This window comes from Hippocampus bargibanti, linkage group LG09 (genome assembly GCF_051943395.1).
Source record: "Hippocampus bargibanti isolate YZ-2025 linkage group LG09, ASM5194339v1, whole genome shotgun sequence".
Classification (NCBI taxonomy): Eukaryota; Metazoa; Chordata; class Actinopteri; order Syngnathiformes; family Syngnathidae; genus Hippocampus; species Hippocampus bargibanti.
In genome coordinates this window covers 19705393-19849571 of record NC_142742.1, presented here as the reverse complement: position 1 = coordinate 19849571, position 144179 = coordinate 19705393, and the positions used below count along the sequence as shown (strand labels likewise).

General features: G+C 42.4%; 3 protein-coding genes across 3 annotated transcripts; 1 reads left to right on the top strand and 2 right to left on the bottom strand.

Annotated features, from left to right (window-relative positions):
- Positions 1-66936: 66936 nt before the first annotated feature.
- supt7l (SPT7 like, STAGA complex subunit gamma) lies at positions 66937-79367 on the bottom strand. Its single transcript, XM_089004439.1, has 5 exons — positions 79244-79367; positions 78268-78718; positions 76923-77247; positions 76363-76600; positions 66937-68398 (listed from the first exon to the last, which is right to left on the bottom strand). Exons 2-5 carry the CDS (start codon positions 78690-78692, stop codon positions 68100-68102), a joined length of 1287 nt encoding a protein of 428 aa, XP_088860565.1. The 5' UTR covers positions 78693-78718; positions 79244-79367; the 3' UTR covers positions 66937-68099.
- Positions 79368-79550: 183 nt separating this feature from the next.
- slc4a1ap (solute carrier family 4 member 1 adaptor protein) lies at positions 79551-99834 on the top strand. The gene is made up of 14 exons (XM_089004438.1): positions 79551-80396; positions 81295-81493; positions 81587-81715; positions 81803-81863; positions 84656-84795; positions 84890-85050; positions 85298-85367; positions 87456-87645; positions 88074-88170; positions 89816-90038; positions 90351-90449; positions 90532-90593; positions 95811-95880; positions 99654-99834. The coding sequence occupies exons 1-14, from the start codon at positions 79569-79571 to the stop codon at positions 99701-99703; spliced, it is 2379 nt and encodes a 792-aa protein (XP_088860564.1). The 5' UTR covers positions 79551-79568; the 3' UTR covers positions 99704-99834.
- Positions 99835-106836: 7002 nt separating this feature from the next.
- On the bottom strand, positions 106837-126253 carry LOC148893914 (uncharacterized). The gene is made up of 5 exons (XM_089004556.1): positions 125648-126253; positions 114770-114851; positions 114057-114571; positions 111592-111645; positions 106837-107980 (listed from the first exon to the last, which is right to left on the bottom strand). Exons 1-5 carry the CDS (start codon positions 125714-125716, stop codon positions 107873-107875), a joined length of 828 nt encoding a protein of 275 aa, XP_088860682.1. The 5' UTR covers positions 125717-126253; the 3' UTR covers positions 106837-107872.
- Positions 126254-144179: the final 17926 nt, after the last annotated feature.

Here is a 144179-nt window from a genome sequence, read left to right as displayed (position 1 = left end):
CATCAACTACCTTTGTTGCTTTTGATTTCCTCAATTATACTCAGTGTTCATAAAACCAGTGCTGAATCGAATTAAGGAGAATGAATTCAGTGGTGTGTTGCTTTAAAATATATGAATCAGCCCTTCCCGTATAGACAGTGATACCCCGGCTTACCAACGCTTTAGCTAACGAACTTTTCGCCTTACGAACATTATATTTGCGAGAAAAAAATCTTGGCATACGAACTAGTTTTCGGTGGACGAACAGAACCACACACCATGGTGGCTGGCGGACTAGTTTTCGGCAGAACAACACCAAACCACACGGTTGAACAGCGCCACAGTGGCTGGCGGACTCGTTTTCCACAACCACTGTGTTTGAGTGCAGACATGGTTTTGTTATCGTGTGTAGTACTTTTGCTATTATGGGACCGAAAAAGACTAAAAAGACTAAAAAGACTAGGCACAGGCTAGTGTTAAGCCTAAAAAGAAAATATAGAAAATTACGGTTGAGCAGAAAAAGGAAATCATCGAAAAACACGAGCGAGGTGTGCGTTTGTGAGATTTAGCGTCCCAGTACCAGTATGCTCAGTCGACCATTGCTTATGTGGCCAAGGGTGTTTCTGTCTTGTCTAAGCAACGGTCTCAGGCAATAGAAGAGGTTGAAAAACTTCTGTTGATTTGGATTAACGAAAAGCAGCTAGCTGGGGACCGTGTGAGTGAAGGGATTATCGCAGAGAAAGCACGGCAATTTCACTCGGATATGATCAAGAGGCAACTACATCAACGACCATCACAAAGATAAATAAAACGACTTCATTATACAGTACAGTTTATTTCTTTAATGACAATACAATAGCGCATTTATAATACATAAAATAAGGTATATTTTGTGTAGTTTCCAGCAGGCCTTTGGTTGCAGGTCGAAATCTGATTGGTTAAAGCAATAGTTTCATCAACATTGATTTTTTTTTTTTTTTTGCTCCAGGTCCTGCAGAACTGATTGGGAAGGCGTCCAGGTAGTTTTTTGACCCTGGTATCAAATGATGGCTGAAATGTGATTGATTAAATCGGGGGTTAAATCGAGAATGTAATATTTAAAATAACATTGTGATAATACTCACTATTGATATGACTAGTTTTCTGTTCCTCATGTTTGGTAAAAAAAATCCAGCCAAACAATCGGACTGAAAGTCAACTTACCGGGTCCATTGGCGAAGTTACTGCTAGCTAGCCTGCATACTGCTGATTAGCTTGCACGCTTGCTTTCTGCTGTCTCTCTCAGAAGTATATTGATGTGGTTGGCGGACTAGTTTTCAGCGGATGAATACCAAACCACAGGGTCGAACAGCGCCACGGTGGCTGGCGGATTAGTTTTCATCACTCCCTTTCTTTGAGTGCATATGTGGTTTGTTATCGAATGTAGTACTTTTTCGAGTGGAGTCCTTTTATACCATTACTATTACTATTACTATTACTATTACTATTACTATTACTATTACTATTACTATTTATACTATTATGGGACCAAAAAAGACCCCACCACAGGCTAGTGTTAAACGCAAGAAGACACGAAGGAAAATTACGGTCAAGCAGACGGAGATCATCGAAAAACACAAACGAGGTGTACGTTTGTGTGATTTAGCGTCCCAATACCATTACGCTAAGTAATTGCTACCATCCTTAAGAATAAGAAAGCTATTAAGGGTCCGTGTGTGGCTAAGGATGTTTCTGTGTTGTCTAAGCAACGGACTCAGGCAATAGAAGAGATTGAAAAGCTTCTGTTGATTTGGATTAACGAATAGCAGCTAGCTGGGGACCGTGTGAGTGAAGGGATTATCGCAGAGAAAGCACGGCAATTTCACTCGGATATGATCAAGAGGCAACTACATCAACGACCATCACAAAGATAAATAAAACGACTTCATTATACAGTACAGTTTATTTCTTTAATGACAATACAATAGCGCATTTATAATACATAAAATAAGGTATATTTTGTGTAGTTTTAAGGCTTATTAGCAGAAAATTATGTTTTATAGCGACCTGGAAACGGATTATTCTCTTTTTTTAATGGTTTATTTCGCCTTACACACACTTTGTGGGAACCAATTAAGTTTGTAAGGTGAGGTATCACTGTCCATTAAAAAAACATTCACCATTCATCCCTTTTGTGTCGGCTCTGGAATCGACTGCCTTAAAGCCAGCACATATCCAGACAGGGACCACTGCACTTTGCAACAAACAAAATATTTGCCGTCTGAGCAATAGCGATCCCATGAGCTATATTAAGATTGAGGAGCCATTTAACCCCTTGAACATTTGTTTTTACAACGACGGTGAGACCAGACAAGTAACTGACTGTGACACCTCTTCCCAAATTCATAATACAATCCTGGAAACTAGTCCACATTTTAAAAAATAAATACACATACATACATGTATGTATGTATGTATGTATGTATGTATGTATGTATGTATGTATGTATGTATGTATGTATGTATGTATGTATGTATGTGTGCGTGCGTGCGCGTGTGTGTGTGTGTGTGTGTGTGTGTGTGTGTGTGTGTGTGTGTGTGTGTGTGTGTGTCTGTGCGTGCGTGCGTGCGTGCGTGTGTGTGCGTGCATGTATGTATGTATGTATGTATGTATGTATGTATGTATGTATGTATGTATGTATGTATGTATGTATGTATGTATGAAAAAGACAAGGCCTGGGCAGATGAACTAAACCGCTTTTTCAATCGGTTTGACAAGATGCCTGTTGCCTCCGGCCCACCGTCAACTTCACCTGTAGCTGCACCTGCACCAACTCTCACTGTGGCCTTACCCTCCCTGCGCCTTCTCACGACCAGCTTCCCGCAACCAACAACTGCCCTCCCAACCGTTGCCAGGTGAGGAACCAACTGAAGAGGATGGAGGTGAGGAAGGCAGCAGGTCCGGATGACATCAGTTCCCGACTCCTTAAGACCTGCTCCGACCAGCTGTGTGTCATTGTCCAGCACTTGTTCAACCTGAGCCTGAAGCTGGGCAGAGTTCCACAGCTGTGGAAAACGTCATGCCTGGTCCCAGTGCCCAAGATTGCCAACCCAAAGGAGCTCAACATACAGACCGGTGCCGCTGACGTCTCACCTGATGAAGACGCTGGAGAGACCCGTCCTCGCCCACCTGCGACTGCTGGAAAGCTCATCGCTGGATCCGCTACAGTTTGCCTACCAGCCCGGCATCGGTGTGTAGGATGCCATCATCTACCTCCTCCATACGGCGTTGCTGCACCTGGAGAATGCTGGGAGCACGGTGAGGATCACGTTCTTCGATTTCTCCAGTGCCTTCAACACCATCCAGCCAAATCCACTGGGGGACAAGCTGCAGAATGCCGGAGTCGACCAGCACCTCACATCCTGGATTACAGATTACCTCACAAACAGGCCACAGTACGTGAGGGTAAAGAACTGTGAGTCGGACAGGCTTCTCTGCAGCACCGGAGCGCCGCAGGGGACAGTCCTGGCTCCATTCCTGTTCACCCTCTACACCTCGGACTTCAACTACAACACCCCCAACCTGCCACCTTCAAAAGCTACCGACTCAGCTATTGTCGGCCTCATTACAGAGGGAGACGTTAGGGAGTACAGGGGACTGACAAAGGATTTTGTGGACTGGTGCCAGCAGAATCACCTCCAGATCAACACCGGGAAAACCAAGGAGCTGGTGGTGGACTTCTGCAGGAAACAATCCTCACCTGCACTGTTGAACATCCAGGGTTCGGACATTGAGAGGGTGACCTCCTCCAAGTACTTGGGTTTTACTCTCAACAATAAACTGGACTGGTCTACAAACACGGATGCCCTAATCAAAAAGGGAGAGAGTCGTCTCTTCCTACTCAGGAAACTGAGGTCTTTTGGAGTTCAGGGGTCACTCCTAAAGACTTTCTATGACTCTGTGGTGGCCTCAGCCATCCACTATGGAACTGTCTGCTGGTCAGGTAGCATCACCACCCGGGACAGGAAAAGACTGGAGTGCATTGTCAAGAGGGCAAGTTCTGTCCTGGGCTGCTCGCTGGACTCTCTGGAGGAGGTGGGCAACAGACGGACGCTAGCTAAACTAAAGGCTATGATGGACAGCCCCTCCTACCCCATCCTGCCCACCCTGACAGCACTGGGTAGCTCCTTCAGCCAGAGACTATTACACCCGCGCTGCAAGAAGGAAAGGTACCGCCGCTCATTCCTACCGACTGCTGGCAGGCTTTGCAACTCCCAATGATCACATGTGAAAGAAACAAAAAAACTGGGCACTTGTAAATATGGGTTGATGCAAGATATCAAAATGCATTTCTTATTCTTGCACGATGTACAGTTTTTATATGGAACGGTTTTGCACATTTACATTTGCACAGTACACAGTTGACATTCTTATTTTGTTATGCTTAGAATATCTTGTTTTCTATCCTTTCACACCCACCCCAACCCCATCCCTTTTCAATTGCTGCTGTGGACTGCAAATTTCCCCATTGTGGGACGAATAAAGGTTTTCTGATTCTGATCTGATCTGATGTATGTATGTATGTATGTATGTATGTATGTATGTATGTATGTATGTATGTACGTGTGTATGTATGTACGTACGTCCGTATGTACATACGGACGGACGGACGGACGGACGGATGGATGGATGGATGGATGGATGGGTGGATGGACGGGTGGATGGATGGATGGATGGATGGATGGATAAATGGATGGATGGATGTAATAACGCATTTATTTATTTATTTATTGTTTTATTTATTTATTTATTTATTTGTGGATGTATAATTGTTTCATTTCGAGACCTTGACATCAAAGAACAATCCGGATATCAAAGCACATTTCAGACTTCCTGCACGTGATTATTTGTTTTTTAAGTGCTCCTCCATTCAGGCCTCAGTCTTCTTTGTCGCACCAAAAGATATTTGTGCAACACCACTAAACCTCCGATCCTCGACTCGCCCCCAGTCTGCGATTTTAAAATTGACAACTTAATCCTGATTTAAATAAGGTAATAATACCCCAAAAAGAAAAGACCCTTTATTTTTACACCGACAGATGATGCAGGAAAATGATTGCATAAAAGTAAACAGATGCAGGTGTGACAAGTGACTGCTGCATTGCTGGATTGCATTCGAAATCACAAACACTGCAGGGGTGATTTCAAGCCGGATAGTTACCCGATGATGTTTCCTCTCTTAAAGGTGCACGCACCATGTAACCATTCCTCATTGTATAAAAAGAAAGAGGGTAATGATTAACCATACAAAGGATGATCGGTGTATGTTTGTGTGCATGTCCTAGGGCAAGAATGCTCTTTTAACTGCAGTCAAAATTTGTCTTCCAGTTAATGGTGTCATTTCCCTGTTCATTTTTTGTCTCTTATTTATCTACACTGCATAAATGTTTTCTTTGGAAGGAAAAGGAAGGGAGTGGAACAGAGAACCCAGACGACTGGAACAGACAACCCAGACAACTGTCAGATTCAAACCAGAGCATTCTTCTGAGATAACATCAATGTCCTGCTGCACATAGAATGGACCAATAATTGTGCAGATTATTCATACTGACTCAGTGTCTCGCATGAGTTGTTAGAAAAGCAAATATAACCTCAGGTGCACGTCACCCCAACTCAAGGTATTATTGAACATCACAGTCATATTGCGTATCTATGGCCGCACCATAAGGTCTACCTGCACAGTCTCAAGCAGGTTATGAACATATGACATGAAGACATGAAGACATGGGAGATAGGCTCCAGCACCCCCCGCGACCCTGATGAGGAATAAGCGGTGCGGAAAAATGGATGGATATTTTCTCTATGTTTTGTCTCATAGTCCCTCCTCTTTCAATAGATTCTTGTTTTGTAAGGATTTTTGTTTGTTCATTAACAGTTTCTGATATAACGTCTGCATATTTGGACTTGAGGCCTTTCATTTTGTGTATTTATGGAATTCTATCATATCTTGCCTTTTGCCTACCCTTTTTGTTCACAGTTTTTTTTCCCTTTGTCAGTCTTTCTTTTTTCTGTAAATACATTTTATTGTATCATGATTTGTCCGAGTCTGTGTGTGTGGTATTCGCATACCATCTGGTTCATAAACGAACTGGGTCAGTAAGACCTCTGGGTTACTCCTTTTATGGCATTAAGATATGATTAGATGAACGTCTATTGGAATATCGTAATGAATGGGAATACAGTATTTGTTTTTGTGATGACCTACTTTAGTCGTGTGGTGAAAAACATGAATACATTTTTTTTAAGTATAATAGAAAGATAAAGGTGTAGGTGAGCTGTTTGTGCATCACCATTTTGATGTGGATATTCTATTTGACTGGTAGTCGATTGGTTAGCTCCCGTGCTTCACAGTGCACAGGTCGTGACCTCAAGACCCAATCCGGCCTCCCGGTGTGGAGTTTGCATGTTCCCCACGGGATCGCGTGGGTTTTCTTCGGGTCCTCCGGTTTCCTCCCACATTCCAAAAACATGCATGGCAGGCAGATTGAACACACTAAATTGTCCCTAGGTGTGAGTGTGACTGTTGTATGTCTTTGTGTGCCCTGCAATTGGCTGGCAACCAATTCAGGGTGTCCCCCGCCTAGTGCCCGAATAAGGCTGGGATAGGCTCCAGCACCCCCCGCGACCCTAATGAGGAATAAGCGGTACGGAAAATGGATGGATGCATGGTTTCTAATAATAATTATAATACGAAAATATAATAACAATAATAAATTTTATTTCAAGCGTCTTTCAAAGCTCTCAAGGTTTAGGTGCTACCTTTCTGACTGAAACATTTGTGATCGCCTTGACTGCCCCTCTGTCATGTGGTGTTCAGCAGGGCTCAATTTTGGGACCTATGTTGTTCTCACCATACTTGCTCCCATTGGGTTCTCTCCTAAGGAAACATGATATTTCCTTCCACTGCTTTTCAGATGACTGTCAGTTCTACATCCCACTGAGCAAAAAATGCACTTTTTCGTTAAGGCCACTTTTATCCTGCCTGGAGGAAATCAAAACCTGGATGGCACAAAACTTTTTGAACTTCAATGAAAAGAAGACAGAATTTATACTGTTTGGTCCCAGTGGCCCATGTACATCCCATCCTGTAGATTTGGGCCCCCTGGCTCCTTATATGAAGCCAATAGTCTTGAACGTGAGTCTTCAACTCGACAGTGACTTTAAACTTGACCAACAAATTGGTGCTGTTGTTAAATCCAGCCTCTTTCTTTTTAGGCAACTGGCTAAGATAAAACCTCTCCTTTCTCGTGAGCACCTTCAAGCAGTAATTCATGCCTTTTTCACATCTAGGCTCGATTTCTGTAATGCGCTTTACCTTGGCGTCAGCCAATCAACGACCATCCATGAAACGTCTCCAGGTGGTCCAGAATGCTGCTGCTCTCCTCTTCACTGGTACTCTTAAGAGTCAGCACATAATTCCTACTCTGGCATCCCTTCACTAGCTCCCTATACATTTTAGGGTTCTTTTCAAGATCTTATTATTTGTCTTCAAATATTTAAATGACCTTGCTCCTCCTTACCTCTCCGAGCTCATCCACCCGTACACAACTTCCCGACACTTCTGTTACAGAATTTGTCAGTGAACGAAGAGTGAGTTTTATCTGGCCTGCCATACGGCTCGATCCGTCCATGTTTCTGTTTAACGGCTTTGTGACAAGGCCAGGTGACTGTGGTGCTACATTGTGAAAATAAGCTAATAATAAAGCCGGAATGACACATACAGGTGTTGTACATTCTGCAACTACCCCCTGCTGATATTGACTTACTGTGCATTCAAATGTGTTGTTGTTATTGGAATTCTGTCACAGCAACTTCAGTGTCACGTTTCTGATTTTGTGTGCTATCTGGTCATAGGTACTTTGAAAATTGAGACATTTTCCCCGGTCAACCCTAAAATTCATATTTTCTTCCTTCTGGGGTGAAATACCATAATTGATTTCTATTTGTCAATGCAGGAAACCAGGCCAATCGGAGAATCCAATTCATAATATCTATTTATACGTGTCTTTTGCCATCTGAGGAGCTTGGTGTCTGCTCATTTAAAGGACAACCGACGTCACTTTTTTGTTTTTTAACTGACACCAGAAAAATGTTTTATAGCATCTAAAATACCCAAAACATGCAGTATGATATTTTAGTCAAATGCAAAACACCAATAAAAATGACTTAAAGTGTCCAAAATCTGCAAAAAATTGAGTTGCGAATTGGGCATTTTCAGAAAGTCCCACCCCCCTTTCGTGACGTCACGCCAAGACGTCTTGCATTGCTTGTGACTCAAAACAATGGCTTCCGATTCGGAGAATATGCTTTCTTGTTACACATCCAGTTATGAATATGATTCAAATAGTCCTGATGAGCAAAGCATACATGTTTGCAATCGATTAAAGAATTTATTTGGGCCGTTTTGAGGCAAACGGGTGGGGGGTAATGTCTCACCCAAGAAGAGGCAGAAAAATGGCGACCAGCTCGGTGAGGAATGAATCAGCTCGTTTGCACAGGCTGATACTATCTTTCCATGGAGTTTGCCTCCCTCTGCTGGCGGCTTTTGGGTGTAAGACATGGTTTAAAAAAACAGTACAGCAAAATACATTGACGTGATGGAAAGACGCTACAATGCGTCTTTTTTTACGGTGAGGAGGCGGTCCTTTTCTGACGTCACGTACAGACTCGTCACCAACTCAAAAACAAGACTTCCTGAATGTTCAGCGCGAGCCTTAAAACGTAAATTATAGCTATATGCGGTGGAATCTTATTAAAATACACCCAGTAGAAGTCATTTGAAGCCATTTTACAAATTATGGATACAACTTGTCCAGAGACGTCAGTTGTCCTTTAAGACACAGCAATACACTTTGAGATTTTTGAAACATCTTCAATTTGGGTTATGGTTTCCACCTTCCACACACAGAGAGAGAGAGAGAGAGAGAGAGAGAGAGAGAGAGAGAGAGAGAGAGAGAGAGAGAGAGAGAGAGAGAGAGAGAGAGAGAGAGAGAGAGAGAGAGAGAGAGAGAGAGAGAGAGAGAGAGAGAGAGAGAGAGAGAGAGAGAGAGAGAGAGAGAGAGAGAGAGAGGGGGGACTTTTTGTTTTTCTGTTTTTATTGTGGGTATGTTTGCAATTACTTTTTTCTATTTTAGTTATTTTGCTTTTTTTGTGTGAATACCTTTTACCCATGTGCTTATTTATGTTCTTATGTGTGCTTGCGCTGACCTTTTTCTTGTTTGCTGAGTTCTTTTGTTTCTCCGGGGAGCATGGAGTGTTGAGTTTGCATGTAACTTTTTGCGTTTTGTATTTTTATTTTATTTTTTTATATATTTTGAGTGTGGCTGTGTTTACGATTAGACTTTCTTCTTTCCTTAGTTTTGCTTTTGTTGTTGGTGTTGTTATTTTTACACCGGATTATGTGTTTTGTTTTTTTTTTTTTTACCATTTCTTTTTCTGCTCAGCACAGGGCCGATAAAGAGGTCGCTAAATGTTGCTAAACAACGAAAGACATATTTAGTATTAATTTTGCAGAGGTTTCTGTGAGCCCTTTGTTCGTTTCATATTCATGGGCAGGTGCATATCATCACCGAACGTTGTCGGCCCTGCTCAGCTGCTTCGGTAGCCCTTCAGAGAGCTTGTATGTAGATGCCTGACTGCATAGAGCCATAGACACAATCCTCAGCAGATTCTATAACGAGACACTCAGCCTGCAGCTCTTAACCAAGTTCACTTTAAAAACAACAAAACATTTAACTCATTCAAACTGAGAATTCTTATCTACAATGTAATGAGCTCTGGGTGCCATGCTCCGATGCGCACGAGTGATTGATAGATGTTAATGTAGGGGAGTGGGGTTCGATTTTGTATTGCAGGTTGTTTTGCATCCCAATAATGAACCATTTAAATTGTCAATGAATGGTTGTTGTTGTTGTTGTTGTGTTGTTCGAGTTAGTTAAAGTATGTTGTATGAATTCATCAATGTCCTACAAGGGCCTTCATGGATTGAAAATTCTCACAAGATCAGATGACTGAACACTAATTACTGAGGATTGAACGTTTTCATACCATGACAGATTTATTGCTGATGTTGGCATGACATGACATTAGCTATTCATAGCTTTATCTGTACAAACTGATTGGGACACACCACTAAATGATGAATGGATGAAAATAAATAAATAGGGAGTTGAGTTGGCTTGCTCTTTAGATTAATTTGATGTGGTTGAGACCAAACATTAACTCAAAACCCCCTTTGGGATAAAATTCCGCCTGACATCTGAACGCTCGTGATTTTCCATAAGTTAAGATAGCTTGCTTTTAGTTATAGTGCGAATGGAGATCAATATTGGATTTGATTTCTTAATTGCACATACAGCTGTATATGGATAGTGGAGTTTCTTGGGGGCTTGCCCACGCATTAAGCATGACAGAAAACCAATACAAATTCCTGTGAGCATTCTGAACTTTGCCAGCATGTGCATTTTTTTGCAAGTGCTGCAGACATCATTCTATACACAATCCGACTTCTTGGCGATGACTTGGCACGAGGTGCTATTGGCGTCCTCCCTCCACACAGAGTGGAAAGGAAAATCCTCAAGGTGACATGAAAGAAAATAATCAGAATCGGAATCAGAATCAGAAAGCCTTTAATAGTCCCACAATGGGGAAATTTGCCAACCACAGCAGCAAAATTGAAAGGGGCAGGGGTGCGGTGAATGGATAAAAACAAATAATAGAAATGTCAGAAGACTGAAATGTATAACTGCGTAAAAATGTTTCATAAAAAGAACTGTACATAGTGCAAGTATAAAAATACAGTCTAAAAAACATATTTGATATATGTGTAACGGAGTTGTGCACAAGATTATTAAATTATGAAGGAAGTGACGCAACGGCGCACAGTGTGGCACCATGTCCCGCCCATAGTTTCCAGAACAATCTGGACGAGATACATGGTGAGTCGCAATTTTCTGATGGTCTGGATTCAATGACATGCGGTGAGGTTCATGGCTGGTGAGGCACTGACGTCATCATAGTCAGATTTACAAACATATGAACTCTACAGAGTAGTTTATTCACCATTTGATTGGCAACAGTTAACGTAATTTGTTTAAAATTTCATGTCAGCATTCTTTATATATACAAACCGTAGCATAGAAAAAAATAATTAAAAAAATGTTTTTATCGTGTTACCTTTACTTGTAAATGAAGTCCATGCGCCGCTCCTTCTGAAGAAAGGCATCGATAATTTCTTTGTAGAAGCCTTCCTTATCTTTCTTCAGTTTTAAAAGTCTCTCTGTCTCAACGGAGATCACTGTTTTCAGTGCTGAGAAAGACAATCTCGTCTACTTCTACAGCAACAAATGGGGCTGCACCAATCTCCTTTTTAATGTCATTTTTAATGACATCACCAACTGCTTCAATTAAATCGTTCTGTATTCTGTTTCACAGGCTAGAAAATACAGTGGATGTCCCAAAATGACTCGCTAGCCTGTCATCTTTGTCAGCGAAAGCATGTAATAGTAACATAGTTGCCACGATTAGCAGAGCCTTTACTTTCATCATTTCCACGAAATGCCAGCTGTTGTTTGGCAAGGAAGCAGGTGGCATTGATGAGATCTTTTAAAATCTCCCGGTTCTCCTTTACCTTAGCATTGTGGATGCTGATGTTGAGTCTTCGCTCATTTTTGATGAGGCTCCGTTGTAAATTTTTCAGGTCGCAATATCCCATTTGAGTCCAGACATCGTCACAAGTTGAGAACAGAAGGCAGAAAAAAGCAGAAAAGGCGGTTTCTTGCTGGACATCCACACAGCCAGCCTTTTCGTGTGTACCAGTCCGCCTGAAAAGAGCGAGTATTGTGTCCCGTTGTCTGAAGCAAACCTTTTATCTCCGGTGTTGGTCTTCCTTTAATTATTACCTCCTGCTTCGATTCAGTCCAGTTGAGAAAATTCTTTCAATTTAGATATGTAATCCTCCATTCTGAAAGTGAGGCCAAGCAACACGAAAAAATGACTGCAGGGTTGCACTTTACTCGCTAACTGTTTACTGTAGCTTTCTGTCTCTAATTCTATTATTCTGCAGACGTGGAGTCGGTAGTATCTCTGGAATCACAAGCGCCCCCTGTCATGAGGCGGGAGAACTGTTTGCCTCACCTACGCACAGCGTTTTGATAAAAATAAAACAAAATAAACACTGTAGTACAGTGTTTATAATGTACAATGACTCTACATTATATATGTAACGGAGTTGTGCACTTAGATTATTAAATTATGAAGGAAGTGACGCAACGGCGCACAGTGTGGCACCATGTCCCGCCCATAGTTTCCAGAACAATCTCGAGGAGATTCAGGTTAATCACAAGACGAAACCCATGCGACTTCACCCATCCCTTCTGCCATACTGTGTTGCAGAAATAAAAGAAATAAAAAGACACATCCACGCGTCTGGTCTCATTAAGACGGCAGCATCGTGGAGATGAAGACAGTCACTGTTGTGACACCCGTCACATATACACCAGCTAAACTGTAGAAATGTAGTTCATATACTAAACGTGTTTGAACGCTTTAATAGCGATATGCAGAAGGACAGCAATGCGGTCTCACTGCAGAGCAAGCCAGCACAGTAAGCATAGTGATTGCGCAATCCATGTTGAGGCTCAGCCGGCTGCTGCCTCACCGCTCGTCTCTACCTAGTATTTGAACGGTAAATGTGAAAATTCCGCGATTTTGAAAAAAATCCTAAAACGGTGAAGTTTTTATTGAACAATATTTAGTTTCTTGTGTCGTGTTTCATTTGCCCGTGAGTGTTCGTGGCGGGTTGAACTGTGCGCCATGACAAGTGCACCGCGTGTTCTGCCGAGTCTCTGCGTATGATGCGTTCAGGACACCATGTAAATAACAGTGAACTTGTGTTGTATTCCCATTTTTCTGTAAATAACCACTATACGATCACACGTTGTTCATTATGTTTTGTTATCTACAATGTTTTGCATATTCGGAACAATCTGGACGAGATACATGTTAATCACAAGACGAAACCCATGCGACTTCACCCATCCCTTCTGCCATACTGTGTTGCAATAATAAAAGAAATAAAAAGACACATCCACGCGTCTGGTCTTATTAAGACGGCAGCATCGTGGAGATGAAGACAGTCACTGTTGTGACACCCGTCACATATGCAACTGTATTGAGTCGACATAAGGTCGACATAAAACATACATTGTGTACTACAGATGTGAAAGAACCCTTGTTTCCGTTTGTTTGTTTTTTTTTTTTTTTTTTTTTTTTTTTTTTGTTTGTTTCAAGCACAGGGACCATTCGCAATGGCCTTTGGTCTTGTGTTTGTTTTTTTTTCTAGCGACAACTCTTCACACTTTGTGTTTGGTTTTAGTGAGGAGTATAAATCAATGTTGCAGCAGATAAAATGTGCTTGCCAGTAGTAAGGAGATGGATTTGCCAGGGATCAGATATTGAAGCTGTTGTTTTTAGCATTATTGTCCATGACAACATGGGTGTGCGCCTTTCTTGAACTGGACTGTGATTTTTTTGTCTTCTATCTTCTTTTGTGCCAGCTAAAAGACCACAATGATGCATCTTACATAATTTGTATCATTTTTTTCCCGATACATCATTCTTGCTGTTGTATCAGGAAGCGTCACTTAAAGGACAACCGACGTCTCCGGACAAGTTGTGTTCATAATTTGTAAAATGGCTTCAAATGACTTCTACTGAGCGTATTTTACAAAGATTCCACCGCATATAGCTATATTTTACGTTTTAAGACTTGCGCTGAATATTCAGGAAGTCTTGGTTGATGACGAGTCCTCACCCTACATCACTGAAGGAACACCCCTCACCGAGAAAGGACGTACCTTGCATCACCTCAATGCATTTTGCGATACTTTGGTTGGTCTGAAAACAACGTGTTGATGCCGAAATTAGCAGGAAAACACATCAATAACGCGATGGTGAATCGTTGTTTGTTGCGCCAAGACTTCTACAGTGTATTTGATGTTCGCTTACAAAACGTACCAGGTGATAATTTACACGGAGCTTTGTACTAAAGAGTTTGTCACTACATTTCTCTCCAGATGCATCAAAATGACCGGAATGAATTCTTTAATCGATTGCAAACATGTATGATTTCCTCTTTAGAACTATTTAAATCATATTCATAACTGGATGTGTAACAAGAAAGCATATTTTCCGAATCTGAAGCCATTGTTTTTATTCTCCAGCAAGGCAAGACCTCTTGGGGTGACACCACGAACAAGGGGGCGGGACCTTCTGAAACTGGCCACTACCGGGTTCAATTTGAAGTAGTTTTGCACACTTTAAGTCATTTTTATTGGTGTTTTGCATTTGACTAAAAATATCGTACTGCGTGTTTTGGGTATTTTAGATGCTATAAAACGTTTTTCTGATGTCAGTTAAGAAACAAAAAAAGTGATGTCGGTTGTCCTTTAAAGGATAACAACACATTTTTTTTTGTTTCCTAACTTACATCAGAAAAACGTTGTATAGCATCTAAAATACCCAAAACACGCAGTATGATATTTTTCGTCAAATGCAAAACATGGTGTTATGGTGTTACCGCAGTTGGTAATGTTGGTGCGACACACAACGATTCACTATCGCGTTATTTATGTGTTCACGATCACGTTATTTATTTCGCCATCAACACGGATCAACACGATGTTTTCAGACCAAATAAAGGACCCAAAATGCATTGTGTGTCGCTTCCTCGGTCAGGAGCGTTCCTGACGTGACGTCACGTCAGGCATCGTCATCAACTCGAAAACAAGACTTCCTGAATATTCAGTGTGAATCCTAAAACGTAGAATATAGCTATATGCGGTGGAATCTTTGTAAAATGCGCTCAGAAGAAGTCATTTGAAGTGATTTTACAAATTGTGTCGGTTGTCCTTTAAATGATTGGGTCACAGCTGAAACGGAGCCCGAAGCGGGTTTGCCAACCAAAGTGCTGTAATCAATTATTTCATGGTCATTTCCATGTGTGAAAACAAAAAATGAGATCACAAGGTTAAAGTATTTTTTCACAAAGTACACAAAATGGTGAGGATAAAAGCGAGAACTGAAAATGTCAACTGTTCTTTCAAGCAGCACACAGCAAATGGAGGCAACAAAAGCCATCTTTGGTAAGATGTTGGATTCTTCATGCTTTTCTTCACCTATGATTAAGCTGTTTTCTTTCAGTGCCTCAAGTACCGCTATGGTAAAATTAAATGCAGCAATATAAATATTCCCAGAAATAATGGTACTTTTCAAACCTGTGAATTAACTTTATTTAGCAGTGTGATAAGTTGTGTCCCTTCTTAGACCTTCCACCTAATGTTGTTCTAAATTTCACATCCTGGAAATGTGTGTGGTTATGGAACCATTTAATTCCAAAAGGTAAAGAAATGCTGATGTCCGTATATTCCAATACATTTGCAAACTTTTGTACATTATTTGCCCTGTCTGCGCCTCCTGCCTTCAAACTCTGCAGTATGTGAGGTTCTTTCAAACGCTGACAATTGCAAGTGCTACAGACAGCATTCTACACACAATCCGACAAAGTAGAAGACAGCAATAGGTAGTACATTCTCCGATAACGACTTTATTGTAATCATGAGGCAAAAAATAAATAAATAAAACATCAGAAATGACTATGTCTGCTTAATTCCTGAGAGAGGGGGGGCTATCATCGTTGCTCCTTTTATTAGCGTTCCTGCTTCATCAGCCAAGGGGAATGAGGCCATGTAACAGCTGCGTGCATGGGGGGCAATAATGACCCTGTCATCATCGTCTTCAATGCACGGACTGTGAATAAAAGAGTCAACGCTCATCTGAACTGACTGCATAAAATCGCACACATTTTCCCCCTGCTTGCGCAAGATGTCGATGATTAGGAGTGACATGGACTTTTATAGGAACCTTATGGGGGTTTTCATGTCAAAACTGTGGAAGGAAAAAAAAAACGGTGTGATGTCCTGCAAGTGTGATTCATGTTTGCTCCGCTTGAAGGATGTTTGTTTGACATTGTTAATTGGCCTCTTGAATGAAAAAGGCTGTTCATTACCAACAATGAATTCCTCACGCCGCAATGGATATTTGCAGTAAATCGGTACATCTGCTGTAGATTACAAAAACAGTTCATTCCACTTCACTAGGTATGCCAATGCAGCCGAGGGTTGAGTTAAAACGATGTGTGTGTCAAATACAGTAAATTGTGTTACATAAATAATATTATGTGAATAAAACCCAAGCCAACTCACTTGCATACAAAGCTCTTCTCTTTAAAGGACAACCAACGTCACTTTTTTGTTTCCTAACTGACATCAGAAAAACGTTTTATAGCATATAAAATACCCAAAACACACAGTATGATATGACAGCTGTGACAGCTGTGACATTCAAATGCAAAACACCAATAAAAATGATTTAGAGTGTCCAAAATCTGCAAAAAAAATTGAGCCGCGAATTGGGCATTTTCAGAAAGTCCCGGCCCCAGTTCGTGACGTCACGCCGAGACGTCTTGCATTGCTGGAGACTCAAAACAATGGCTTCAGATTCCGAGAATATGCTTTCTTATTACACATCCAGTTATGAATATGATATGATTATGAATAGTTCTGAAGAGGAAAGCATACATGTTTGCAATCGATTAAAGAATTTATTCCGTACCATTTTGAAGCAAAATTGGGGCGAAATGGATCACCAAAAAAGAGGCAGAAAATGGCGACTGAGCTCCTGTAAGGAATTAATCTGCCCGTTTCCACAGGCTGATAAATTTCTTATATGGAACTTGGACGCCCTCTTCTGGCTCTTTCAGGTGCAACACGAGGTTTTCAGACCAAACAAGCATTGACGTGATGGAAGAACTGCTACAATGTGTCCTTTTTTTCGGTCAGGGGCATTCCTTCAGTGACGTCACGTACAGACTCGTCACCAACTCAAAAACAAGACTTCCGGAATATTCAGCATGAGTCTTAAAACGTAAAATATAGCTATATGCGGCGGAATCAGTAAAATACGCTCAGTAGAAGTCATCATGAAGCCATTTTACAAATTATGGACACAACTTGTCCCGAGACGTCGGTTGTCCTTTAAATAAGATCAGAAAACGTTCATTTGTCTCACAATGGAGGAATTCACAATTTACAGCAGCAAAGTTACAAAAGACAGAAAGTAGAAGGATGTAAATAAATATAAATATAAAATACAAAATATAAAATATTTGCTCATCATCTGCCTCCTCCTTCAAGGTTTTTTTTTTTGTATGTGTGTCGGGGGGTATTGTGGTGTCGGTGTAACCCGCCTAACCGAATGAACCCATTTGCCACAATATAACTATAGTGTAAACTTTGATACAATTTTTCTCTCAGCTGACAAGTGACTCAAAGGCCAATCCTCAATATGAACAGAGTACTGACTGTCTCATGACCTCACCAAATATGGTCTCCCTAAAATTGTGCATCCGGGCGTCTATTTGTAAATTTGGAACAGGTGTGGAGTTGTTAACTTCTCCCACCCTACGCCGATGTACATCCAGAATAGTACCACAAACTGCATCTTGGGATATTTTCGGAGACAACATTCACAAGTATCCAACCAATGCATCTTTAGTTTAAGAAGATCACTGACAAGAACAATATTAGGTTATTCTGTGGATTTTTTGTTTATTTGTACTGTTATTGTAACAATTCTTAGGTCACAGATGATGACATTCCTGTCAAGCACAATGTCAAAATATGAATATTACTCAAGCTTATCAAATCTTACATCTACTTAAACATAGGGGAGAACAGGCTTCCTGTGTGTGTTTGTGTGTTGTCTCCATCCTTTTCCTTGCATGCTTTGGCTTCATTCCACAAAAAAAATCATGACAGTTACATTTGCTTATAAAGTCAGTTGTCCTTGTGTGAATGGTTGTTTGTCTGTAGTCTTTGTGCATTGTGATTGGTGGGCGACCAGAGCATGGTGGAGGCCATCTGTAACCCTACCTCGAATAAGCTTTTCGAAAATGAATGGATGGATGGATGGATGGATGGATGGATGCCAGTCATTGTCATTTGTAAATGCTGCCACATTTCTGTGCATAACAAATTATTTGTTTATCCTGATCTGGCCTCTTCGCCCCTGGGTACAGCCGACTCACACAGCCAAACACAGCACAATTAAAACCTGCTTCACAAATGAGTACACGGAGCATTAGCTACTACAGTAAAGCCTTGTAAAGCTCTCCTTTGGGTTCAGCTCAAAAGGATAAATAGGCATAGTGTACGACATGGTTAACCAAAGCCTTACCACCGCTTCTTGCATGCGTGTGTTCATGTATTCATTATTCCCTGTTGTACACGTTGGCGTACACAAAGGCATGTCAATATTGGATGTACTTTTATTTGTCTCGCAGTAGAGAAATTTACATTACACAGCAGCAAAGTTATGAAAGGAAGAGGAAAGAAAAGAAAGAAATAGACAAACAAAATACAGGAGCTGCTGGAAAGGCAGTCACTGTCGCGGCGCCCTCTTGAATTCAGAAAAAAAAAAATGGTACCGCGGTAGAAGGAGGTCATGATGGGGGTCGGGGCTCCAACTCTTTTAAGCTTGCGGATGAAGTACATGCGCTGGTGGGATCTCTTGGTGATTGATGCCGTATTGTGGCTCCAGGACAGGTCTTCGGATATGTGCCCTCCCAGGAACTTGGTGCTGCTCACTCTCTCCACTGCAGCACCGTCTATGGTTAGTGGAGCATGCTGGGGGCGCACTCTCCTGAAGTCCACAACAATCTCCTTCGTCTTCTCCACATTCAGACGGAGATTGTTGTCCTTGCACCACGTGGCCAGGCGGCTGACCTCGTCCCTGTAGGCTGTCTCGTCATCGTTGTTGATGAGGCCCACCACAGTCGTGTCATCCGCAAACTTTATGAAGAGGTTGGAGCTGGGTGATGATGGTGAGCAGTCGTGCGTGAGCAGAGTGAAGAGGAGGGGGCTCAGCACACACCCCTGGGGGGCCCCTGTGTTCAGCGTGATGGTGCTGGAAGTGTTGTCACCAACTCTGACTCCCTGTGGTCTCCCCGTCAGGAAGTCCAGCAGCTAATTGCACAGGGAGGTGCTGATCCCCAGTTTGCTCAGTTTATCGGTGAGCTGTTGGGGGATGATTGTGTTGAATGCTGAGCTGAAGTCGATGAACAGCATTCTGACGTAGGAGTCTCTGGTCTCCAGGTGGGTGAGCGCTGTGTGGAGAGCAGTGGAGATGGCATCATCGGTCGAGCGGTTGGGCCGATATGAAAACTGGAAGGGGTCATGGCTGGGGGGGAGGGCAGCCTTGATGTGGTTCATAACTAGCCGCTCGAAGCACTTCATGAGGATGGGAGTGAGTGCGACCGAGCGGTAGTCATTGTGGCAGGTGGGGGACGACTTCTTAGGGACCGGGATAATGGTGGTGGCTTTGAGGCAAGTGGGCACAACAGCCTGGCTCAGAGATGTGTTGAAGATGTCCGTGAAGACATCTGTGAGCTCCACAGCGCAGTCTCTCAGAACACGGCGAGGAATGCCGTCGGGACCCGGGGTTTTTCGTGGGTTGGTCCCTCTAAGGGATCGCCTCACACTGTCCTGGGACAGTGTCAGCACCTGTTCGCGGGAAGGTGGTGGGGTCTTCTGTGCTGGAGTGCTGTTGTCTGCCTCGAAGCGGGCGAAGAAGTCGTTCAGCTGATTCAGCAGAGTGGTGGAGTTCTCACAGGTCTCTGGAGAGGGCTTGTAGTCTGTGATGGTCTGTATCCCACGCCACAGGTTCCTAGTGTCTCTGCTGTCTCTGAAGTGGTTGGCGATCCTCCTGGAGTGCTGACTCTTGGCCATCCTGATGCCACGTGACAGGTTGGCCCTGGCTGTTCTCAGGCCCAGGTCATCGCCAGCTTTGTAGGCAGCGTTCCGAACCCGAAGGAGCCTGTGGACTTCACCCGTCAGCCATGGCTTCTGGTTGGCCAGGATGGTGACAGATCTGGTGACAGTCACGTCACCCATGCACTTCCTCATGTAGGAGGTAACAGAGTCTGTGTATTCTTGGAGGTCGGTGTTGTTGTTGTACGTGGCCGCTTGTCTGAACATGTTCCAGTCAGTGTTGGAGAAGCAGTCTTTGAGTGCCTCTGACGACCCATCAGGCCACACCCTTATCTGCTTCTTGACTGGTTTGACGACTTTGACAAGTGGCCTGTATGCGGGCATTAACATAATAGTGGAGTGGTCCGAAGCTCCTAGGTGGGGGAGGGGGTAGGCTTTGTAGGCTCCTTTGTGTGTGGTGAAGACATTGTCCAGAATGTTGTTACCTCTAGTCAGAAAGTTAATGTGTCCATGGAGTTGTGGAAAAACGCTTTTCGGGTTGGCATGGTTGAAATCGCCAGCCAAGATAAGGAAAGCATCTGGGTGGGCTGTCTGTTGCTCGCTGATGTGTTGGTAGAGTTCATTCAATGCCGCGCTCCTGTTGTTAATTGAGCTCGGGGGGATGTAAACTGCTACCAGCAGTATGGCACTAAATTCCCTCGGCAGGTAGAATGGCCGACATTTTATGACCATAAGCTCCATCAGTGGTGAACAGTGTTTGCATACCACAACAGCGTTGCGGCACCAGGCATCACTGATGTAGACACAGAGTCCCCCGCCGCGAGTCTTCCCCCCCTCGATGAGCGCTCTGTCTGCCCGGGAGCTAGTTAGCTGGGCTAGCTGGATGGCACTGTCCGGTATGCTGTCGGTCAGCCATGTTTCCACAAACACAAGGGCACAACACTCACCCACGGTCTTGGAAATTGAGCGGAGAAGTCTGATGTAGTCCATTTTATTGTCCAGCGAGCGCACGTTAGCCAGCGTAATGGTAGGGATAGACGGCCGGTGAGGGCTAGCCGCGAGCCTAATGCGGATACCTCCACGCTTTCCCCTCTTCTGTTTCCATGAATATGATATGATTATGAATAGTTCTGAAGAGGAAAGCATACATGTTTGCAATCGATTAAAGAATTTATTCCGTACCATTTTGAAGCAAAATTGGGGCGAAATGGATCACCAAAAAAGAGGCAGAAAATGGCGACTGAGCTCCTGTAAGGAATTAATCTGCCCGTTTCCACAGGCTGATAAATTTCTTATATGGAACTTGGACGCCCTCTTCTGGCTCTTTCAGGTGCAACACGAGGTTTTCAGACCAAACAAGCATTGACGTGATGGAAGAACTGCTACAATGTGTCCTTTTTTTCGGTCAGGGGCATTCCTTCAGTGACGTCACGTACAGACTCGTCACCAACTCAAAAACAAGACTTCCGGAATATTCAGCATGAGTCTTAAAACGTAAAATATAGCTATATGCGGCGGAATCAGTAAAATACGCTCAGTAGAAGTCATCATGAAGCCATTTTACAAATTATGGACACAACTTGTCCCGAGACGTCGGTTGTCCTTTAAATAAGATCAGAAAACGTTCATTTGTCTCACAATGGAGGAATTCACAATTTACAGCAGCAAAGTTACAAAAGACAGAAAGTAGAAGGATGTAAATAAATATAAATATAAAATACAAAATATAAAATATTTGCTCATCATCTGCCTCCTCCTTCAAGGTTTTTTTTTTTGTATGTGTGTCGGGGGGTATTGTGGTGTCGGTGTAACCCGCCTAACCGAATGAACCCATTTGCCACAATATAACTATAGTGTAAACTTTGATACAATTTTTCTCTCAGCTGACAAGTGACTCAAAGGCCAATCCTCAATATGAACAGAGTACTGACTGTCTCATGACCTCACCAAATATGGTCTCCCTAAAATTGTGCATCCGGGCGTCTATTTGTAAATTTGGAACAGGTGTGGAGTTGTTAACTTCTCCCACCCTACGCCGATGTACATCCAGAATAGTACCACAAACTGCATCTTGGGATATTTTCGGAGACAACATTCACAAGTATCCAACCAATGCATCTTTAGTTTAAGAAGATCACTGACAAGAACAATATTAGGTTATTCTGTGGATTTTTTGTTTATTTGTACTGTTATTGTAACAATTCTTAGGTCACAGATGATGACATTCCTGTCAAGCACAATGTCAAAATATGAATATTACTCAAGCTTATCAAATCTTACATCTACTTAAACATAGGGGAGAACAGGCTTCCTGTGTGTGTTTGTGTGTTGTCTCCATCCTTTTCCTTGCATGCTTTGGCTTCATTCCACAAAAAAAATCATGACAGTTACATTTGCTTATAAAGTCAGTTGTCCTTGTGTGAATGGTTGTTTGTCTGTAGTCTTTGTGCATTGTGATTGGTGGGCGACCAGAGCATGGTGGAGGCCATCTGTAACCCTACCTCGAATAAGCTTTTCGAAAATGAATGGATGGATGGATGGATGGATGGATGGATGCCAGTCATTGTCATTTGTAAATGCTGCCACATTTCTGTGCATAACAAATTATTTGTTTATCCTGATCTGGCCTCTTCGCCCCTGGGTACAGCCGACTCACACAGCTCATGCAGCGCTTGTGGCGCCTCCACTCTGGGTTGGGTACAGCAGTGGTGGTCGGTGTGAAGAGTGGGGGTTAGTGGACGAGCCGACTCTGAGCAATCCATGCTTGCGTAGCACTTCTGCTTCAGCTGGTTTTGGTTTTAAAAATGAACTGCCAATGTCGAGCAGAACCTCACGGGAGTAGGTGCGCCTCGGGTATAGCGAGGCAGACGGAGACGGACATTTACACGAGTGAGACAAACATAATAAACACGAAAAAAAACAATTTGCCGGGAGAGAGAGGAGCCGCTGCGTGTGCACGCGCCGCCATCTTGGAAAAAAAAAAAAAATATATATATATATATATATATATATATATATATATATATATATATATATATATATATATATATATATATATATATATTCTAAACATTTATGTCCCATAAGTAACCATCAAATAGAGAATAATGCGTTGCCAGGTCCCCATAAAAGAGAGAATTTTCTACAAAATAATCCTTAAAACTACACAAAATATACCATATTTTCCATATAATAAATGTGCTATTGTATTCTAATTAAAGAAATTAATTGTATTGGAGAATGAAGTCATTTTATTTACCTTTGTGATGGTCATTGATGTAGTTGCCTCTTGATGATATCCGAGTGAAGTTGCCGTTCTTTCTCGGCGACAATACCCCTGCTAGCTCTCTGCGATAATACCCTCACACACTGTCCCCTGCTCGCTGCTTTTCTCTAATCCAAATCAACAGATGTTTCTGAAGCTCTTCAATTGCCTGAGACCGTTGCTTAGCCACACATGCACCCTGAATAGCTTCCTTGTTCTTAAGGATGGCAGCAATGGTCGACTTAGCGTACTGGTACTGGGATGCTAAGTCACACAAACACACATCTTGTTTGTGTTTTTCGATGATCTTTTTGTTTTGTGTCCTCTTCAGTTTAACACTAGCCTGTGGTGGGGTCTTTTTCGTCCCATAATAGCAAAAGTATCCTCGATAACAAACCGTGTCTGCACTCAAACAGAGGTGTTGTGGAAAACTAGTCCGCCAGCCACATTGGAGTCCAGACGGCTCGAATCAATGCAGAAGGACTTCTTTAATTCATTGCAAACATGTATGCTTTCCTCTTCAGTACTATTTGAATCGTATTCATAACCGGATGAGTAACAAGAAAGTATCTTCTTGAAATGTGAACCCTCTGAAGCCATTGTTTTGATTCTTGAGCAGGGCAGTTTGTGACGGTGTATCCTGGCGTGGCGTCACAGTTTCTGAATCTCGCCATTTCTGAGCTCATTTTGTGGCAGTTTTGGGACACTAAGTCATTTTTATTGGTGTTTTGCATTTGACTAAAAAATATCAGCCTGCGTGTTTTGGGTATTTTAGATGTTTTAAAACGTTTTTCTGATGTCAGTTAGGAAACAAAAAAATTGTGTCGGTTGTCCTTTAATTTAAATGGCTTGGTCACTTTTGGAATGCATGGATGAGTGTTGAGTCTCCTAAATGTGATTATTTTAGAAGTAGGAGCTTTCAAAAGCCCCACAGATCTTATAGATTAAAAATGTGTGTTTGACCTTGCAATAGAATATTAAGACCATGATCCTCTGAAGTCATCAAATAATCTTATCTAAAGTCTGTAATTTAATTATTGTTATTTTTTATCCCATGGTTTGTGACTGCGTGACAAATTCGCCAATCAAGGACGGGAGATAGAGAAGGCTTGACTAAATAACGTTTAATCATTTTCCCCTACACCGCATGCAAACGCGCCATCCTGTGCACTCTGGCTGCAGCACACAGTCTGAGTGCTTAATTCTTGACCAGATTATTGAACTCCAGTTAGCAGCATAAGACAAAACTAAGTACAGTGGTACCTCGGCTTACGAACACACGGAGCGCCACAATGAGTGATGTGTTGTTCACGAACGAGCCGGTTCTTGGAGCTCCTAAACAGGAGCTGGAAATGGCAGCCAACTTTTTTTGTCCTCTATTTCCTGCCCCCAGTCTTCGGTTCAAGCCGCACGCGATTGGTTATGATCCGTGAGGCAGCCACGATAAAGAACGATAAAGCTGCCGAAGCTTACAAGGAATCATTCCTCAAGATGGTGGAAGAAGAAGGCTACATTCGTCATCAAGGTAAACAAAACGAGTTTATTTTTCAATACAGTTAATTACTTTAATTACAATACCATAGAACAATTACTATACATAAGTTAAGGTATATTTTGTGTAGTTTTAAGGCTTATTTAGTAAAAAATTATGTTTTATATGGGGACCTGGAAAAGGATTATTCTCATTTTAATGGTTTACTATGGGAAATTAATGTTTGGAAATCACATTATTCCTCTTACACACACTTTCTGGGAACCAATTAAGTTCGTAAGGCAAGCAGTGGTGGGCCGTGCATGTCACCCATAGCCTTCAGTATTGCTACATCTGAAACAATCCACAGCTGCGACTTTAAAACGTATGGTGTGATTTACTACACGTCCACTAGAGGGTACCACGTTTGCCAGGAAATAATTTGTGAAGAAAGAAATACTGTTTAAACTGTTGCAGTTTTTACCATGAACATGTGTATTTATGATATGTTGCTCTTTCACACCACAGAGAAGAATGAACCAACAGAATGCCAATGTCAAATTTGGATTCGGCAGGTGTTGGGTTTGCGCCTCCCTGCTTGTAACACACCTGCTGCTGCCAATCACCTCATTATTCACCTGGTATTTAAGCGGTGTCATTTGGACATGGGATTGCCGGTGAATTATCATTGCCTCGCCACTGCCACTGCCCGGGTTTGACTATTTCGTCTGAGCGTTAGTGTTCTGTCCCAGTCAGTGGCCTCTCTGCGAGTTTTTATTCTTGTGTGAATATTGCTCAGTGCACTCACTTGTTGAGTTTAACGTTATTAGTTTGTAGTTGCATGGGTATGTTCACTTTGCCTTTGTGCAAATGTTTCTGTTCATGTTAATACATATTTTCCTGGTCCTCATTTGACCAGCACTTTGAGTTTGATTTTTGTCGGTGCGTATTTATGTCAACCGATTCAACCTTTTGTACAATACGCCTATCTCTGCCTGCTATTTTAGGGATTCAGCTATTTATTTTGCTCAAAACAAAGCGAGACTTCTCTTCGCTTCGTTTGCAATGTGACAGGCGAATCACTCGGGACCGCTACATCCACGACAACGACTTTCTTTTCCCCTTTATCTATGACCACGATATCTGGTTGGTTGGCCATTACCATCTTGTCGGTCTGTATCTGGAAGTCCCACAGGATCTTTGCTAGGTCATTCTCCACCACCTTGGGAGGTGTTTCCCATTTTGACCTTGGGGTTTCCAGTCCATACTCCGCACAGATGTTTCGGTAGACTATGCCAGCCACCTGGTTATGGCGCTCCATGTAGGCTTTCCCTGCCAGCATCTTACACCCTGCAGTTATGTGTTGGATTGTCTCAGGTGCCTCTTTGCACACCCTACACCTTGGGTCTTGTCTGGTGTGGTATATCCCTGCCTCTATGGCTCTGGTGTTCAGGGCCTGCTCTTGGGCAGCCAGGATGAGTGCCTCTGTGCTGTCCTTTAGGCCAGCCCTCTCTAGCCACTGATAGGACTTATTCAGATCAGCAACTTCTGCTATGGTTCGGTGGTAAATCCCGTGTAGGGGCTTTTCCTCCCATGATTGTCCCTCTTCCATCACCTCATCCTCTGTTCCCCATTGTATATATATATATATATATATATATATATATATATATATATATATATATATATATATATATATATATATATATATATATATATATATATATAGTCAAAGTCAAAGTCAAAGTCAGCTTTATTGTCAAACGTGCTAATATGCATGACATACAGCACAAATGAAATTAATGTCCTCTCGGACCCAGCGTGCAAGACATGCAAGGCACTTATAACGTGGCTAAAAGACATACAATTGACAACAGACAATACTTATAATTTCTGTATGTAAAGTGAGGTAGTGTCGTCTGGAAAGTGAGGCAGTGACGTATGTAAAGTGATCAGCCTGCGTGTTTTGGGTATTTTAGATGTTTTAAAACGTTTTTCTGATGTCAGTTAGGAAACAAAAAAATTGTGTCGGTTGTCCTTTAATTTAAATGGCTTGGTCACTTTTGGAATGCATGGATGAGTGTTGAGTCTCCTAAATGTGATTATTTTAGAAGTAGGAGCTTTCAAAAGCCCCACAGATCTTATAGATTAAAAATGTGTGTTTGACCTTGCAATAGAATATTAAGACCATGATCCTCTGAAGTCATCAAATAATCTTATCTAAAGTCTGTAATTTAATTATTGTTATTTTTTATCCCATGGTTTGTGACTGCGTGACAAATTCGCCAATCAAGGACGGGAGATAGAGAAGGCTTGACTAAATAACGTTTAATCATTTTCCCCTACACCGCATGCAAACGCGCCATCCTGTGCACTCTGGCTGCAGCACACAGTCTGAGTGCTTAATTCTTGACCAGATTATTGAACTCCAGTTAGCAGCATAAGACAAAACTAAGTACAGTGGTACCTCGGCTTACGAACACACGGAGCGCCACAATGAGTGATGTGTTGTTCACGAACGAGCCGGTTCTTGGAGCTCCTAAACAGGAGCTGGAAATGGCAGCCAACTTTTTTTGTCCTCTATTTCCTGCCCCCAGTCTTCGGTTCAAGCCGCACGCGATTGGTTATGATCCGTGAGGCAGCCACGATAAAGAACGATAAAGCTGCCGAAGCTTACAAGGAATCATTCCTCAAGATGGTGGAAGAAGAAGGCTACATTCGTCATCAAGGTAAACAAAACGAGTTTATTTTTCAATACAGTTAATTACTTTAATTACAATACCATAGAACAATTACTATACATAAGTTAAGGTATATTTTGTGTAGTTTTAAGGCTTATTTAGTAAAAAATTATGTTTTATGGGGACCTGGAAAAGGATTATTCTCATTTTAATGGTTTACTATGGGAAATTAATGTTTGGAAATCACATTATTCCTCTTACACACACTTTCTGGGAACCAATTAAGTTCGTAAGGCAAGCAGTGGTGGGCCGTGCATGTCACCCATAGCCTTCAGTATTGCTACATCTGAAACAATCCACAGCTGCGACTTTAAAACGTATGGTGTGATTTACTACACGTCCACTAGAGGGTACCACGTTTGCCAGGAAATAATTTGTGAAGAAAGAAATACTGTTTAAACTGTTGCAGTTTTTACCATGAACATGTGTATTTATGATATGTTGCTCTTTCACACCACAGAGAAGAATGAACCAACAGAATGCCAATGTCAAATTTGGATTCGGCAGGTGTTGGGTTTGCGCCTCCCTGCTTGTAACACACCTGCTGCCAATCACCTCATTATTCACCTGGTATTTAAGCGGTGTCATTTGGACATGGGATTGCCGGTGAATTATCATTGCCTCGCCACTGCCACTGCCCGGGTTTGACTATTTCGTCTGAGCGTTAGTGTTCTGTCCCAGTCAGTGGCCTCTCTGCGAGTTTTTATTCTTGTGTGAATATTGCTCAGTGCACTCACTTGTTGAGTTTAACGTTATTAGTTTGTAGTTGCATGGGTATGTTCACTTTGCCTTTGTGCAAATGTTTCTGTTCATGTTAATACATATTTTCCTGGTCCTCATTTGACCAGCACTTTGAGTTTGATTTTTGTCGGTGCGTATTTATGTCAACCGATTCAACCTTTTGTACAATACGCCTATCTCTGCCTGCTATTTTAGGGATTCAGCTATTTATTTTGCTCAAAACAAAGCGAGACTTCTCTTCGCTTCGTTTGCAATGTGACAGGCGAAGCATAAAATTGCAATATTATTTGCTAGTTTTGCTATTTTCAGAGCTCTCCGATCTTTCTTAATGATGTTCATGTTTTCTTTAAATGTCCGTCTGTAAAATGACTTCAACAGTAAATCTGCAACCAAATGCATTTCTTCTCCTCCTTCAGCCATTGTGGGTAGACAAAACCGCTATTACATCAACACAACAATATATTTTCTTATGAAGCTCTTTATGGATACAGTGTGCTAGCTCTGGCAAATATGCTCTCGTCAGTAGTGGCTAGTGATAAGAGCAGTTTTCTCAAGCTATGATTGGCGAGTTACTATCCAATCGTAGTTTGCGAAAACTCTGATGTTGACCAGCATCCGCAAGAAGACTTTGGTACCCGTTTTGAATTATCAACTCGAGATCTAATTGGTTAAAGCAACAGTTTGATTGACACATTTGATGCTCCAAAGCCAGCAGAACTAATTGTAATGGCGTCCAGGTCCAATTCTGACAATGGTAACAAATGATGGCTGAAATGTGATTGGTTAAGTGCTTAAATACGAAAATACACATCTGGAACCACAATAGGGGAAAATGAAAGGAATCTGAAATACAATTCGAAATCATTTAGTAAGAATTCATGGACTAAAAATAAATAACATCAGTCTGTGATTCAGATACATATTTATAGGCCAGTAGAAAAGGCCTTGCAAACCCTGACGGTACATCACTGCAAACATGGGTATAAAAGGGTGATTGTCTATGCAGGCAGCGGCATCACCGGGGGCTTGGAACACCATCACCAAAGTTGTTGTTCTCACTGTGCTGTCAGGAACTTTATGATCTCTCTGTTATGGTAGCAATGATGGTTAATACCAGCCTGTATACATTGCGTGTTGGATAAGTCCTTATTAGTTAGCGCCTGACGAAAGAGGAAGGAAGGTAAGCCACATTCAAATCTTGCCAGCGACGAAAGTTGAACAGCATACACTGCACATATAAATACATATCGTAAAATCCTTGGGGATAATCCTGTTCCTGCGGCGATGTCCTTCATTCTGCCGTCTTGCCTTTACTGTATATACTTTGCTGTATGGAGAGGTCCAACACCCTCTCTTGAAGTTGCCAAAGAAAGAACGGATTTGTTTCCAATCCAATATTTTTTACAATGAGTAAGAGATGCCAAATTGATTAATTTCTCATCAGCGGGAATCGAACGTGACCCGGGCAACCTACTTATGGGGTCATTCACCCACCTCCAATTACACCACTATCAGCGAATAAACTTTTACAGGGGGCATCCAAATGGCTTTCCCCAGGAAGAATAATAGACTAGGGCTACAGTATCAACTGAAATTAAAGTGTGACAAACACAAAAGTGTTTTTTTTTTTTTTAATATATTCCAGTGCTTTGCAGTTTGCCTATTTAAATACGAGAAAGATATTTGTTTTTCTTTTTGTTTTGTTTCTTAAAGCACAACCGACGTCACTTTTTTGTTTTTTAACTGACATCGGAAAAATGTTTGATAGCATCTAAAATACCCAAATCATGCAGTATGATATTTTTAGTCAAATGCAAAACACCAATAAAAATGACTTTAAGTGTCCAAAATCTGCAAAAAATTGAGCTGCGAATTGGGCATTTTCAGAAAGTCCCGCCCCCAGTTCGTGACGTCACGCCAAGACGTCTTGCATTGCTGAAGAATCCAAATAATGGCTTCAGATTCGGAGAATATGCTTGTTACACATCCAGTTATGAATATGATTCAAATAGTTCTGAAGAGGAAAGCATACATGTTTGCAAGTGATTAAAGAATTTATTCCATGCCATTTTGAGGAAACATTGGGGCAACAATGCATCATCAGAAAATAGGCACAAAATGGCGACCTCCAGTGGCCACCTCCGTTTCCACAGGCTGATAAATTCCTAATATGAAGCTTGGACTCCCTCTTCTCGTGGCTTTTGGGTGCAACACGGTTCTCAGACCAAACATGTACAGCAAAATACATTGATGTAAAGGACGCTACAATGCGTCTTTTTTACTGTCAGGGGGCGGTCCTTTCGTCACCAACTCAAAAACAAGACTTCCTGAATATTCAGAGCGAGTCTTAAAACGTAAAATATAGCTATATGCGGTGGAATCTTATTAAAATACGCTCAGTAGAAGTCATTTGAAGCCATTTTACAAATTATGGACACAACTTGTCCGGAAACGTTGATGAGGTTTCACAACTCTTTTAACCAATTCCAGTGAAAAAAAGCAATTATAGGAGAGAGGACAATTTTTTTTTTCTGTTGTTCAAGAAGGTCGGTAATGCCGCGGAACTGAAGCTGAAGATATTTGAGTAGTCGGCCAGTGACGAGAGATTCCTGAGCAAACTTTTCTCCATAGCACTCGGCTGCAGAAAAGTATTATTTTATCAAACAGACTTATTCAGATAACACAGGTCATATTTTATAAGAATTCACTTAGATAACAATTTCCCACTGGGTGTGAGGAAGATATTCTTGGACAATGTGCATATACGATATAACAGGAAGGGGTTCGCTGAGAGGTAAACATACATGTGTGTTTGAAACAATACAATGCATATTAATTTATGTAGCGCTTTAACTATGTTATTTGTTGTTAAGTTTTTTTTTTTTGTTGTTCTTTTGACTTCAAGACGGCGCCGCGAGAGTGGCTGCCTTTCCAGCAGCTCGTGTATTTTGTTTTTCTACTTTCATTCCTTTCATCACTTTGCTGCTGTGAAATGTAAATTTCTCCACTGTGAGACGAATAAAGGCAAATCCAATCCAATCCAACAACCGTAGAAGCCGTAACAAAGCACTTAACTTGGACAGCTATCATATACAAGAAATAACGCAGTCACAAAGATAATAGAAGGCACCAGGGAGTGAAACCAAGATCAAATCGGAATTGTGTCGAATGCCAAAGAGGGCAGTGAGGGGGCTTGCCGAATGTTCAGTGGCAGGTCTTTTCAGACAGTGGGACCAGCAACAGAAAAGGCTCAATCCTCTCTTTGCCTCCATTCAGTGCCATTCAGTGGCACATCTAATAATGTCTGTTCAGCAGGCCTGAGGCGCCGGAAAGGTGTGTAGGGGTAGATGAGCTCGGAGAGATAAGGACGCACGAGGCCATTTAAAGATTCGAAGACCAAGAATAATACAGTGATACCTTGGCTTACGAACTTAATTGGTCCCAGACAGAGTGTGTAAGGCGAAAAGTGTGTATCCAAAAATTTATTTCCCATAGGAAACCATTAAAATGAGAATCATCCGTTCCCAGATGTTCTGTTTAGTGTGATATCATGAGAGGCTAGCTCTCAGCGGGACGGGACAAGAAGTGCAATGGACGACAGGTTTGGATACAAACAAAAGGTTTTAATCAAGGGTTCCAGGGGGAATTCACAAGCAACAAAGGTTTGAATAGTGTCTCTTCCAATACTTATCAAAATAAAGTCTCTTCTGATACTTAAATCCAAATAAAGTCTCTTCTGAGGTAAAACTGAAGACGGAGTTCTTTACAAGAGTCTCTAGGCCTCACCCCTCTTGACGTCCTCGTCATGTAGCCTAGCCATCTTAGCTAGGTTCAAATCCAGTGTCCAGTCGTGTGGTCCCAACTGGCAATGAGTTCCACGCAGCAATCAACTTCTCCACAGAGCACAGCAATCGAGCTTGTCTTTCCCCCAAGCTCCTCACTCAGAGGCTCTCTGCCTTAAGAGCCCTGCTTTCCAATCAAGCCCTGATCAGCTGCAGGTGTGTGGGTTTAATTGCTGCCTTCCACCAGGTGGGGCCAAGACTCTCTCTGGGTGGAGCCATCTTAGGGGGATGTATTTGCCCTCCAGGACACAGCCTCTCGTGACATCATACATCCCCCCCCTTGAGACCGACGTCCTCGGCGGGGTGAAGGATGCGAAACAGGCCAGGGCTTGTCTTTCCCCCAAGCTCCTCACTCAGAGGCTCTCTGCCTTAAGAGCCCTGCTTTCCAATCAAGCCCTGATCAGCTGCAGGTGTGTGGGTTTAATTGCTGCCTTCCACCAGGTGGGGCCAAGACTCTCTCTGGGTGGAGCCATCTTAGGGGGATGTATTTGCCCTCCAGGACACAGCCTCTCGTGACATCACATTAGCTGGGTTGATAGCGTTTTGCATCAAGTGTACAGATGGCTTGTACGGGTTATTTGTGGAGCCAGATTGATGGGAATTTTAACCTTGCAGTCTACACATCAAAGTTGAAACAAGTCCAAATTTCACTGTTTTCTATCCATTTTGTCACTCTCTCTCTGTTGTCTTCCTGTCTCTTTCATGTTTAAACCACCTCCCCTCAATGCTGCATTCTTGACCAATCATGTGGCTTTAACCGAAGACTGGGGGGCAGGGAATAGAGGACAAAAAAAATGTTGGCTGCCATTTTCTTTTTTGGAGAACGGCTTCACTCTCTGTCTGTAAACCCCCTCCCTCACTGCTGCGTTCTTGACCAAACACATGGCTTTCACCGAAGACTGTGGGCGGGCAAGGACAAAAACAGTCGGCTGCCATTTTCTTGTTAGAACGGGCTCGTTCGCGAATGACACATCACTCATTGTGCCGCTACGTGTGTATCCAGAAAAATAGTTTGTATGCCAAGGTAAAATGTTCATAAATTTAACGTTGGAAAACCGAAAAATTCGTAAGCCAAGGGGTTCGTAAACCGAGGTGTCACTGTATCTTGAAAACAACCCTAAAATGTATAGGGAGCCAGTGAAGGGATGCGAGAGTAGGAGTTATGTGAGTTATCTTATGAGTACCAGTCAAGAGGCAAGCAGCAGCATTCTGCACCAGCAGGAGACGCTTCATGGAGGATTGGCTGACACCAACGTCAAGCGCATTACAGTAATCGAGCCAAGATGTGACAAAGGCACGAATTACTGCTTCAAGGTGCTCACGAGAAAGTTTAACTCATTACACGTTCACTGCTATTGCAGTATAAATTCTAGCTGTTTATCTATCTTTTGAAATTACGTTATCAGACTTCATCTCTGCTTTAACATCTCTGCTAAAAATATGTAATTTTTGTGGACATGTCAACAGCACTCAGAGATTGCGTGAAGTTACTGAACACAACACAAAGCAAAACCCACAAGGGCTCTAAGCCTCTTCAACACCTCCACCGGAGCGTTTCTCGACAAGGCAAAGCTTTATGACTCAGTGTGTGATCAGCTGCGACGATGACAGAGTACAAGTTGGTGAGCGATCAGTGAACCCCAATGAACCTCTAGTGGATAATCAGTGTTGTGTGAATACTGGTCAAGCCACACCAGAAGTGACTGCAGTCCCACGTGAGGGAGAGAGGCCATTTCTGTCAGGTCAGTGACCCCACTGTGGTCAGTGCTGGTTGTTTCATGGTTGGTGAAACATCGGATAACACATGTGAAAGATAACACACAGTCACAGATACACTTTGTGATGACGATGAATGTCTGTATTGGTATATGTTATAATCAGTGGACGCTGGTCATTCAAGAAGTGGAAGCTCATGTTCTTCAGCCATTATCATAAAAGTATTTATTCATCAAATGGCTCTGCCAAAATCCATGTATTCATTATTTGCTATGATGTGCAGCTCGCTAGCAGGTGGTGCTGTCGCATGAGGCGCATGTGTGACCCGTTGTGTGTGTGAGTGATTGTAGTGGGGTGGGGGGTCCTCCGCAGCTGCTACTGCTCACTGAGGGAAGAAACATTGAATGACAGAACAGAGTCGCCACAATCTACAATTTTTAATAAAGACAAAGTTGCTAGGATCAGTAAAGGCTCCGGATCACTTCAAAACATGAATTCATTCATTTTTCAAACTGCTTTATCACCACAAGGGTCATGGGAGGTGCTGGAGCCAATCGCATTTCTTTTGGCAGTAGGCAAGGGACACTGAATCGTCATGCATGAGTCGAGCGTTCATTTCCAATCCGTCACTGTTTGAAATATGAACCATAAAACTCTGCATTCTGTGGAATTGTAAAGTTAAAAACTCAATAAGCAGAGAACAAATGTGTAGAGCGGCAGAAGAATAACAAGAAAAAGTTCCATCTGCTCCATCCCTTAGGGCAGGGGTGCTCACACTTTTTCAGCATATGAGCTACTTACAAAAACTACCAAGTCTAAATGATCAACGCACGACAAAAATGCAAAACACAGTTATTTTCAAATGTTTTAAGGATTATTTGTATGTACAATGTATGTTGATGTAGCTTGCATAACTGAATAAGCCAATATTGCACAACACACATAATAACTATACATAACATAATAAATAACTATTAACATTTTTTTGTAATTACCTGAGTTTACTTTGATGACTTGCACTGAATTGAATCAGCCAGGGATGCATAGTCCGGACAGTAGCTGCTGACAGCCAGCCTCAAGCACATTTCCAAATGTTCATCATTCATGGAGGAACGGTATTTGGACTTCGTTGTACCAAGTTCATCCTGTCTACTTGATATCTAATTTTAAGCAGATTCTTTACTTACAGACAGTGTAGGTGTTCAAATAGCTGACATGTTCCGGCGACTGCTTCCGCCTTCGTTGGTATTTGGACTTTGGATCTTCATGTAGGAAAAGGCTGACTCACATAAATAAGTGGAGCCGAATAATGCAGTCAAGGAGGTAGCACATTTCCTCAAGTTGGGGTAATTTTCCTGTGTGAGTAAGTTACAGAACTGTCCAAGTCTCTGAACAAGGAGTCAGCTGCTTCAACGAATGCTTCTTTTACAATATATCCGTCTTGGAAGGACTTATTGTTTTTAACGATGACTCACCCGGAAAGATGCTTCAGTGGCAACTTTCGCTTTTGAAGTATGTTGAGTGAAAAATGACTGCTGTCCGGACAACTGGGATTTTAGTTCGTCCACCGTTCTCTTTCTCAGCTGGTTTTTCGGCGTGAAGTCAATGTATTTTCCATGAACAGTCCAAAAATGGCGCTCCACATTTTCCCATTCCGTATGAAAGTAATATGTTTTGGCCCCTTACTTGGTCCCGCTTTCTCACTCATTTTGATCACCATATGTTTTAGCAAGGGCTTAAAATCTGAGGTAAGTCGCTGACTAACTTGTAAATGTTGCGGCGTTTAGCGCCGTTGTTTACGCATGCACGCCGACCTAAAGGTAAAAATTCAGTTGTCATCGGAATGGTTGCCCTGTATGTCAATCAAGTGACGGGACGTTTGATAGGCTGACAAATGTTGTTTTTTTTTACTGTCACGCTGCGATCGACCAGTACTCCCTCCGCGATCGACGTAATGAGCACCCCTGCCTTAGGGCATTGCCCCACTCGACCCCAAACTCATAATTGCCACTTGGACTTTCTATTATTTTATTTACATATTTTTGTACGTAATATTTTCTTTTACAATAATATCGATGAGAAGGTTTCTTCAGCCGTCATCGATGGACCACTCCTGTACGACTGAGAGCTTACACAGACGTTTTACAATAATAATGTTCAAATGCTCCCTGAGAAGACAAGCTTGCTTGTGGGCAATGGAACGCTTTCCAATTAGCAACTGCATAACGGGGATTAAAAGAGGGAAGGGATGTTGATGATGGGCAGGGAAATATGAGATGTCCCTGTGCTCATATCTGCTTTCAGGGTGTATCTGATAACCACAGCAATTCCCAAGATCAGACGAGAGCCTCGATTACAATAAGCCCGCAGCATAAACCAAAGAGCATCAGCAAGTGGGTGATCACAATGTTTCAAGCGGGAAATAAACACCGACGTTGCCATTACAGTGATGCCTGAAATTTGTCCTCGTTATTTGTTTTGTATTAGGTCAAGGGATGCCACAGTAGTGGGGTTAAGAGTTGAAAAGAAATGAAAATAGTCATTTGTAATTTGCAGCATGACATTGCACTTTATATATATTTGCAAAAATTAAAGGCTATGTCAATCAAACACATATTCACAAATTGTTTTTATTTTATTTTTAACATATCACCTCATCTTTATGTAACAAAATGTAGATCAGTACAATAAAAAAACATAATTTAGGGGGAACAGCACATTAATTACAGGGTTTGTCATTGTGATTGAGTTGGAATCCATTGAAGTAATCCTTGTAATCCTTGATTTATTTGGCTTGTGTTGTCCGCACCCAGCATTTTTTGATACTGGTCTTTCTTCGCCCATGTAGTCATAGTAAACCAAAAGCGCTCAATATGCTTCATCATATTTCCTGGTCTTAGCTTTAAAGGACAACCGACACCATTTTTTTTGTTTCCTAACTGACATCATAAAAACGTTTTATATCATCTAAAATACCCAAAACACGCAGGCTGATATTTTTAGTCAAATGCAAAACACCAATAAAAATGAGTTAAAGTGTCCCAAAACTACTTCAAAATGAGCTCGGAAATAGCGAGTTTGAAAAGGTCCTTGTTCATGACGTCACGCCAGGACGTCTTTGCCTTGCTGTAGAATCAAAACAATGGCTTCAAATTCGGCGAAAATGCTTTCTTGTTACTCATCCAGTTATGAATATGATTCAAAAAGTTCTGAAGAGGAAAGCATAAATGTTTGCAATCGATGAAATAAGTCATTTTGTATCAATTCAAGCCATCAGGACTGCAATGTAGCGTCCCAGAAAATGCACAAGATCGCGCCCAAGCTCCGTTGGAAATGGGCTGATTTGTCTGCTAGGAATTTGTGTCAACTAGAATAAAATAGTTGTCTTGGTGCAACACACAACGATTCACCATCGCAGTATGTATGTGTTTTCCTTAAATTTCGCTATCAACATGGATCAACACAACGTTTTCAGATCAAACCAAGTACCCAAAATGCATTGTGTGTCGCTTTCTCGGTCAGGGGCGTTCCAGACGTGACGTCACGTCAGGCATCATCATCAACTCGAAAACAAGAATTCCTGAATATTCAGCGCGAGTCATAAAACGTAAAATATAGCTATATGCGGTGGAATCTTTGTAAAATACGCTCAGTAGAAGTCATTTGAAGTGATTTTACAAAATATGGATACAACTTGTCCGGAGGCATCCTTTAAGGGCGACTTTCATTTGTCTTTTCTTTTGGGTCCATCCCTGTTAAAAAAAAGAAAGAAAACAAATGTGTTTTCCTGAGGCACAAATTAATATATTAAATTCATTAATAAAAACCTACCCCATCGAGCTAATTCTCCCTACGCACTCTCTGACAATGACAGTGCCAGCTGATGTCGTGGAGGTGAAATTAATCTTTTGTCTATTTTCAGCTGGGGGAAAAATACGCATGTTCTCCAGAGTCACATTTGCTCCCACCTCCACCAGCCTCCGCACTCCCCATGGTGCTCCCCTCTATTTGAGAAGGACCAGTGTAGTGGTGCACATGACAGTCTTGTGTGAAAGCAACGTGGGATCAGTTCCCAATCAGTGACAGTGTCGATGTGAGCGTGAATGGTCGTTTGTCTCTGTATGTGAACTACGACTGCTGCTGACCAATTCAACCTATACTGTAGTCTGCCTCCTGCCTGAATTCAGTTGGGATAGGCTCCAGCGACTCCCCGCGACCCTCCAAAGTATAAGCGGTGTTGAAAATGGATGAATGGATGTATTGAGCTCATTTTACACTGAAATGAACAGTCAACTATTATGGCCCTTATACAATTTCCAAAATTCCAAATTTTCAACAAAAACCACACAATAAATCTGGAACTACATAATCTACATAAAAAGTCGCATACATTTTGTGGTTCAGTGTATAGCTAGACTGGAGGTTTATCTTTGATTAGATTTCACAATTCTTCACATCGTTTGTGAGCAACCAATATGTAAATGAGTACTCATATTCCACTTTTGACTTTCATCTTACATCAAAATGTAAAAACTCTTTAGAAGTGACGCTAAACCTCCAGTGATGATACTCTGAACAAAGCTTAGCCACTGTAAGAAGTTATGACTGGCCTGTCATCCTTGGAATATATTTGCATATGTAAGCAGCAAACGATGTCATTAAAAATTGTCTATTAAAAATGGGCAAAATACACCACTGGAACTATTACTCCAATCCGAAATATACAGTGGAACCTTAACGTCCTGTAAGCACAGTAATACCAAGTTTACACATGACACGATGCGTTATTTTAAGCAATATTCTGAGCGTCTATGGATTAAATTTGCAAGTGGGTTTTACTTTGAACGAATAAGAGCGAGAGCAAACGAATGTGCGTGTGTGGGACGTTGCCATCAATGGGTTACTGAGATAATGACAGAACCAAAAAACAAACGTGCAAGTATTGGTTGTGGATTGTCAGTGAAACATGATGACAGCGAGTCAGTTAAAAGAATAAGAACAGATTCCACACCATAAAGTTAGATGTGTTTTATCTGAATAAAACAGGACACTTTCAATGCCCACCAATGGACCACCTCATCTCCCATCTTTTCAATTGTCCTCATTAGGCTGACTGGGCAAAAAGCACCCACATAAGCACCCGTGAGAACATGCAAACTCCACACAGGAGGGTTTCAAACCTGGAATTTTACTGGAATTTTTGTATTGCACTTTTCAGAGGAGACTTATGTCGTCCTTCATGCTTACATATTAAATACATAAGCATTTCAACAGTTATTACATTCAATATATGAAAAAAAGAAGCTCAATGAATCTTATGCTCGACTCAACAAATGTGCTCTTCACATAGGGGCCACTAATAAGATGCCGTATCGTGGAGGAAGTATCGATCCATTCATCCATATTTCGATCCGCTTATCCCAACAAGGGTCGCGGAGGGTGCTGCAACCCAGCCCATTTGTCATTGAGCAGTAGGCGATGGACACCCTGAACAGGTTTCTAGCCAATTTCCGTGCACACAGAGATGAATAACCATCCGCGCTACACTCACAACTGTGGACAATTTGGAGTGCTCAATCACCTTTCCTCAAATATTTCTGGAATGTGGGAGGAAACCGGGGAACCCAGCAAAAGCTAACGAAGGCCTGGGGAAATCATGCAAACTCCTCACAGGTAGATGGAATTGAACCCGGTACCTGTCCACTGTGCGGTTAACATGCTAACCACTAGAACAGGGGTCACCAACGCGGTGCCCGCGGGCACCAGGTCGCCCCGAAGGACCACATGAGTCGCTCGCAGGCCTGTTCTAAAAATAGCTCAAATAATGCCACTGAACACCGGTAATAAATAATACACCATGTTTTGTTTTTTTTCCTCCAACCATACGCTTTCGCGCTTTGACTACCGAGAGGCAACAGTATAAAAAAACGCCTTGAAAAGTGTTTAATATAAATCAACTTTGACCTAGTATAGTTGAAAGGTCAGTAATGTGGGCATGCGTAAACCGCGGAGTTTGTGGAGAGCTAGCGGGGGCAGCGAGAACGAGAGGAGTTAACCCCAAAAATGGCTGAAAAAAGAAAGAAAACGTATCATTTTCACAATGACTGGGAGGTAGAGTTTTTTTTTACCTCTGTGAAAGGATCCTGCGTGTGTATTATTTGCGGGGCGACTGTGGTGACAGCAAAGCGGCACAATGTGGAGAGACATTTCACAACGTGTCACAAAAGCTACCATGCTAACTACCCACCGGGCAGCGCACTACGAGCGGAAAAATCCTGTGAGTTAAAAGCAGCGTTGCGCAAACAGCAGTCTTTTTTCACGAGACGGGTTAAAAACTCCCAAAAAGCAACAGAAGCCTCGTTTAGAGCTACGGAATTCTTGATAAAGAAAAAGAAAGCTTTTTCAGACGGGGAGATTGTCAAGGAAGCAATGATGTTAATTGCTAAAACTATACTTAAAGACGAGAAGTATGGAACCGATGTACTCTCCACTCTCTCCGATGTTCAACTCGGCGCAACTACAATGATAAGAAGAGTTTCGGCGATGTCTGGGAACTTGGCAGACCAGCTCGACCGGGATCTGGCGAGATGCAGGTGGTTTAGCATCCAGTGTGACGAGTCGGTGGACAGTAGCAGTACGGCGCAGCTGATGGTCTTCATCCGGATGGTGTTTGATGATTTCTCCACCAAAGAAGAACTTCTGACAATACTACCCCTGAAGACAACTACGAGGGGAGTTGACATCTATAATGCGGTCAAGGAGTTTTTGGTGGAGAAAAAGGTGCCGCTGGAAAAGCTAGTATCAATGACTACAGATGGGGCTCCTGCTATGGTCGGCCGACACACAGGATTCATCACTCTCTGTAAAGGTGACTCAAACTTCCCAAACTTACTACATTATTCACCAGCAGGCCTTGTGTGCAAAAGTGATCGGCTTTGAGCACGTAATGTCTCCCGTCGTAAAGATCATTAACAGCATCCGCTCCAAAGCTAAACAGCACAGAACATTCAAGGAACTTTTGGAGGAGCTGTCAGCTGAATATGGTGACCTGCTACTACACACAGAAATACGATGGCTCAGCAGGGGACGGATTTTGCTTCGTTTTTTTGTCACTTTTGGGTGAAATCAAAGAGTTCATGCAGTCCAGAGGTGAGGACACCTCGCTGCTGGAGGACACTGAGTGGACACTTGATCTGGGAAACTTAACAGTTTGAACTGTGAGCTGCAAGGCAAAGGTAAAACCATTCCTGATATGATTAGTGCTTTAAATGCATTTAAAGCTAAGATAAACATTTTCTCTGTGCACTTACAGAGAAAAAAGGCGCTGCACTTTCCTTCTGTGCAGATGATGCTGAAAGACAATGCTTCTGCATCTGAGGCCTTTGACAAAGTTGCAGAAAAGTACTTTCAGGTCATAAACAGAGTTGGGCAAGAGTTTGACAACAGGTTTTGTGACCTCGATCAGCTTGAGCCATGTGTGTCGTTCATTTCTAATCCTTTCATGAACGTGGACATCTCATGTATTGCTGAACAGTTCAGTGCAATGTTCAGCCTGGATGCTGAACAGCTAGAGATGGAAATTGTCACACTGCAAAATGACCTCCCACTCAAAGCCCATCAGACTGCACCAACTTTTTGGTGCTTTATTGACACAGAAAAGTACAGTGGTGTATGCACAGCAGCTATGAAGGTTGCAAGCCTGTTTGGTTCAACTTATCTTTGTGAATCAGCCTTTTCTGACATGAATTTCATCAAGAACAAACACAGAGCACAGCTCACTGATGCACATCTACAAGACTCACTCAGAGTTGCAGTGTCAAGTTACACACCAGAGTACAACACACTGGTGAAAAGCATGCAATGCCAGGCTTCCCACTAACTGACAAAGAAACAGATAACAGATTTGGTGTCCAGTTCAAAGTGTGATATAAATTATTTAAAAATCTGACTGTTATTATTTACTTCTTGTATTTTTGTATTTAATTGATTCATAGAAACACTGGATATGATGTTTTCATCCAAAGTGCTATGGACTTTGCATGCCAGGGGCGTCCTTCCCAAAGTAGTGCATGATTTGTCAAAAAAATGTAAGTGGTTAGTTAAAATGAGACTTTTTCTTTTCCTACAAAAGTGATCATTTGAAAAAGTTTTGCTTAAAGAAAATATAAAATAAAGTGTTTCATATTGATTTTAATCTCTTTATATATTTATTGTGAGAAATCATTTAACATGATCAGTTTCTTCACATAGAGAAATATCACTAATTATTAATAATAACAGATTTGAAGGTAAATTGAGCAAATTGGCTATTTCTGGCAATTTATTTAAGTATGTATCAAACTGGTAGCCCTTCGCATTAATAATTCCCAAAAAGTAGCTCTTGGTTTCAAAAAGGTTGGTGACCCCTGCACTAGAACACCAGGCCGCCCCATAATATTAATAAGCAGTGGCGGGCCATGCATCGGCTTTCAGTAGTGCTATGTCTGAATCAATCAGCTGCAAGTGTTGTGTGATATTACTACAAGTCCACTAAAGGGTGCCATTGGCCAGGAAATAACTTGTGACTTGAAGAAACTTAAGAAATACTATTATTAAACTGTTTAAAATTTAAACAAATTAAACACGTTTTTACTGTGAACATGCGGATTCATGATAACCTCAACGTTATTAAATAAGCACAAGATATTTGCTTATGCAGGTCATTACAGATACAGTGTGATAGCTCTGGCCAGTATGCGCTCACCACGAGTGAGACTATGATTGGCTAGTGACTAGCCAATCATAGTTTGCGAAAACTCTGACGTGTCCAGCAGGCCTTTGGTTGCAGGTCGAAATCTGATTGGTTAAAGCAATAGTTTCATCAACATTGATTTTTTTTTTTTTTTGCTCCAGGCCCTGCAGAAGTGATTGGGAAGGCGTCCAGGTAGTTTTTTGACCCTGGTATCAAATGATGGCTGAAATGTGATTGATTAAATCGGGGGTTAAATCGAGAATGTAATATTTAAAATAACATTGTGATAATACTCACTATTGATATGACTAGTTTTCTGTTCCTCATGATTGGTAAAAAAAAATCCAGCCAAACAATCGGACTGAAAGTCAACTTGCCGGGTCCATTGGCGAAGTTACTGCTAATGTTAAGCAGATTCCTTACTTACAGACAGTGTATTGTCGGTGTTCAAATACCTGACATGTTTCGGCGACTACTTCCGCCTTCGTCAGAGTGTCACGGATGTTGCTGTGACGCGCCATTTTCAGCTGGTGTTGCTATGAGGGCGTGACCTACCTGTCAGAACTGACAGGCAAGCCACGCCCCCCGCTGTCTGCAAAAGAGAGAACCACATCATGGACTGGGAGAAGGCCAGAGTCATCCGCACCGAAGACAACAAACATCAGCGCTGGATCAGGGAGGCCATTGAAATCCGAAAGCGAGGACCAAGGACCATCAACAGGGATGAGGGAGCTTACATGCTCTCTACTACCTGGAGCAGCATCCTGGAGGGACGAGCGGACAGCGGGGGGCGTGGCTTGCCTGTCAGTTCTGACAGGTAGGTCACGCCCTCATAGCAACACCAGCTGAAAATGGCGCGTCACAGCAACATCCGTGACACTCTGACGAAGGCGGAAGTAGTCGCCGAAACATGTCAGGTATTTGAACACCGACAATACACTGTCTGTAAGTAAGGAATCTGCTTAACATTAGTTATCAAGTAGACAGGATGAATTTAGTACAACGAAGTTACTGCTAGCTAGCCTGCATACTGCTGATTAGCTTGCACGCTTGCTTTCTGCTGTCTCTCTCAGAAGTATATTGATGTGGTTGGCGGACTAGTTTTCAGCGGATGAATACCAAACCACAGGGTCGAACAGCGCCACGGTGGGTGGCGGATTAGTTTTCATCACTCCCTTTCTTTGAGTGCATATGTGGTTTGTTATCGAATGTAGTACTTTTTCGAGTGGAGTCCTTTTATACCATTACTATTACTATTACTATTACTATTTATACTATTACGGGACCAAAAAAGACCCCACCACAGGCTAGTGTTAAACGCAAGAAGACACGAAGGAAAATTACGGTCAAGCAGACGGAGATCATCGAAAAACACAAACGAGGTGTACGTTTGTGTGACTTAGCGTCCCAATACCATTACGCTAAGTCGACCATTGCTACCATCCTTAAGAACAAGAAAGCTATTAAGGGTCCGTGTGTGGCTAAGGATGTTTCTATGTTGTCTAAGCAACGGACTCAGGCAATAGAAGAGATTGAAAAACTTCTGTTGATGTGGATTAACAAAAAGCAGCTAGCAGGGGACAGTGTGAGTGAGGGTATTATCGCCGAGAAAGCACGGCAACTTCACTCGGATATCATCAAGAGGCAACGACATCGACCATCACAAAGGTAAGACTTTATTATAAAGTACAGTGTATTTCTTCAATTACAATACAATAGAACATTTATTATAGGTAAAATAAGGTATATTCTGTGTAGTTTTAAGGCTTATTTCGTAGGAAATTATGTTTTATGGGGACCGGGGAACGGACGACTCTAATTTTAATGGTTTCTTATGGAAAATAAATGTTCGAAAGATGAACTTTACGCCTTACACACACTTTCTGAGAGCCAATTAATGTCACGGTTTGCAAGGTGGTGATGGCGGGGGTGGATCCCAAAAATCAGGCAGGAGAGAGCAGCAGGTTTGAGAAATTGTATTAAAATAAAGTCAGCAGGAACAGAATCTAAAACATCAAAATCATCTGAACAGAAAAATACAAAGTATCAAAGAAAAACATTGGAGAGACTAAACAAATTCTTCTTCTAAAAAAAGACTTTATCAACATCGCAGGGATAATACTAGCAGGCCTCAATCGGCAGTATATATGCACCTAAAAGCTAGCAACCACTCATTTGACGACAATGAGGTTAAAATCTTCGCGAAAGAACATAGGTGGTTTGAAAGGGGAGTAAAAGAAGCGCTTTTCATAAAACAACTAAATCTTTCAATAAACCGGTCTGGTGGGGTGAGGTTCACTTTGGATCGTTCATACAATAGCCTGCTTCAATCGATGGGGCAGCAGGGAGTGGTCCTCTGCTCGCCCCAACCTGAGAGTAGGGACCTATCATAGTAGTGTCCGGCGCCGCCATGTCTGGACATTAGGGATATATACATAGGGCCGATACTACCAGTAAGACTTTAGTTCGCTGAAGAAGCATCTTGGATAAGAAGCGAAACGTCCGACACCTTAAAAAAAGTACAGATGACGGCTGAAGAAACCTTTTCATCGATGGACCGCTCCAGAAGTAAAAAGAACAGGAAGAAGGATAAAGTGCCGATGGGGTTTTGTCCATTAGTGTAACCATCACTGACCGAGAAATTTACTGACTGACCTCTCAATTCGTCACTAATTGATGCCCGTTTTGCTACAACTGACAGAAAGACGGTGTCTCGTGTTTTTGTGATTAGAAGTTGATTAGAAGCAGGGTTGCTACGGTTGACCATGTCAGGAAAGGCTTTAGTTTTCCTGTAGAGATGGCAACGATATGCACCAAAGACTTGTAATCCAGCAATTATAGAAGTGTAAAAAGAACACTACTGATCGAAGGGATTAGGAGTGCAAATGACTTGGATTGAAAAATACCTTTGGTCATAATGCAGAGCAGCATTCTTGTTCTATGTACAGAAAGATGGGTGGATATAATATGTTTCTGTTGGCAACAAAAACAACAATTGACAACAGGAGCAGAAATCCCAGAAGCCTTTCATCACTTCTGTGCGGTGAAGCAGAGTCATGGGTTGTTTAAATCGAAAATGGCTTTGACTGTTTTTTTCCACAGCACATTTTTCAAAGCACTATTGCTGATTTATCCTAGTCATATTTTTATCGCAGCAGGGCATAAGGACCATACGATATATTCAATATTCCCCTGTGGAGTTAATAGGAAACATGCATCAAGCTCATTGTCAACATGACTCTTGGAGTCCGATCAAACAAGGCCCGTGCAACCGCTCAACATTAAGAATTGAAACAAGCCTCGAATTGCCTACCATAGCTTGGATTGAACGCTTGTGAGGCGAAGGCCATTTCCACGCTGGCTGCCAGCTGTGCAGAAGCGATGGGTCATCAGTCAATCCTCCTCCCTCCTGCAGGGCACCATCGCTCTCCTTCACTTGGTCTTTCCCGTTCTTCTTAAGACAAAAACATCTACTCGAAAAAAAAGGAAAGAATAGTTGACTCTGGTAGTGAACCGTATCAAATAAAAGGTCCTTGCCTTTAGGGAGATATAGTATCGAGTTTAAATGTAGCCATTATTCAAATGATCAATTATTCATACCGGCCCTGCAATGTTGTTCATTCAGCTAAATCCTTCTTAGTTACTCATACTAACAACTTACAGGCAACAGGGAGAGGAGGCACCGCTGGGAACATAGACACCAGCTCGGATTAATGAATGACTCTGAAACAAATGAAACGGTCAAGTTTGACAGTTTATATGAGTGTTTCCCTGGGCCTGTGGGTGTGAGTGTTTGTTGTGTTATGGCAGGCAGCCACCAAAGGGAAAATAACTACACATTTTAAATATAACTAAGGAGTCAGACAAGTACAAACATAGAAGTCATGCATCACTACAAAATGGTCATGTATTGGCTGAACTGGAAGAGGTAAACTAAGTAAAATCTATTCATTATACAGGGCCAAATATTGTAAATTTGCCATTTGTAGTGCCTTTTCAATATATTCAGGATCGGAAAACTTGATACGGTGCTTTCAATGTATCGCACAACACATAGAAGAAAACAGTGAACAACGATGCACTGTATATATAATTTAATGTTATATATATATATATATATATATATATATATATATATATATATATATATATATATATATATATATATATATATATATATATATATATATATATTGTGATATCATGAGAGGCTCGCTCTCAGCGGGACGGGACAAGAAGTGCAATGGACGACAGGTTTGGATACAAACAAAAGGTTTTAATCAAGTGTTCCAGGGGGAATTCACAAGCAACAAAGGTTTGAATAGTGTCTCTTCCAATACTTATCAAAATAAAGTCTCTTCTGATACTTAAATCCAAATAAAGTCTCTTCTGCTACTTAAATCCAAATAAAGTCTCTTCTGAGGTAAAACTGAAGACGGAGTTCTTTACAAGAGTCTCTAGGCCTCACTCCTCTTGACGTCCTCGTCATGTAGCCTAGCCACCTTAGCTAGGTTCAAATCCAGTGTCCAGTCGTGTGGTCCCAACTGGCAATGAGTTCCACGCAGCAATCAACTTCTCCACAGAACACAGCAATCGAGCTTGTCTTTCCCCAAGCTCCACACTCAGAGGCTCTCTGCCTTAAGAGCCCTGCTTTCCAATCAAGCCCTGATCAGCTGCAGGTGTGTGGGTTTAATTGCTGCCTTCCACCAGGTGGGGCCAAGACTCTCTCTGGGTGGAGCCATCTTAGGGGGATGTATTTGCCCTCCAGGACACAGCCTCTCGTGACATCACACATCACCCCCCTTGAGACCGACGTCCTCGGCGGGGTGAAGGATGCGAAACAGGCCAGAAAGGCCTCCCTTCGGGAGAGGGCATCCGCATTGCCTTGGCGCTTGCCAGCCCTGTGGACAACAGAGATGTTAAAGGCCTGCAGGCTCAAGAACCACCTGGTTACTCGGCTGTTGGTCTCCTTGTTCCTGGCCATCCATTGGAGAGGAGCATGATCAGAGACCACTGTGAAACGTCTTCCCAGGAGATAGAAGCGCAAGGACTCCAGCGCCCATGTAATGGCAAGGCACTCCTTCTCCACGGTGGAATAATTCTTTTCCCTGGGCAACAGCTTCCTGCTAAGGTACAGGGTGGGATGTTCCTCTCCTCCATGTACTTGCGAGAGTACAGCCCCCAAACCAACTTCCGATGCATCCGCTTGCACCATGAAGTCCTTGCTGAAGTCTGGTGCCACCAGGATCGGACTGGAACATAGCGCCTGTTTTAGATTGGCGAAGGCCATTTCGGCCTCTGGGCTCCATTTCACCAATCGGGAGTGTTTTTTGGTCGTCAATTCTGTCATGGGGGCTGCTATAGTAGCAAAGTCAGTGATAAAGCGTCTATAGTAGCCAGCCATGCCTAAGAACGACCTCACCTGCTTCTTGGTAAGGGGTTGGGGCCAATCTTGTATGGCCCGTAGTTTTGCTTCTTGAGGCTTCACCAGCCCACGTCCTATAGTGTAGCCCAGGTAGTTGGTCTCGCCAAATGCCAACCTGCACTTTTTCGGGTTTGCTGTGAGACCTGCTTTTCTGAGGGAGTCAATCACAGTTGCACTCGGGGTAAGTGACTCTCCCAGTCGGGACTCTGTATGACGACATCATCTAAGTATGCTGCTGCGTACCTCTTGTGGGGGGTGAGAATCCGGTCCATTAGGCGCTGAAACGTGGCGGGTGCTCCATGGAGACCAAACGGGAGCCTGGTGTATTGGTAGAGCCCCTCAGGTGTGGCGAAGGCTGTCTTCTCCTTTGATGCCGGGGTCAGGGGCACCTGCCAATAACCCTTTGTGAGGTCGAGAGTGGTGATGAAGCGTGCCTGTCCCAGGGAGTCAATAAGATCATCAACACGAGGCATCGGGTACGCATCAAATTCAGACACCTCATTCAACTTCCGATAGTCATTGCAGAATCGTATTGACCCGTCTGGCTTGGGAACCAACACGATCGGACTTGCCCAGGCACTTTGGGACTCCTCAATTACCCCAAGTTCCAGCATCTTCCGTATCTCCTCCTGAATAGCTGCCTTACGGGCCTCCGGCACCCGGTATGGACTTGGTGGACCGTTTTTCCAGGTGTGGTGCGTATCTCGTGTTGCACCACGTCCGTGTGTCCAGGTATGGAGGAGAAGACGTCTTGGTTACGCTCAACCAATTCGAGGGTCATCTGGCATTGGTGTGGGGACAAATTTGGACCCGTCTGGACGTCTTCTCTGGCCGGTTCCTTCGCCTCGCTGGGGGGTAGGCAACTAAACAGCGCCTGTCTGGCATGCCATTTCTTTAGAAGGTTAACGTGATAAATCTGCTCAGGTTTCCTCTTACCAGGTTGCCTCACCTTGTAGTTTACCTCCCCCACGCGTTCGATGACCTCAAAGGGCCCCTGCCAGGATGCCAGAAACTTGCACTCCACGGTTGGTACCAAGACCAGCACTCGGTCCCCTGGCTTGAACTCTCGAGGCTGGGCAGGTCTATTGTAGGAGGCTTGCTGCTGTCGTTGGGCCGCTTCCATGTGTTCTCGCACTATGGGATAAATGGCCTTCATCCTTTCCCGCATGTCCCCCACATGCTCGATGAGGGTACGTTGTCGGCACGGCTGCTCTTCCCAAGCCTCTTTGGCGATATCCAGCAGTCCCTGGGCCTGTAAGAGTACAACAACTCAAAGGGTGAGAAACCGGTAGAAGACTGTGGTACCTCCCTCACGGCAAACAGCAAGTATGGGAGTAGTTGATCCCAGTTTCGGCCATCTTCTTTGATAACTTTCCTCATCATGGCCTTGAGTGTTTTGTTGAATCGCTCTACCAATCCATCTGTCTGTGGGTGGTAGTGGACGTTCTCAGCTGCTTGACCTTGAGCAGGGCACACAGGTCCTTCATGACCTTGGACATAAAGGGGCTTCCCTGGTCGGTCAGTATCTCTTTTGGGATCCCTACCCGGCTGGCGAGAGCAAACAGTTCCTTTGTGATCTGCTTTGTGGTAGCCTTTCTGAGGGGGACAGCTTCTGGGAACCGGGTGGCATAATCCATCATTACTAAAATATACTGGTGTCCCCTAGCACTTTTTGGTAGAGGTCCGACTATGTCCAGCCCAAGCCTCTGAAAAGGGGTCTCAATGATGGGTAAGGGAATTAGCGGGTTTCTGTATGTGGGCTTGGGCGCCACCTGTTGGCACTCGGGGCAAGAACGACAATAGTTCTCCACATCCTTGTGCACCCCTGGCCAGAAGAACCGTTGCAAGATTCTCTCTTTTGTCTTTTCCACCCCTAGGTGTCCCCCTAGCAGGTGTGTGTATGCCAAGTCCAGTACTGTAGCTCGGTGTAGTTGTGGTACAAGAAGTAGCTCACGTACTTCATCAGCCGCCCCCGGCCCACCGTCAACTTCACCTGTAGCTGCACCTGCACCAACTCTCACTGTGGCCTTACCCTCCCTGCCCCCTCTCACGACCAGCTTTCCACAACCAACATCTGCCCTCCCAACCGTTGCCACACCCTCAGCCGCCACTCTGCCTCCTGGTTCCTGCCTGTCTGTCACAACTGCGCAGGTGAGGAACCAACTGAGGAGGATGCAGGTGAGGAAGGCAGCAGGTCCGGATGATATCAATTCCCGACTCCTCAAGACCTGCTCCGACCAGCTGTGTGTCATTGTCCAGCACTTGTTCAACCTGAGCCTGAAGTTGGGCAGAGTTCCACAGCTGTGGAAAACGTCATGCCTGGTCCCAGTGCCCAAGATTGCCAACCCCAAAGAGCTCAACAGCTACAGACCGGTGGCGCTGACGTCTCACCTGATGAAGACGCTGGAGAGACTTGTCCTCGCCCACCTGCGACCGCTGGCAAGCTCATCGCTGGACCCGCTACAGTTTGCCTACCAGCCCAGCATCGGTGTGGAGGATGCCATCATCTACCTCCTCCATACGGCGTTGCTGCACCTGGAGAATGCTGGGAGCACGGTGAGGATCACATTCTTCGATTTCTCCAGTGCCTTCAACACCATCCAGCCAAGTCTACTGGGGGACAAGCTGCGGCATGCCGGAGTCGACCATCACCTCACATCCTGGATTACAGATTACCTCACAAACAGGCCACAGTACGTGAGAGTAAAGAACTGTGAGTCGGGCAGGCTTCTCTGCAGCACCGGAGCGCCGCAGGGAACAGTCCTGGCTCCATTCCTCTTCACCCTCTACACCTCGGACTTCAATTACAACACCCCAACCTGCCACCTTCAGAAGTTCTCTGACGACTCAGCTATTGTCGGCCTCATTACAGAGGGAGACGATAGGGAGTACAGGGGACTGACAAAGGACTTTGTGGACTGGTGCCAGCAGAATCACCTCCAGATCAACACCGGGAAAACCAAGGAGCTGGTGGTGGACTTCTGCAGGAAACAACGTCACCTGCACCATTGAACATCCAGGGTTCGGACATTGAGAGGGTGACCTCCTACAAGTACCTGGGTGTTACTCTCAACAATAAACTGGACTGGACAACAAACACGGATGCCCTAATCAAAAAGGGACAGAGTCGCCTCTTCCACCTCAGGAAACTGAGGTCTTTTGGAGTTCAGGGGTCACGCCTAAAGACTTTCTATGACTCTGTGGTGGCATCAGCCATCCACTATGGCATTGTCTGCTGGTCAGGCAGCATCACCACCCGGGACAGAAAAAGACTGGAGCGCTTTGTCAAGCGGGCCAGTTCTGTCGTGGGCTGCTCGCTGGACTCTCTAGAGGAGGTGGGCAACAGACGGACGCTAGCTAAACTAAAAGCTATGACGGACAGCCCCTCCCACCCCCTCCTTCCCATCCTGACAGCTCTGGGTAGCTCCTTTAGCCAGAGACTATTACACCCGCGCTGCAAGAAGGAGAGGTACCGCCGCTCGTTCCTACCGACAGCTGTCAGGCTTCACAATTCCCAATGATCACATGTGAAAAAAAAAAAAAAACTGGACACTTGTAAATATGGGTTGTTGCAATATATCTAAATGCATTTCTTGATTCTGCACTATGTACAGTCTTGTTTATAGAAGGGTTTTTGCACATCTACATTTGCACAGTATACAGTTGACATTTTTATTTTGTTATGCTTAGAATATCTTGTTTTCTATCCTTTCACTCCCACCCCAACCCCATCCCTCTCAATTGCTGCTGTGGACTGCAAATTTCCCCATTGCGGGACGAATAAAGGTATTCTGATTCTGATTCTGATTCTGATTTTGCTTCGTAACCTGGTATAATAGCCCCCGATCAACCGCAAAATGGGGGTATGTGGGGCTTGTCCTTTCCCCCAGTACTACACCCTCTAAAACCTGCACATTCTTCATGGCGTTGGCAAGGGTAGGATCCTGTAACTGGGCTGTACCATACCGGCCTGTTAGAGGAAGCAGCTTCTGGGTCCCTGGGTTCTCATCACCACTGGAAGCCGGGAGGTTTTCTGGCGCTGGAGTTTCCTCGGCGGTCTCTGGGCCAGACTCCGTCTCCGGTGGTGCATTTGCTGTCCCTAGGAGGGCACAGGCTGGGGAGAGTGAATTAGAGGGGTAGGCTTGAGTATTCACTGAACGTGTCTTACCTCTTCCCTTCCGAGGTAGTCGGGCCAGTCTTTCCTGGGTTTCTCTCCACAGTGGGTGAAAGGCCGGGCAGTCGCGTCCAATCAGGAGGGGGACAGGGAGAGAGTCAACCACACCAGCTACCGTGCGGATGATTCCCTTGGTTGTGGTCATGGTGAGTTCAGTAGTGTGGTACTCTCTGGTGTCTCCGTGGACGCAGGAGACTGGAAGGGTTTTCTCTGGAGATAACCTGGTTGGGTCGACCAGCGTTTGGCGCACCAAGGTGACCAGGCTTCCGGAGTCCAGCAGGGCTTCAACATCCTGTTGATTCACTGTCACCGGACAGGTGGGGGGCCTTGTTAGTGAGCTTTCACTACCCCCCAGGAGGGAGGCATAGTGAGAAGGGTGGGCACTGGAAGAGTCAGCGGTCGGCATGAACTCTTCCGCTGGTTTTCCACACTGCCATGAGATGTGTCCCGTCTCTCCGCATCTGTAGCATCGTCTGGTTTCGGTGCCACTGGGCGTCCGCCACTGCCTGGGTGGACTTCTGACACTACCTGGAGCAATCTTGGCGGGCTTGGGCAACTTTGGCCGGGCCATTTCAGTCCGGGATGGGGTGTGTTGCCGGTTTCCCTCTTGGTCGTTCTCAGCATCTCCGCTGTGGCCTGGTACTGCTCCACCGCTGCCACTGTTTGACCCGCAGTAGTCAGCGACTGCTGACTGATTATCCTTTTTGCCTCATAGGGCAGGGCTCTTAAGTAGCGATCCACGACAATGGCCTCGACCACCTCAGCTGCCGTGCTCCTTTCCGGTTCCAGCCACTTCCGTGCGATGCGGGCCAATTCGTGCATCTGTGCCCGTGGAGGTTGGTCTGGCTGGAAAGTCCAGGTGTGGAAGCGCTGTGCCATCCCGAACTTGGTGAGCCCATGTCTGCTGAGAATTTCAGCTTTTAAATAGTCGTAGTCTTCTGCTCTGTCTGCGGTCAAGTCCAGGACAGCATTCAGCGATTCCCCTGTCAGGAAGGGTGCAAGCAATCCCACCCACTGCTGCTTGGGCCACTTTTCTCGAGTGGCGGTTGCTTCAAACGTATGCAAGTACGCCTCAACATCACCCCCCCCCCCATCTTGGCTAAAAAATCCCCCGCCTTCACCCGGGGCATGTTCTTGGCGGCCATTTGTTTTTGCAAGAGCAATTTCTCTGCCTTCAGTTCATTGGCTCTCCTTTGCTCCTCCAGGAGAGCCAAATTGGTCTGATATTGGGCTTCCTGACTTGCAAGCAGGGTTTTCAAAATGTCTTCCATTTTTGTAATTGAGGATATTTTCAATTTAGAAAAAACATAACACAAACCATCAATGTCCATGCACTTACTACCGTTTGTCCAGTGCCCGCATCCTCCACCATATGTGATATCATGAGAGGCTAGCTCTCAGCGGGACGGGACAAGAAGTGCAATGGACGACAGGTTTGGATACAAACAAAAGGTTTTAATCAAGGGTTCCAGGGGGAATTCACAAGCAACAAAGGTTTGAAAGTGTCTCTTCCAATACTTATCAAAATAAAGTCTCTTCTGATTCTTAAATCCAAATAAAGTCTCTTCTGAGGTAAAACTGAAGACGGAGTTCTTTACAAGAGTCTCTAGGCCTCACCCCTCTTGACGTCCTCGTCATGTAGCCTAGCCACCTTAGCTAGGTTCAAATCCAGTGTCCAGTCGTGTGGTCCCAACTGGCAATGAGTTCCACGCAGCAATCAACTTCTCCACAGAGCACAGCAATTGAGCTTGTCTTTCCCCAAGCTCCATACTCAGAGGCTCTCTGCCTTAAGAGCCCTGCTTTCCAATCAAGCCCTGATCAGCTGCAGGTGTGTGGGTTTAATTGCTGCCTTCCACCAGGTGGGGCCAAGACTCTCTGGGTGGAGCCATCTTAGGGGGATGTATTTGCCCTCCAGGACACAGCCTCTCGTGACATCACAATATATATATATATATATATATATATATATATATATATATATATATGAACAGACATTGAAAACAGCTACAAGTACCTCGGTATACCACAGGCCAATGGCAACCTCGAACTATCAACAAGGAAAGCGGCAACGACCAAATACCTCCAGCGGGTGAGGCAAGTCCTAACAAGCCAGCTTAATGGCAAGAACAAGACCCGGGCAATAAACTGCTATGCCCTGCCAGCGATCAGATACCCTGCAGGAATAATAAGGTGGCCAAAAGAAGAGATTCAGACGGATGTTAAGACCCGAAAACTCCTCACAATGCATGGAGGGTTCCATCCCAAGTCCAGCACCCTGAGACTGTACATGCGCCGTAAAGAAGTAGGCCGGGGACTAGTGAGTGTGAGAGCCACTGTTCAGGATGAAATATCCAAGCTCAATGAATACATCAAAGAGAAGGCTCCAACGGATGATGTACTCAGAGAATGTCTCAGACAATGGGGAACTGAGGATGAGGTGCTGGAAGAGGGACAATCATGGGAGGAAAAGCCTCGACACGGGATGTACCACCGAACAACCATAACTGAAGTTGCTGATCTGAAGATGTCCTATCAGTGGCTAGAGAGGGCTGGCCTAAAGGACAGCACAGAGGCACTCATCCTGGCTGCTCAAGAGCAGGCCCTGAACACCAGAGCCATAGAGGCACGGATATACCACACAAGGCAAGACCCAAGGTGTAGGTTTTGCAAAGAGGCACCTGAGACAATCCAACACATAACTGCAGGGTGTAAGATGCTGGCTGGGAAAGCCTACATGGAGCGCCATAACCAGGTGGCTGGCATAGTCTCCCGAAACATCTGTGCGGAGTATGGACTGGAAACCCCAAGGTCAAAATGGGAAACACCTCCCAAGGTAGTAGAGAATGACCGAGCAAAGATCCTTTGGGACTTCCAGATACAGACGGACAAGATGGTACTGGCCAATGGTGTCTGAACAGTGTTCACTCCTTCAAAAAGGCCAGTGCTTGTAAATATCAAGCAGCCATGTTCAATGTTTGACAGTTGACCACAGAAAGAATTGAACGGGCCATCAAGCTATGTCGGTATGTTTAAATGGCAGCAAACACTGTTCAAGCTTTTTGAGAGCAGAGCTTGTTAGTAAAATTGGACCGAAAAGTCAGCAGGCTCTGCTGCAAAGAAAATTTGGTGAATTGATATGCATGCGATCATATCAGTCATGTAATATACAACAATTACTAACGAGGATCCCCATTGTATAAATTAAGTATTATGTACTTTTGAGTAAAATATAATAAGGCGCAGAGAGGATTAGAGCAGAGAGTTTTCTATTTCTATGTTTTCTTTCTCCAACATGATCAGGTTCGTTAACAGGCTTTTTCAGAGCTGGCCGATGAGGTGATTGTTGGTATTAGGTGTACTGTATTGGGAAAGGGAAACATTTGAAACAGGCAGGGCAGCATCCCTCAAGGAATGAAGTTGGACATGCCTGTTTGTGTTTGTTAATATGTCGGTCATGGTAATTAACACGCAATAAACTCGTTATTGGTGTACTGGCAATACTTCATTTTGTTGCTATAACACACTATTATTAACACAGTTTACACTCGTTTTTCTTCTTTCTTAAATGTCCCTTTTTTATATCGGGTCAGTTTGTTTTGCTCTTGGCATGCTGCAAGGCGTCATGGTTCCATGATAAATAATGTTAACTGGATGCACATTATTGGACATACTCTGGCGATGAAACTTCCCTTTGTGTTGCTGTCATTCCTTGACGCTGATTAGAATCGTCTGTGTAAGCTCTCAGTCGGACAGGAGTGGTCCATCGATGAAAAGGTTTCTTCAGCCATGATCTGTACTTCTTTGAAGGTGCCTGACGTTTCACTTCTTATCCAAGAAACTTCGTCAGCAAACTAAAGTCTTACTGGTAGTTTAGGCCCTATATATATATATATCCCTACTGTCCAGACATGGCGGTGCCGGACTTTACTATGATAGGTCCCTGCTGTCAGTTTGGAGGGAGCAGAGGACTACTCCCTGAAGCTGCTCCACTGATAGTTCCTATCGTTGGATGTCTATGTCTGGAAAGTTAGGGATATAGGGTCTAAACTACCAGTAAGAATTTAGTTTTGCTGACAAAGTTTCTTGGATAAGAAGCGAAACGTCCGACACCTTCAAAGAAGTACCGATGACATGACGGCTGACAAAACCTTTTCATCGCTGATAAGAATCTATAAAAATATCAACAATTGGGGTTAGTGTAAAGTTGGTCTTTTTTCGACTCATGTCGATTGTGTCCGCTAGTTTAAATTGCTCATACGTGGGCACTTCTTTACTTCAGTCTACCAACAGAATGATGCATCATGTGCAATTGGCATGCTGTCAAAGGTGTATTACCGGTCTTTAACCATGTTGCCATCTGATTTTTTGAAATATAAGAAAACATTCTAAAGTTTCAGGCATAGCAAGTTAGCATTCAGTGACAGAATATGGAAAATTCATAACTGGCAGCTCTGGGTCTGTCTGCTAACACCCCAGCTACTGACCATTGCCAGGAAAAATTGAGCTGTTAAAACATGATTTGGAATGGGCACAAGTGTAAAATCCATTCGGCGCTGCGGACACTCATAGCTATTGCTTCATGGGGCATCCGTGTCTCCCAGGGAGGCAGCATCATGACATTTTGTACATACTTCATTTATTGACACCGGAATTTCCATGATGGGCTTAATGCTTGTCACAGATAAGCAGACTTGAAAAGGCAGCTTTGTGCCAGGCCAGACACCAAGGGAGGGAGGCTTTTAATGTGAACCCAAATGAGAGAGGGTTTAAAAGGGGAGACAGTGACAATGAAATGGTGGGTGTGAGCTTCATTATGGCTCCAAAAATGTCTGGATGGATTTTAAACATTGCCCCACCACCAAAGAATATGCACCGTTTTCAGATTTAGATGACAAAAGGAATCAGGAATGCAACCTTATGCATGCAAGAGCATGCATGATATTGTATGTGCAGAATGAGTAAATCTATTTATGTGTTTCACTGGCAATGCACAGTTCTTCAGTTTTGCATGTCATTATAAATGACACACTTTTCTCCAAACCTCTGCTGACAGTTTCCTTGACATTGGAGTGCACTGACACCTTGGCGGCAATTAATTCTGTTCTTGGAAGACATAAATGCACCGATGCCATCGGGATTGTGATGCAAACGTCTGTTGTCTGCCAAGTTTTCCTAGACCAGGAATTCGCTGGCACCTCATATGAAGGATCTTGATTCACAGGGAGCAATGATGTAAGGTAAGTTACCATAGCAACTGCTCATTTTCTGTCTGCCTGCGCAATCTGATCTTGTTTATTGAGCTGTTCTTCTCATCAGTGCAGCAGTATGGAAACAGTCCCCGATGCCTCTTGGCCAAAATAACACCAGGTCGGAAAAACAAAAGAAGCAATAGAAAAGGAATACCAAAGAAAAAACCTTTAAAGATCTTTACTCCGTCCTTCATCATCAAATCTGTTCAATGCAATCGAAATATGGGGCCACACAGTCGCTCTGCTGCAATACCTCCTGGTTTCGTGAAGATAACTGTCTTTGTTCTGTATTTTCACAAGATGTGTATGCAGAATATTATTATCACACAAGGAACTAGTGACACCTTTCTCGTTGGGCAAACTCTAACAGACTTCTAATTGCAGTTACCTCTCCTTATGATGACTCTTCATATGAAATTTTCAAGTTATGTAACGCCTCAACGGGAAAATCGAAAATTGTTCCAAAAGTAATTTCAAGATACAAAATGATAAAATACAATACGGCCTGCTCCTCACACCTCAGAGTTTCCTGAACGTAACATACTCATTGGCTATTACCGAGCATCATCCTGCCATCCCAGTGGTGAAAAGGGACTTCTACTGTATGTTTGTAGTTTGTCGATAGATATTTAGATATGCACAATCCTCGTCATTCGTCCCTTGGGTCATGAGGTGTTACGATAGTTTTACTTAAATGTGAATCACCCAGAAAAAGTGTTCGCTAGTCGGGTGTTCGCTCACTATGTTGCCTTGGACATATTTGAAGGATTGTTAAAAGTCGACAAACACAAACATCCTTGGATTGGTTCTTTACAAAACGTCAAAAATACTTCTCAGAGAGAACATGAACTAAAGAAGGCAAAAAACCTCAAGGACAACTGACACCAATTTTTTTGTTTCCTAACTGACATCAGAAAAACGTTTTATAGCATTTAAAATACCCAAAACATGCAGGCTGATATTTTTAGTCAAATGCAAAACACCAATAAAAATGACTTAAAGTAGCTAAAACTGCAACAAATAGAGCTGCGAAGTGGGGATTTTCAGAATGTCCCGCCCCCTTGTTCGTGATGTCACGCCAAGACTTCTTGCCTTGCTCGAGAATCAAAACAATGGCATCAGATTCGGAGAAGATGCTTTCTTGTTACTCATCTAGTTATGAATATGATTCAAATAGTTCTGAAGAGGAAAGCATAAATGTTTGCAAGTGGGGAAATTTACATTTCACAGCAGCAAAGTGATGAAAGGAAGGAAAATAGAAAAACAAAATACAGGAGCTGCTGGAAAGGCAGCCACTCTCGTGGCGCCGTCTTGAAGTCAAAAGAAAAAAAAAACACGAAATAACAAATAACATGACAACACAAAGACTGAGTCATTCATTCTGAAGCACTTTCTGTACCCTCTTTGTTACACGAAGCAGTTCCAGATGAAAGAGGAGAGTATGAAAGTGTCTCTTCACCAGTGGATCAGGGACACCATGGTGGAATATGCATGTTGACTATAAGCTAAATGTTGGAAGCAAACACGCAGCTGTAGCATCCATTGATGAAAAGATTGTCTCACATCTCCTGTCCCACGTGAATCCGCTTCAATTCTAAGCCGCGATAGTTCCACATACGCATCGGCGCTTTGCGCTGACGCTCCTTCTTATCGCGGGCTCCTCAAGCCATGTATCCATCCAGCCGCAGACTGTCCAACAGCACCGACCTTTCGCTGAACAAAGCGGGGCTGTGAAGATGCTGCCCATGACAGGCGCAAAAAAGCACAATGGCCCCAGAGCTGTCCAGCAATGATAGTCAAATGGCACCGACATTCCTCCTATTCAAAATCAGTACTGGCATATCCATGCTGCCGAAAAGGCGCAACCGCCCAGCACAGTCTCCTCCTTGAAGAATGTTGTGGCCAAAAATGCTGAAAAACAAACCGTATCCGTTCCACACGACGCACAGCAACAACAAAGTGACAAAACAAAACATGAAAACGAGACAAAAACAACAAAAAAGCAAGACCCATGAGAGCACTTGCTGACGGCTGCCTACTCGAGCGCCATATTGGACTCCTTTAGATGTCCCAGTGTACGAAATTGTACCATCATGTACTATATGTATTTTCACGCTCTAAAAGAATTGAACACCTTGAGATTATTCATGCACTGATGAGACCTTTGCATTTTGTAAGATCTCCTCCATTCATAAAGTGTTGGATGATGTTTGAGGCTTTGTGGTGAATTCCTCCACAAGATAATTATTGAATTGCTGAAACTGTATACAATAGCTGGGAATCAACAGTTTACAGTACAAATTCTATTCAATATTTGTTTGCACATTTATTAACTAACCATGTAAAAGAACCCAAGCAATATGGTGATTTAGGCTGTATTCACACTAAAAGCTTCACTTGACATAATTCCGTTTCTCTGATGGATGGCAACATCAAAAGAGAAACAGCGACACACACACATGCCTATTTTCTTCCCCAGACATGTTCAGACTTGTTTGATATGTGCAAAGTGTTTCCTAAATTGGTCTTTTGTGTCTTTCGTAGCTATCGCTGTCAGTGGGTCTTTCATGTGCATGTTAACCTGAAGACAAGTTTTTAAAAAAATCCCTTGTGAAAAGGCAGAATTCATTTAGAGAAAGACAGGAATATAATATAATAATATAAAAAATCATTATACACTACAAATGTCAAGGGCTTCGGGAGCGAAGTGTGGTTAATTTATTCTCTCCCAACTTTCTGACAGCAAAACATTATCTCTGCTTGCACATTTTAAAAGAAGTATTAATTGATTTTTTTTGGGGGGTGGGGGTCGGGGGGTGAGTAACAGCATTTGAAGGCCACGGTTTGGAAAAATAATTGAACAGTTGAAACTCCTCAAACGAATTGTGCACATTGAATGTAGTAATGCAATTACTAACGGTCATACAATACTATGACTGAAAGAGATACTCATTTTTAATCACTGTAATATTTTGAGGTGTGAAAGAATGTATGTATTGCATTTACATACGACTGGATTCATGTATAGAGCTCTTGTTATGCTGCAATAGGACGGAAACAATCAATGTTTTTGAATGTAACGAAAGGACAGAGACATGCATTTGTCACCGGGGTTGTACGTCCTAATATATGTTCATGTGCGGTAACCTTTAGATAAGGAAACTTTGAAATAAAATGTTGCTACATTTATGGAGAGATGTGATTCACTTCTCACGGAGCAATATATGTGGATGAACAAAAACGCAAAACGAGTTAATGACCATGTTCCCTCAATTACAACACAGTGACAGTGTGAATGTGACTGTGAATGGTTACCTTCCTCTACATCCGTCCTATGACTGATTGGTGACCAGTGCAAGGTGCATTTTGCCTTTCAACTTGATGTCAGCGAGGACATGCCACCAGCTTCCACCAATACTGAACAGAATAAACCATGATAGAAAAATGATGGATGAATTTTCACCATCAAGTGTTGGTACAAACATTCAGTATGCATATGTTCCAAATGTAAACACCACTGCGCGCACAAGAGAATCTTAGTGACAGCATCCACTGCAGGCAAACAATAATAAATTCTATGCATCCTAAATACAATAATTCAGCGGATCAACATGACTTCCCGCGCTTTGTGGAATGCCATTTGTCACAAAACGGCAGTGATATGCCTCTCTGTATCTCAGCCTGGGACACAGAGAGACTGGACTGACTGGTTAGAAGGCCAGCTCTATCCTGGGTTTCTCCCTGGACCAAGATAAATGCTATGAAGGACAAACCCTTCCACTTCTTCCAGGCCACCTTGACACAACTGGACAGCTCCTTCAGCCAGAAACTGATATACCCGCGCTGCAAGAAGGTAATGCCGCTCGTTCCTGTCGACTGCTGTCAGGTTATTGACTAGATGGTCCAGAAAACCAGGGCCCACACCCATTTACCCATTTTCATAAGATGCTTGTATTTTGTATTTAAATATACATACTTTTAATTTAATATACGTACAAATCTACATACTTTAGGTCGTCTACTTTCTTCCTTTCATTATGTTGTTGCCTTAAATTGAGATTTTAATAATAATAAGACATTTTATTTTAAGCGCCTTACAAAGCTCTCAAGGACACTTTACAGTCACACACAAGCATAGACACTATAATACATAAAATACAATTACAAATAGAATACAATAAATAAAATATAATTAGAAACAAGTGATAGAGCTACACAGAAAATGCCATTTTAAATAGGTGGGTTTTGAGATGGGACTTGAAGGTGGGAAGAGAATCGATGTTACGAATGTTGGGAGGAAGTGAGTTCCAGAGTTTGGGGGCAGAGCAGCTGAAAGTTATGTCCCCCATCGTGCTGAGACGGGCAGGGGGCACACAGAGGTGGAGGGAGGAAGAGGATCTGAGGGAACGAGAGGAATAGAAATTTGAAGAAGGTCAGATAGGAATGGGGGGCAAGGTTATGGATAGCTTTAAATGTATAAAGAATAATTTTAAAGTTTACTCATTTTTGACCGGGAGCCAGTGGAGCCCTTTGAGGACGGGGGTGATGTGGTGAAAGGATGAGGTTCTGGTGATGATCCGGGCTGAAGAATTCTGGATGACTTGAAGTTTGTGGAGAAGTTTCTGAGGGACATGAAGGAGAAGTGAGTTGCAATAGTAAATCCGGGAGGTGACAAGACTATGAACAAGGATAGCAGTGGTGTGAGGGGTGAAAGATGGGGGAAGACGATTTATATTGCGTAGGTTTTCTCCATTGTGAGACAAATACAGATTTCTTATCTGACATCAAGCTGTTTCGGGAGCATGCTAGCGGTGTCAACAAATTCAAAGCAAATTGAATACTATGGTTTTATTTATTTAGCAATTTCATAAAATGAGCTGAACACTAACAGCATTAATTAACCTTTCCAAACATTTAACACAACAATAAATTCTTACCAAACAAAGTGACTGCAGTCAATAAACAATCTTTTGTCCCACAATGTTGGCTGCAATGTCACCGTGGTGTAATTGAGTTCTGGTTGAGTCAGTTTGCTTTCAGCTTTGTCAGGGCCACAGATCTTTACGCCTTTTTTTTAAAACAGTCAGTCACACAAAACATGTCAACATGTGTGCAAAACAACATCCATCATTGCTGAAAGGTATTAAATAAAGACTATTCTCTGATTGAACCCAATCTTTTATGGATTTGTTCACATGACAAAAACAAATATGACGTTAAATGTGAATGCAATGCATCAGTGATGTGGCACGCATGTGAATAAAGACAACATCTTAAAAAAAAGAAAAGACATCACTCGGTCCAGTGTCTATGGAAGGAAATATTTTCCCTCAATTTACCAACTCATACATCCAGAGTACCATAGCAGGAGGAGGTAAATGAAATGTATTATTATTATTATTATTATTATTATTATTATTATTATTATAGAAATGTGTTGGCGATATGAGGCAAATCTCCTCAATCTCCTGATTTAGTAATAATAATAATAATAATCATCATCATCATCATCATCATCAGCTATCAGAACACTCAAGGACACTTTACAGTCACAAACACAAGAGCAATAAAACCACAGATAAAACCATAAATAACAAATAAGAGATCAATCAAAATGTGAGCATTCATACACATAATCAGACCGGTATTCTTTATTTTTATTTATGTTTGGCTTTCAGCTGATGAGATGTCTGTCCATGGTGCTGAATTTTGTCAAATATATCACCCCACCCCCGCCCCCCAAAAAATGTGACTTACACTCCATTGTGACTGATATATGTTTATTTTCCCTTCAATATGCATTTTATCATGGCTAGGGCGACTCAGGGGCAACATTTAGTCTGTCAATGGGATCAGACCATGCACATAGGCCACACATGCGGCACCTTTCAGGTGATCTTTCCATAATTGTGTTGATTCATTGAATCTCGAGATTTTATCTTTTAAAAAAAGAAAGGAGGCATGATGCTACAAGACAAAAGACTGTTCCTCTCAATAAACACAAATCAGAGGAAGAATGCGAATGAAATTCGGAACATGAAAAGAGGACATCAAAACAAAGATTACGTTTTGTCCTGCTCCTTTTATTGCTTCATCGCCTGTGTTTATGGGTGTGGATGTGACAGCAACTAAGAATGAAAACATATTATTCGAGAGAATCACAGACACACTCTATTTGTATTTGATGTGCTTTAGTGCCTCCTTTTGGCCCCTTTGATTGGAAATAATCCTGACTGTCTAAATTGGCACAGATCTCATTAACTTTTAACAACAGTCTCTGTTGATTGTTTGAACAGCTTCTACTTTCTTCTGTATATAACTTAACTCATTCTGTTATCCAATAACAGATTATTAACTGTGAGGCAGGGCATCATTTCTGTCAGTCGTTTTCTCATTTCATTTTGGAGAGTCTTAAAGTGTTTTGACAGCTTTCAAAAATGTGGTAATAAACAACAGATGGGATGGGATGGAATGGTGTCTACAGCTTCCACTCAAATAAGGAGGCAATCACACAATTGCGGTGTGACAAAAATGTTGGGTCACCATAGTTTGCCAGACTCTACAGAAAGAGAGAAAAAAACACTTTTCAAGAACAGAGGGTGATGGATTTTATTGGATTGGATTGGATTTGCCTTTATTAGTCTCACAGTGGAGAAATTTACATTTCACAGCAGCAAAGTGATGAAAGGAATGAAAGTAGAAAAACAAAATACATGAGCTGCTGGAAAGGCAGCCACTCTCGGGGCGCCGCCTTGAAGTCAAAAGAACAAAAAAAAAACTAAATAAATAGTATGACAGCATAGAGACAATATGACAAAACAAAGACACAGAGAGACATTCATTCTTCAGGACTTGCTGTACCCTCTTTGTGATGACATGAAGAGGGTGATGGTGAGGGTTGAGAGTTGTGGAACGTTTTTGAACCCAAGATGTGAACCTTTTTTTTCAATCCAATATATTGAAAGGAATATTTTTACATAGTGGCAAACACTGTCTCAAGGTATTTTACACATTCACTTGACACTACTCATTTATTACAAGCCTAAAAGAAACCCAACTGAACCTAATTTCAAAAGTAGGTTTCAAGCCAGAGCCTCATTTCAAGCTGCGATATAACACGCCGTTGTTTTGGCAATGTCATGAATGTTTAAAATATTGACAGTGAACCATAAAGTGTCATTATTGTAGCTTTTGGGTAAGAAATGAGAGACCGGGGGCTTCTTTACAGTATCGATGCATCACATGAAATGCTGTCAATGCTTGATGTGAACGCAGACTGTCACCCTCGGTCATATTAATTGAAATCAGAATCAGGTGGGAAATGCAAGTCAGTTGTATGCAGTCTCTAATGAACTGCGGCAAGATGGTGCTGCAAGACTCGAGGTGTAAAGAAACTAAAATCTGCTGACCGATGTGATGGACAATTATAGGGAGAGCGACTGTAGCGACGATTTCAGCTTTGAGTCTTTCTGTAAAATCAATTGCATGCATGGGTATGTTCCTCAAACTACATCTTATTATCAAACAGGCTTGATGATTTGTCTTCAATATAGTTTGTCGAATTCTATGCGTGTATACAAGTGTGGAAACAATACTATGGAGAACTGGTGTGGTATCTCTACATGCATTATTTTTGCAATTATTTGTCCTGTGTAATGGGAGTGCTGTGTCAGTTTCCTCTTTACTTGGAACTTTGCATTTGGGGGAATAAAACATTCCAAAAGCATAATGTGGTTATATATAAATAAAGCAACAGCAAGCGATTTGGGACTATGTTGTGCAAAATTATGCTATTTGTTAACATTCTGGACGAATCAGAAGTCTGGTAATTGGTATCACTGTATTGGCACTGAAATCTCGTCTGAACAGGGGTGGGGGCCGGCTGGGGTGGGGAGGTGAGCTTCTTGACATGTTGACGTTTGCATGCAACACCACGCTGCCCTCCAGTGGCGGATAGATGAATTAAGACACTGTTTTGAGATGTAACATCTGTTCAAGTCAATTTCAGGCGACTTAAAAAATAAACAAACCAAAAAATTATTTTTTTTTGTTAAATTGACAGTAATGACTGTGGGTACCCTCAGTGGTCATTTAACAAATGTCAAAAAAAAGAAAAGGGAATGAAACCAAAAATTCTGAAGACACAAAAAGGAGAGGAGTAGCAGTAACTTACATTGTAGGAGAAAAACTACAGTCCTTTGGCAACACAAAATTCCGACTTATTTCAAACCGATAAACACTTTAAGGCAAAAATTAGTGCATCCAAAAGATAGGCTGCCAAATGAAAAACTAAGTAATGTAGTTTATTCAATACATTGTAAGAATGAAAATTGTAAAGAGCAGTACATTGGGGATACTAAACACATTCTCAAAAAAATACTTTATCAACATCGCAGAAATAATACTAGTGGGCCTCAATCTGCATTACATATGCCCCTAAAAGCTAGCAACCACTCATTTGATGACAACGAGGTTAAAATCTTAGTGAAAGAACATTGATAGTTTGAAAGGGGAGTAAAAGAAGCGCATAAAACAGCTAAAGCCTTCATTAAACCGATATGGTGGGGTGAGGTTCAATTTGGATCTTTCATACAATAGCCTGCTTAGGCAACATAGAATTAGTAATACTGGTGAGGTGATAGCGGTGGAAGTGGAGCAATCAGGCCAGTCGTTAGTCAGACAATAGGAACAAGAATGTCTCAGTTGGGTAACGCTTCTGACTTTGCACATAGGGAATGCGGTTCGAGTGAACGCTGGCGCATGTGGCTGCCACTGCTCACCCACAGAAAAACTTATCCTGTGACTGTAAAGTGACCTTGAGAGTTTCGAAAGGCGCTTAGAAATGAAATGTATTATTATATATATATATATATATATACATACATATATATATACACATACATACATATATATATATACACATACATATATATATATATACATATATATATATATACATATATATATATATATATATATATATATATATATATATATATATATATATACATATATATATATACATCCATATATATACATACATACATAGTATGTATGTATTACAAACATACATACACATATATATATATACACATTGTATGTATGTATTACAAACATACATACACATATATATATATATATACATATATACACACATATACATATATACACATATATATATACATATATATATATATACATACATATATATATACATACATATATACATACATATATATATATATACATACATACATATATATACATACACATATATATATATATATATACATACATAGTATGTATGTATTACAAACATACATACACATATATATACACATAGTATGTATGTATTACAAACATACATACACATATATATACACATAGTATGTATGGATTACAAACATACATACATACATACATATATATATATATATATATATATACATATACATATATACATACACATATATACATACATACATTATATATATATATATATATATATATATATATATACATACATATTATACATATATATATATATATATATATACATACATATTATATATATATATACATACATATATATATATATACACATATATATATACACATACATACATACATACATACATACATACATACATACATACATATATATATATATATATATATATATTTGACAGCACTGAGCATGGAATTAAGCTTCCTTCAGCACAGTCTACACAGCAACTACTCTTAACCAAGCCACTTTATTGCCATGAATGGAGGAACAATACAGCATTTTAAAGTGTTTTCAGACAACCATGACACCGCCATCACGACTTAATTAGACATCAGTATAAACCTGGCTAGAAGCGCGTCTCCCAGTGGGAACATGCACACCAAACTGCCCGTGTATTTGAATATATCAGCTCATTGAGCAGGAAAAATTAAGCAATTACTTTGTCATTAAGCCTGAATGCATGTTGTCTTCATAATATGTACAACCAAAAGGCACTTCCTGCTGGTGTCTCTGTCAGCTTGGCTGGAACAGATGCTAATTTAGCAGAACGTCTTAAAGTTGATAGAAGTGCGTGTACGTGTCTCCGTGTGTGAGTGCGTGTACGTGTGTGGAGGTGTGCGTGTGTGTGCACGTGAAGGTGTGTGAAGCGTCTCCATTTCAGCCCCAAGCAGGTTGTGTTAGTGAGGCTGACATGTAGTGTGAATGTGTGCGTGTGTGAGTAGGTGGAAAGAGTAGTGAAAAATATGCAGCATCACGCTCAAGATTTTGGTCCTGGCTGTGCAGATTAAATATGAAATTGCAAGAAAACAAAGCATTCAACTCAATCATAGAAATTATTTTTTAAAAAGAGGTTTTGTAGCGACATTTTGCATCATGTACACGTCATCATCGAAAAAAACTGCAAGACAAATCTTTTCCTAATAAATGACTACAAATGGCAGCAACTTTAGTATCTATACACCATTGACACTTCATTGTTATGTGTGTGTCAGTGTTATCCCCCACGGCGTCAAATTGTGAACAAAATAAAAGAATCATCAGTTCTACACTGTAAACTACATTCACAATAACGTTGGTCGTAAAAGCTTGACATTAGCTCTATACGTTTTTGAATTGTATTCTACCTAATTGTGCATCGCCCCGTGACTGAATGGCGACGAGAGCGGGGTGTACCCAATGTTTCCCCAAAGTCAACTGGCTCCAGCTTCCCTAATGATGAATGCATCACAATATTATGTGCATTTCCTTGATTAATTAATCATCCACAAAGTATAACAACTAAAAATAATAATGTGTATTTTTCTTCCTTGTAAATGTTCATCCAACATCCCCGTCAGCATATGTTGTGTCCTGGCAAGTTGGGTGTGTCTCCTTTGCGACACCCCGCAACGTCACATCTTTTTCGCTCGCTTCTTGGGTCTCTGGTTGAAGACTGGTGAAGTGCTCATCAGGGAGTCGGGCGAATGTGAAACAAAGCTGCCATCTGATGCCGCGCCAGCGGGAGAGGAGGCCATGGCAGCCCCCGACTCACTCATTGTCGACATGGGGCCCCCCTCTTCAAACACATCTCCACCCATGTGGTGATGGTGATGAGGATGATGATGATGAGAGGCAGCCTGGCCTTCCTCACCGTCATGCGGTTCTACTTTCACCTGTGTCCAAAGGGGGGAGTTGTTGGCCGCACCACCACCTAAGAAAAAAAATAAGGAGAAAATGGTTGCGTGATCATCAAAATTCACAATTTCTATTACCTTCTTACAGGTACCGCTGTTCAGTTACGGCATTTGTTGAAGCACTGACTTGGGATACTATATTTCAACTCAGTTTATTTTATTTTATGCATCAACAAACTGCATTCCGTTGAAGTCATCCACAGGTGCACAAGCTCCAATGTGGAATATCGGGGCCAGGACGTTCTGGCTCTATCTGAAGAAGGGTTGACACTAGTTGTTGTCACTACAATTACAGTAATGCCAATGGAACAAGACCAGTGTGATAATAATAATAATAATAATAATAATAATAATAATAATAATAATAATAATGTTAACAATAATGTTAATAATAACATACATAATAATAATACATTTCATTAATAAGCGACTTTCAAAATTCTTCAGGTCACTTTACAGTCACAAGATGAAGCCTTTCTGTGGGCACCCACACACACCAGCGTTCACGCAACCCGGAAGTCAATAGACAGAAAGCTAGCTAGCCAGCTAGTATATAGCTAATAAATAGCCAACAACCCGGAATCACTCAAATAGAGAGAAAAGCTAGCTATCTAGCTAATAGCCAGTTAAAGGACAACCAACGTCACTTTTTGGTTTCTTAACTGACATCAGAAAAACGTTTTATAGCATCTAAAATACCCAAAACATGCAGTATGATATTTTTATTTAAATGCAAAACACCAATAAAAATGACTTAAAGTGTCCAAAATCTGCAAAAAGTTGAGCTGCGAATTGTGCATTTTCCGAAAGTCCCGCCCCCAGTTCATGACGTCACGCCAAGACGTCTTGCATTGCTGGAGAATCAAAACAATGGCTTCAGATTCGGAGAATATACTTTCTTGTTACACATCCAGTTATGAATATGATTCAAATAGTTCTGAAGAGGAAAGCATACATGTTTGCAATTGATTAAATAATTTATTCCGTGCCATTTTGAGGCAACATTGGGGGGAAATCTCTCACCCAAAAAGAGGCACAAAATGGCCACCGAGCTGTTGTGAGGAATGAATCACAGGCTGATAAATTCCTTCCATGGAGCTTGGATGTCCTCTTCTGGCGGCTTTTGGGTGCAACACAAGGTTTTCAGACCAAACAAGTATAGCAAAATACATTGACGTGATGGAAGGACTGCTACAATGTGTCATTTTTTGGTCAGGGGCGTTCCTTTAGTGACGTCACGTATGGACTCGTCACCAACTCAGAAACAAGACTTCCTGAATATTCAGCGCGAGTCTTAAAACGTAAAATATAGCTATATGCAGTGGAATCTTATTAAAATATGCTCAGTAGAAGTCATTTGAAGCCATTTTACAAATTATGGACACAACTTGTCCGGAGACGTCGGTTGTCCTTCAATAGATAGGACTTGAACTTGGTTAATTGAACCCGGAAGTCAATAGACAGAAAGCTAGATAGCCAGCTAGTAGATAGCTAATAAATAGCCAACAACCTGGAATAACTCACATAGAGAGAAAAGCTAGCTAGCTAATAGCCAGTCAATAGATAGAACTTGAACTTGGTTAATTGATTTTTTATCATCCTTATGTGATGCTATCTATTAGCTATCTAGCTATTTATTAGCTATTTGGCCAGCTTTCTATCTATTTGAGTTATTCTGGGTTGAGTGAACGCTCGTGTGGCTGCCGCTGCTCACACACAGAAAAACCTGTGACTGTAAAGTGACCTTGAGAGTTTTGAGAGGCGCTTATAAATTAAATGTATTATTATTATTACTACAATTAAAGGTGTTAGGATAGGAGGAAATATTATTTAAGGGGGTCAGCATCATGTAACAACCATTTTGTAGCAGCATTTGCATTTGCTCTGATGCTTTTCTTCAGGCGACCTTATGCACTAAGAGAGAACTTGAATTCTTCATTGCATATGTGACAGGGATCCCAGCCAAGGGAAGTTAAAATAGAGGAAAATGAAACAGATCAGACAAGGGGGTTGTAAATTTATGAGTGCAAGATTGCATATGAAATATCTGCTACATAATTATACAAATACCATTCATGTTTAACGAGGTTTTTCAGCAACTTTGGTCATCCCCCATCAGGTCTCATTATAGTTAGTTAGTTTAGTATTATAAATGATAATTAAAATCATGGTATACTAGGAGTCAACAGTAATAAACATGTCCCATAATAATTTCCTTCATTAGAATAATAATTTATCGAGTAGAAGAAAGGTAGATAAGGAGACTTGGTGGTGGAATGGGGAGGTGCAGGAGTGTATACAGAGAAAGAGGTTAGCAAAGAAGAAGTGGGACACTGAGAGGACGGACGACAGTAGACAGCATTACAAGGAGATGCAGCGCACGGTTAAAAAGGTGGCAAAGGCCAAACAAGAGGCCTATGATGACTTGTATGCTCGGCTGGACAGCAAGGAAGGTGAGACTGATCTTTACAGGCTGGTGAGACAGAGAGACAAAGATGGTAAGGACCTGCAGCAGGTTCAGGTGATTAAGGATAGAGATGGCAATGTACCCTCCATGAGTCGTCACCTTACCGTGGTGGAGGGGTTTGTGTGTCCCAATGATCCTAGGAGCGAGGTTGTCTGGGGCTTCATGCCCCTGGTAGGGTCACCCATGGCAAACAGGTCATGGGTGAGGGACCAGACAAAGTACGACTCAGAAGACCCCATATGATGAAAAAGAGAAATGGATTTGGTTTTCCCTTGCCCGGACGCGGGTCACCGGGGCCTCTCTCTGGAGCCAGGCCTGGAGATGGGGCTCGTTGGCGAGCGCCTGGTGGCCGGGCCTACACCCATGGGGCCCGGTCGGGCTCAGCCCGAAGAGGAAACGTGGGTCCCCCTTCTCAAGGGCTCACCACCCATGGGAGGGGCCAGAGGGGTCGGGTGCAATGTGAGCTGGGCAGCAGCCAAAGGCGGGGACCCTGGCGGTCCGACCCTCGACTGCAGAAGCTAGCTCTGGGGACGTGGAATGTCACCTCTCTTACAGGGAAGGAGCCTGAGCTGGTGCACGAGGTTGAAAAGTTCCGACTAGACATAGTTGGGCTTGCCTCCACACACAGCCTGGGTTCCGGTACCAGCCCTCTCGAGAGGGGTTGGACTCTCTTCCACTCTGGAGTTGCCCACGGTGAGATTCGGAGAGCAGGTGTCGGCATACTTATTGCCCCCCGACTCGCCACCTGTACGTTGGGATTCACCCCGGTAGAGGTGAATCCCAAAAGGATTGCTTCCCTCCGCCTTCGGGTGGGGGGACGGGTTCTGTGTTGTCTGTGCATATGCACCAAACAGCAGTTCAGTGTACCCATCCTTTTTGGAGACCTTAGGGGGTGTGCTGGAGAGCGCTCCCCCTGGGGACTCCCTCGTTCTGCTGGGCGATTTCAATGCTCATGTGGGCAATGACAGTGGGACCTGGAAGGGCGTGATTGGGAGGAATCCTTGGTCGCAGTTCGATGATTGACTTTATAGTTGTATCATCGGATTTGCGGACACTCGAGTGAAGACAGGGGCGGAGCTGTTTGCTGATCACCACCTGGTGGTGAGTAGGCTCCGTTGGTGGGGGAAGATGCCAGTCCGACCTGGAAGACCCAAACGTGTTGTGAGGGTTTGTTGGGAACGTCTGGCAGAATCCCCTGTCAGAAGGAGTTTCAACTCCCACCTCCGGCAGAACTATACACATGTCCCGGGGGAGGTGGGGGACATTGAGTCCGAATGGACCATGTTCCGTACCTCCCTTGCTGAGGCGGCAAATCAGAGTTGCGGCCGTAAGGTGGTTGGTGCCTGTTGTGGCGGCAATCCCCGTACTCGCTGGTGAACACCAGTAGTAAGGGATGCCGTAAAGCTGAAGAAGGAGTCCTACCGGGCTTATATAGCCTGTGGGACTCCTGAGACAGCTGACACGTATCGACTAGCCAAGCGGAATGCAGCCTCGGTGGTCGCCGAGGCAAAAACACGGGCATGGGAAGAGTTCGGTGAGGCCATGGAAGCCGACTTCCGGACCGCTTCGAGGAAATTCTGGTCCACCATCCAGCGTCTCAGGAGGGGAAAGCAGTGCAGCACTAACACTGTGTACAGTGAGAGTGGGGCGCTGCTGACTTCGACTCGAGACGTCGTGAACTGGTGGGCAGAGTACTTCGAAGACCTCCTCAACTCCACCAACATGCCTTCCTTGGAGGAAGCAGTGTCTGGGGACTCCGGGGTGGGCCCTCCGATCCTTGTGACTGGAGTCACCGAGGTGGTTAAAAAGCTCCTCGGTGGCAAGGCCCCGGGGGTGGATGAGATCCGACCGGAGTTCCTAAAGGCTCTGGATGTTGTGGGGCTGTCCTGGCTGACACGCCTCTGCAACATTGCGTGGTCATGGGGGAGAGTGCCTCTGGATTTGCAGACCGGGGTGGTGGTCCCCCTTTTTAAAAAGGGGGACCGGAGGGTGTGTTCCAACTACAGAGGGATCATACTTCTCAGCCTCCCTGGAAAGGTCTATTCAGGGGTCCTAGAGGGGCGGGTCCGTCGGAAAGTCGAGCCTCAGATTGAGGAGGAACAGTGTGGTTTTCGTCCCGGCCGCGAGACAGTGGACCAGCTCTACACCCTTAGCAGGGTCCTCGAGGGTGCATGGGAAGTCGCCCAACCAGTATACATGTGCTTTGTGGATTTGGAGATTGCGTTTGACCGTGTCCCTCGTGGAGTTCTGTGGGGGGTGCTTCGGGAATATGGGGTACAGGAGCGCCTGATACGGGCCGTTCGGTCCCTATACGACCGATGTCAGAGTCTGGTTCGCATTGCCGGCAGTAAGTCGGAATCGTTTCCAGTGAGAGTTGGGCTCCGCCAAGGCTGCCCTTTGTCACCGATTCTGTTCATAACCTTTATGGACAGAATTTCTAGGTGCAGCCGAAGCGTTGAAGGTTTCCGTTTTGGTGGCCTCAGTATAGCATCTCTGCTTTTTGCAGATGATGTTGTACTGTTGGGGCCTTCAAGTGGAGCTCTCCAACTCTCGGTTGAGCGTTTCGCAGCCGAATGTGAAGCGGCTGGGATGAGAATCAGCACCTCCAAATCTGAGACAATGATTCTCAGTCGGAAAAGGGTGGAGTGCCCTCTCCGGGTGGGGGAGGAGATTTTCCCTCAAGTGGAGGAGTTTAAGTATCTGGGTGTCTTGTTCACGAGTGAGGGTGAAAGGGATCGAGAGGTCGACAGGCGGATCGGTGCGGCGTCTGCCGTGATGCGGACTTTGTACCGATCTGTCGTGGTGAAGAAGGAGCTGAGCCAAAAAGCAAAGCTCTCAATCTACCGGTCGATCTACGTCCCAACCCTCATCTATGGTCACGAGCTATGGGTTGTGTCCGAAAGAACGAGATCCCGGATGCAAGCGGCCGAAATGAGCTTTCTTCGTCAGGTGTCCGGGCTCTCCCTTAGAGATAAGGTGAGAAGCTCGGTCATCCGGGAGGGGCTCAAAGTCGAGCCGCTTCTCCTCCACATCGAGAGGAGCCAGACGAGGTGGGTCGGGCATCTGATTAGGATACCCCCGGGACGTCTCCCTCGTGAGGTGTTCCGGGCATCGGGCATGCCCCACTGGCAGGAGACCCCGGGGACAACCCAGAACACGCTGGAGAGACGAGCTAGAAGAAGTGGCTGGGGAGAGGGAAGTCTGGGCTTCCCTACTGAAGCTGCTGCCCCCGCGACCCGACCCCGGATAAGCGGCAGAAGATGGATGGATGGATGGTTGGATGGATGGATGAATGGATGGCAATGTATTAACAGGTGCCAGTAGTGTGATGGCAAGATGGAAAGAGTACTTTGAAGAATTGATGAATGAGGAAAATGAGAAGGAACAAAGAGTAGAAGACGTGACTGTGGTGGACCAAGACTTAGCAAACATTAGCAAGGATGAAGTGAGGAGGGCGCTGAAGAGGATGAAGGGGGGAAAGGCACTCGGGCCTGATGATTTACCAATCGAGGTATGGAAGTGTCTTGGAGAGGTGGCGGTGGTGTTCCTGACTGGGTTATTCAACAAGATCTTAGATGGTGAACAGATGCCTGAAGAATGGAGACGTGGTGTACTCGTGCCCATTTTTAAGAACAAAGGAGATGTGCAGAGTTGTACGAACTACAGAGGAATAAAGTTGATGAGCCACACAATGAAACTCTGGGAAAGAGTAGTTGAAGCTAGACTAAGAGCAGAAGTGAACATTTGTGAGCAGCAGTATGGCTTAATGCCCAAAAAGAGTACGAAAGATGCAGTGTTTGCTTTAAGAATGCTGATAGAGACGTACAGAGAAGGTCAGAAGGAATTGCATTGTGTCTTTGTAGATCTGGAGAAAGCGTATGGCAGGGTGCCCAGAGAAGAGCTGTGGCATTGCATGAGGAAGTCTGGAGTGACGGAAAAGTATGTCAGAGCGGTGCAAGACATGTATCATGGCTGTAAGACAGTAGTGAGGTGTGTTGTCGGTGTGACTGAGGAATTCAAGGTGGAGGTGGGACTCCACCAGGGGTCAGCTCTGAGCCCCTTCTTGTTTGCTATGGTGATGGACAGGCTGACAGACGATGTTAGACAAGAATCTCCTTGGACCATGATGTTTGCAGAAGACATTGTGATTTGTAGCGAGAACAGGGAACAGGTGGCGGAGAAACTAGAGATGTGGAGATATGCCCTGAAAAGGAGAGAAATGAAGACGGAATATGTGTGTGTGAATGGGAGGGATCCAAGTGCAACAGTGATGCTACAGGGAGAAGAGATAAAGAAGGTGGAGGATTTTAAGTACTTGGGGTCAACTGTCCAGAGCAATGGAGAGTGTGGAAAAGAGGTGAAGAAGCGTGTCCAGGCAGGCTGGAGAAAAATGTCAGGTGTGATGTGTGATAGAAGGGTTTCAGCTAGGATGAAAGGAAAACTGTATAAAACAGTGGTGAGACCAGCCATGATGTTTGGACTGGAGACAGTGCCACTGAAGAAAAGACAGGAAGCAGAACTGGAGGTAGCAGAGCTGAAGATGTTGAGGTTTTCTTTGGGAGTGACCAGGTTGGATAGGATCAGGAATGACTACATTAGAGGGACAACTCATATTAGAGGCTTTGGAGAGAAAGTCAGAGAGGCCAGACTGAGATGGTTTGGACATGTCCAGAGGAGAGAGAGTGACTATATCGGGAGAAGGTTGCTGAGCCTTGAACTGCCAGACAGGAGACCGAGAGGAGGTTTATGAATGTGGTCAAAGAGGACATGAAGGTAGCTGGTGTGAGAGAAGAGGATGCACAAAACCAGGATAGATGGAGGACACTGATTCGCTGTGGCGACCCCTGAGGGGAAAAGCCGAAAGGAAAAGAAGAAGAATAATAATAACTTATGAATCCGAATGACTCACCAGGTAGTTTGTAATTCTGCTTTCTCGATCTTTTTTTCTATGCATGTTTGGTTCCCTCACAATACTGTTTGAGTGACAGCCAACCTTTGCTGGTTTAATCATGCCCAATTCCACGAATTCTTTATCCCTCCATCCAGAGACGTCACTGTTCCCCTATCACCCTTGTGTAGGATAGATAACTCTCTTCCATATCTTTACAATGTAAAAAGTTGTGTGCTCTGCCGAGCGAGCAATCACACGGACGTGCACGTAAGCGTTACATTAAAAACAAAATCTGTGTATGTGTATATATATATATATATATATATATATATATATATATATATATATATAAGGACTGTGAGACTAATAAAGGCAAATCCAATCCAAAAGCGCGGTAAGGGAGCTGCCATATCGACCAAAACACACGAAAGCATGCCGACACCAGCACTACGCATTCTGATCATCCTATCACCCTTCAAAACAAATGTTATTGCGGTTGTGTATGGAAATAAAATAACTTTTATATGAAAATAGAAAATATCACTTTGGCTGGAAAAAAATAGCAAAATTCCGCTAAATAGCGGACGTCTGGGATCCCTGGTATGAATAAAAATAGAACTCACTTGAGGTGTGAGGAGAGTGGTCGGCATCCAGGCCTGCGGACAGCCTCTCACCGTGAGCCCCAAGAACCCCCATGGGCAAGGCTTGGTCCCCAGATGCTAAGTCGGCCTCTGGCTCTTCACTGACAGGGAAGGAAATGTCACTCATGGGCTCCTCCTTGATCCTGAAGGGCTTTGAGTCCTCCAGAGACTTTTCAGGATTCACCAACCTTTCATATTCTTCTGACAGATCATTACTAACCTGAAAGGGAAACCGCAATTTTCAGGCCTCATCAGCAGTTCAAAAATGAATAAATAAAAGGGCCGCCATACTGCACACCTCCGGGTGGTTATTTTATAGTCAGAATGTAAATGGATAAATGTCCACCTTCCTATGCAAATCAATTTCTCAAAACACCCAGGACAGGGGAACCAATTAAAATAAAACACTTACCCAACCTGTAAATCATCAATGTATATTTGGTAATCCCGTCCTCAACATTTTTGCAGCAGAGAGCACATGGACTCTCACTCAACAATCTTACTTGAGGCCAAGGCGAGTCATAAAACTTGATTTTCCTCACCTGTAACATGTAGCTATGATAATCCTTGATGCGCACTTGCCAGAAGCGCTGGAGGGCAAGCACGCTTCCGATGCCCACTTCATGGAAAACTTGCTCCATCACGTCAGGAAAAGGACTGGCCCCCAGCCGGGCCTCCCGGTCCACGGCTACGCGCAGGAGGCGGGTAAATCGTAGGTAGTGTTCGTGAACCAGGTCGGTGAGAGTTTCGAGCACGCTCTCATGGGCCGTCTCAAAGCCTGCGTGGGCCAAAATGGTGGCCACCGACTGATAAAGGAGCTGTCTGCAGGAGGGCCAACTCAGCTCTGTGACCGGCTCTCCTCTACCTCTGTTAATAATAAAAAAATCCAATTAATGGACAAACAAAGGACTAATCAAAGACTTTGCATAAGCAGAAGCTGATCTGGAACCAAAGGATTGTCTTCTTCTTTTCCTTTTGGCTTTTCCCTTCAAGGGGTCACCACAGCGAATGTTTGAATCTTCAAATGTTTGATTTACATGTTTGTTTTGGCCAAGCTTTTACATTTGATGCCCTTCCTGACACAACCCTGTGTATTTATCCGGGTTTGGTACCGGCTCAAGAAGACACTGGCTTATGTCCTTTTGGCTACAGAACAAGCAACTCTATGAACTTAATAAAGATGAAGATGCTCAGTAAAAGGCTCCCAAACACAAAATGGTCATCGGCACAGAAACATTCAAAAAACAAAACTATACTCACCATTTGATGACAATGGTCTGGGCATCTCTTTCCCCAGATTACATCACAAACAGAACTTCAAAGTCCTATAAGATGCTTTATCTTCCAGTCACAGTTCAGAATAATTTTATCTCCTACAAAAACTATTCATGTGCTCGTGATATGGTGGTTAATGAGTTGAAATTTAGGAGGCTAAACATCAAGATACCTGCATTTGTCACTACATATTAAATATATTACATTTGAATGTCTGGAACCAAAGGATCATGAAAAAAAAAAGATCTTGTTTTTTTCTAGGGATGCCAGTCTGATTCCTGGTGATATGTCCTTGGGTAAATGGTCTTTACTTATTCATTTAATTTTATTACTGAACACTTTTTTTGAATGTTGCTGTGCCGATGACCATTTTGTGTTTGGGAGCCTTTTACTGAGCATCTTCATCTTTAGGCGTCGCAAGAGTGTATTTTGTTTTTCTACTTAGTTCTTTTTCTTTCCTCTTACTTTCATAACTTTGCTGCTGTGAAATGTAAATTTCTGCACTGCGAGACGAATAAAGGTCCATCCAATCCAATTCTATTCGTTGATGTTTCAGAATTGAATTACAACAGGTTGACCACAACTTTTCGTGACAAAAGTAGATGGACTTACTTGTAAAAGTCACTTTCAGGGTCACTGTGACGGAGCTGAAAGGGTTTCCAAGGATCTTTGCAGTCAGGTGGCAGCAAGTCTTCCGGCATGGCAGGTGGGGTTGGAGGGCACAGTGGCTGGTTTGTTTCAACATCTTCCAACCTGCCCCCAACCTCGGAAGACGTTGAGCTTTGACCCTGAGCTGCAGCTAAAAGGCCACGGAGTCGGCGGGCGTGCTGGCACAGCTGCACTGTGTGAATGGTAAGACTACAAGGCTCTGATGGGACATCCAGCATCGTGGTGGGGCGTGGACGCTGGGCAGACGGCTGATGAAGTGGAGGATCCTGCATCTCGACCGATCGAAACTCCCGCTGGAGCAGATCAAAGGAGCTGCGACTGGCGGGAGCCCCTGCAGGCCCAGGGATCTCGCCCCAGTAGCGCATCATGGTGAGGGATCACAGACAAAAAGATCCTGCAATGTTAAGAAGGCCCAAATAAATTACAATAAAAACGAGAGCCCCACACTGTTTCCAAATGTTGACATATAACATATAACCTTGTTTAATTAAACATGTGTCCAAATTCTCTACATTTCAGCCTTTTAATAATTAATAGTTCAATATTCTACACAGTAAGGAAAGCTTTCCCTAATTTCAAAAAACAACCTTCGGTTCCTCTCTTTGTAGATTTACGCGCATTAAAATTGTCAAAATGATCAAATAAAAACTCCCAAACAGTCACATTCCGGTAATGATTAGGATAACGTATCACGCGTTACTGTTGTCAAATTATCTTGCGTAGCTTGATAACATAGATTGTATTCTTGAGGTGAATACAAATCGAAAGTCTGCGAACATAATTCTCCATTGAATCGGGAAAACCACAGCATTTCCCAACGCAATGCATTGGGACGAGACCACTAGGCTGCGTACATGCATATTAAATACACACAAATATAACGACTAAAGTAAGTGTAAGTAAGGGAATGGTTCCTTACCTTTTCAACAAAAGAAGCTTTTGCCAATGTATGTATGTTAAATGAGCAATAAATGAGTTTCGTCGTTATTTGAACTCTCGTGCAGGAAGCAATCCTTTAATTCCTTCTTGAAACACATTCCGGTAAAATACAAGATGAAATACTTTGTTCCGCAGACAAAATGCATATCAGTAACACATTTTTTTTATTCGGTTCAAGGCTGAAATTTTAGTTTTGAGTGTAAATATTTTAAACTGGAATATCAATGTTAGTTTTGTTTTTGATAGTTTTTTTTCTCCCCGTCCGTACATGACCCGGACAAAATTGACCATCGCCCCAAACATACATGGCCGTTTCCGAGCAGCTCGACGTGAGCGCAATCAAGTTGGATGAAAAAGAGACCAACTCAGCGGAAGGAACGGACGTGTGCTTGCTCGCCGAGAATGACACGGAACTCGAAAAGAACAACATGCCTGGAAATGATCAGGAAACAACGGACCCTTTTAAAAAACCGATTGCGTTCGCTGCGTCCTCCCTCGCCAGCAAAAGGAGCCTGAGCGCCCCCGCTTCTTCCGAAGCCGAGAGGATTCTCGCTAAAGAAAACAAACAAGCACACGTTGTGGACTCCAATTCTGAGCCATCTGTTTTTCCAACAGACGACAACGAAACGTCTGAGATTGGGTCAGAAAATAATGCAAATGGTGATGAACACAGAGATGTTGCTTCACTAAACGTGAAACCAGAATTCAAACATGGGGTGCTCCCGTCCAAGGTCCCTTCGACTGGCAAATTCCCTCCTCTCCCATACACAGAGCCTCAGTGGGGTGGCCCTGCTCCGGATGACATCTATGCTCTAGAAATTCTCAAAAATGGCACCATCGTGGACAAGGTCCCCCTCGGGAATCAAGGCTACTTTGTTGTTGGGCGATTACCGGTGTGTGACGTCTCTTTAGAACACCCGTCCATCTCCAGGTATCATGCTATCATCCAGTACCGCCAACATCCCGGTGTCGGGGTGTCTGATGGCGAGGATCGAGGTTTCTATGTTCAGGATTTGGGCAGCACACATGGCACTGTCGTAAACAAGAACAAAATCCCTCCTAAAACGTTCATCAGACTCCGTGTTGGACATGTCCTTAAGTTTGGTGGCAGCACGAGGCTCTTCATCCTTCAGGTATCGATGTTTTTTTGTCTTTCCACAATTTCTATGTTAAAAGTATGATTTCATTTTTCTTTAATTTCTTTAACGCCCAAGCAAATAACAGTGCAAGTCTTCAGGCAGACAGGCATACTATATATGTATTAAAAGCCACTTTTGTTCTTTTAGAAGGCCGTTTGAAAGTGGTAGCCCTTCGCACCAATCTGTAGACATAAAGTTGCTCTCAGATACAAAAATGACTGCTGACCCCATGTTTAGATGCTGTGTACAAGCCCGTATAAATACAGAGGGTTGTGTCAGGAAGGGCATCCGACGTAAAAGCTTGGACGGAACAAACATGCGGATCAAACCTCTAAAGATGGAGGACACTGATTTGCTGTGGCCCTTGAAGGGAAAATCCGAAAGGAAAAGAAGAAGACTCTCCATGGATTCTGGCAGCACATGATGTACTGTTGTTTAGGTTGAGATCAAAACTACACATCTTAATGTCTTATTGCAAGGGCTTTGTCAGCTATCTTGACTGTTTCGAATTCACACACGCAGTTTACATGAAACATTTCACTATTTTTGATGAACATCAAGGTCAAAGTCAGCTTTTTTTTGTCAAATATGCTAATATGCATGACATAGAGCACAGGTGAAATTACTGTCCTCTCTGACCCAGCGTGCAAGGCACTTAAAATGACTTTAACAAACATAATAAACACGAAAACGCAAAATTGCCGGGAGAGAGAGGGGAGCCGCTGCGTGTTCCCGCGGCGCCATCTTGGGGAAAAAAAAAAAAAATAATAATAATATGACAACACAAAGACACAGCGAGTCATCAATATATTTGACTTTTCAAAGAAAAAAACAATGTTATTACCTCATCAACATTTTCCCACCTCGTGCAAATAACACGTTCTCCTTCCAGGGTCCGGAATGTGATGAGGAAGAAGAGTCTGAACTAACAGTCACGGAGCTGAGGGAGCGGGGCAGGAAACAGAGGGCAGAGCTAGAAAAGAGAATGATGGGAGAGGGTTCTGATGATGGCGAGGGAGAGGACAAGGATGAAGTAACAAGCGTCAAGAGCAAAGTGACCAGCGAAGACTCTGGTTGTTCTTGGGGAATGGGTGAGCTTTTTGTGACTGTATGGAAGTGCTACGTTGAGAAAGAAACCTCTGATTTCCTTTTACATCTCGCATCACCATAAATTCCCCATGCAGCTGAGGAGCAGCTCCCAGAAGAAGACGAAAATGAGGAGAACCCGTTCTCAACGGAGTTCCAAGAAGACCAGGAAGCTGCTTACCTAAAAGACCCGAAAAAGGCCTTACAGGGTTTTTTTGACAGGGAAGGTAATTTGACTTCCTATTAATCCATAGAAAGAGTCAGCAAATTTTGACTCTTAATAGTACTTTCTTGCTTTATACACCTAATATTAGGCGAAGAGCTGGAGTTTGAGTATGAAGACAAAAGCCACGGCAGCTGGCTCTGCAGGATCAAGTAAGTGTCACAAAAAGACCCACTCGGCAGGCGTCAGTTAATCACGATCTTTCTGTGTTTTAACTAAATCTGAACAATTCATAAAAATGGAATATGAAATATTAATTAATACCATTTTCAAATCTAATGTAATTGGCTGCAATTTCTGAGGTGGATCGATGAGAAGGTTTCTTCAGCCGTCATCTGTACTTTTTGAAGGTGTCGGACGTTTCGCCTCCTATGCAAGAGGCAGTCCTGTACGACTGAGAGCTTACACAGACGAATTTCTGAGGTGTTAAACTGCTTCATGCATGTTTACTTAGCGCTCTGTTGGCTTTGTTTTGTGTGTGTTTGTGTGTTATTACTTTGACTCATTGCATGCTTGTTATAATCTCAGTTATGATTTAGTCACGCCCCGCCTGTTTGGGAAATTTTGTGAAGTAGCCATAGTGAACGCTGACGTGATGGCGAGTCACAGTTTTTACTGAGTTTACAACTCCAATCAAAAAGCACCTGTTTTTCATGGGAATGTATCGTTCATTTGTCTTTAAATGAGGCCTAACCTATAATAACAATACATTTTATTTCGAAGCGCCTTTCAAAACTCTGAAGTACACTTTACAGTCACGGGATAAGAACAGTTTTTTGTTGTTGTTTTTGTGCGGGTGAGCAGCGGCTACCATTCGCGCCAGTGTTCACTCTACCCGGATGTAAGACAGCAGCAAAGTTATGAAAGGAAGAGGAAAGGAAAGAAAGAAGTAGAAAAAACAAAATACAGGACATTTGAACATGGCCACATCTTCAGACAAAGTGAATGCGCCGACAGGATGGCTTCATTGAGAATATTTCAATGACAGGCCCGCCAATAGAAAACGCCGGTGCTTTGATACGATCACCCAATAAAGAGTTAATGGCGCACCAACTTGCAAAATGAAACAAAGCACAGAAATCCAGCGTAAACGAAATTAAAAAGTGTAAAAACACGTCAATAAGAGACGAATGGTTCCATCAATATCGTCGTCGTGGATAGCAGTGGCAATGAAAACTAACACCTGGCGCTCTGGAGAAGAAAAAAAACCGAGGATGGTTTTGGAACCACTTGTTGGTCTTCATGACAACTCATGTAAACACAAGGAGACACAAGCAAGTGTCAGGAAGGGCATCCAACGTAAATTGTTTGCCAAAACAAATACGTGAATCAATAATAATAATAAGAATCTAATCTTTTTTCCTTTCGGCTTTTCCCCTCAGGGGTCCCCACAGCGAATCAATGTCCTCCTTGTATCCCGGTTTTGTGCATCCTCTTCTCTCACACCAGCTACCTTCATGTCCTCTTTGACCACATTCATAAACCTCCTCTTCGGTCTTCCTCTCGGTCTCCTGCCTGGCAGTTCAAGGCTCAGCATCCTTCTCCCGATATAGTCACTCTCTCTCCTCTGGACATGTCCAAACCATCTCAGTCTGGCCTCTCTGACTTTCTCTCCAAAGCCTCTAGTATGAGTTGTCCCTCTAATGTACTCATTCCTGATCCTATCCAACCTGGTCACTCCCAAAGAAAACCTCAACATCTTCAGCTCTGCTACCTCCAGCCCTGCTTCCTGTCTTTTCTATAATAATAATAATAATAATAATAATAATAATAATACATTTCATTTATAAGCGCCTTTCAAAACTCTCAAGGTCACTTTACACTCAGAGGATAAGTTTTTTTTCTGTGGGTGAGCAGCGGCTAGCCAGCTACTAGATAGCCAGCTAGATAGATTGCTAGCCATCCAACAGATAGCTACCTAGATAGCCAGCTACTTAATAGCGAGCCAGCCAGCCAGAAAGCTGATAGCCAGCCGGATGGATGATGGATAGATAGATAGATAGATAGATAGATAGATAGATAGATAGATAGATAGATAGATAGATAGATAGATAGATAGATAGATAGATAGATAGATAGATAGATAGATAGATAGATAGATAGATAGATAGATAGATAGATAGATAGATAGATAGATAGATAGATCATACCTAGCTAGGTAGATAGCCAGCTAGTTAATTAAATAGCTAATAGACAGAAAATAGATAGCTAGCGAGGTAGCCAGCTAGATTTGTACAATTATATCTTTTAGTGTTATACTCATGTTCTAATGCTCCACATTGCAACCATCCGCCATGTCAAACCTCTGAATCCCATACCGGATTGGTCAAGGCCCAGGTTAACGACGGCCGCCATTGGCACAGTTGACCTTCAGGGTGCCAGTGGAAAATTGACTGTTGGTCAAAGAAGGAGAGGAGGGAGGTGTGTCCGTAGGAAAAGAGAGAAATGGAACTATAAGACCAAAGCATTTCTGTATGATCAATTGGATGATGTTTATTTTCAAACAGACTGACATAAAACAGGAAAACTAATAATATGACTACATCTCAGTCACACTATTGAATGGGGTCGTCGTAAACTAGAATATTTTTTTACATCTTTCAGCCCTACTTTTTACTACCGGCTATGTCAATTGGATGGCTGGAACTACATTGTCTGTGACGTAATGTCACACCAAATTCGCTGAAAAAGAGAAGCACGATCGGTATTGCAAAGCTAAAATGAAAATGCAACTTTTTCCAAGTTGCATTTTTCGGAGAAGATGACACTGTCCATCAGCATACATATATTTTGTTGTTGATATTGGATGTACCTTTATTAGTCTCGCAGTGGAGAAATTTACAATATTCCAATGCAATGGTGCCAAAAAGTGGTACAGTCCAGATCAACGGTTTTGCCATGTTTAACCACAGCTTCATAATGATCATGCGGCTCGTTTTTTCAGGCTGCCGGTGGACGATGCCTTGGGCCGACAGCTTGTTGCCGAGGTGACCCACACAGGGAAGAAGAAAGAAACAGCAGTCCAGTGCTGCCTCGAGGCCTGCCGGATGCTCGAGGCCCGAGGGCTGCTGCGGCAAGAAGCAGGTGGGAGTCTTCACCGCTCAGCCTTTACGAGGCAGCGTCTCAAGACCCTCCGACCATTCTAACGATTCACTACTGTTCGGCTACCTGTGCGCAGTGTCCCGCAAGCGCAAGAAAAAGAACTGGGAAGATGAGGACTATTATGACAGTGATGACGACACTTTCCTGGACCGGACAGGCACAGTTGAAAAGAAGAGGAAAGAAAGAATGAAAAAAGCAGGAAAGATTGCAGAGCGGACTGAGACCTACGACTCCCTGGTAAAGCCAGCAAACACCCAATAAATTACTGTGCCGTTCAATGTCACAAGTCGCACACTAGGGTCGGTAGTATCTTGGCGAAATGTCTGATAAATGTGATGCAGTGCATCATTGTTCATATAATTTCAATAATCATCAGAATTGTGTTTTGTCTTATTGATTCAGCTGTTCAGTTAGAGTTCATCGGGTTCATCAATTGGTTGCTCAACCCCATACATGTGAAACATGTTTTTTTTCCTCTTGTTAGCTGGCCAAGTTATCACAAGTGGAGAAGGAGGTAGCAGAAACACAGAAAAAGCTCAGCACCCCTGGGAAAGGTGAGTTCTTTTCAAATCCACATCATACCTTCAGAGTATTCACAAAGCGCCACTTTTCCAACTGTTTGTGTGTCTGACTTTAAGGCTTTGTTTTCCCTTCAAAGGGTCGCCACAGCAAATTAGTGTCGTCGATCTTCAGAGGTTTGGTTCGCATGTTTATTTTGGCCAAGCTTTTACGTCAGATGCCCTTCCTGACACAACCCTCAGTATTTATCCGGGCTTGGGACCGGCACAATAAGACACTGGTTGTGTCCCCTTGTGGCTACAGAACAATTCTATGAAAGATGAAAATGCTAAGTAAATGGCTCCCAAACACAAAATGGTCATTGGCACAGCAGCATTCAAATAAAGTAAAACTATACTCACCATTTGATGACAATGCTCTGATCTTAGCAGCGACTGTGGTGTGATTTACTACCTGTCCACTAGAGGGGACAGTTAGTTAGCCAGGAAATAACTTGTGAAGAAAGAAATACAGTGAGACCTCAACTTATGAACTTAATTGGTTCCCAGACAGAGTGTGTAAGGCGAAAAGTGTGTATCTAAAAAAAAATCCCATAGGAAACTATTAAAATGGGTATAATCCGTTCCCGGGTTTCCATAAAATATAGTTTTTAACTAAATAAGCCTTAAAACTACACACAACATACCTTATTCTATGTATAATAAATGTGCTATTGTATTGTAATGAAAGAAATACACTGCATTGTATCATAAAGTCACAAAGAGAGGCACATTACATGAGGACTGTAATTAAAGAAATAAACTGTGCTGTAAAATAAAGTTTGTTTTCAACTTCTTCAATTGCCCAAGACCGTCGCTTTGAGAGCACGGAAACACCTTTTGCAACAGACGCACCTTTGATGGCTTCTCTGTTCCGGAGAATGGGAGCAATGGTTGACTTAGCATAGCCGTGCTCGGCCACGAAATCACACAACCGCACACCTCGTTCGTGTTTTTCAATTATCTCCTTCTTCTCAGCGACGGTGATTTTATTTTGTGTCTTCTTGGGCTGAACACAAGCCTGTGGTGGTTTTTTTCGGTCCCATCATAGTAAAATTATGAGCAAAAAGCTCCAAGTAGGCGATCGACGTGTGCATTCAATGAGAGGGGCTGTGCAAAGTAGCGCCGGCTGGAGCGCTGTTCGGTCGTGTGCTTCCGCCGAAGATCACTCCGCCAGCCGTGGTGGGTGTGTATTATGAAAATAGTGCTTATTATAAGGTTTAATTTTCATAAATTAGAGGTTCTTAAGACGTTTGTAAGATAAGGTGTTTGTAAGTTGAGGTCTCACTGTACTGTAATTAAACTGTTCGAATTTTTAGCATGAATATGTGGATTCATGATATGGGGCCAGAATCGCTCATTCATATTGCGGAGAACATGATTGGTAAAGGATGGCAAAGCATTAATAATAACCTCATAAAATTGAAATATTATTTGCTATTTTTGCTAGCAAGCGGTCTGACCTTTCTTAATGATGTCCATTTTTCTTGAAAAGTCAGTCTTGAAAATGGCGTCAACAGTCTATTTTCAACCAAATCCATTTCTTCTCCTCTTTCAGCCATTGTGGGTTGACAAAACTGCTATTAAACCAACGCAACAATATACTTGCTTATGCAGCTCGCTACTGATACAGTGTGCTAGCTCTGGTCAGTATGCTCTTGTCATTAGTGGCTCATGATAAAAGCAGTTTTTGCAAATTGGTATTGACTAGTTTGCGAAAACAGCGGCAAGTCCTTTGCGTCTCCAACTCGAAATCTGATTGGTTAAAGAAACAGATTTGCCAACACTTGTTTTATGTGACAGGGTCCACAGAACTGATTGAAAAGGCGCGCACGTAGATGTTTGACCCTGGTAACAAATGATGGCTGAAATGTGATTGTTTAAATGCTTAAATACGAAAACACACGTCTGGAAGCAGCGCAACAGGGGAAAAGTAATGTAAGGAAACTGAAAGGCAATTTGAATTATTTAATAAGAATTCATGGTCTGTGATTCAGATATTTTTAGTCCAGCAGAGAAGGCCTTGCAGGCCCTGAGAGCCCACCACTGATATACACACTTTTGCTTTTCCTATTCGCTCACCAGACCCTTCTGGCTCTTCGACCGATGACCCGCTGGACGCTTTTATGACCGCTGTGCGTAGCGATGCGACCATGGATGCCCTGGAGCGCAGGAAGCTGCACGTCCACATCGCGGATCTCCAAAAAGATGCCCAGCGCCTGCGCAAATTGGTGGAACTGACTCGCCCTTCACAGCTTCCCTCGTTGCTACCCAGGTGAAAAGTCTCTTCTTGTGTTACTTTGCCAGTGAATCATTTAAGTGGTTGTGGTGCAAGTAAAAATAGTTTACACAACTGTACGACAGTTAGCCCACTACTGACTTTGTTTGAATTGGAATGATTATTTCATGTGAAATGTTCTGTGAAGTGCTTTTTCCAGCTGCTGCGCTTTATAAATAAAGATGTATTGGGTTGTATGAATTAAATTACTGTGTAACATTCAACCATTAGCCAAAAATCATAATGGCTCAGGCAATCTGTTTGAGTTTTGGTTTTACACTTTTTTGGTGGAGGTCTGCATTCCCATTGACTTTGTAGTTACAAGTGCTCGTTATAGCATTCCCCATAACATGAAATACAGTATAAATGGAACTCCAGGACAACACTTTTTTTTAACGCAACTTGAACATATGCTGGTGCCGTAGTGGCAGCTCAAATTCTGAGAAACCGAAGAAAGTCTTGCCGCTTTTTGGAGCCATGAAGGGAGGATCAAAGTTCAAGCTGAAGACTGGAACTATTGGGGTAGGTAATTCTTTTCTCTCTTTCACCCAAAATGTAATATCTTATTATCTTTAAAGGACAACCGACGCCATTTTCATTTCCTAACTGACACCAGAAAAACGTTTTATAGCATCTAAAGTACCCAAAACACGCAGGCTGATATTTTTAGTCAAACGCAAAACACCAATAAAAATGACTTAAAATGTCCCAAAACTGCCACAAAATGAGCTCGGAACTAGGCAGATGCAGAAAGTCCCGCCCCCTTGTCCGTGATGTCACGCCAGGATACTCCTTCACAAACTGCTTTGCTAAAGAATCAAAACAATGGCTTCAAAGAGTTCAGATTCGGAGAAGATGCTTGTCACTTTTCGAGTCACTTTCTCGGTTAGGGGCGTTCCCTCCGTGACGTCACTTAGGGCGTCGTCATCAACTCGAAGACAATACTAACGCGAGTTTTAAAACATAAAACATAGCTATATGCGGTGGAATCTTTGTAAAATGCGCTCAGTAGAAGTCATTTGGACAATTTTTTTACAAATTATGGACGCAACTTGTCCGGAGGTGTCGGTTGTCCTTTAGAGCAGAGGTCCCCAACCCCCGGGCCGCGGACCGGTACCAGTCCGTGGGTCATTTGGTACCGGGCCACGGAGAAAGAATAAATAATTTACATAAAATGAAAAATTACCAGATTACATCCGTCTATGACTTACTCTTGACGCACGTCAAAATGCTTTTTTAGGTCACGTGATACATACCGCTAAAATTAGCCCACCGTAAGCTAGCAAAATGAGTCAAAAACAAACGTCTTATTTTGTTGTATTAATCCGCCGGTCCGTGAAAATATTGTCTGACATTAAACCGGTCTGTGCCGCAAAAAAAGGTTGGGGACCACTGCTTCAAAGGACAACCGACACCACGTTTTATAGCATCTAAAATACCACGCAGGCTGAAATTTTTATTCAAATGCTAAACACCAATGAAAATGTGTTGAAGTGTCCCAAAAATACTTCAACATGACCTCGCAGATGCCGAGTTACAGAAGGTCCCGCCCCCTTGTTGGTGACGTCACACCAGGACGTCTTGCCTTGCTCTAGAATCAAAACAATGGCTTCAGATTCAGAGAAGATGCTTTCTTGTTACTCATCAAGTTATGAATATGATTCAAATAGTTCTGAAGAGGAAAGCATAAATGTTTGCAATCGATTAAAGAAGTCCTTCCATATCAATTCGAGCCATCAGCACTCCAATGTAGCATCCCAGAAAATGCACAAGATGGCGCCCAAGCTCCGTTGGAAATGTCCTGATTTGTCCGCCTGGAATTTGTGTCAACTAGTATCAAATAGTAGTCTTGGTGCAACACAAAACGATTCACCATTGCATTATTTATGTGTTTTCCTTCTAATTTCGCCATCAACACGGATCAACACGAAGTTTTCAGACCAAAGTACCCAAAATGCATCTTGTGTCGCTTTCTCGATCAGGGGGGTTCCAGACGTGACGTCATGTCAGGCATTGTCATCAACTCGAAAACAAGACTTCCTGAATATTCAGCACGCGTCTAAAAACGTAAAATATAGCTATATGCCGTGGAATATTTGTAAAATACGCTCAGCAGAGGTGTGTGTACATGTGTGTGCGTGTGTGTGTGCTCTTCATTTCTTTGTAGAAATTGCCTCTGAAGCAACCCACCTTGCCTCCTGAACTCTTTAACATGAAAGAACTTCCGCCAGGAGGAGAAGAGGAGGAGGAGGAAGAAGAAGAAGAAGAAAAGGGGAAGGAAGAACAGGAGATGGCTGAAAATAAGGAGGATCAGTTGTTAGAAGCCAGTGACCTCATATCTCAAGCAACTACAGGACAGAATGGAGAAAAATCAGTGCTGGAGCTGAAAGGTCAGCTTCCTAAAGCTCTACTTTTTCAATGATTGTACTTTATTAAAAACATCTAAGTGAGTGAGAAAGGAAGTTTATCACTGTAGTGTCATTCAAAAACTGACTTTTTTGAATGATCCACTATTTGTCAAGATTCAATTTTAAATGTTGCTAACAAGCTTGATTTTGAAATGAGGTACGTTTGGACTTCTGAAATGTATTTTCCTAAATTTCTTATTTGTTGAGTTGGACCTGTTTATTTTATTTCAGTTTTAAAACAGGATTCAAATGTCCTTACAGTGTAATGTGTTGTTCCCCACCTTCCCATCGCAGAACACAATTCCGCAAAGGGGAAAATCATGGCTTGTACCAACACGGGGAACCCGTTTCCTCATCAGAACATCAAACCGAACCCTGACCAACCATCTTCCGGTGAGATTGGCTATTTCCACATGGAATTTGATGTTCCCCTGACTTTTGATCATCAGGTCTTAACTCATTGTTTTCCCAACAGAATCCAGAGACAAGGGTGATGAGGATCTTAATCCAAAAAAGAAAAAGAGAAGCACAAACAAGGTAGGGGTCATTTTCAAGATTGCAAAAAAGGTTAGAAAGTGACATAAAATTTCTGGAGCGTCTCACAATGAAGACATTTGCAATTTCCACAGGAATCAAGTCTGGGTATTTATCTAAAATTTTAAATTTGAAAATAGCAATAGGAATTGTACTAATCCACTGCACTTGTATCAAATCTGTCAGGATTAAAATAAAATATATTCCCCTCAGAAATTCTTATTAAGACCTTCAGTTCGGTCAATTCCAAGTGTCTAATAAATTCCTCTTCACTTCTATTGAATTTGAATGTGAAATATTCAATTCTCCTTTGTTCGCACTTTGAAAACTCCCTGGCTCATTTACAGCACGACTGTGACATATATAATAATACTAATATAATAATAATACTAATAATAATAATAATAATAATAATAATAATAATAATAATAATAATAATAATAATAATAATCATGATGATAATAATAATAATAATAATACATTTCATTTATAAGCGCCTTTCAAAACTCTCAAGATCACTTTACAGTCACAGGATAAGTTTGTCTGTGGGTGAGCAGCGGCAGCCACACGCGGCCGCGTTCACTCAACCTGGAAGTAACTCAAATAGATAGAAAGCTGGCTAGCTAGCCAATAGCTATTTGTGATTATTTTATCATCAACATCAAGGCTAAATCTCATGTGAGGACCATCCACTGGCACAAACGGACAGAATAACATCATGTCCAATGTTTCATGATTCTGAGTACCTGGATGTCATCCAGTGACTGCTGTGAAAGGACAGCTGACAACACAGGAAAGTCTGTGTGACAGCTTGGAGAGACAGCTGACAAGAGGGAATAGACCCCACTGGGGCTGTCATGGGCTAGCTACCCATGGTGGCAGTCACCAACCCTGGTTCAGTTTGTTGGAGACACCCGCTAAATGCTCCAGAAAGGATACAAAGAAAGATACCCCTAGAGCCTGCGAGAGCGGGGGCGCAAGATGGCTCAATGACTGACAACACGGCTACCGACCCAGGAACGAACGTGACTACGAGCAAGAACAAGGCACATGAGACAACGGCAGCAGGACACTCACTCAAGGTGTGCGTGTGTGGCTGGGCAAAAGTAACATCAGCTATCAGGTTAAAAATCCACCAAGGGAAAAGACAGTGCTTGGGAAAGCAGAGACAAGGGCCGCGCATTGACCAATATTTCTTACGAAGTCAGACGTCAAATAAGTCGAGTGAAGCACAGTGACGGGACGAAAACCAAAGTTCGCGGAGCGTCAACACCCCTGTCAATGAGGATCGTAATGAACTTACAGAACGAAAGGGGGAAGAGCCCACCCAACCACAGAGACCTCCCAAGGAGGACAAGATCAAAGGGCACAGACCAAGTGTGAAGTGGCCAAAAGCTATTGAAGAAAGAGAGTGGGGAAACCGTCAATAACGATCTGCCAAAAATCTTGGAGCAACAAGTGGGCACAGCAGGGAAAAAGCTGGAAAATATTGGTGACATCATCTATCACTATGGGGAGGAGCGCTTTGGAGTGTACATCCGGAAAACCGCCAATGCAAGACCACCACCAACCAAATCCAGGAGGCAGCAAGAGATAGACAGACTGGTCAGAGAAAGAAGGGACCTGCGAAAACAGTGGAAGAAGGCCACTGATGCAGAGAAAGAAGGTCTCATGCTGCTCCAGGGGGACATCAAATGCCAGTTGGCAACCTTACGAAGGGCAGAACACTTGAGGAAACTTCGCAAGAACAAGGAACACACAAGAACACGGTTCTATAAAAACCCCTTCAAGTTCGTCAAAGACCTCTTCGCTAAGGACAAAAGCGGAATCCTGAAAACCTCCAAGCAGGAACTTGAAAAGCACCTGGAAAAGGTCCACCAGGACACAAAAGGCATCAAAAACTACTTATCCCACATGTCGTTCCCCCTATTGAACCACCCGAATTCAACTTTGAGACCGGCCCTCCAAAATGGAAGGAAGTGGACAACACAGTACGGCATGCAAGATCAGCATCAGCCCCGGAGTCAAATGGAGTTCCATACAAGCTCTACAACACAGGTGTCAAAGTCAAGGCCCGCGGGCCAAATCCGGCCCGCCACATCATTTTTTTTCGGCCCGCGAAAGCAAATCAAACTTGTTAAATTCCATGATGATTGCTAAAATCTGAGCCAAAATTTCATATTTTTGGATGTCAACCACAATAAAAGTCATTATTATTGACTTCAGATTTGAAAACGAGTTATTCATTAATTTGCTGTGTGCTCTATATGTAATATTTGAAGGGATTTAAACATTCTAATGGGTTCCCCAAATTCATAACGGCCCTCGAGAGGAAACCATAACTACAATGTGGCCCGCGGCAAAAAATGACTTTGACACCCCTGCTCTACAAGAACGCACCAGATGTTCTGCGCTATCTTTGGAGGCTCATGAGGATTGTGTGGCAGAAAGGGATAATACCAAAGGCATGGCGAAGGGCCGCAGACATTAGTCAATTCCGGCCAATTAGCCTTCTCAGCGTTGAGGGGAAAATCTTTTTTAGTGTGTTAGCACGGAGACTTTCCACCTACCTGGAGAAGAACAAGTACGTTGATACTTCTGTACAGAAGGCTGGCATCCCTGGGTTCTCTGGTTGCTTGGAGCACACCAGTATGATCTGGCACCAAATCCAAGCGGCAAAGAAAAACAAGAGAGATCTTCATGTCATCTTCCTCGACCTGGCCAATGCCTTTGGCTCAGTTCCCCATAACCTTCTCTGGGAATCCTTCAACTTCTTCCAGGTTCCATTACCGATTACTGTCTTGGTAAAAGCCTACTTCGAAGACCTGCAAATGTGCTTCACAACACCTGACTTCATAACATCATGGCAGCGTGTAGAAGTCGGCATCATGGCAGGTTGTACGATTTCACCCCTGGCCTTCACAATGGCCATGGAGGTCATCATCAGGGCCTCAAGGTGGGTGGTGGGGGGTGAGCGAACAAGGAATGGGATCCACCTCCCACCTATCCGGGCATACATGGATGACATGACCGCCTTGAATACTACCGCAGCTTGCACCAGGCGGCTTCTTGGAAAACTGCAAGAAAACATCAAATGGGCCCGAATGAAAATCAAGCCGAACAAGTCACGCAGCATATCAATAGTCAAGGGAGAGCTAAAAAGTGTGAAGTTCTGCATTGGTGATGACCCAATACCAACGTGTCTGTGAGGAACCGGTCAAAAGCCTGGGCAGGTGGTACAATGCACCCCTAAGAGACGAAGATCAAGTGCAGCAACTAATGCAGGACATCAGCAAAAGTCTGGAAAACATCAACAAGACTCCACTGCCAGGGAAGCTCAAGCTCTGGTGTCTGCAGTTTGGACTTCTCCCTCGGGTAATGTGGCCACTCACAGTCTATGAGGTCCCACTCTCAACGGTGGAGAAGATGGAGCGAGCCATCACTAGATATGTGAAAAGATGGCTTGGTGTTCCACGCTGTCTGTCAAACATCAGCCTCTATGGCAAAGGGGTCGTCTAGCTTCCAATCACAAGCCTCGCCGAAGAGTACAAGTGCTCTTCGGTGAGACTTGAGATGACCCTTACAGACTCCAGTGACCGGAAGATCAGTCAAGCTGCACCCCCCTATCAACTGGACGGAAATGGACGCCATCCATCGCGGTGCAGCAGGCCACAGCAGCCCAAAGGCACAGCGACATCATGGGACACGTCCAGCTCGGAAGAGGGGGCTTTGGCCTTACAAACATCCAAACCATCTTGGCGTAAGGCCTCAACATCGGAAAGAAGGAAAATGGTGATGGAAGAGCTGCGCCGCCAAGAGGAAGCTGAAAGAACTGCGAAGGCTGTATCTCTTGCCAAGCAGGGACAATGGATGAGGTGGGAAGGCCTGGAGAAGCGAAAGCTCCCATCTCCAAAAAATCTCCACCAACGGTCTGGCGAAGATCCAACCTGTGAGTCCAACTCCAGGAACTCTCAAACACACCCTGACCGGTTTTAAGACCAGCCTCACACAAGGCCGCTACACCTGGAGGCACAACCAGGTCCTGAAGAGTTTGGCAGTTGTCCTTGAGAGCAATAGGAATACCATCAACTCTTTGCCCATGAGAGCCACCACTTCCAGCACAGCACAGTTGACTTTTATCCGAGAGGGAGAGGAAAAGCCCAAACATCCTCCTGCAAAATTAGAGGTTGGACAGCTGTCCAGGGCCCGGGATAGGAAGATACGGGTTGACATTGTCCAGCAATTGGTTTTCCCAGCGGAGATTGCAGCCACCACCCTAAGACTGTGCTCTGGTCCCCTTCACTCAAGGCTGTCTACATCACAGAACTTACAGCCCTGTGGGAAACTCAGTTGAAGAGGCCTATGAGCGCAAGAAGCTGCGCTATAAAGAACTCGCAGTGGATGCGCAACAGCGAGGATGGAAAGCCAAGGTCTATCCCATTGAAGTTGGATGTAGAGGGTTTGTGGCTTCCTCTACCATCAAACTGCTAAAAGACCTGGACAGGCTCTGCGGCACACAGTTAGGTCACTCTGAAGCGGCAGAAAGATGGATCTGGATGAAGAGGAAGGACCCTTGTTGGGCTCATCTACCTAAGACAACCTAAGACCCCCCCCCACCAGCTTCTGAACATCTGATTGGGCATGGGACACAAGCGCGGGCGTGATCAACCTGTCGCTGGCCACCATCGATGAGGGTGTCTAGTGATGAAAGGCTGAAACACCCAATGATTCTTTGGAGGACTACTGATGATGTGTCCCAAATTCACAACCTTCCCATCCCTGAGGCACAGCTCCCACACCACTCTCAACATCAAGGCTAAATCTCATGTGCGGACCATCCATTGGCACAAACGGACAGAATAACGTCAAGTCCAGTGTTTCATGATTCATTATATTACTTATGCTTGTCTGTGACTGTAAAGTGTCCTTGAGAGCTTTGAAAGGCGCATAAAATGAAATGTATTCTTATTATTATAGCTATATAGCTCATACATAGTTGGCTAGATAGCAAATAGATAGAAAATAGTTAGCTAGCAAGATAGCTAGCTAGATAGCTGGATATAAAATACATTTTGCTTTCAAATGATTAATTTTATGCCATGTTGCTTAATTCTTGTTACAAAGTGTGTTTGAGTACTATGAAAAGCACTTTCAAATAAAATATATTCTTCTTATTTTTATTATTATATAACACCATTGCCTCGTGGTGTGTGTCCATAGCCTCCAGTGCCGCTCTCAAGTCAGTATCCACAGGACGACCCCGATTACTGTGTTTGGATGCCGCCGGCAGGTACCTGCTTTCCACAGCCTCAATTCTAGGCACACGGATTGCATTTGAAGCAAAGCTCAGACTTTAAATTGGACACGAGAAGCCTGTTTATCTGTCTTAATGAGCCTTGGCTTTTTGCATTTTAACCAAGGATCACATCAATAGACGTCAATGATAAGAATGACTTGATATTCCGCACTATTAAGTGCACTTTTTAAACCAACACACTTTGTAGATGATGGTTGTGCTATGGGCTCACCAGTTTCACCCATAGTGGCTAATCTGTACATGGAAGAGATGGAGAAACAGGCTCTCACATCTTTCCCGGGGACGAAACCTAGACACTGGTTTAGATATGTGGATGATACTTTTGTCATAATTAAAAAACAAGAAATTCAATCCTTCACAGATCACCTCAACTCGGTAGACATCAACATTACATTTACTCGTGAGGACATTAAAGAGAACCAACTAGCCTTTTTGGATTGTAAAGGAGGACAGAGCGCTAAAACAGAAGTCTTTAGGAAGGCTATGCACACTGACCAATACTTACTTTTCGATTCTAACCACCCTTTACAACACAAACTAGGAGTTATCAGAACCCTCCAGCATAGGGCTAAACTAATACCAACAAGCGTTAAAGGTAGAGAAAAGGAGTCAAAACATATCAGGAGAGCACTCACAAACTGGTTACCCTCAGTGGTCTTTTAACAAATGTCAAAATGAAAGAATAGGGAATGGAACCAAAAATTCGGAAGATACTAAAAGGAGAGGAGTAGCACTACCTCACACTGTAGGAGTTTCTGAAAAACTACAAAGAGTCCTTTGGCAACACAAAAGTCCTACTTATTTCAAACCTATAACCACTTTAAGGCAGACATTAGTGCATCCAAAAGATAGGCTGGCAAATGAAAAACAAAGTAATGTAGTTTATTCAATACATTGTAAGAATGAAAATTGTAAAGAGCAGTACATTGGGGAGACTAAACAAATTCTCAAAAAAATACTTTATCAACATCGCAGGGTGGGCAGGGTAGGCCTCAATCGGCAGTGCACCTAAAAGCTAGCAACCACTCATTTGACGACAATGAGGTTAAAATCTTAGCGAAAGAACATAGATGGTTTGAAAGGGGAGTAAAAGAAGCAATTTTCATATAACAACTAAATCCTTCTTTAAACCGGTTTGGTGGGGTGAGGTTCAATTTGGATTGTTCGTACAACAGCCTACTTAGGCAAAATAGGATTAGGAATACTGATGAGGTGATACCGGTGGAAGTGGGCCGTTCAGGCCAGTCGTTAGTCAGACAATAGGAACAATCTGTGGAGTGGCAGGGAGTAGTCCTCTGCTCCCCCAACCTTAGAGCAGGGACCTATCATAGCAGAGTCTGGCACCGCCATGTCTGGACAGTCGGGATATATATATATATACAGTAAAGTCTCGTTATATCGATATCGGATATATCGATAGTCCTGGTTATATCGATACTACAGTAAAGTCTCGTTATATCGATATTCAAGGGAGTCCGAAAAAATATCGATATAACCGGGACTATCGATATATCCGACCCTGTTTGCATGTAATTTTCTCCGTGCGTGCATAGAAATAGTATCGATATAACCGGGACTATCGATATATCCGATATCGATATAACGAGACTTTCCTGTATTTCTATGCACGCGCGGAGAAAATTACATGCAAACAGGGTCGGATATATCGATAGTCCCGGTTATATCGATATTTTTCGGACTCCCTTGAATATCGATATAACGAGACTTTACTGTATATAGGGCCTAAACTACCAGTAAGACTTTAGTTTGCTGACAAAGTTTCTTGGATAAGAAGCGAAACGTCCGACACCTTCAAAGAAGTACAGATGACTGCTGAAGAAACCTTTTCATCGATGGACCACTCATGTACGACTGAGAGCTTACACAGACGCTTTGTTTGTAGATGGTTCATTATTCTTATTTCTTGGACATAGTATTTAAAATGTCCTGTAAATGTCCGATTGTTAGAGCTGCAGGGGCAGTGAAAGCTTGATATGAATAAAGATGTCTCGTCTTCCCTTGAGCACAGCTCCAACCAGTAAATGCACAGTGCAACCATACGTAGCCAAAATAAATCAAGTTGTAGTTTTTTTATTGTACTCCTTTAGTGCATCTCCAACTTGTGGACACATAACGCAACTGCAGACAAGCTTGTTGCTCCTGTTCTGTATGCTTTGTAATGCACTCACGCTGCGCCCTGCATATGAAAACCGTTTTAGAATAGATCATTCATCGAAAGTGCACCACATACTGCAGAAAATACGGAAATGTGCTCAATTTAATAGTCGCACCAGATTTTGTGTTAGGACTCCTGGGTTTTCGAGTTCTTTTCTGCGGTGGCAACACAGCCTGAAGCATTTAGGTAGGGAAATGGACTGACCGCATGTGCCAAAAGTGCCCACGTTTGCTCACAATATCTCTGCATAAAATGGATTCCTCATTGTTAAAAGCTTATTGTCATTTAAAGGACAACCTACACCATTTTCTTTTTCTAACTGACATCAGAAAAACGTTTTATAGCATCTAAAATACACAAAACACGCAGGTCGATATTTTTAGTCAAATGCAAAACACCAATAAAAATGACTTAAAGTGTCCCAAAACTGCCACAAAATGAACTCGGAACTGGGCAGATTCAGAAAGTCCCGCCCCCTTGTTTGTGACGTCACTATTAGTCACACATTGCCTTGCTCCAGAATCAAAACAATGGCTTCAGAGAGTTCAGATTTGGAGAAAATGCTTTATTGTTACTCACCCAGTTATGAAGAGGAAAGCATACATGTTTGCAATCGATTCAAGAAGTCCTCCCATATAAATTCGAGCCGTCAATCACAGCAATGTAGCACCCAGAAAATGCACAAGATGGCGCCCAAGCCCCGTTGGAAATTGGCTGATTTGTCTGCTGGGAATTTGTGTCAACTTACACCTTCTTTATGCGTGTTACCGCAATTGGCTGCGACACACAACAATTCACCATCGCGTTATTTATGTAGTTTTCCTTCTAATTTCGCGATCAACATGGTGTTTTCAGATGAAAAAAAGTACCCAGAATGCATTGTGTTGATGACAATGCCCGACGTCACGTCTGGAATGCCCCTGACCGAGAAATCGACACACAATGCATTTTGGGTACTTTGTTTGGTCTGAAAACTTCGTGTTGATGGCGAAATTAGAAGGGAAACACATAAATAACGTGATGGTGAATCGTTGTGTGTTGCACCAAGACTACTATTTGAGACTAGTTGACACAAATTCCCAGCAAACTCATCAGCCCATTTCCAACGGAGCTTGGGCGCCATCTTGTGCATTTTCTGGGTGCTACATTGCTGTCATTGACGGCTCGAATTGATATGGGAGGACTTCTTTAATTGATTGCAAACATTTATGCTTTCCTCTTCAGAACTATTTAAATCATATTCATAATTGGATGAGTAACAAGAAAGCATCTTCTGCGAATCTGAAGCCATTGTTTTGATTCTAGAGCAAGGCAAGACGTCCTGGTTTGACGTCACCAACAAGGGGGCGGATCTTCTGAAACTCGGCATCTCCGAGGTCATTTTGAAGTAATTTTGGGACACTTTAACTCATTTTTATTGGTGTTTTGCATTTGACTAAAAATATCAGCCTGTGTGTTTTGGGTATTTTAGATGCTATAAAATGTTTTTCTGATGTCAGTTAGGAAACAAAAAAATTGTGTCCTTTAAGTTCAACCCCAAATTCATAGCTGCCCTGTTCATCGTTTTTAGGACAGACTGGAGATGGCCGCACCCATCTTAATGACAAGTATGGCTACTGAATGGAAAAAAAACGCCCCTTTGTCATCGAACACGTCGACGGCTCCGACACGTCCGGCAACATCACAAACGATGATCAAGCTCTTGAAAGACCACGAGGGAATCCAAATCAACAACGCTCTTCAAATAAAGATCTTGGCTGAAGATGATCCGGAAAAAAAAGAGGTCCCTGTTGCCAATTCATTCATTTGACCCCTTTGGACCCGACACACAAGTTTTAGTTTCTGTCCTTTTCACCCTTCAAGCAGAAAATCAAAAATGGCAGCCCAAGGCAAAGTGAACTGAATTCAGCTTTTTTTCCCCTCTCCCCTTGTCTCATGCTGCTCCTCTTTCACTTCAGACCACCTGACATTCAGTCTGTATTCCTTCCCTATTTGGCTCTACTTGATCACCGGCTTTGCTCCCCCCCCCCCCCCCCCCTGGAAAAGAGAGTGTGTGGCAGGGAGGGAGAGCAGTGAAGCAGCTTTTCTGACCATCTGGACACTTGGATGGCTTACTGGATGAAATGCAAGCTGATAATGACTCAAGCTACAGTAAGCGGAGTTGTGTGTCAGCTGATGCGTGCATGCACACAACACACACAAACACACACTCATGGTCAGACCTTCTAAAAGTTCTCTTTTTAACAGGATTGTCCTTACGCCATTGTAGTGCATCTATGTCTGAGTGCTGCTCATTTGGTTTGCCGCTATTCTCTGCTTGTCTTCTGGTAAATAGTTTGACATTGTATTTTGTTATGTAAACACAATAAAATGTCTGCAGAGAGCTGGGAAAATTATTTGACACACATTAACTTTTCAAATCTATTACACAACAACAAAAAACACACGCGTTTATGGTCCGGCACAAAGAAACTTGTTGTGTTGGCAGTCTAGATGTGGCTGTGACTTGGGAATCATTCATGCAACCTGTTTATCCTAGTAACATGTAGGACAAGCCATGTGTGCAGATTCTTTCCATACACTTAAAGGACAACCGACACCACTATTTTGTTTCCTAACTAACATCAGAAAAACGTTTTATAGCATCTAAAATACCCAAAACACGCAGGATGATATTTTTAGTCAAATGCAAAACACCAATAAAAATGACTTAAAGTGTACTCATCCAGTTATGAATAGGATTCAAATAGTTCTGAAGAGGAAAGCATACATGTTTGCAATCGATTAAAGAATTTATTCCGTGTCATTTTGAGGCATCGGGGTGGTCGAAATGTCGCACCCAAAAAAGGCAGAAGATTACGACAAAGCTCCGTGGAAATGGGCTCAAAAATTTTGTCACAACACAAGGATTCACCATCGCGTTACTTATGTGTTTTCCGCCTAATTTCGCCATCAACATGGATCAACATGAAGTTTTCAGACCAAACAAAGTACCGCAAAATACATTGAGGTGATCAAAGGACTGCGATAGTATGTCCTTTCTCGGTCAGGGGTGTTCCTTCCGTGACGTGACGTCAGCACTCGTCACCAACTCAAAAACAAGACTTCCGGAATATTCAGTCCAAGTCTTAAAACGTGAAATATAGCTATATGTGGTGGAATCTTTGTAAAATATGCTCAGTAGAAGTCATTTGAAGCGAGTTTACAAATTATGGACACAACTTGTCCGGAGAAGTCGGTTGTCCTTTAAACTGTGGTCAACCACCGATTAAACCAAAGCCTGACACACTTTGTCAGCCACTGCAATGTCAGCCACTTGGCATGCTTAAGCTACCTTGTTAGGGTTATTAAGGTCACTTATATAAGGTCACCTAGTTCAAAGCATTATTCTGCTGATTAAAATACGACACAGCAAGTGACAAACTTGTCAAAATCTTAAATCAGGAGATAGGACAATGGACTAATTTACTGTCATGTATGAGTAAGTGTACGTACTCTAACATGTTTGTAAAAGTGTGTGAAATGATTTGACGCTCACGGTCGATCCCATGATATGAGCAGTGTTGAAAAGGGGCTAATTTTTGTCCATTGCTAACCACTTGACCTAAACTGCAAATGCCAAGAGCTGACTACAAACTCCAATTGGTTGGAATGTTGTGTTACACATGAATAGAAACTGAATGCAATGATTTGCGAATCATGTTCAACCTATAGTGTAGTTCATTGAATTACAACAAAGAGAGAGATTGAATAAATTAATACATTTTGTTGTTTTTAGTCAATATTTTTTTCCATTAAATGTTCTGGATGCAAAACATTCCTGAAAAAGATGGAACAGCGTCATCTTTACCGCTGTGTTACATTCCCTCCCATTTTTTAAATGCCATTCAATCAACATTTGGCAACTGTGGATACTCATTGTTGATGCTTTGCAGGTGGAATTATTTCCCATTGTTGCTTGATGTACACAGCTTCAGTTGTTCAATAGTTTTGGGTCTTCTTTGTTGTATTTTGTGCTTCATTATGACCCACCAATTTTCACTGGGAGACAGGTCTGGACTGCAGGCAAGCCAATGTAATACCCACACTCTTTTCTCTGAAGTAACACATGCAGGATGTGTTTTACCATTGTCTCGCTATGTTTCTCCAAAACCTTTGTGCACCGTTCATCATTAATGATGCCTTCATAAATGTGTAAGTTACCCATGCCAATGGCACTCTGACAGAGAATAGGTATAACTCAAATTTATAATGTTTCAAAGTTTCACTTTGTTTTATGCCTTATTTGCCCCGGGTGCTTGTGCTTTTGTAGCTTGTTCACAATGGTGCACAGAGAATAAGGCCAATTGAAGGCGCTTGTTCGCTGATAATACAGGATTTGCTCCAGCATGAAGAGAATGGCGATGATAAATTTACTGTGGTCTCAATGTGTGGAGGAATAACCAAGTACAGTGACACTTCAGCTCACGAACTTAATTGGTTCCCAGAAAGTGTGTGTAAGGCGGAAAGTTCGTCTGCCGAACGTTTATTTCCCATCAGAAACCATTAAAAATGAGAATAATCCGTTCCAAGGTCCCCATAAAACATAATTTCCACTAAATAAGCCTTAAAACTACACAAAATATACCTTATTTTATGTATAATAAATGTGCTATTGTGTTGTAATTAAAGAAATAAACTGTACTATATAATAAAGTTGTTTTATTTGCCTTTGTGATGGTCGTTGATGTAGTTGCCTCTTGATGATATCCGATTGAAGTTGCCGTGCTTTCTCGGCGATAATACCCTCTGACACTGCCCCCTGCTAGCTGCTTTTTGTTAATCCAAATCAACAGAAGTTTTTCAACCCCTTCTATTGCCTGAGACCCTTGCTTAGACAACACAGAAACACCCTCAGCCACACGTAGCAATGGTCGACTTAGCATCCTGGTACTGGGACTCTAAGTCACACAAACACACACCTCATTCGTGTTTTTCGATGATCTCCTTCTGCTCGACCGTAATTTTCTTTTGTGTCCTCTTCGGCTGAACACTAGCCTGTGGTGGGGTCTTTTTCGGTCCCATAATAGCAAAAGTACTACACACGATAACAAACCATGTCTGCACTCAAATAGAGGGGTTGGGGAAAACGAGTCCGCCAGCCACTATTGCATCTACACTTGTATCTAGTTCTTCATCAATTGTGATCTGTTTAGCTGGGTTCATAGCTTTTTGCATCAAGTGTACAGATGACTTGCCGCTACTTTGTTAGCCAAGACTATATGCTCGCGAATTGAATGTACGGGAGGCAAAAAGTTCATGAGCTAAAGTGTTGGTGGACTAAAAATATTTACTGAGGTGCATATCGAAAAGTTCAGCATGCCACAAAGGGAGAATGTCTGATATGTTACTCGTAATTTGCATATGTTCTCAATAAAAGTTCAGCATGGAGCACAGTATTTTAGATTCTTACCAGACCAGAAAACAACCTGCAACTGTGTTAATAAGTATCAGTGATTTCAGAAAACAATTTTAGATGTGGACTCGTCAGACGACTATTTACTCACAGTTGTTTTGTGAAGTGTTTCTAAATGTGTGGCGATTTGGTGATATCATTTTCACATTGATGTAAATGTATTTATTTTATTCATTTATTTCTTTTTTTAAATGGAGTGCTGCCTGAAGTATCAAAGGTCAGTGTTGGTTTTTGGTCTTGCCGCTGACAGGCTGTGGGGACAAGCACTAATAAACTGGTTTGATTGACTACTACGATTGCATACAATTGGTTATATACAAACAAGGATGCAACTTTTGATACAGCTCGTTAAAAAAAGAGGAAAAATTAGACATAGAAAATCAAACAGTGCTTTTAAATTGCGGTCAAATTGAATTACGAAAAAAACCTGCCTGACAGAAATGTTCGTTCCCATACCTTTCGATTTCCTTGCCCAACCTTTGTGGCAATTACTGCAATGAAAACAAGTTTTGTAACTTTCAATGAGATTTATGCACCTCTCAGTATGTATTTTGTCGCACTCTTTTGAACAAACTGCTGCAGGGTGCTTTTGCCAGATGGTATGTTTCAGCTCCTTTCAACAGATGTCGAAGAGAATTTAAATCATGGCTCGTTGAAGGCCTCTTCTGAATAGAGTGGAACCTTGGCTTACGAATTGAATTGGTTCCCAGACAGAGTGCGTAGGGCGAAAAGTGTGTATCCCAAAAATTAATTTCCCATAGGAAACCATTAAAATGAGAATAATCTGTTCCCAGGTCCCCATAAAACATAATTTTCTACTTTCTAATTTTCTAAGCCTTAAAACTACCGGGTACACAAAATAGACATTATTTTATGTATAATAAATGTGCTATAGTATTATGATTAAAGAAATAAACTGTACTGTACAATAGTCATTTTATTTACCTTTGTGATGGTCGTTAATGGTTAGATGGAATGGAGTGTCCGGTTTCCTCAGCATTAAACACTTGATGAGGAACATAGGCTTCTTTCACCAACTTGAGGAATGATTCCTAGTAGGTGCTTTCTCTGATAATTGTATCTCGTTCTTCATCAATTGTGATCTGTTCAACTGGGTTCATAGCTTTTTGCATCAAGTGTACAGATGACTTGTGCGGGTTATTAATGATTATTCTCACACTCTCACACTTTTGTTTTTGTTTCAAGCTCTGTCATCTCCCTTCCGTGTGTGTTTTCTCACTCTCTCTCTGTCTGCCTGTCTCTTTAATGTTTAACCCCCCCACCGGGGGGGTTAAACTGGGTACTTGACCAATCAAGCTTGGTCAAGCTGGGTACTTGACCAATCACGTGGCTTTAACCGAAGACGCCATTTTGTTTTTTGGAGAACGGACTCACTCTCTCTGTCTGTAACCCCATTCCCCACTGCTCCATTCTTGACCAATCACGTGGCTTTAACAAAAGACTGGGGGCGGGGAATAGAGGACAAAAACAGTGGCCAGCATTTTCTTGTTACGAGAACGCGCTCCTTCGCGAACGATACATCACTCAATGTGGCAGTTCAGTGTATCCCGAAAAATAGTTCGTATGGCCAAGGTAAAATTTTCATAAATGTAACGTTCGTAAACCGAAAACTTTGTAAGCCAAGGGGTTCGTAAACCGAGGTTTCACTGTACAAATTAAAGTGATACATTAGTAAAACATAGCTGGACACTTGTAAATATGGGTTGTTGCAATATATCAAAATGCATTTCTTGATTCTGCACTATGTACAGTTTTTTTTCTTATGGAACGGTTTTGCACATTTACATTTGCACAGTATACAGTTGACATTTTTATTTTGTTATGCTTAGAATATCTTGTTTTCTATTCTTTCACCCCCACCCCATCCCTTTTCAATTGCTGCTGTGGACTGCAAATTTCCCCATTGTGGGACGAATAAAGGTATTCTGATTCTGATTTCTTGATTATAATACTACACCCCTGGACGTTCTGAGCACCAGCAGCCTTAAGCAATAAAACGTAGATATTTTAATTGGTTGTCTTTTCCATGAACTGATAAATGTGTCACCTGGCTCTTCTTGTGAGGGAGTTTCAAGTCCTCCTGTGACGAAGGAGTTTCCAAAGTCCTAAATTCCGTCCCAGGCCAGATCTCTTAGATGAAGATGACAGTTGAACTGGGCTGTGTCTGTTTCACTGAGATTTACTGTGGCCATCTGCGCCTTTGACGTGGGCCTATTGTTTGGTTGGCCGGCTAAGCTTTTAAATATGATAACTTCTTATTCTGTCTAATCTCTATCACACTGATTCAAGATCGGTTATGAGAGAGCAAAGCAACACATTAAAACAACAGAGCCTTCCACTTGTTTCAGAGCTGGGATGGAATTCATTTCTTGATCCAATTGCATCTGTGAACTTAGAGCTGATTGTACACTGCTGCGTTAAAATGTTCCACGATTGTCAGCTCTACCCATAAGACATCCTTTGTTGCTTGTCAACATGCAGGTGTTCAATTTTCTTTTATGATTTATTTTCAACGGGTCATCCTTGGTTATCTCCCATGAAAAATAGTTTGGCTCAACCTATGACGGATGGTGTGATCTGACTGACACTGATGTAACTTTACCACTGGAGTTCATCTTAGATCACTTTTGGGGGCTGTATAATATGTTCCAGAAATACATTACACCATAACATCTAAAGAGTTTGATGTTTCTCTTTATTTGTAAGTAGGTTCGTTGTCACATCTCCCAGGCAGGTGACGCGCAGAGCTTGATCGTGGCGTGGAGTTAAGCAAGTCGTGCCGTGATGTCCGTCCGACGCCCGGCGTTAGCCGGGCGTGAGTCTGAGATGATTCTGCCCAATCTCTCTGTCCCGCGACAGCTCCTTTTATACAATTTGCAAGCGTGTGCTATGCGTCAGGGTGATACGCACATCAAGGAGATCAAGGAATTGAAAGACATGAAAGTGTTGAAAGGGGCACTTCAAAATCATACACGCGTGTGACGCAACACATCCATATTTCAATTGTTTTTAATTTCGTGGAGCGATGTCAAGTGAAGAGACGTGAAGTACAACTTTATTGTTAAATGTGCTGTATGTGCAAATTACAGCCCATATGCAATGTCTTCCCTCTCAACCAGACAACAAGACAACTAGAGGAGGAGCCCCTGCGGGGGCCGCGTTCTTCTTGTTGTCTTGTTTTCATAAGATTCAACCTGCAGTGAATTGTGGTCAGTCTATCCCAATGGAAATGTCCGCCTGAGTATTTTTTTGACAACAAATAAGAATCACCCCAAAACAAGAGGCTACAGAAACATTTATTGATTCATTTTGTGCAACAAGGGATGGCAAATGTATCACAATGTTACATTCAACTCAGCAAAATGTTAAGTTACATCGTGACCGACATTGGTTTTTAATCAGCTGATCCGCTCAGGTCATGAGCCAAGACCAACCTCAACTTCCATTCACCACAACAGGAATGTTTTTTTTCAAGGCATTAAAGAGACATAGCAGTGGTCCTCTTCTACCTAAAAAGTAATGAGGTACAATATTGAAAAATAAAATGGCACACTACAAGTTGGCTAGGCAATACACATCACTGATTACGCTTGCCAAATGTGCAGCAAACTATTCTTGACTCCATACTTTCGCGTACCTCTCTTTCTGCAAAACTGGAATCCATGCAAGGAAAGAGGATACAAGTACATTGACCCAGACTAACAATGGCATATTCATTGAAAAATGTACATCAAAAAGGTCAGCTAGAGTACACTACAGTCATATATGTTGTTATACTTCATCATGACCTGCATATTCAAAGAATAACACATCCATACAAGTTGTTTTCCAGGTGGGCAAAGGTGACATTTTGCATCTAAACATTAGGATATCGCCGTTGTTTGAAAGAAGAAATTTACCAATAACCTACGGATAGGTCAATACCGTATATCCCATTGAAGGAAGAAACCTTGGAACAGCTTGATTGTCTTACATGCATTATTTCCCCTTGAGGGTGATCCAATCCCAGAGCTAAATTCAGGTTGTACTTGTTTCTTCACACCCTCTGTGCTCAAGAAACTGTGCTTCTCTTCCTCTCAATCCCAGGCAATATCCAACTCTATATAGAAAAACCTGAAATATCCTTAGAAATGTTACCATTAGGCCATTGTGTTCTCCAAAAGTTGTATTGTCATCATCAATGTGACATTGTTTACAGGATAGGATTACCTGAGTGTGCAATAGTTGGACCAGCAAACAAATATCTTTTTTTCCTGACAGTCATTCTTTTGAAAGAAGGAGTGATCGGCTTCATCTACCAGTGGATCATTTCTTCAAGAGCAAGGGGGATCCTCAGATAGGGGCACTGTGCTCAAAGACCGGAAGGTGAAAATGGAGGGATCGTACGTGTACCTGGATGGAGGGCGACTGCCAGTCAAAGTCTGAGGACAGAGAAAGAGAAATGTGTTTGCATATTGGACTGATTATCACAATGTTAGTTTATGTTAAAGATCAGATCAGAGTGTCGCGTTCTGGCTGGACGAGCAAAACACTCTCTAAAGCTCTGCGATGCCAAATCAATTATTTAACCAAGTTTCCTGTCTACGGTGACTATAAAGTTTCTGCAGATTGCAGCATGACCTTGTTTGCATTACACACAACCTTTTGAGTTATGGACACGTTCAAAAATTGATCTGGGCCTTGATCTGCAGTTCAGCAATGAGTCCCTGAGCCATACTAAATTCGACCAAAGCTACACAGCGCTTTACTTTCACCCATATCGTAACAAGTCTGCACGCTTGGAAAGGCAGCTGACCTGTTAAGACCTGCATAGCCACCTCAAGCCAATACAAGGTTATAATTTTAGATTCTTACAAGACCAGAAAACAACCTCAAATGGTGTTAATAATAAGAATCAATTGCAAAAACAAATGTACTAGTGACCAAACAGGCCAGTTTCATTTGTTTGTTTGTTTTTAATTCACATTGCAGATCCAGTGACAAATTATTTTCCACTTTTGGATGAACAGCACTCCTGCTGTCAGTGCCTCTGTGAACATTCACTCTAAAATTAGCCCTAGTCATTTTGCTCCAGAAAGGAAATGAAATTGTTGAATTTGGCAATACGGCAGCACTTTCCCCGGAACCAACAGGAAGGGGGGGGTTATGTCCGCAGGTGGATTGAAAGAGGAACTCCAATGCGGTCAATATCGTTTTACAAATGTACAATCATAATGCCATTTCCGATTACAAAGACCTTCAACATATCAGATTCATCCAGGAATGATGAGCACAGTGGTAATGCTCTTGAGATTGGTAGGAAAACGATGACGTCGGCACAAGGAACAATGATGTTCGTCTACATTTACAAAGAACTCAACATGAACGTTTTTTTGTTATATTGTATTCCCTTTAGAGTAACTCCATCAAGCGGATGCACAATGCTGTTGTAGATTTGAATGCATGTGCCTTATAATGCACCCCGATGACAATAGTTAAAATAGGCCATTCATTGAAAGCCCGTCCAATAGTACGTAAAATATGCTAGTCTTTTTGAAAGCTGCTAGGTTTCTCCAATTGCAGGGAAAGGACGGAGCTCATGACATGTCTATTTAAATGTCCAGATTCATCTTGTGGCCGCATATCGACCGAGCTCGACATTATCCGTCTTTGAGAAAAAGCTCATCCTACTTAGGACTCGAGTTCCAAATTCGTATAAGTAGTCTGAAATGTCCAATCTGCAAGTGTAATGACTTTCTCTTGTCTGAACTGCTTCTTGCATGCTTGTGACACATTGAGAAAAATAATGCCGCTCCGAGGCGGACTGCCTGGAAGTAGCTTGATATCTTGTGGCTGATGCTATTTTATTGTTTTTCAATGTAGGTAAGCGCTGAACTTAGACAGCGCCTAGCCGTGGCCAACTTTGTCTGAATTCCATTACTTGAGCCACAATGAACAAATTGCTTATTATTCCCATCCCATAGTCAGATAAACTCAAACAAAAAGGTTGGGCTCGTGTAGAGTTCAAAGTGCCAACCATTTGTAGTTGTTTTGCATGAACTTGCATTTATTTGACCAGTTTGGGGACTGCGAGATTCTGATCTTTGTGCCTGCATGATTGCATGCTATACTCTTCTGCATTTTCTCCCCACTCACCCACATAGTTTGTGGAGACGAGACTCTTGTCAGTAAAATTGTGAATGAGGCAGCAGTAAGCAATAAGGCAGGCCAGTAGCAGGCATGTTTGCCTCACAGTACAGCGTACTCTGGCCTCGTCCCACATTCCAAAAACATGCCAGCGGGTTAATTGAAGGTGAGCGTGAATGATTGCTTGTTTTGTTTATGTTCCCTTTGATTGGCAGAATGCTGTGTGGCAAGCACCACTTGTCGAAAGTCAGCTGACAGTGACACTGACTCTCAAAGGCACCGCATGATATCTACAGGAAAAACCACGCTGAGTATTTCTTCTCTCAACTGCCGTACAACGCTTTCCCGCATTCAACTTCACCAGTCACAACATTTCTCTGCGGTGCATGAAACCGGATGCCGCCGCTCTGTGCTGCGGCAAGCCTGAAAATCCCTCATCGTCTAATCTCTTCACTTCCGTTTCCCTCTTCACCTCCACAGGGGGAGACAAGGAGGCCGCAGCAGCAGTAGCAACTGTAGTTTTCCTCTGGTTTCTATGTAACAGGCTTCCACCCTCCCCACACATATGTTTTCAAAAATACTGTTCATGCTGTCATCTTCAACCTCCTTAAACCCAAAACAGCACCCCTGCTTGAATGCTTGAAGATGGGTAACCCTCCCTACTCCCCACCTTTTCATTCATATCCAATCTCTCTTCGGCATACAGAACAAGAAAATGAAAGAGGAAGTACTAGGGGAACAGAACTACGATAGAACAAACAGTGAAAAGTTAACATACGCCTCCAAATGGCTCATGTGGCCAAATGCTTGTGTTCTCCCTTCAAGAAAATCCAGTAGCGCGAGCCCACAGACGTCACTGGTTAGGACAACAACACTTTCAATTACACCAGTGACAACAGAGGAGAAGAATGAGCTCAGTGTAATGGTGCAGCTAAAAGAGATAGCAGCCGGCCGGACTATAAATGGAAAATGACCTCATCCCTTGTAATCACACACTGAGGATCTGCAAAAGCGTCCTCTTCTTTCAGCTGCATGTCTCTTCAACATTCTTCTGTACACCCTGAAGATTTTTTTAATGCAGATTGTGAATGCATCTCTCTTCTATACAGGACTGGAGATGTTGTTCCAGTTGGTGCATGCATGAGTATCCCTCAACATGATAAGGTTCCAATGACACAATCCCACACAAGGCGATAATGACGTCACTGTTCTCACCACACTGTGCATCCTTCTGGAAGAGCCCACTCTAGCCAAGTGGCAGTCCACTGCGCTTCTCCGGGAAGCTCCCCTAATACACTACTATCAAAAACCCAACACGGTTATCAAGCTTACTGCAGGGCGATGATTAATCGTAGCCGTTTGGAGGTTGTAAACAACCATTGTGTTTCCAAAGCCATTTTACCAATTCATGTCACTACTTAGGATTGGTCACATAACTGTCAGTCTGTTTGGATGTTTGCGCTTATGATTATGTGTTGCTTTATGTGAGATTGTTTTTAAATGTTCTTTTAAAACACCAACTTGCAACATAAATTGTTATTGTGTATCATTTCTACAGGGAATCCGTCAGCACTATCAGATGTGCCAGCGTCAGAGGGGCATGAGAACAAACTCTGATGCCAGATGCAGTCCCACTATGTAGTTGGATTGACATCAAGGTGCTGGAGACAAAACAGGCTGGACTGTTCATTGGGTCGAGGCCCGTTCAAAAGTTGCAATCTTATCATTGCTGTTAACGGACTGCTCCATATGGTTTAGCATAAAGGGAATGTATTTGCAAGTATGGCTCAAAAGGAATCACGTGAACGCCGATCTTTCTCTCTCAAACAGTCATCACACATTGTACATAATGTGAATTGTTCACGCTTATCTTGACTATTGTTCCAATATTAAATGTTAAACTCACCCGAATCTTAATGGCCCGTGTTTTTCCTCCACGGTTCTTTTTCAGCAGCATTTTCTGCAAGGAAAAACAAACAGAATGACAAATTTGTATACGCGAGAGGTACATTATTCATTTAATGATATACACAATGTCTTTCTTCATAAGTCACAGCAGTGTATGTGTGTATATTAAACCCAAACTGGTTATTCCAAGATGTTTTTGATGATTTTGCTTTGTCAGTTTTAAAAAATTTCAAAGACATTCACTGAAATGAAAACATTTCTGTTCCAGGAGCAACATTCACTTAACAGAGATTCAGTGAAATCAAGGAAGTAAGGCGAATCCAGCTGACTCACAAAACTAAACAGTCAATGAAGCTTATGTAATATCCTGTCTCCTACTCCCACCCATATCCACAACAACTCCATTACCCCCCCCCCCCCAAAAAAAAAAAAAAAAAAAACAACAACAAAGACAGGGTTGGAGGGACCACGCAATCAACAAATTGTCTCCAGTCTAGGAGGTAACGTTGAAGGGGAGAAGGAAGCCCAGGAAAGGACTGATCCGTCTTCTTATGAGGATGAGATGTGACACTGTTGAGCATAATTTTGATCAAATGCCAAATTCCATATTTTTGATGTTGGGGTTAGCATGCAGGGATAAAAAAGTACTATTTAATAAATGATGTCCTCTTGATATACCGCAGAGGTTATGAATATGGCATATGTTTCTGTCTAAAGAAAGAGAACATGCAGATTCCACTGGACCAAGCAGTCATGGGAAATTACTAATTTACTGACCTTTAACAACCCAGAGGTAGTGAAATATGTTGAACACAAAGGGGGGGGAAATGTAATAAGCTATGACGGAATGAAACTCTGGGAGCATATGTAAAACAATCCATGTGCACCGCCCTTTCAACAAGAAGCCAACGACTTCACGACCAAATCCCTCGATCCTGTATCTCAACCAAATTTACCAAAGAAACACAAAATGGAGAATTTTTGCAAATAACTATTTTTGATGGCAATACAAAAGACTTGCTGGATATTGCCCAACTAAAGGGTTAATGGGCAAATGGGGCTGACTGTCTGTGAGCTACCTCAAAAGGCCCCCTATTGTATTTGCTGCAGCACCTCCCATTCCACTTGACTGGGCGCGTACACACACAAACACACACACAAACATATACACACACACACACTCACAAAGCCAAACAACAAACTCATAGACATGAGGATGGACACATGGAGACACAAAGGATGGCAGCCGCATATCCCAGCGTGACACACACACACTTCCTTTTAGACCCCTCGCCTCGCAGCACCCTGCCTCATCATCTGCTCTTTCTCTCTAAAAACCTCATTGGCATATGGATCCCTAAAACCGGAGGTTGTCTCTTTGCAAACACACATAGCAATCTAAGATGCGAGCCAAACATTTGGACTGGATTGTCATGATTAGTGCTTTTCCAGGACTCATTAGTGGATGTTGTTTTTTTGTTGTTGTGTATTTAATCCTCTCCTTCTGCCTTCGCCCCTCCATCGTTTCCCCTCGCTTGCCAGCCTTTGTGAAAATCGAGGATGGACATCTGCCGTCCCTGCCTCTCCTCTCCTTCACTCCTCTCCAGCCAGACCACCGTGGTGGCAGGGCGTCCGGCTGCGGCAAAAAGCTTTCTTGTGCGTGTGTGCACAATTGTCACGCAGTGTGTGTTTCAAAGGTCACTGGGCGAATTAAGGGAACATTTTCGTGTTGAATATTTTCCTGGAGTTGGCGTACTGTGACACGCCGCACGTCATATGACAAGGACACAATACAAGTGCTCATATCGCTCTTGCTAAAACTTGGTTGGCTTTAGTGATGTTATTCAACTCAATTGTTTGTGTTACTGAGGAACAAGCATTCACACACATGTATGCCTTTGTGTTTTGTCATTTTCTGATATTCTTTCTTTCACTTGTTATTAAACGAGCTCTTTGGTCATCTCAAGTCAGATGGGCGGTTTGTTTTTCTCTAGGCCAGTCGGTCTTTCTTAATTTCCAAAATAGTGGGAGTTTTCTGTCATATAATAAGTGATTTGGCCTTAACACAAAATATTCACCAACATGGAGTTCAGTTTGGTGTGTGTGTGGTGGAGTTTACTAAATGGGCCTGTAATCACTTATGGAAAAAGGAAGACAATTTTAATTGGTAGCCAATCAACGTTCAGCAGTGTGACACGCTCCATCTTCCACAAGCGTCCCTGATAAGGTGGAAAACTTTGGAACCCGATACAATGGAAACAGTGTTACGGTAAATATAAACTATACGTACTTGAATAGAATTTTGACGTTATCCCAAATGCACCAGTATGAAGAAAACCTTGCCGCACGATAATATAAATGACAAGAAAAATGCGCTACTTGATTTGACACCTGCGGGGCCTTTGAATCAGAGGCTGATACAACCACGAATGACATACAGGAGAAATAAACGCGAGTCCGAACCTGTTGCATTTTCTCTAAATCAAGACTGGGCCTCCCCATCTCTCCACGATAGGTGTGCCGATACTTTCTATAGGGTGCTGACTGGTCAAAGTGGGTGAAGATGATGGGCCGAGTGAGAGGTTGGACCACTTGAAGCTGAAAGCGCATGGGAGGCGGCTTGATGCCGCATGGGGGGCTGGAGCTGAAGAGCACAGGGCTGGAGGTGGCAGCCAGACGAGCGTCGGGTTCGACCACAGGCCTGGTGGTGACGGCTGGTGAACCGCAGCCACAAAGATCCCGCACCTCCTCATCGCTGGAAGTGCTACTGTGGTGATCGCCGTGGCGCTGCGCAAGTGCCGACATCCACTTTCTGTTGTCAGCGTAGCTGATTCGCTCCAGCTCTTCTTCTGAAGAGTGGCGATCCAGATTGGCGTCAAGAAGCAGGCGCAGACGTCGTAAACGGGCTGGCGAGGGCACACCCTGGTTGTGCTGCTGGCTCGTCGCCAACGGGGTGAGGGCACAATTTCGTCGTCTCTCTGTCGAAAAATTATGATTATGATGTTCGGTGAAAACAGAATGGATAAAATGTAAATAAATAAGACAGAAAATAGACAGAAAATTAACGTTTAAAAAAACATTCTGTATGAATTAATCAATGAAGAAAATGTTGAGAAAAACAACAATTTATATGTAACACGTGAAAACGAAAACATTTGGTTGGCTAAGGCACATACCTCTGTCAATTTGTGCAAGCTCCTGGTTCTCTCCCTCCGAGTCATCACTTTCACCACCCTCGCCATTGCCATGGTAAGAAAACTGAGGGGCACAAAAAGACTAGATTTGTCGCGGGAAAGATTGCAATAGTCAGAGTACCACTCATACCTGACAAACGTTGCAGTACATCAGATAATCAATTACAGCAGCACAAAACCTCACACACAATTCAAATAGGGATGCAGATACAGCAATCCCAGAACTGATACTGTACATCTCAGCTCACAAAAAAAATAACTTTACATACAACAACAAAGGAAAATGAAAATAGTACAATGTTTTCCGGTGTATAAGGCGGACCCAAAAGCCTTGATTTTCTTCAAAAGATGACCCTGTGCCTTATACGCAGGTGTGTCTTATATGTGAAGTAATATTGAGCCACAACAGGTTTCGCAATGACTCTCAACAGCCACTAACTCCATTTCTCACTGTAGAAGAAGTGGTGTGTGTATAAGCACAGCCTCTACTGTTGCACCTTAAAATGTGGTGTGCCATATATTTGGACAACTATTATATATTAATATACAGTGATACCTTGGCTTATGAACTTAACTGGTTCCCAGAAAATGTGTGTAAGGTGAAAAGTGTGTTTCCCAAAGGAAACTATTAAAATGAGAATAACCCGTTCCCAGGTCCCCATAAAACATAATTTTCTACTAAATAAGCCTTAAGACTACACACAATATACCTTATTTTATGTATGATAAATGTGCTATGGTATTGTAATTAAAGAAATTAACTGTACGGTATAATAAAGTCGTTTTATTTACCTTTGTGATGGTCGTTGATGGCTTGATGGAATGGATAGCTTTTTGCATAAAGTGTCTCAAGGAGCACTGGGTTGTACATTTTAGAAGTTGTGCTATTGCAACAACAACAGATGCAGGCAGACACACTAGAAACTTCATTAATAGCTGGTTCCCTGCTTGTATGCTCTCTTCAAATTGTACAGATGGCTTGTGCAGGTTATTTGTGGAGCCTGTTTGATGGGATATTTCAACGTTGCAGTCTCCACTCTGACTTTGAACTATCAATAAAGTTGAAACAAGTCCAAATTTCACTGTGTTTTCTTTCCATTTTCTCACCATTTCACTTTTTTTTCACTTTAGTTTTTTGTTTCGAGCTCTGTCGTCTCCCTTTCGTGTGTGTGTGTTTCTATAACCCCTCCCCCCGCTCACTGCTGCGTGTGTCCTGCTCCGTGTGTCCCCTCCCGCCTCTACCACGGATCTTGACCAATCACGTGCAGCTTTAACCGAAGAGCGGGGCGGGGAATAGAGGGAAAACAAAGTCGGCTGCCATTTCCAGCTCCTTGTTAGGAGAACCGGCTCGTTTGCGAACTACACATTGTGGCGCTCCGTGTGTTTCCCAAAAAAAATAGTTCGTATGCCAAGATCATATTCTCGTGAATTTAACGTTCGTAAGGCAAACAGTTTGTTAGCCAAAGTGTTCGTAAGCCGAGTTATTACTGTATTTGGAAAACGTTTTTCATTCATTGAAGGTGCGCCATGTAGTTCGGTGCGCCTTATATGCCGAAAAAATTAGTAAATGCACCATTCATTGGGGGTGTGCCTTAAACACCGGAAAATACAGTAAATTGAAGCAGAATTAATGATAGCACATATACAGTCGACACTACAAAAGATTGAACAGTGTGGGTCTCATGTTGGGTCGAAAAATAAACAATAAAGATGTACCATAAAACAAGTTTTAAAAATGGTCAGGGAGGGGGCTTGCTGAACACTTTCTGGTCGGATCTGCTCTGCAAACCTGAGGCACCGGGCAGGGGCGTATGGATTGATGAGCTTTGAAAACAAACTGAAGTATGTTAAAATGAACTTGAAAATGTACTGAGAGCCAATGAAAGGAAGCAAAAAAAACGAGGTCGTGTGCTCCCTCTTACAAGCTCCAGTTCGAGAAAATATTTGAAGATGAGGTATGACAACACTTAGATGATGACCTCTGCTTGTTCTCCTCAGCATTCAGACTAAGATACCACGTGACAAAAGTGCCTCGTGTTACAGTGTACGGTCATAGAAAAACAAGCAGCTGCATGTTAAAATGTCAGTACGACATTTTTTTTATTTGAAAAATAGATATATTTGAGGTAGACATGTGGCAGGATCAAGCAAAGCTTTAACAAACATTTTAAAATAATCACAATTTCAATTGTGCATGGATGAACAAGTGTCAACAATTAGGATCAGTGTGTACTCAAGTGTAACTACTTATACTCAGACAGAAAAATGTGGCATCTGTGCATCTCCTAATTTTGGTTCGACTTGTGGTCTTGGGATGGTTCATATTTCGTCAAGTTCAACGGCCCCAAGTTCAACGGCCCCAATCCATACGGGGTATTCAGATGTATCAAAAAAAGTTGTATTTTGTGAGTTTAGACAAGGCAACAATGTTTCCCCAAAGCCTGTCCCAGCAGACAACGACGTCTACCCCGGGAGCAACAATGGAGATACCCTGCCGATTGCAATGTTCGCAGTTAAGTAATGCGCCTCACAAACGGTAATTACCACTTTGAAGCCTTGCTTAGCAGCTGCCATCTGCGCTTGTGTGCGTTTGTGTATGGTTGCACGCATGCATACACACACCAGCATACAGAACACACCCTTCTAGATCTAGACAAATGCATGCACGCACGTGCTATCACACACAAACAAGCACATATGCGCGCACACACACACACACACACACACACACACACACACACACACACACGCACGCACACGCACGCACACGCACGCAACCACTTCCTTTTCTTTCTGAATGACTGAATAAAAGAGGAAAAGGAGAAAGGAGCCCTCTGAGTCCAATTCGGCGTGAACTCGACAGTATGAGTTCACAAGCTGTAAGTTCGGTAACGCAACTCTGAATCACGTGTGGTCACGGAACATTTGTGGATTCAAGTTGTCCCATGTAAATGCAATGTGTGTGATTTACTGGTGGACCGTTCAGATTCAACCACGCATGTCACACCTGACAGACCCTGAACATTGCTGAGAGGCTTAGTTGCTTTGTGTATCACACTTAATTGCGTCATGCATAACAGCTGAATTGCCATCTGAGCTAACCTACTGATAAATACTAAAGTTTCATCATGGTCTATCCTCCATATATAAAACGGTCTAGCAAACATATCGTCTTGGTCCTTTAAATGAGCAATTACAGTGAGACCTCAACTTACGAACGCCTTATAATACGAACTTTTCATCATACAAACGTCAAATTTATGAAAATTAAACCTTATAATAAGCACTATTTTCAGAATACACACCCACCACGGCCGGTCGATCAAGCACACGACCTCCGGATCTGGTGAAAGTGATCTTCGGCGGACGCACACGACCGAACCGCGCTCCAGCCGGCGCTACTTTCCTTACCCCTTCTCATTGAATGCACACGTCGATCGCCTACTTGGAGCTTTTTGCTGATAATTTTACTATTATGGGACCGGAAAATAAACACCACCGGCTCGTGTTCAGCCTCAGTTCAAATGTGGTGAGTTACTATGAATAAATTGAAGAAACTACCAGCTGTACACGCTCTGTTTATTTGTCATCCAAGACTTGGGGTGCGTTCAGGTTCGAGAATAGCGCACGACTTCTTATGACTCTAGGCTGTTTGGAAAGCATTGTCTAACTGAATGAGCGGTGACAAACACTTGCCAACGTTTTTGTGTTGCTACACTTGAACGCACCCCCCTGTCAAGATGCGATAGACGTGATTGTGATTGGCTCAAGGGTAGAGTCATGTGTCATGGTAAGCCAATCAGAGCTAGTGTTTTCACACACACTGGAACAATGTGTCAATAGTCACGCTAAATTGTCACGTGCGAGTTGACAGCTTGGGCGAGGCTGCCGCTCGCGACACTTCAATTTAATTTCATTTCAACGAGTGACTATCACCTCACCAGTGACATGATTACGACGAAAGTGCATCGCTATGTCTTGTGCTCCAAAAGTTTGCTTGTGCTCCAAAAGTTTGCTTTGCACAAGGTGATTGTTAGACGCGAGTGTGCCATTTTATTCGCCCCGCCCGCCTTCTTTTGTCGTGTTTTATTCTGTGTCCGTGGAATCATCGGACTTGTGCCTTTTGTTGTCATAAAATCTCTGCCAGCACCTACGGGACTCGAAGTGAATGCAGATGACATCCAACACTTAGATGATGACCTCTGCTTGTTCTCCTCAGCATTCAGACTAAGATACCACGTGACAAAAGTGCCTCGTGTTACAGTGTACGGTCATAGAAAAACAAGCAGCTGCATGTTAAAATGTCAGTACGACATTTTTTTTATTTGAAAAATAGATATATTTGAGGTAGACATGTGGCAGGATCAAGCAAAGCTTTAACAAACATTTTAAAATAATCACAATTTCAATTGTGCATGGATGAACAAGTGTCAACAATTAGGATCAGTGTGTACTCAAGTGTAACTACTTATACTCAGACAGAAAAATGTGGCATCTGTGCATCTCCTAATTTTGGTTCGACTTGTGGTCTTGGGATGGTTCATATTTCGTCAAGTTCAACGGCCCCAAGTTCAACGGCCCCAATCCATACGGGGTATTCAGATGTATCAAAAAAAGTTGTATTTTGTGAGTTTAGACAAGGCAACAATGTTTCCCCAAAGCCTGTCCCAGCAGACAACGACGTCTACCCCGGGAGCAACAATGGAGATACCCTGCCGATTGCAATGTTCGCAGTTAAGTAATGCGCCTCACAAACGGTAATTACCACTTTGAAGCCTTGCTTAGCAGCTGCCATCTGCGCTTGTGTGCGTTTGTGTATGGTTGCACGCATGCATACACACACCAGCATACAGAACACACCCTTCTAGATCTAGACAAATGCATGCACGCACGTGCTATCACACACAAACAAGCACATATGCGCGCGCACACACACACACACACACACACACACACACACACACACACACACACGCACGCACACGCACGCACACGCACGCACACGCAACCACTTCCTTTTCTTTCTGAATGACTGAATAAAAGAGGAAAAGGAGAAAGGAGCCCTCTGAGTCCAATTCGGCGTGAACTCGACAGTATGAGTTCACAAGCTGTAAGTTCGGTAACGCAACTCTGAATCACGTGTGGTCACGGAACATTTGTGGATTCAAGTTGTCCCATGTAAATGCAATGTGTGTGATTTACTGGTGGACCGTTCAGATTCAACCACGCATGTCACACCTGACAGACCCTGAACATTGCTGAGAGGTTTAGTTGCTTTGTGTATCACACTTAATTGCGTCATGCATAACAGCTGAATTGCCATCTGAGCTAACCTACTGATAAATACTAAAGTTTCATCATGGTCTATCCTCCATATATAAAACGGTCTAGCAAACATATCGTCTTGGTCCTTTAAATGAGCAATTACAGTGAGACTTCAACTTACGAACGCCTTATAATACGAACTTTTCATCATACAAACGTCAAATTTATGAAAATTAAACCTTATAATAAGCACTATTTTCAGAATACACACCCACCACGGCCGGTCGATCAAGCACACGACCTCCGGATCTGGTGAAAGTGATCTTCAGCGGACGCACACGACCGAACCGCGCTCCAGCCGGCGCTACTTTCCTTACCCCTTCTCATTGAATGCACACGTTGATCGCCGACTTGGAGCTTTTTGCTGATAATTTTACTATTATGGGACCGGAAAATAAACACCACCGGCTCGTGTTCAGCCTCAGTTCAAATGTGGTGAGTTACTATGAATAAATTGAAGAAACTACCAGCTGTACACGCTCTGTTTATTTGTCATCCAAGACTTGGGGTGCGTTCAGGTTCGAGAATAGCGCACGACTTCTTATGACTCTAGGCTGTTTGGAGAGCATTGTCTAACTGAATGAGCGGTGACAAACACTTGCCAACGTTTTTGTGTTGCTACACTTGAACGCACCCCCCTGTCAAGATGCGATAGACGTGATTGTGATTGGCTCAAGGGTAGAGTCATGTGTCATGGTAAGCCAATCAGAGCTAGTGTTTTCACACACACTGGAACAATGTGTCAATAGTCACGCTAAATTGTCACGTGCGAGTTGACAGCTTGGGCGAGGCTGCCGCTCGCGACACTTCAATTTAATTTCATTTCAACGAGTGACTATCACCTCACCAGTGACATGATTACGACGAAAGTGCATCGCTATGTCTTGTGCTCCAAAAGTTTGCTTGTGCTCCAAAAGTTTGCTTTGCACAAGGTGATTGTTAGACGCGAGTGTGCCATTTTATTCGCCCCGCCCGCCTTCTTTTGTCGTGTTTTATTCTGTGTCCGTGGAATCATCGGACTTGTGCCTTTTGTTGTCATAAAATCTCTGCCAGCACCTACGGGACTCGAAGTGAATGCAGATGACATCGAGGAGCTTGTTGCTGACATCAATACAGAGAATTTGATTTGCCTTCATGAGGACAAGCAAAAGCAGGCCATTCAACAGTTGATGTGCAGGCTTTTATTGAACAGTTCCATTCAGAAAAGACTATAAGAATCATCAACATGATGAATGATAATGTGATGTCTCAGTTTCGTGAGACCTTACAAGTCAGAAAGCAACAGGTGTCAATTAAGAGCCATCAATGACCATCACAAATGTGAATAAAGTGACTTTATTATACAGTGCAGTGTATTTCTTTCATTGCAATACAATAGAACATTTATTATACATAGGATAAGGTAGGTTGTGTGTAGTTTTAAGGCTTATTTAGTTCAAAAGTATATTTTATGGAAACCCGGGAACGGATTATTCCCATTTTAATGGTTTTCTATGGGAATTTTTTTTTTTTAGATACACACTTTTCGCCTTACACACTCTGTCTGGGAACAAATGAAGTTTTGCCAGAATGAGTCAAGTTGGGAATCTTCCTTTGGTGAAGGAAAACATTCCACTAAAATGGTGGATGTTATTCAGCACATCACCCAAGAGGTTGTTTCAATTTCCGATGAAATGAAGAACAGTAAACGGCATTGATTTGATCCAAAAATGAACCATGTCAGCAAAAAGTTTGAGGTGTGTTTTCTGGTTTTAAAATAAAGCAAATGGCTCCTTCATGTGAGTTATTTCCTTCGCTGACTACAAAATGTTTCACTGAAAACGTGAAAACTTAGGTGAATACAATGTTGTTGTTTTTTTTGTAAAGCTAACCTGGTGCGCATAAACAAATATTTGCGCAAGTTTGGGAATATGTCCACAAACGATGCATGCTAAAAAGCAAAGGTGAGACCTTTCGCTGTTTATTTATGATTGTACAGTTAGCAAATGTGAGGTTTAAAAATGGCATTTTTTATTATAATTTGTAGTACGTGTTCCATTTAAAATGCAAGAAAAGTGCCGTGGTTGATCTATTTGGGATCAAAAGGTGGCTCTGTAGTGCTTCTTCTATAGCGGCAAACCAGTTGATCATTCTTAGGTTCTCTGTTAAAAGGACGCACGGCCAGACAACTCAGTGTCAGATCATTGTCTATGTTGCCGTTTCTGTTTCTGTTCTGCCACGGTGTCTTGTGTGTTACTTTGGATTCTACTGTCATGGTTGACCTTTTTGCGGCCAACAGGTTGTCCTTCAGAGCTCCTTCTACAGCAGCACACCTGTTGGTCATGAGTAGGTACTCTGTTAAAATGACTCCCGACCCGACCACTCAGTGTCGGGAGATGGCCACTGTTTCTATCATTGCTTTTGTTGGTTAGTGTGTGTGCCTTACTGCTATGGATTATGGTTTACATTATACAGGTCATATGCGAGTTACGAGCGGGTTCCGTTCCGACAAAACGGCCGTAAGTCAATCGGTCGTAAGTCGAAATCCATTCAAAATGGCAGATGTGACGTTTACATGACAGGATAGTGTATGATGTCAATCTGTTGTTTTTAAGCAACATTTTCTGTTTAATACTATTATATAACAAACTGTTTACAGTTCATTTATACATTTTATAACTTTTAGTGTCATTTTTATCATTTTATTTTTCAGATTATCGATTTTTATTACTGTATAACTGTACCTGTAATGTATACAAAACTGTACAGTTCATTTATAAATGTTATACTTACCCTGTTCTCCCTGCTAACGGCCAGAAGAGGTCACCCAACACACACGCTCTGAATCAGGTGGACACCGAAGGAAAAAAGCAGTGTACAGTACTACAGGAGATGTTGCCGATATGGTATCTGCACTGTATAACGACAGTATTGAGTGTAGTCACGCAGAAGATTGCTGTGCGAGTGTGTGACATGCTGGATGGACAAAATTGTAGTATGCGTTGCCGGCTGCTTGTGCGTTGCCAGGCGTAGAGAAAAAAAAACAACTCTCGCCCGTTGTAACTCGGATGTTACCTGCATTTGCGTTTGCTATTGGCTTTTGTTTGTAGTTTGAATTTTTGCTGTTTTCAGGAGTTTGTTCCGGATTTAGTTTTCTCTGTGTTTTGTTAATACAGTTGGTCAAGTTTAGCGTGTTCCTATCTCCCTCTTGCATGCTTTTTGGGGTCCCCCACCACCTGCACGTTTTTGACAAAAAAGATAAGATACATTCTCTGTATTTTTAGATATAAATGAATTACATATGTGTTTACTATTGGCAAAGAAGTTTTTAGACTTGAGCGATACATGAAAATCAAAGTATGAAACCAATTATTTTCGGTCATACATGCTAGCACAGACAAATTGTGAGTTTACGAACAGCTGAATGAATCCTTGTCAGTGCCCTGCATCGCTGAGCAGATTGCTAAACTGGATCAATGGCAATGTCACAGTGTAAACACACACACACACGCACAGAAGCTTTGCTCTGTCACACTGACATGAACACTGTCACACTCCCCTGTCATGAAAGCGCACTAACTCAGGGTCAGAGATGGGTAATTGTCTTTCCCACACACTCTTTCCCATAGCGTAGTACAATTAGTCATGATTAGGCTAAGCTCCTGGGAATAGTTGAGGAACACGGCCTGATTGACCTCGAGTAATCCATGACCGCTGCGGGTTGACTTTAAAACTCAAATAACCACTCCTGAAAGTTGTGGAGAAAACAGCTTTGCGAAATTTGCATCGAGGCCTCAACAGTAATCAAACCGGAGTGTTGACAATCACTGTCTTAAATAAGAGATTATAAGGGACACGGAAACTGGTAACAGCATCTCTATTTTTAGCACAGTATGATTTCACTTAACTTACAGAGCAGTAAACATTTGCAACAACCATGTTGTTGTCCAAAACTCAACCACCAGAGCTATCATTTGAATGACTGAATGTAAATGTTTTTGCTTTCCTCTCAGACAAGCATAAAAAAACAACATTTGTTGACCAAGCCAGATGCAGAGTATGCTTAGGAGTCCATTTAAAAATTTAACTTGTTTTTTCATTGATGAATTTATCTCTGTGTAGAATTATAGACTCCTAACCAAAATGAAAAGCCAGTGTTTTGAACTTGGGTTGCAAAGTTTATGAGTCAGATTGATGTTGGACATTTTTAGGGTTTGGCCCATCGTGCAGCACTCAAGATCAAAATCTGCGGCACAAATTCTTCCCTGCCCTATCTTTCCAGGCTACAAATGTTAATAAACAGTATAAAGACTAGCATTCTTAGTTACATTTTTGTGGTTTGGTGCAGAGGCATAGTAAGTTGCAACATGGAATTTATTGAGTGACAGGAAAGTTGCCTCACGTTTTAGACACTAGTTAACTCCATAAACAAATACTGTATAGTGCAGCTCAGTTGATTGCTGGTGTAATGGCAAGTAAATATGCCTTTGGCAGAACAGTAATGCAACAAAGCATGAAGTTAAGGATATAGGGTAATTAGCAAATGAAATTATCGGCTGTCAATTACAATCTAATGCTGAATGAAAAGAAACTTTGACGTTTTTGACAATGAACAACTAAATTTTACAGGTCAAATTGTTTTGGGGTGAAAACATCACTTTCTGCAACCCCTCCTTCTTCAAAATACAGTAGTGTCATATACATTTTGTAGTTCATTCATTCTATTTAAGAAAGGATGATCAGTATTTGTCATAAAAGCTGTAATGCTGCAGGGAACTTGATGAAGTGCTGATGCATGATTGGTCAGAAAGGATGCTTACATCCAATCGGAGCAACAAACACAAACATGACACGACAATAGAGATGGCACACTTTGCTCTAGATCCTCAGCCAGGCCTTTGAACAGGCGCCCTTTGGCACAAAATGGCTGCCATGTGACTGTGTAGTTGGTCGGTGCACAATAGTGTAGTGAATAGGGCCAGTTAGTGACCCATGCAGGACACAAGCCACTCTTCTACACACCAAAAGAGCCATTAGACAGCCTGCAGCAATTGGAGAGCACTTCCAAGGGTTTCGTTGCAGAAAATTGAAGGACGGATACAGTAAATGTTGGGACACCTCAAGCTTAAAGATGAACATTTTACTGACAAAATGTCTTTTTCATTCTCTCCTGTGACTACTTGTCACATACGGTAGTGGTTTTTACACGAAACTTCAAAATTTGGGATGATTTGACTGCTTTCGTTTGCCCACTAAACCCCGAACGAATAACACAATGCTCACCATTATTATACACACAACTTTAGAGGCATTACTTGATATATTCAAAGAAATATAAATAGCTGTGTCATGGGCCATGACATTCCACATTAAGTGGTGCATGTGTGTTGCAAAGTGAAACTGTGATTTGCTCTTGGAAAACTTTGGTGAACCCCCTGACAAGTTATTTCTACGTAATCTACAGTTGTAATGAATGATGACAAAGGAAAGAACATTCAACTTTTTAACAGCTGCTGTCAGGCCTGTACAATGAATATAAACTTAAAACACACTTACCTTCCGTTGGAAAGGGTGTATCTCATTGAGTGAGTGTCTTCTTAGCTTCTTGGTCAGGTTCTTTAACATGTTGATTTGACTAGATGGTGGCTTATCTCCTTACAAATATGTTTTGATTTCTGGCTCCTTTATATCGGATAAAACTTCATGAGCTAACTGGAACGACTTTGCTCATATACAATAAGGCACACGGGGCTCTATACAACTGACAGCCCCCCAACCCCCCGCCTCCACAAAAAAATACCGTCGGATGCTACAGGCTCCCGAATGCAGCAAAGCGAACAATACCCCAACAAAATTAAAACGCAAAATGCTTCAACTGCGTAGTCGTGGCTTCGAGTCAACGGATGTGCGTAAGTAGCAAACTTGTTATTTTCGAGTTCATTGAAGTTGGCGTTGTTTTTAGATAGTTTTTCTTCTCGCCGGGTGGTAATGATAGATGACTTACTCACCGGCGACCCGACTATACTCCACAATTAATTTGGAATGCAAAAAAAAGCAAAATATCAACTTGTACGCATTCACACACGGACGCACTCAAACACACACACACACACACAATCAACACGCAACCAAATGCGAACCAGCTGCACCAGCTTCCGAGTGTTGCTCCGGCCTGAGCATTAGGCTCGCTGATTGGCTTTACTGCTGCATGACGTCATACCCCGACGTCAAGGAGGAGGCGAGTTAAAGTCACGTTATCTCGTCTGTTTACTTCCCCTTTCATATATGAATCATACGCACTCAACCAAATACGGTCGTAAATACGACTTAAATCGTGTACAGCTCAAATTTAAAAAATACTTTAAGCTTGCTCTGCGATTAAAGTATATCGTATGACACGGCTGACGGCTAGTTATACATGTAAACCCCAGTGAATGTGACCAGCCTGCATTTAGGGCAGTGGATGTCTAACTTTTTTATACTAGTGTGTGTGCCTGCGTGCGTGAGAGAGAGAGAGAGAGAGAGAGAGAGAGAGAGAGAGAGAGAGAGAGAGAGAGAGAGAGAGAGAGAGAGAGAGAGAGAGAGAGAGAGAGAGAGAGAGAGAGAGAGAGAGAGAGAGGGGGGGGGGGGGGGGGGGTACATGGTTTTAGAGTCTAAAACCATGTGTTCGTCTACATTCGAACACATTGCAAGAATGTTAACAATCAAGTTAATCGAGTTAATTCAGAGTTGAACAAAATGCTGCCTGTGGAGACCAGATTGCTCTGAAGGACCACATGAGTGACCTCCAGGGCGGTTAAAAATACATTGGAATGGATTGTGTCATTTTTAAAGGAATTGCATACGGCTCCTGTTTTAATAATAACAACACAATTAAATGTAGTTTTTGCCATTTCAAAACTGGCTGCAGTTTGTATTTATCGTTATCCAAGAAGCTATCAGTTTCAAACAGGCTGGTTGACCTCAAGTTTTATGGATTGTCAATGATCAATAAATTCTGCATTGTAGATATTAATTCTGCCTCTGTGACTTAACTAACACCAGCCAACAAACAACTTTGTTTGCCGCACACTTGCCTTGTGTCTGACTACAGCCAACTTGACCTCAGACCCCTGCATGTCCGCTTCAGATTAATTGGCTATGCCTACCTCTGGTGTGGATGACTTGGCCGCCTGGGGGCAGTATAATACATTTATGCATTGAAGGTGGGGGGACTGGTAATTTCTCAACTGATGTGACTGCCAGCTGTTGAAATCTGTTTTTTCATAGAGAATAAAAAATATCAGAATATATGCCAGTGAGTATAGTTATATTGTTTGTCTACAAATCAATACACTGTTCAGGTACAAAAATTGTTTTAAATGTTAGAACACCAAAGCTACTGATACTATTTGATAGCTTGCCAATGGCACTTGGCAGTATGTGTTGGCATTAGGCTAGTGGAAGTCAAAGTAGCAGTGACGTGCAGTCAGGGGAGGCAGGTGAGGCTGTGCCTCACCTGTCATCATGGAAATATCAAATGACAAAATAAATTAAACAGTTATATTTATTTAGTGATTTGTACTTTGACGTTCTTTTCCATTTAACTTTATAATTTGTGGATTTTTATTCAAAATCGCTTACTTTTCACATTTACCATTCAAATACTAAGTAGAGACGAGCAGTGAGGCACCAGCCGGCTGAGCCTCACCATGGATTGTGCAATAACTATGCTAACTGTGCTGGCTTGCTCTGCAGTGAGACCGCATTGCTGTCCCTCTGCATATCGCTATTAAAGTGTTCAAAAGCTTTTCGTATATGATCTGAATGTCTACAGTTTAGCTGGTGTGTGTAATGTAGAGTCACTGTACATTATAAACACTGTAATACAGTGTTTATTTTATTTTTATCAAAATAAAACTGTGCATAGGTGAGGCACACAGTTCTCCTGCCTCATGACAGGAGGCGCTGGTGATTAGAGATTCTTCTTGCGACTCCTCGGATGCAGAATAATAGAATTAGTGACAGCAAGCTACAGTTAGCAAGTTAATTGCAACCATCCAGTCATTTTTTCGTCTTGTTTGGCCTTATTTTCAGAATGGTGGATTACATATCTAAATTGAAAGAATTTTCTAAACTGGACTTTTAATCGAAGCAGGAGATAATAATTAAAGGAAGACCAACACCGGACTGTATAGCTCACAAACGGTGAGGGATGAATGTAAATCTCCTGGACAGCTTCTCAGCTTTTTGGCCAAGAGGGATCTCATTGAAACTATTCCTGAAGCGACAAAGTTGCTCCATCTCGCGCTCACTGTTCCAGCTACTACAGCATCAGTGGAGCGGTCATTGTCAGCACAAAAGACTGAAAACATCCAGTCGGAACAGAACTGATCAAGGACGACTTTCTTCACTGGCAGTGATCTCCATTGAGACAGAGAAACTTGGACTTCATTTATAAGTAAAGGTAACACGATAATAACGGTTTTTTTTAATTATTTTTTTCCTATGCTACAGTTTGAATACAGTATATAAAGAATGCTGACATGACATTTTAAACAAAACACGTTAATTGTTGCCAATTAAATGGTGAATAAGCTACTCTGTGGAGTTCATATGTTTGTAAATCTGACTGTGATGACGTCAGCGCCTCACCAGCCATGAACCTCACCGCACGTCACTGCAAAGTAGTGAACTTCAACTGCATGGTGCATTCAACAACATGAAGCCGTATCATTTAGCTATATAATTGCACAGCTCCGCATAGGGGACTTGCAGCTTCTCCAGTGGGAAAAAGCAATGAAATCGAGGACTTGCACAGTGCAAGAATCCAAACTACCGATCCATGCGCACCAAATCCAGCAGACATTTAAACAGCTTCTTCCCCCAAGCCATTAATCTTTGAACAGTAGCCCAAATTGAACTGTATAGTGCCTCTTTGCAATTTTTTGATGATGATACTAGTGCAGCGTGTTCGACCGGAAACAAATTCCTTGTGTGTTCTACATACTTGGCAATAAAGATGATTCTGATTTTGATTCTGATAACACTGTATCCTTGTTAACGTATGAGAGAATTAAAATAGAAAGATGGACCAATTTTCAACAAAGAAAAGGTTTATTAACTGTAACGAAACCTCAAAATAAAATTAAATCCTTAAACTATAAACATTTTTATGATTGACCATGTCAGATCATATGAAACAGACAAATACAATTACATAAAATCAATACAAAAATAAGGCATTCAACTGATAAGCAACATTAACTTGGAAGGACAATATCATACCTGCCAAACCAGAAAAGCCTAGTCATATGCCGGGATCCAGGGGCCACAGGCACCGGTCGGTCCAAGCGGTCAGGGGGGGCTTTGCCTGCCTGAAGCCAAACAATTTTTAACATTACAACTACAGTACTTACAATGAGGCTAAAAACACCATCCCTATGTTGATCAATGTCAAAGATAAACTTGTGAAAAAATACCTATATGTTTGCTACTATTTTGAGAAAACAAAACAAATATTTTACAATCAATCAAACAGAGGTTTAAACTAGGGCAAACGAGGGCTCGGAAAATCCTACTGGACCCTCCGCACCCTGCCCACCACCTTTTCCAGCTACTCCCCTCAGGCAGGCGCTACCGATCCATGCGCACCAAAACCAGCAGACATTTCAACAGCTTCTTCCCCCAAGCCATTAACTCTTTGAACTCTTCAACAGTAGCCCAAATGGAACTGTATAGTGCCACTTAGCAGTTTTTTTGACGACGATACTAGTGCAGCGTGTTCTACCGGAAACAAATTCCTTGTGTGTTCTACATATTTGGCAATAAAGATGATTCTGATTCTGATTCTGATTCTGATTCTGATTCTGAAGTGAAGTGAAGTGTACTTCCTGGTGTTCCTCCATTTCCGGTATCTGATTTAGCGTTGTTTTGTCAGAAGAAATATAAGCCATTGGGATTTTGACCATAGAAATAGATAGGTTTAGAAGTGCCCAAAGGAGGCAATAGCATTGCGCCCCGTGGTCACCAGGGCGTGACGTCACTGATGACGTCACGAGTTGTAGCCTCAGACACAGTTCCGTACCATATGAATAATTTTTGCTCGTTTTTTTGTCGATTTTCTTCCGGTATTCGACGAAATTCTAATACTTTGTGGCTAAATATGTTTTAGAAGACAACTACTTCACTCTCACGTCGTCTTTCGGCGCTATGTGAAGTCGGACAAGTCCAAAAACCTCAACTTTCAAGATCAGATATGCTTTGGATTATAATTTTTTTATAATCCAAAACATACAATTGCAATTAAATACACCACTATTGATCTATATTTATTCAGAGTCTAAAAATGTTATGAATAATAGAAATGACAGCTCTTTAAGATTGAAAATTCAAATACATAGTATAATTATCTTTTGAGTGTGATTGTAACCAATCTTCAAACGTGAAAAAAATAACATTCATAAAGAATGATCATACTTAATTGGTGATCGGAATTGGACTAAATCAGAAATTGTAGAGGATTAGGTAACACGGTGTATCGTCCAACACTTTTATATTAATAATTATTTTTCAATAATAATGCCAACTACTACCTATCTATTTCTATGATTTTGACACTTCCAAAATAGGCGGGGAAAAGGATGTACTCTTTCCTATAGAAATAGATAGGTAGTAGAAGTGGCGTAGAGACGAGGTTGATGGCAAACCCGGAAGTGACGTCACGAGTTGTAGCGTCCATAGTAACGTGGCTTGGTTTGGCATAGAAATAGGATAGTTTTGAGCGTATTTAGGTCTATTTAACGTATGGATGCTGTAAAAAGGAACAACAGTTGGGGGCCGCAATGTTTCGCTTACGGATGCTTCAACTACAAGCTGAAAAACAAAGGAATTTCGTTCTTCAAGTGAGTGAAAATGAAATTTCTATAAAAAGAAGAAAAAAAATCGTTTTGCGATGTTTTAGCGACTAATTTTCATCCTGTTTTCGATCTTCGACCGTGTATAAGTATGTTCTAGCTGTTCTTCATTAAAGAATTATATGTGCCATGTTCTTCAAGATTGTCACTCGTGTTGTTGCTGCAGTTGGCCATCTAGCCCTTTTCGATTTGGAACACGAGATCATAACCCGAGATGGTATTGAGAACCATACCATAGACCTCATCAGAACCATCACTAATATCTTCCTATCTGTCCGTTTACACCATATCACTCGCCTACAGAATGATGACTTGATGAAGAGTTTTCTTCGATCAAAACTGAATCGCAGTGTGATTTTTGCAGGTCAATGAGGTTAGAAGTTTCAAAAAATTTCATCTCATTCAAGTCATCATATGGTTGACTAATTAATCAGCTTTCATTGTTTTACTGGCTGTGACAATTGCACACTCAATGTTGCTGTAAAAGTAGTGGAATATCTTGTTCAAATTTCTGTGGTTGTATATTAACTGAAAAATTAGTTTAACAACGCCCCCAAAAAAGGACATTTTAAATGATGAGAGTGATGCGGACAATTTAAATTTGGCATTATTATTGAAAAATAATTATTAATATAAAAGTGTTGGACTATACACAGTGTTACCTAATCCTCTACAATTTCTGATTTTGTCCAATTCCGATCACCAATTAAGTATGATCATTCTTTATGAATGTTATTTTTTTCACGTTTGAAGATTGGTTACAATCACACTCAAAAGATAATTATACTATGTATTTGAATTTTCAATCTTAAAGAACTGTCATTTCTATTATTCATAACATTTTTAGACTCTGAATAAATATGCATCAATAGTGGTGTATTTAATTGCAATTGTATGTTTTGGATTATAAAAAAAATTATAATCCAAAGCATATCTGATCTTGAAAATTGAGGTTTTTGGACTTGTCCGACTTCACATAGCGCCGAAAGACGACGTGGGAGTGAAGTAGTTGTCTTCTAAAACATATTTAGCCAAAAAGTATTTGAATTTCGTCGAATACCGGAAGAAAATCGACGAAAAACGAGCAAAAATTATTCATATGGTACGGAACTGTGTCAGAGGCTACAACCTGTGACGTCATCAGTGGCGTCACGACCTGGTGACCGCGGGGCGCAATGCTATTGCCTCCTTTGGGCACTTCTAAACCCAGTGACGTGTGGTGAGGTTCATGGCTGGTGAGGCACTGACGTCATCACAGTCAGAATTACAAACATATGAACGCTACAGAATACCTTATTCACCATTTGATTGGCAACAGTTAACGTGTTTTGTTTAAAATGTCATGTCAGCATTTTTTATATACTGTATACAAACTGTAGCATGGAAAAAAAGAATTAAAAGAACGTTATTATCGTGTTATCTTTACTTATAAATGAAGTCCATGCGCCACTCCTTCTGAAGAAAGACATCTATACCTTCTTTGTAGAAGCTTTCCTTATCTTTCTTCGGTTTTAAAAGTCTCTCTATTTCTTTAAATTTTGTCCATTCTGAAAATAAGGCCAAGCAACACGAAAAAATGACTGGATGGTTGCATTTAACTTGCTAACTGTTTACTGTAGCTTGCTCTCACTAATTCTATGATTCTGCAGCCGAGGAGGCGCAAGACTCTCTGTCATCACCAGCGCCCCCTGTCATTAGGCAGGAGAACTGTGTGCCTCACCTATGCACACAGTTTTGATAAAAAATAAAATAAAATAAGTGTTTATAATGTAAAGTGACTGTACATTATATACACCAGCTAAAGTGGAGAAATTTAGTTCATATACTAAAAGTGTTTGAACACTTCAATAGCGATATGCAGAGGGTCAGCAACGCGGTCTCACTGCAGAGCAAGCCAGCACAGTTAGCATACTCATTGCGCAATCCATGGTGAGGCTCAGCCGGCTGCTGCCTCACCGCTCGTATATACTGAGTATTTGAACAGTAAATGTGAAAATTCAGCGATTTTGAAACAAAATCCAAAAATAGTGAAGTTAAATGGAAAAGAACGTGAAAGTACAAATCACTCAATAAATATAACTTTAATTTATTTTGTCATTTGATATTTCCATGATGACAGGTGAGGCACAGCCTCACCTGCCTCCCCTGACTGCAGGTCACTGTCTAAACCTAATACCTATCTATTTCTATGCTCTTTCCCCATGCGCATGTTTAGTTTCCATATTTGTATTTGTGGTCCTGTGTGCTTTTTGCACTGTATTTATTTATTTATTTATTTATTTATTTATTTTGCTTACACGTTCCACTAATTGGAGTTATGCTTTTCCGGTGTCTGAGGAACTTTAATTTGTCTGAAGGAATATAAACCACGTGTTTTATTACGTCACAAAAAAAGGCGGGGAGAGGGAAGTATCCTTTTGTGTGCGCGCGCGCGCGTGCGTGTAGCGTGAAGTATAAGTGTGCGTGTGTGTGTGTGTGCGCGTGTGTGTGTGCGCGTATGTGTGCGCGTGTGCGTGGGTGTGCACGTGTGCGTGCGTGCCTGCGTCCGTGAGTGTGTTTTGCGCTAGTCATTCTGGCAGCAGTCCTGGCGTTTTAACAGTAACCAAAATGTCTGTGTAAGCTCTCAGTCGTACAGGAGTGGTCCATCGATGAGAAGGTTTCTTCAGCCGTCATCTGTACAAAAGTGAAGGTTTCGGACGTTTCGCCTCCTATCCAAGAGGCTTCGTCAGCGAACTAAAGTCTGACTGGTCGTATCGGCCCCATTTATATATCCCTAATGTCCAGACATGGTGGCGCCGGACACAGCTATGATAGGTCCCTACTCTCAGGTTGGGAGGGGCGGGGGACCCCTCCCTGTGGCCCCAGTATGTGGAGCAGTACATTGGGGAGACTCAACAAATTCTCAAAAAAAGACTTTATCAACATCGCAGGGATAATACTAGTGGGCCTCAATCGGCAGTACATTTGCACCTAAAAGCTAGCAACCACTCATTTGACGACAATGAGGTTAAAATCTTAGCGAAAGAACATAGATGGTTTGAAAGGGGCGTAAAAGAAGCGATTCTTATAAAACAACAAAATCCTTCGTTAAATCGGTCTGGTGGGGTGAGGTTCAATTTGGATCGTTCATACAATAGCCTGCTTAGGCAAAACAGGTTAGGCAACTTTCGCAATGCTGATGAGGGTCGTTATGCTGATGAGGTGATACCGGGGGCAGTGGGGGTAATAGGCCAATCGTTAGTCAGGAATGTAGGAACAATCAGTGGGGCCACAGGGAGGGGTCCCCCGCCCCTCCCAACCTGAGAGTAGGGACCTATCATAGCTGTGTCCGGCGCCACCATGTCTGGACATTAGGGATATATAAATGGGGCCGATACGACCAGTCAGACTTTAGTTCGCTGACGAAGCCTCTTGGATAGGAGGCGAAACGTCAGAAACCTTCACTTTTGTACAGATGACGGCTGAAGAAACCTTCTCATCGAAGTAACCAAAATGGTAACTTTTCGTAGCGATTGAAAGTACTCGCGAGAGAAAAATGATACACAGCCGTGTCAATCATTGGTCTGGGAACTCGACAAACATTTTATTGCTCTTAAAAAGGCTTCACAATTTCTGGGTATATACAACTCATGATCAGCTCGTTTCACAGGTGATATCAATCATGAAAGATTTTGATCACATCACGACTGTGTGTGTGTGTGTGTGTGTGTGTGTGTGTGTGTGTGTGTGTGTGTGTGTGTGTGTGTGTGTGTGTGTGTGTGTGTCGTCTTTTACCACAGATTTTGATCACATCACGACTAGTGTATAATACTGAAGAGCAACTGCAGTTCTCACGCCGTGAAAAGTTCTGTGTTTTACAATAAAACCGTATTGGCCCTAATATAAAATTGTGTTTTTGCATTGAAGTGGGTGTCTTCTTATCCATGTATTTGGAATCTAGACTCTATACCCATTCAGGACGCTAGATGGCGCCAGATAACATTGAAGCGAATGCTCCCCAGCACAAAGCGACCCCCTGTCACGAGGGCAAAACAATAAAAACGGGTAGCACAAAGGAAAAAAAATACAAAATTGTGGCTAGTAAAAAAATATAACAGAAGAGATAACATAAAATGGACAAACATAGCGACAATCTGGAGAGAAGTGGTGACAAGATGAGGCCAGGTTAACCAGCAGCTGAGAAGTTGAGACTTCAAGATGCAGTGATAAATTATGCAGTCTTCAAACTATATTACAAATCAGCTGTGAAATATGGTGTCACAGAGTGTAGTGTACAGAGATGGAGAGCTCAAAAAGATTGCCTAAAATGCTCAGAGTCAGAGAAAAACCTTCCGTGGTCCTCAGAGTGGCCACATCGAACAACTTGTGATAGACTTCACTTTGATGGTTAAGGCACTTATTGTAATTTTGTTGTTTTATCCCAATATATTGGTATATTGACGTTTTAAAAACCAGAACCCATTCATTTAAAAGGGGATTGCACTTTGGTTTATATATTTAAATGTTCAGACATTAAGATTTGAATGAGGCAAAATAACATGCTTTTTCTCTCAAATATATTGTTAGGATAATTTGTTTCAGATGTACTGGAATCATTTTCTGTATAAAAATTATTTGGTTTTCAAAAACTCTTTACAACCATGATGTTTGGATTGGAGACAGTGCCACTGAAGAAAAGACAGGAAGCAAAGCTGCAGGTAGCAGAGATGAAAATGTTGAGGTTTTCTTTGGGAGTCACCAGGCAATTGGATAGGATCAGAAATGAGTATATCAGAGGCACAACCCATATTTGTCATGATCTGGTTGGCGACCAACGGGGGGCGCTGTCGGCCCCGCCTGCACCTGCACAGGTGCTGGTCGTCCCGATCAGATTGGCGACCAACGGGTAGCGACGTCAGCCCTACCTGCAGCCTCGCAGGTGCTGGTCGTTTTAATCACTGACACTTAAAAGGACACCCGGCACGACCATCCGGTGTCGGTTCCTTGTTTGCTGCATGTTTGTTGCATGCATTGTGTATGCTGTGCATGTGTTTGTTTAACCTTGGCGGACTTTTACTTTTGGTCTTCTTTTGATACTTTGTATTTTTTTCTGTTCAGATGATTTTGATGTTTTACATTTTGTTCCTGCTGACCTTTATTTTAATACAATTTGTCAAACAACCTCCTGCTCCCTCCTGCCTGCTTCTTGGGATCCGCACCCGCCATCACCACCTCGCAAACCGTGACAATATTAGAGGCTTTGGAGAGAACGTCAGAGAGGCCAGACTGATTGGACATATCCTGAGGAGAAAAAGTGACTACATCGGAAGAAGGATGTTGAGCCTCGAACTGCCAGGCAGGAAACCAAAAGGAAGACCAAAGAGGAGGTTTATGGATGCTGTCAAAGTGGACATGAAGGTAGCTGGTGTGAGAGAAGAGGATGCACAAAATCGTGTTAGATGGAGGACACTGATTCGCTGTGGCGACCCCTGAAGCTAGGGAAAAGCCGAAATGAAAAGAAGAATTTGGCAAATTACAGCAAAAGTGCCTGGATCAAAATAAATGAAGGAAGGACAAGCGGTTTAGAGAATGGACGGATTTGTTTTATTTTGGGAAAAAAAGATATGCTTCAGCAATGGGATGTGAGAAGCTATGAATGGCACCACTACATTATTGTGTAAGCAAGTCTGTGATTTATATATATATATATATATATATATATATTTTTTTTTTCAGTGAATAAGAAATAGAATCCTGGGAGCCGAGAAGTAGTTTCTCCACCAAAGATAGGCCCCGCATTTTCCGTCAGTGGGTCAATGGATGAGGGATGAGTGGAGGGGAGTAGAAATATGAAAAGATGCTGTGGCCTACCATCGCCATCCACGGGAGAGTGTGGGCGATGCAGGCACAGAGAATGAGGAAGACAAGGACCTCCAAGGCCAAGGGGGTCGAAGTGTGCAGTAGACGAAGCTAAAAATTGACAGGATGACGCTCAACAGTTCGGCAGTTTGTCAGATGCTATTTCAGCAATGTTAAACAAAAGATGAAGGAGAAGGGAACTAGACATCATCAGCTCATATCACCTGCCCCCACATTTTCTCAGATTGCACAATCACTAGGGTTTACTCAAACATGTTTCCTGTGTATAGTGATCCATATTTGGTAATAAGATTGCATCAACAGGCTGATGCTTGCATTCACTGTACCAGTGACGTGCGGTGAGGTTCATGGCTTGTGAGGCACTGACGTCATCATAGTTAGATTTACAAACATATGAAATCTACAGAGTAGCTTATTCACCATTTGATTGGCAACAGTTAACGTATTTTGTTTAAAATTTCATATCAGCATTCTTTATATATACAAACTGTAGCATAGAAAAAAATAATTAAAAAAACGTTTTTTTCGTGTTACCTTTACTTGTAAATGAAGTCCATGCGCCGCTCCTTCTGAAGCAAGGCATCGATAACTTCTTTGTAGAAGCCTTCCCTATCTTTCTTCAGTTTTAAGTCTCTCTGTCTCAACGGAGATTACTGCCAGTGAAGAAAGTCGTCCTTGATCAGTCCTGTTCCGACTGTATGTTTTCAGTGCTGAGAATAGCAATCTCGTCTACTTCTACAGCACCAAATGGGGCTGCACCGATCTCCTTTTTAATGTCATTTCTAATGACATCACCATCTGCTTCAATTAAATCGTTCTGTATTCTGTTTCAAAGGCTAGAAAATACAGTGGATGTCCCAAAATGACTCGCTAGCCTGTCATCTTTCTCAGCGAAAGCATGTAATAGTTCAACATAGTTAGCACGATTAGCAGAGCCTTTACTTTCATCATTTCCACGAAATGCCAGCTGTTGTTTGGCAAGGAAGCAGGTGGCATTGATGAGATCTTTTAAAATCTCCCGGTTCTCCTTTACTTTAGCATTGTGGATGCTGATGTTGAGTCTGTGGCGTCACACGTGTTTATGATTTTGAAGTGCGCCTTTCAACCCTTGCATGTCTTTCAATTCCTTGATCTCCTTGATGTGCGTCTCACCCTGACGCATATCGCACGCTTGCAAATTGTATAAAAGGAGCTGTCGCGGGACAGAGAAATTGGGCGAACCACGGGGCAGAATCATCTCAGACTCATCTCGGACTCACAGACTCAAAGAGACTTGCAAAGCCAACGCCGGGCGTCGGACGGACATCACGGCACGACTTGCTCGACTCCACGCCACGATCAAGCTCTGCGCGCCACCTGCCTGGGAGATCTGACAACGAACCTACTTACAAATAAAGAAAACCATCAAACTCTTTAAGTCTTCGCTCATTTTTGATGAGGCTCCGTTGTAAATTTTTCAGGTCGCAATATCCCATTTGAGTCCAGACATTGTCACAAGTTGAGAACAGAAGGCGGTTTCTTGCTGGACATCCAAACAGCCAGCCTTTTCGTGTGTACCAGTCCGCCTGAAAAGAGCGAGTATTGTGTCCCGTTGTCTGAAGCAAACCTTTTAGCTCCGGTGTTGGTCTTCTTTTAATTATTACCTCCTGCTTCGATTGAAAGTCCAGTTTAGAAAATTCTTTCAATTTAGATATGTAATCCTCTATTCTGAAAGTGAGGCCAAGCAACACGAAAAAATTACTGCAGGGTTGCACTTTACTTGCTAACTGTTTACTGTAGCTTTCTGTCTCTAATTCTATTATTCTGCAGACGTGGAGTCGGAAGTATCTCTGGAATCACAAGCGCCCCCTGTCATGAGACGGGAGAACTGTTTGCCTCACCTACGCACAGCGTTTTGATAAAAATAAAACAAAATAAACACTGTAGTACAGTGTTTATAATGTACAATGACTCTACATTATATACACCAGCTAAACTGTAGAAATTTAGTTCATATACTAAACGTGTTTGAACGCTTTAATAGCGATATGCAGAAGGACAGCAATGCGGTCTCACTGCAGAGCAAGCCAGCACAGTAAGCATAGTGATTGCGCAATCCATGGTGAGGATCAGCCGGCTGGTGCCTCACTGCTCGTCTCTACTTAGTATTTGAACGGTAAATTCAGCGATTTTGAAAGAAATCCTAAAACGGTGAAGTTAAATGGACAAGAACTTTAAAGTACAAATCACTAAATACATATAACTGTTTAATTTATTTTTTCATTTGATATTTCCATGACAGCTTTCCATGATGACAGGTGAGGCACTGCCTCACCTGCCTCCCGTGACTGCACGTCACTGCACTGTACTGACTTGACTTGATTTGATGATTTTGGTCATAGTCGCCAACACATTTTCCTACATTTGTCATATTGTTTCATAGAAAATACAGTGATACCTCCCCTGCCTAACATTTCAGCTCACAAACGTTTCACCTCAAGAACATTAATTTCGCGAACACATAGTCTCTGCTGACAAACCATAATACACTGCCGAACAGCGCCATGGCACCACAGCGTCCCAGTCCGTCACTCCCTTTCTTTGAGTGCGGATGTGGATGTGGTTTGATAGACATTTTGGACCATATCGAGTGTACTTTTGCTATTGTGCGACCGAAAAACACTCCACCACATGCTAGTGTTAAGCCTAAGAAGACATTAAAGAAAATTACGATCAGGCAGAAGAAGATTATTGAAAAACACAAACGAGATGTGCGTTTTTGTGACTTAGCGTCCCAGTACCAATATGCTAAGTATACCATAGCTACCTTACAACTCGGAAAGCAACAGGTGTCAATTAAGAGGTTTTTAGTCAGAAAAAAGGATAACGAGTCTCCTTTTAAGAAGCAAAAAAGAGAAGCCACACCGAAGGTTGAGTTACCTACAGTCCTGATGGAAGGTGACTCTCCTTCCAAATGGTAACTCCCTCCCTCCTCCCACTCCATTCCATCAAGCCATCAACTACAATCACAAAGGTAAATAAAACGACTTTATTATCCAGTACAGTTTATTTCTTTAATCACAATACAATAGCAAATTTATTATACACAGAATAAGGTATATTTGGTGTAGTTTTAAGGCTTATTTAGTAAAAAAAATGTTTCATTGGGACCTGGGAATGGATATTCTCATTTTGATGGTTTCTTATGGGAAATAAATGTTCGGAAGACTAACTTTTTGCCTCACATACACTTTCTGGGAACCGATTACCTATGTTCTATCACTGTAGATAGAAATAATCCCAGAAGGTGGGTACTCAGTTTTCCTCTCACATTCCAAAACCATGCATTGCAGACTGATTGAACACTCTAAATCAGTGGCCTTAAACTCGCCCCGAAATAATATTTTGAAACTTGTGTGTGGAGCTGAACAAGTAGGCAAGAGAAGCCATGTTTAGGACAGTTCATGTTCAATATTTTCTTTGTTAAGAAAGTTAAAGGTTCAAGAACTGTGAATACAGACATTTGAAAATTTATTAAAATAATTAGTTTTCCTGTGTTTTCTTTCTGTTGTCTGTATCTGCCTTATGATCATTATAATTATTTTATGTATTTATTACTGGTTAACAATACAATAGCCTGCTTTGGCAAAACAGGTTAGGCAACGTTCGTAATGCTGATGAGGGTCGATATGCTGATGAGGTGATACCGGTGGGAGTGGGGGTAATAGGCCAGTCGTTAGTCAGGAATGTAGGAACAATCAGTGGGGCCACAGGGAGGGGTCCTCTGCCCCCCAACCTGAGAGTAGGGACCTATCATAGCTGTGTCCGGCGCCACCATGTCTGGACATTAGGGATATATAAATAGGCCCGATACGACCAGTCATACTTTAGTTCGCTGACGAAGCCACTTGGATAGGAGGCGAAACGTCCGAAACCTTCACATTTGTACAGATGACGGCTGAAGAAACCTTCTCATATATATATATATATATATATATATATATATATATATATATATATATATATATATATATATATATATATATATATATATATATATATATATATATATATATATGACTGTAGGCTGTAGGTTTGTCCTACGGCGTCTGGAACTATTTAGGTATAAACGCGTCACCGACTTGGCTGTACACGACAATGAAGAATTGATGGGCTGAATGATTTGTTTTCCGCGGCCGTTTGGACCATTTACAAAAAAAATATGATTACAATAGAATAACCATTCATAAATCCATTTATTATTTTATCTGGATGTTCTCACGGGGGCACGATAGAACGCCTTCAGGTAGGAGGTTGGAGTTCTGCACCACTGCAAACTATAAAACTTATAATGGCGCTTGGGTGGTCTCAATCAAAGTGTCGGATTTTTTTACTACACACTACCAATACACGTGATGATGAAAAAAGGGTATTTTAAGTATGAACAAAACACGGTACGGCTGTTGTCTGGAGAGAACAACAGAGGGCAGCAGTGTTTTGTGGAAGAGGGCATCAGGGTGTCCTTCGCAATCCATTGCCCAGCAGTCAGACAGTGAAATCCTGCTAATAAAATGAAAGCAATAGGAAGCACAGCATGCTGTAGTATAGACGTTGTCACGAGCTCAATATAGAAATGCTTCGCTGAGAGAGCAACAAAGCCTTAATAGCATCGCCATGCTAAATGGAAGCAGGTAGGCCACAGGGTGCCACTTCCTCTCTTGGCACTGACATAACTGCTGGCGTTGCCTAGCAACCGGATGCACAGAAAAAGAAGGTATCACTTGTTACCTTAGAGCTGAATTTAGCCAAATTGTAAAATGGCCAGCGATGCAACATGGGTTCCTGAATTCCATATCGTGAAGTCCAGAAACAGTTTTATGTCACTTCCAATTTGGCTGTTGTGGGTTTTCACATCAAATTCAGGGAATCTGTGGGTTGACTCAATTCTGTTGGTATTGTTGAGCTCATAAATGCTGAACACGTTCAATTATATTTTGTGAATGTCAGGCTTGAAGTCTGGGAAAACGAGACAGGAAAAAAACACCCAAGACACACATTATTTATAGGATAATATTTTGAGAGACAATTACTAATCAGGCTTTTGCTGATTTTGATTGGACCGGGTCATGGTCGCAATTGGTCTGATTATCGTCGGTATGGGAGGAGCAGGGTGTATTTGACAAATTGTATTAAAAGAAGTCACCATGAAAATCTCAAACAACAAAGTCATCAGAACAAAAAGGTCCAAAGTAGCAAACCAAAACCATGTGTAAAACTTGACAAGACGAAACAAACCTGACAGGGTGAAAAAAACATTGACCCGATACTGAATGGTCGTGCCGGGAGTCCATTTAACTGCCACTGATTAAAATGACCAACACCTGTGCAGTTGCAGGCGGGGCCGGACAGTGCCGCCCGTTGGTCACAAACCAAAATGTGACACCGGGTTTACACAACAATGAAAAAACAGACAGTGGTCACAATTGGTCTTCATCATTTCATCACTGCATGAACATATTTCTTTTGATTTCAGATGTCCAAGATTTCTCTCCAATTAAAAACATCTTATATTTTTGCGTCATGACAAAAAGTGACAAGCAAATTGTTGTGGTCACAAAACTATGAATCGTGTCAAAATTAGTCATGTCACAAAACCACACAGTTTTGATTGTTATGACCTGTACCTCAATGCTTGCTGAGGTTGATAAAGTAGCTCTGCACAATAAAAGTGGGAGTGAGTGCTCATTGTCCCATTTGTTTAGTAGGAGAAGACGAGATCTATTGATATTTATGCAATACTGTATTTGTGGGCACACAAATATAATAAAAGCCATATTTGGTCCGTGGGCTCAATGTAGCAGTGGTACCTGCTCAAGAAATTCACTTCAAACTATTTTTAGTACATCATAACAGCGTAATGGGATTCAAAACACTAGTTTTGGTATAAATCAAAATATTCTTCGAAGTAAAATGTAGTTCTAGTTAGTTTAAGTCAATGGTTTTGTTAAGTATAGTCGTTTGGGTAGCAATTTGCCACTTACAAATGTGCCATTTCGTAATAGCTTGAAGCATTTGCAATTTGAATTATATTTTGCGACCCAAAAAGTAAACAGAAGTCGCTCTGAGTATTCCCAGCAATTAAACTTTGCGAGAGCCACTGTAAATCATTGGTCCTAAAAATCATGACCACTTTTCTCAACGCAAACGATGCCTCTACCGGCTGTGAATATGAGGGTGAATCTTATGTCTACGTATTTGTAAACAAATAAAAAATAAAAACAATGATAATAATAATAATTATACATTTCATTCATAAGCGCCTTTCAAATCTCTGAAGGTCACTTTCGAAACACATGATGTTTTTCTGTGGGTGAGCAGCGGCAGCCACACGCGCCAGCATTCACTCAGCCCGGAATTACCGCAAACAGATAGAAAGCTAGATAGCTACCTAATAGATAACCAACAGCTAGCTACCTAGCTAGCCAGCCAGCTAATAGATAACAAATATATAGCTAATTAGGTAGCTAGTTAGCTAGGTAGGTAGCAAGATAGATAGCTGGTTAGCTAAATAAATAAAAAGAAGTGAAGACAGGAAAAAATAAATAAGAATAAAGAGAAAATAAAAAAAAGCCAAATGGGATGAAGGAAAGTTGAGCCATTATTTGAAATCACTCCAACATAATAGGGAATAACAAATGAGGAATATAATTAGCTGATTAACTATATATATAACAATATATATAACAATATATAATATATACATATATATATATATATATACAGTAAAGTTTCGTTATATCGATATTCAAGGGAGCCCGAAAAAAATATCGATATAACCGGGACTATCGATATATCCGATCCTGCGCCGAACTGCATTAAACAAAAGCCGCCAAAAGAGGGCAGCCAAGCGCCATATAAGAAACGGAGCTGGCCATTAGCTCCCTTTTTTTTTGGGTGAGAGATGTTCCCCCAATGTTGCCTCAAAATGGCACATATAATTCTTTAATGATTGTAAACATGTATGCTTTAATCTTCAGAACTACAGTGTATTTGAAACATATTCATAACTGGATGTGTAACAAGAAAGCATATTATCCGAATTTGAAGCCATTGTTTGGATTCACAAGCAATGCAAGACGTCTTGGCGTGAAGTCATTTTTATTTGCATTTCAATAAAAAGTGACATCGGCTGTCCTTTAATACACAGTATGGAATGTTAATAATTTTCAAAATCATCGCGCTTCAGCAGACAAAACAAGAAACTTTGTTGCAAAAAACGATTGCATTCATATACAGTACAGTGGGCATGTACATAACACAACAGGGAAACTGCAACGCTTACATCTTACTGTATT

What these genes read in the sequence shown, in the direction of transcription:
- supt7l (XM_089004439.1), bottom strand. Translation starts at nt 78,692, where the DNA reads ATGATGCGCTACTGGGGCGAGATCCCTGGGCCTGCAGGGGCTCCCGCC. An exon ending in ATCATAGCTACATGTTACAG is followed by an intron (nt 76,601 to 76,922) that starts GTGAGGAAAATC and finishes TTTCCCTTTCAG; the next exon opens with GTTAGTAATGATCTGTCAGA. An exon ending in CCACTCTCCTCACACCTCAA is followed by an intron (nt 68,399 to 76,362) that starts GTGAGTTCTATT and finishes TTTTTTTCTTAG; the next exon opens with GTGGTGGTGCGGCCAACAAC.
- slc4a1ap (XM_089004438.1), top strand. Translation starts at nt 79,569, where the DNA reads ATGGCCGTTTCCGAGCAGCTCGACGTGAGCGCAATCAAGTTGGATGAA. An exon ending in TGGTTGTTCTTGGGGAATGG is followed by an intron (nt 81,494 to 81,586) that starts GTGAGCTTTTTG and finishes TTCCCCATGCAG; the next exon opens with CTGAGGAGCAGCTCCCAGAA. An exon ending in TGAAGACTGGAACTATTGGG is followed by an intron (nt 88,171 to 89,815) that starts GTAGGTAATTCT and finishes ATTTCTTTGTAG; the next exon opens with AAATTGCCTCTGAAGCAACC.
- LOC148893914 (XM_089004556.1), bottom strand. Translation starts at nt 125,716, where the DNA reads ATGTTAAAGAACCTGACCAAGAAGCTAAGAAGACACTCACTCAATGAG. An exon ending in ATTTAGAGAAAATGCAACAG is followed by an intron (nt 111,646 to 114,056) that starts GTTCGGACTCGC and finishes TTTTCCTTGCAG; the next exon opens with AAAATGCTGCTGAAAAAGAA. An exon ending in CACGGGCCATTAAGATTCGG is followed by an intron (nt 107,981 to 111,591) that starts GTGAGTTTAACA and finishes CTCTGTCCTCAG; the next exon opens with ACTTTGACTGGCAGTCGCCC.